This window comes from Diplotaxodon limnothrissa, linkage group LG6 (assembly GCF_057381915.1).
Source record: "Diplotaxodon limnothrissa isolate DT_005_m linkage group LG6, D_limnothrissa_male_GT1.1, whole genome shotgun sequence".
NCBI lineage: Eukaryota > Metazoa > Chordata > Actinopteri > Cichliformes > Cichlidae > Diplotaxodon > Diplotaxodon limnothrissa.
Window position 1 is genome coordinate 15357600 of NC_140601.1, and position 122395 is coordinate 15479994.

At 41.3% G+C, this 122395-nt stretch overlaps 7 protein-coding genes and 1 pseudogene across 7 annotated transcripts; 4 read left to right on the top strand and 4 right to left on the bottom strand.

Annotated features, from left to right (window-relative positions):
* Positions 1 to 12414: 12414 nt before the first annotated feature.
* Positions 12415 to 40696, bottom strand: dchs2 (dachsous cadherin-related 2). The gene is made up of 20 exons (XM_085356567.1): positions 38966 to 40696; positions 36571 to 36762; positions 36252 to 36483; positions 35371 to 35607; positions 32593 to 33615; positions 32316 to 32503; positions 31300 to 31399; positions 30484 to 30641; positions 29326 to 30169; positions 28892 to 29131; positions 26506 to 26640; positions 23477 to 23686; positions 22066 to 22926; positions 21872 to 21985; positions 21089 to 21300; positions 20851 to 21002; positions 18478 to 18608; positions 18043 to 18329; positions 17559 to 17700; positions 12415 to 15011 (listed from the first exon to the last, which is right to left on the bottom strand). The coding sequence occupies exons 1-20, from the start codon at positions 40694 to 40696 to the stop codon at positions 12415 to 12417; spliced, it is 9786 nt and encodes a 3261-aa protein (XP_085212693.1).
* A 2664-nt stretch (positions 40697 to 43360) lies between these two features.
* Positions 43361 to 45721, top strand: LOC146630331 (uncharacterized; annotated as a pseudogene).
* plrg1 (pleiotropic regulator 1) lies at positions 45408 to 51180 on the bottom strand. Its single transcript, XM_085355760.1, has 15 exons — positions 51061 to 51180; positions 50748 to 50854; positions 49763 to 49899; positions 49491 to 49544; positions 49313 to 49406; positions 49085 to 49175; positions 48901 to 48999; positions 48697 to 48789; positions 48249 to 48398; positions 47853 to 47954; positions 47041 to 47143; positions 46818 to 46926; positions 46284 to 46423; positions 45991 to 46184; positions 45408 to 45896 (listed from the first exon to the last, which is right to left on the bottom strand). The coding sequence occupies exons 1-15, from the start codon at positions 51067 to 51069 to the stop codon at positions 45837 to 45839; spliced, it is 1542 nt and encodes a 513-aa protein (XP_085211886.1). The 5' UTR covers positions 51070 to 51180; the 3' UTR covers positions 45408 to 45836.
* Positions 51181 to 62873: 11693 nt separating this feature from the next.
* fgg (fibrinogen gamma chain) lies at positions 62874 to 66235 on the bottom strand. Its single transcript, XM_085356849.1, has 9 exons — positions 65978 to 66235; positions 65846 to 65893; positions 65538 to 65724; positions 65332 to 65416; positions 64768 to 64898; positions 64360 to 64493; positions 63764 to 63948; positions 63321 to 63598; positions 62874 to 63221 (listed from the first exon to the last, which is right to left on the bottom strand). The coding sequence occupies exons 1-9, from the start codon at positions 66038 to 66040 to the stop codon at positions 63037 to 63039; spliced, it is 1296 nt and encodes a 431-aa protein (XP_085212975.1). The 5' UTR covers positions 66041 to 66235; the 3' UTR covers positions 62874 to 63036.
* A 6298-nt stretch (positions 66236 to 72533) lies between these two features.
* lrata (lecithin retinol acyltransferase a) lies at positions 72534 to 73523 on the top strand. The gene is made up of 2 exons (XM_085355761.1): positions 72534 to 73265; positions 73371 to 73523. Exons 1-2 carry the CDS (start codon positions 72534 to 72536, stop codon positions 73521 to 73523), a joined length of 885 nt encoding a protein of 294 aa, XP_085211887.1.
* Positions 73524 to 74613: 1090 nt separating this feature from the next.
* On the top strand, positions 74614 to 76055 carry LOC146630335 (lecithin retinol acyltransferase). Its single transcript, XM_085355762.1, has 2 exons — positions 74614 to 75099; positions 75900 to 76055. Exons 1-2 carry the CDS (start codon positions 74614 to 74616, stop codon positions 76053 to 76055), a joined length of 642 nt encoding a protein of 213 aa, XP_085211888.1.
* Positions 76056 to 95142: 19087 nt separating this feature from the next.
* On the top strand, positions 95143 to 97222 carry npy2r (neuropeptide Y receptor Y2). The gene is made up of 2 exons (XM_085355763.1): positions 95143 to 95345; positions 96091 to 97222. Exon 2 carries the CDS (start codon positions 96113 to 96115, stop codon positions 97220 to 97222), a length of 1110 nt encoding a protein of 369 aa, XP_085211889.1. The 5' UTR covers positions 95143 to 95345; positions 96091 to 96112.
* Positions 97223 to 106465: 9243 nt separating this feature from the next.
* Positions 106466 to 119461, bottom strand: LOC146630337 (PDZ and LIM domain protein 3-like). The gene is made up of 7 exons (XM_085355764.1): positions 119305 to 119461; positions 111780 to 111931; positions 111271 to 111355; positions 110987 to 111174; positions 109180 to 109307; positions 108378 to 108489; positions 106466 to 106885 (listed from the first exon to the last, which is right to left on the bottom strand). The coding sequence occupies exons 1-7, from the start codon at positions 119395 to 119397 to the stop codon at positions 106696 to 106698; spliced, it is 948 nt and encodes a 315-aa protein (XP_085211890.1). The 5' UTR covers positions 119398 to 119461; the 3' UTR covers positions 106466 to 106695.
* Between the last annotated feature and the right edge of the window lie 2934 nt (positions 119462 to 122395).

Consider the following 122395-nt stretch of genomic DNA (forward strand, 5'->3'; position numbering starts at 1 on the left):
CCACCCTCGGGCCAACCTTGACATTCTTTTCCCAGATGGTGCCTCCCCTGCTGTGGACTCTGCTCCATAGGGTCCTGGCATCTCAGATAGAACCATCCATCACAGGACAACCAGACTCTTATACTGGGAACAGGGGCGCACCAGGGAGCACCTGCCCTTAGGTTTTCACCTTGTGGCTAAAACCACCCCCAACGGTCCCAGGCGTCCCCCTTCCCCCACTGTTTTCCTGAGAGGTTAGAGGTCATTTGAGGGTGTGAGACAACTTCGCATGTCCAGAGACACTCTTTTAATGTGACATTCACACTTAAGTCTGTGGCACAATTATGGGCACGTTAGAAGCTGAGATTTTATTAATGTTAACAGACGGCCACACAGGCTACAGAAGAAACAGAACCTGAAAGATAATCACTGCTGGAGTCAAACTGACTGCATGCAAGGAGACAAAAAACACACATAAATAAAAAAAAACAACATGGAAAAGCAGATAACATTTAATTAAATATAAAGGAAAGCTGAAAAGTGCAGGTCATTTTTCTTTAGAAAGAAAAAGAATGCTATTTTTTTTTCACTCCAAACAGCTTTTGCAACAAAAGAATCATACTCCCACTTTTTGTCCATCTGTTTTATATATCATAGCCAAAAAACATCACTGATTTGATTGGACCCAAATGTGACGCTTGAGGCTCCTTCATACATCCAAAGTCTGACCCTCCCAACAAAGCTCCTTTTCCCTCTCCCCACTGGTCTTGTTCAAGGGGCTCCAATCCTAAATCTGTGTGTGTGTGTGTGTGTGTGTGTGTGTGTGTGTGTGTGTGTGTGTGTGTGTGACACAACTTCTGTCACAACTCCTGCAGTGACAGCCTGTGCAATGTTAAAGTCATCCAAAAACTTCTGGTACTAGTTGCAAATACTCCTGAAAAGTTGGCTTTGAAAATCTTAGTCTAAGGTAGATTCACATATAGACATTTTATACACATTGCACCGAAAGAACAAAACTAGCAGTGGAGCCAAATAGCAAAACTCCATACTTACACTCTCTATGTTGAGTGCATTAATGTTTACACTCTATAGACACTCATCAAGCTACAACAAACAAGAGAAATAAACACAGGTGGTTAGTAGAATGACAAAAATCAGAAATCCAAACAGTTTTTTGATCTGTACTGACAAGAAGCTATATGCTTCAAGCTAACCTTTGTTTTCAGGCAGTGATGTTTACGTGCAGGAAACGGTTTTCACTGTTAACAGAATTATTGTGTGGGGATATTTTCAAAAAGCTGCAAATGATCACAACTAGCAGAGCAATAACGGCCGGATTTGTCATACCTCATAAGCTAAGCACTTGCTGTGTGTCGAAATATTGCGAAGTTGATTGCAAAATCAGTGCTGCACCAAAACCCTCCTTATTGTTGCTTTGGTTGCTAGGAGATTGTCGCAGTTTCCTCTAGTTTGCATGGAAGATACTCTGTGCAAACACTTGCTAACTACTAGAGGTCATAAAAGGTTGAAAATTTTTCACAGTAAAAGCTGTGCCTCAGTACTACAGCCAACATGTTTGCCAGGGCGCAGCTTTTACTTTGAAGGTAAATGGACTCTGTTTCTAGTTATCACTTTTTAACAGTTTTAATCTTGTTCAGGCAGTATTTAGTGAGTGCTGGGAAACAAGTCTGTGTGCTCCATGAGATTTTTTCCATCCGATCAATCAGGGTATATACATTTTCCCCTAGCAACCTTTGCTTTCCAGAGAGTCACCGACTGGGGACTGTGCCTGGGGCTTTAGCAATCACTTTCCCAGTGCCTGTCATCAACCACTTGTCAACTGGTCAGCAAATACACATTTTTCTGGTGTTGCAAGATGGGCATGAACTGGTTTCTTGGCTCCTACAGTGTCAAAGTCATTGTCACATCCAAAACAACAGGCAAGTTAATGCCACGTGATTGCTAAACCTCAATAGTGTAGTGTTTTAGCTAATCGAAAACTTCAGCCGCCTAAAATCCTTATAATGGAACTGAAAAATATGTGAACCAATACAGAAGCATAACTGAAGATTATGGGTAAGTCTAAAACCAAACAAATCAATTTAAAACATAGAACAATCCATCTATATCTTTTACTCAAAGCTATAAAATACCAGCCTCAGGCTGTGTCCCAATTCAGGGTATGCACGCTTGAAGTACGCACACTACGCGTACTACGGATGGTGCGTACTGTAAGTACGGGAAGTGCGGAAGTGAGAGGCTTGTGAAATGGGACGGTATACGCTTCGTCGCGCTGTTCAGGTTGCCTAGCAACCATGATACTAACCGCGAGACACGGTACATACAGCATTGTTTGACAGAAATGAAGGAGAAAAATGTTTTGTTGGTCATTCATTTTTGTCATGACATCACTGTGATTAGCTGAGTATCTGAGGCTGAGACCACGGGACTGTAAAACATGATTGTTGGGCTTCATTTCTGTGCTGAACAGTCATTTAAGATTAGTTAGTAAATAACAATTAGTTAATGTTGTTCATGAGACTAAAGTCATCTCACTGTGGTAATGTACATATAAGATGGCCAATATTATAGTATTGTCAGATTATTATGATATATATATATATATATATATATATATAAAAAACACCCAGCACGCCCCTGCGGGCGGTTTATCCTTCAAGCTCGGGTCCTCTACCAGAGGCCTGGGAGCTTGAGGGTCCTGCGCAGTATCTTAGCTGTTCCCAGGACTGCGCTCTTCTGGACAGAGATCTCCGATGTTGTTCCTGGGATCTGCTGGAGCCACTCGCCTAGCTTGGGAGTCACCGCACCTAGTGCTCCGATTACCACGGGGACCACCGTTACCTTCACCCTCCACATCCTCTCGAGCTCTTCTCTGAGCCCTTGGTATTTCTCCAGCTTCTCGTGTTCCTTCTTCCTGATATTGCTGTCATTCGGAACCGCTACATCGATCACTACGGCCATCTTCTTCTGTTTGTCTACCACCACTATGTCCGGTTGGTTAGCCACCACCATTTTGTCCGTCTGTATCTGGAAGTCCCACAGGATCTTAGCTCGGTCATTCTCCACCACCCTTGGGGGCATCTCCCATTTTGACCTCGGGACTTCCAGGTTATACTCGGCACAGATGTTCCTGTACACTATGCCGGCCACTTGGTTATGGCGTTCCATGTATGCCTTGCCTGCTAGCATCTTGCACCCTGCTGTTATGTGCTGGATTGTCTCTGGGGCATCTTTACACAGCCTGCACCTGGGGTCTTGCCTGGTGTGATAGACCCCAGCCTCTATGGATCTTGTGCTCAGAGCTTGTTCTTGTGCTGCCATGATTAGTGCCTCTGTGCTGTCTTTCAGTCCAGCTTTGTCCAGCCACTGGTAGGATTTCTGGATATCAGCCACCTCCTCTATCTGCCGGTGGTACATACCGTGCAGGGGCCTGTCCTTCCATGATGGTTCCTCGTCTCCCTCCTCTTTCTTGGGTTTCTGCTGCCTGAGGTATTCACTGAGCACTCGGTCAGTTGGGGCCATCTTCCTAATGTATTCTTGGATGTTCGTTGTCTCATCCTGGACTGTGGTGCTGACACTCACCAGTCCCCGGCCCCCTTCCTTCCGCTTAGCGTACAGCCTCAGGGTGCTGGATTTGGGGTGAAACCCTCCATGCATGGTAAGGAGCTTTCTTGTCTTTATGTCAGTGGCTTCTATCTCCTCCTTTGGCCAGCCTATTACCCCAGCAGGGTACCTGATCACGGGCAGGGCGTACGTGTTGATGGCCCGGATCTTGTTCTTACCATTCAGCTGACTCCTCAGGACTTGCCTGACCCTCTGCAGGTACTTGGTGGTTGCAGCTTTTCTAGCGGCCTCTTCATGGTTCCCATTCGCCTGTGGGATCCCCAAGTACTTGTAACTGTCCTCTATGTCTGCAATGTTGCCTTCTGGTAGTTCAATCCCCTCAGTTCTGACTACCTTCCCTCTCTTTGTTACCATCCGACTACACTTCTCCAGTCCGAACGACATTCCAATGTCATTGCTGTATAGCCTGGTAGTGTGGATCAGTGAATCGATGTCTCGTTCACTCTTGGCATACAGCTTGATGTCATCCATGTACAGGAGGTGGCTGACAACTGCTCCGTTCTGTAGTTGGTATCCGTAGCCAGTCTTGTTAATGATCTCACTGAGGGGGTTCAGGCCTATGCAGAACAGCAGTGGGGACAGAGCATCTCCTTGGTAGATCCCGCACTTGATGGTGACTTGTGCTATGGGCTTGGAGTTGGCCTCTAGTGTTGTACGCCACATCCCCATTGAGTTCCTGATGAAGGCTCTTAGGGTCCCATTGATCTTGTACAATTCTAGGCATTCCAGTATCCAGCTGTGGGGCATTGAGTCATAGGCCTTCTTGTAATCAATCCAGGCAGTGCACAGGTTGGTCAGTCTGGTCTTGCAGTCTCGGCTGATTGTTCTGTCTACCAGTAGCTGGTGTTTTGCGCCTCTGGTATTCTTGCCAATTCCTTTCTGTGTCCCGCTCATGTATTGACCCATGTGCCTGTTCATCTTAGCCGATATGATGCCTGACAGGAGCTTCCATGTAGTACTGAGGCAGGTTATTGGTCGGTAGTTGGAGGGGACCGGTCCCTTCTTGGGGTCCTTGGGGATCAGGACCGTCCGGCCTTCAGTTAGCCATTCCGGGTGTCTCTCGTTAACTAGCATCTGGTTCATTTGTGCTGCCAGACGCTCGTGGAGTGCAGTCAGCTTCTTCAGCCAGTAGGCGTGAACCATGTCGGGCCCTGGTGCTGTCCAACTCTTCATACTGGAGACCCTTTCTTGGATATCTGCCACTGTGATGGTTACTGGACCCTGTTCAGGGAGGTCGCTGTGGTCAGCCCTCAGATCCTCTAGCCACTGAGCATTGCCGTTATGGGTTGCATCCTTCTCCCATATGCTCTTCCAGTATTGCTCCGTCTCCAGCCTTGGTGGTGCTGTTCTCTTATTGTTCCCTTGCCACTGAGAGTACACCTTTGCTGGTTCTGTGGAGAACAGCTGGTTTATTCTCCTGCCTTCTATCTCTCTGGTGTACCTCCTCAAGCGGCTGGCCAAGGCTGTGAGTCTTTGCTTGGCAGTTTCCAAGGCCTCAGGTATGGACAGCTTGCTGTATTTCTTAGGCACCTTATTTGTCGCACCTTTCTGCAACTCCGTTAGTTGGCTAACCTCCCTCCGTGCTACTTTGATCTTGCCCTCTAGCCTCCTTCTCCATGGAGGGTACTGCCCCTTGTCGCTGTTCAACTTGTAGCCAAGCATCTCACTGATCACTGTTGCCGTATTGTAGATCAGCTTGTTAGTGTCGGTAATCGTGGTTGTAGGTATTGTCCGTAGTGCTGCATTAACATCATCTAGCAGACCTTCTGAGGGAACTTCACGTAATCTTGGTAACCGGCTACGCGGGATCCAGGTTTCAAGCTTGGCCATGATCCTATTTTTCAGGTCAGTTCCTCTCGCACTCAACGATCCTTCTCCTATCGCACTTGGGGCTATGTACCCAATCTCGGGTGGGGGTGATGATATCTCCCCCCTGACCTGGCGTCCTGACTCCTCCTTGCCGTAGCATTTGTGTTGTACCTCGTCAATCTCTAGCTGTGAGAGCAGTCCCTTCTTTCGAATGTTGGAACACTGAGCTACTAGTTGTTTCGCCGTCATTGTGGATGTTGGGTATCGAAGAATCCATAGGTCCCTCATCCTATTCATGTAGCCCCTTCCGCCGGGGTTACTTGCATAGTAGCATTCCAACAACGCCCTGTTTTCGTCTCTTGCCCACCGATGCCTTCTTGTTCCAGTAGCCCACTTTTCGTCAGGGTGCCCTGGTTCCTCAACACCTGACGCGGACCTTGTTGATCCGGGCGACGTCCGAGCCGGCATGCCTTCATATTTATCTGTCTCGCTCATGTCTGTGGTAGGCTTGCTTAGCATAGGGGGTCTAGCCTTAGGACCCTTACTGGATACAGACGCCCCAGGCAGGAATCGAACTTGCGATCCTCTGTTCCAAAGGCGTGTAGTCTAACCACTACGATATATATATATATATATATATATATATATTTAAATACACACACACACACATATACATATATCACATATATCACATATATATCACATATATCACATATACATATATCACTAGCTTGTTGTGTTTGTGGATATATGACTGACTTTAATTATTAAACATTCGCACATAAATAAGTGACGTCATATTCAGTAGTTTTGACAGTTCACTCTTCGGCCGCTCCATCTTATTAGGGAAATTCCATATATATAAATGTAAATTTCAAAACTCAACCCCATCATTTAATTTGTTTTTGATTGAAATTGAATATTACTTAAACTCTCTTAAATTAATTTCCAATAAAAAAGGTTTATCATTGATTGAAGTTCATTCAGAAATGTTTAAGGTATGAGCTGTCACAGCTTTCAAGTACAAAGTTGTTATGAAGTCTGTCACATCCCCCCCCAAAATTATCCACACCCACCGCCGCGCTATGAATTGTGGGATATATGGGACACGAAGCGTGCACCGGACCACGCTTGATATTTGGGGAACTCGACGGCGCATTTGGAGTATGCATTTGAAGTACACTTCGCATTGGGACAGCCGTCATCGTGTGGCGGTGACGTAACCGCACTTGAAATGCGTACTTCAAGCGTGCAGTCTCTTAATTGGGACACAGCTTCATTGTGGTGCTCAAGAAGTTTTGAAGATGATCGAACCTTTATGACTTTTATGAATCAATGTAAACTAAATTTCTTTACCAAATGTCTTATGGACATTTCTATATATACTATTTTAGGCTGTAACTGGAAACAGACTGTACTAGAGAAGGTGATTGGAGTCCTCATAACAATCAATGCAAAGTGCAACATTTTCCTCTTAAATAGCATAGAGTAAAACTATCACTTATATTTGAATGGAGAATAGTGCTGCTGTTTGTAAGGAACCATTTCGTATATTTAAGAGATATGGATGTTTTCTCTAAATTAAGTTTACTCAGTTCTCCATGCAATCCTGTGGAAACTCCCTTCTTAACATGAATGTGCAGAACAGTTCTAGTCTGTTTCTGCAGTTCTGCAGCGTGAACCCCATTTTCAACCTCTTGTTCCTGGCTCTGCTCAGCTATCTCACATCATGTCTGTATGAATTTTCATTGTGCTAATGGAGAACACTCTCTTTATTGTGATTTTGAGCTAATGCTCTCAGATTGATGTTACAGATGCTTCTCAGTAGTAAACACATGTATTAGGGATCATTTGTGCCAAGTGCAAGTAATGGATATAGTCTATATTTGTGTATTATAAAATTACTGTTTCACAATATGTACTAGTATCAGCAGGTGAACTAGCATTACAAACTTTGTATTTTTTTTTCTTTAAATCCAATGTGTATGGCTAATAATATAAAGTATCAGAACCCTATGATTGCATTAAACTGGTCCTTGCTCAAACTTCCTGATTAGCTAAACACAAACACAAACATATGTGTGAGGTAAAACACACAAATATGCCTTGCAGCATCCTGTATAGTGTCCTATATACTTGTCCATTAAATCGTGATTGTTTTGCCAAAAGGAGAAAAAAAACCCTAACAGTCATCAACACCTTTAATGATGAGTATGTAAACAGTTTAATTATAACCTCAGCTGTATTCCTGATTGCTCCTCGACGTGAAACAGTTTCTCAGCCAAGTTGAAGTAACCTAAATTCTTTCAGTGCATCACAGGGCCTCAAGCCCCCTGTGATATGAGCCAGAAACCACAATGCAAAACTTGTTTAGAGGCCAGCATATATCTCAACAGAATGCAAAGAGAGATAAATATGAAATCCAATCCAGGAGGAGAACACAGCTGGGTTTTATTTGTCAGTGCCTCTTCTTCCAGTTGATCAGGCCGAACGAGCGTTTTTCTTCTTTTCTTCCTTTTTGGTAGGAAAACCTGGTTCAGGAGGAATAGTATTAGCTCGACCTGATCCGACAATAGAGGATCCAGTATAAGCTCATAGTCTTATATAAGTTGCCTTGCATTGGTAGTTGTGGTGATGCATTTGTCAAAATATATAAACGACAAAAAACCCCTCTATATAATAAAAAACAAAGAGCTTTGTCTCAGGTCCTGAGCTCAAATAAAATTAACCGCACAAAAAGTTTCCTACCCAAAACACAGCTCAAGTTTCTCATAATCACGTATCCAGAGGAGCGCATCAGAATTAGGAACATTTTATGCCACCCTTAAATCATCTTGTAATGAGCAATAAAATGTACTGTGCTTTGCCTTCAGTCTCACCCAAAATACACAATAAACAGACTTTTCTCTTTGTGCACACCAGGAAACATGTCTGTTTCTGTAGCTGTTGGCAATATATATATATGTTGTTTTTACATGAGGCGATAGGCTTTTAATTTACACTTCAACCATCTGCACGTTACAGTAAAAATGAAAGAGTCACTCATTGAGCTGAATGCATACGTCTGACTTGTAAGAAGGTAAAGTTTGCAGAATTACCACCTTTGTTCAGGGAGCAATGCTCCTGGATCCCAAGACCCAAACATCCACCGTTCAAAACGTGTCAAACGGTGTGACGGGACAAGACGATCGGCTCTTTGAAGGCGAAACTGTTTAGTGCTGCTCTCAGTGACTATGCTTCAAGATGTGCTAAATGTTTGTTGCGAAGGAGTGAGCTCAGATGTGTACATAAGAGAAGTGTCTGAAGTGGTTGTGGAGTAGAAGAGAGGAGGAGGTTTTAGAGGCAGCTGTGGCTTTTCTTTGTTTAAAACAGACTGCCTTCGTTTCCAGACCTCTCGATGGCCGAATCTTTGGAATTTTCAAATAGATCGAGTACTGCGCTTAATGACGCACAGCAGGAAGAAGTCAAGAAGAATCTAATGGTTGTAAAACATATGGCTCTTAAATCAGCCTATAGCAAGTCTTCAATTAACATGTCAAAAGCTGACTTACTTGCCTGACAAACTGCTACTACAGCTTCTATGGGTTATGGTATAACAAAGTCTCCTCTCAAACATAAAACAATAGGTTATTGCACAGAGTCAGTCTGGCCTTTGAAGTTAAACAGAATGAGACTATCATTGCGTCAGAATCTGACTTTCAGGCTTCCAGTTCAGTAAGACGATGTCCCGTTTTCTATACTTTCTAAATTCTCGCTGTCATAACTAATGGCTGTGAAGATAGCAGCACTATTTATCACTGTCTTTTGCTGCTTACCATGACTATGGTAAATATGACATGAAGTGACACAGGGTGGCTGTAGCTCAGGGGATAGAGCGGGACATGCCAAAAATCCTTGGGAAAGATACTAACCCCAAGTTGCTCTCTCCTAACAAATCCATCGTTAGATAGAAAGCACTTACATAGAAAAAAAATGCTTGTATGAATGTGTGAATGAGGCGAGTTGTGTAAAGTGCCTTAAGTGCGCAGATAAAATAGAAACGTGCTGCATAAGGACCAGTTTACCCAAGTATCACAAAAAATGTGATGCTCAAAAAGAGTCGTAGTGACGTAAGCCCGCTGAAACTCAAAGAGTGTTACCAGACCGCACAGACGCTAGATAACAATAATAGCAGATAACATGATAAAAATAGACTTTGGCGTATGCTTATTGGAATGCTTTAGCGAGCGAGTTAAACCAAGTAGATTTGTCTTTCACATGCTGGACGCCAAACTTCTAGCCTGCAGTTTGTGAGATATTTCTGATTTTTTAGACCACCTTTTCAGCAGGACACCCCGCATTGTAGCACACAGTCATAGTCTATGTGCCTCACATTTACTTTGTTGGGATGTGGTCCCCCTGTGTCCACATAAACATTTATGTAATATTTTAGCACACGGTGGATAAACAATCTGAACAATCTGGTCATGCTGATGATTTAAGCCAGCCTAATATGACATTAACATTTCTCAAGCATGTGTTCAACATTATTCACAAACCTCTCTTTCTTTCGTGTAAGTACTGAAACATTTTAGTGTGGTTGAGACTTCTTGACCCTTCTTTGTAAACGTACTCATACCTGACTGCCTGAGTGATGGGCAGCGTTTTATAAAGATCCACCGAATAACTCTTAACATTGGTGCAGGGACTGCTGAGCTATGTGCTGAGACACACAAGCTTGCTTTGCCAGATCACCTGATATAGTTAGAGATATCTTTCATCACTGTGGTCCTGAGGCCAGAGACCCACTGAAATCACAAATACAGAAGAGTGGAAAGCTTGTCAAAGCCCTGCGATGTGCAGTAGAGAAGCTGGCTAAGTCAATAAATACTTAAACATCTCTCAGTGGCTACATGCAGGGCACACTTGGCCAGTATAGTTCAAGGCTCGACTGTTTATTATCTTCTGTGAAACTATCTGATAAAGACTTTAGCTCTTCTGCTTCCTCGGCTCATATGTTGCCCAAAGGCAGCACACTTGGATTAACAGCAGACCACGTGGAGCCATGTTGAACCACTTTCAGATCATTTAAACAAGACAGGAGAGATGTGAGGTCTCGAAAACTTGAAATAAAAGGGGGAAACATAACAACAATAACTCATTATTAGGATTATAATCCATCAGTAAGTACTAGGTTGAAATATACTAGTGATGATATTGGCTTTCCTCTATTTTAATCAGTTTGTTTCATAACCTGAATTAATGTTCACATTAGAAAAGCCAGACTCTGATGTTTTGATGTTTAATTACCAGGCAAAGATTTGCTGCTGCTGTATATTTGTAAACCCTGGAAATGGTTGTGTGGACAATTGAAATACTAAAGGACTGGCAAAGTAACTTCAATCATCATTCTGATGCTCAGTTTGAACTTTAGCAGGTCATCTTGACCATGTCTATGTGCCTAAATGGACTGATTTGCTGCCCTTTGATTGGCTGATAGACACATATTTGCATTAAAAAACACTTTAACAGGTGTACCTAACAAAGTGGTTCGAGAGTGTACACATATTATAGTGTTGGTCTATAAAAAGCATTTACACAGGATGTAAATGTTTACATCAGGATCCTAAAAGTGAAGAATAAGAACAGAATCTGTGATAGCGCTGCACACCACCACAAGTGTTCACATAGTTTGAAAACCTTTATCCCATTTTTCTTATGTAAAGTATTATCAAAGAATTTAACCTCTTGTTGCTGTTCAGATGCAAAATATTGAAGCTGACCATGTGAAAGACCAGATTCATGAAAAGAAAACCGTCTGAAGCGTAAAATGCAATATCCTGGGAAAACACATCATAAAAGTTTAATGTATTTGTTGCAAAAATGCCTTTAAAGAGCTGTTTTATTATTGCCCCACCACAAGAATCCTGTCTTTATTACTGGTTCATGTCACTAATTCTCAGTTACAGTGACGAAAAAACATTTTTATCACTGGAAATGAGGAAATACGTACACATGCAAATCAAATTATCCTAAAGAAACTCGGTAGCACAAAAAAGCCCAAGAGAAACTTTTTTATTACAAATTATTTACTTACAAATGTTTTAGATTAGATTATACATTTCTCTGAAAATTATACCTAAAGTTCTGTTTATTAACAGGGTGGCCAAAGTTTACAGACAGCACACAGAAACAATCATGAATATATATCATGAGAAAATGACAAAAATCTGGAGCTGGTTCAGGAATAGAGACAGCAGAAACAGTACAATCTGTATAAACTTCGTACCAGTGAGGAATTCCTGAACTGCATTTTGGTTTTGAGAGATAGCTGCACTAACCCAGTCTTTCTTTTAGCTTCAAAAGTATTAAAGTATTAAATTGAAGGAATAAAATGTATTCTGTTTCTCACTGGGATTTATTGAGAGATTATATGAAAAGGGGAGGCAAAAAGGCCTGGATTCAAAATACCATTTTTTATTATTCCAGGAAGCAGCTAACATAGCTAACCGCAGAAAAATATTGCCTTTCTTTGGTTATTAAAGTTAAATCAACCATGAAAAAGTTTCCATTTAGAAGCTGCAACCAACTGCAATAACAAAGTGTTTCATTTTCTGCTCATATACATGTTTACAATAAAACATTCGGTAATTAATTGCTGACTAGAACATCTGCTCTTTTTCAGACATGTACATAACAAGGATATAATGCAAGACAGGTTTCAGTCCGGGTTTTCCAGATATTAATTTAGTATTTTTACTGAAGTGAGTTACGATTTCGCCCGGAATGCAAACCACTACAATAACTTCAATAGGATATTATTGTGTTGTATTACTGTATCACCCCTTAAAACCCTACAAGTGGACAATGAGACTATTATGGAAATGATACCAGGAATATATCTGAATATCAGCAAAATCACAACCAAACTGTGCAGTGTCTCCCAAAAAAATCTTCAAAAGGTGAATCGTAAATGAAAGTGATGTCACTTAAAATCTTTGGCTATACCTGTATTTCTGCCTCTAAAAGGCTAGCAGTGAGGGGTCCTGATTCAAGTCTGATCCCCCCAACTCCAGTGTCTGAGACAACTGGTGAGGCACTGGGGGTCCTTATAGTGAGCGAAGACAGTGATGGGGAGAAATTAGGTGTCATAGCTGAAGGGGTAAGTCCAGTGTTCCTGGCTAAGGGGGAATAAGCATATTTCCGGTAAGAGGGTCGTCTGACGATGCTTGGCACACGCCCTGGCTTTCGTGGAGGAACGGTCCTTATGCCCTGCTGTGCTACCCCTGTTATAAGAGGTGGTGGGTACATGAGACAACTCGATTCTGCTGCTAAGTCCTCACGGTCACCTTCAAGTTCCTCATCAGGGAGCATCCCAATATCAGTAAATACGGAGGCTAGAGTCTGGAAACGGGGTTCCCAGTCCAAAAGGTAGTCCCAGCAGTAGCTACCTTGCAACTCCTCGTCTAGAAACACCAGCGAGGAGAGAGAATCTGCAGAAGCCTGGGCTTCAGAAAGGGGGGCGAACCCTTTTATCCCCATGTTCTCCTTTAAATCTCTCATCCCGAGTATTCCAGGAAGTAGTCCCTCGCCGCCTCCTTCCTCTTTGAAGTGGTAGAGACTTTCTGTGCTGGCTATCCCTGAGACTAAACATTTATTGACTGATAAGATGTGCTCTGGTCCTACATCGATGGAACTGCAAGAGATATTATCTCCTAGTAAGGCAGAGTCTGGGATCTCTGTGGACTTCTGGGCAGATTCGTTTCTTTTACGGCAGGGGTATTCGTTGATCCACTTGATCTCCTGGTCCTCGGCTGTCTCGCCTTCCGCTGAACCTCGCCCGCTCGAGTCTGATGGATTATATGGGTTTGAGATGTCCATTTTAGTCACCATGATGCTTGGGCGTGTAATGTCATGCAAAGACATGGAACTTTGTGTTTGGTTATTATGTCTCGTGAGCGAGCTTGTGCCATGGCTCAAGTGCGTAGCAATGGCAGCAGCCTTTCTGATGGCTGCATCTTTGAGCTTACATCTGAGAACCAAGCTCACAAAAAGGATAAGCAGAAAGAGAAACATGATTAATGAAACAGTCAAACTGAGCATATGAGTATCCAGGGGGACTCCAGTTAGTGCTTCAGCTGAACTAGAGATATTGACAAAAACCAGGCAGGTTGTAGTCCTGGAGCCTAATCTAGGACTAGCTGCAGAAACAACCAGTTCTACCATGTCCTGGCTGCCTGCCCTATGATACACAGGACCAGAAACAAAGATAGCCCCAATTGTTCTGTTAATGGAGAAAAAAGGTGATGAATTCACAAGTGAGTACTCCACCACCCCGTCCACACCTCCATCATGGTCCATTGCCATCACGTAACCGACCGTATCACCAGGCTTGACGTTTTCTGGCAACAGAAAGTGATACTGCTTCTGGGTAAAGACCGGACTAAATTCATCCACTCCCTTGATATTTACTTGGACTCTCACTGTAGCAGCTTTGTCACCTTTATCTCTGGCTTCCACTATAAAACAGTACTCGCTTTCTCGTTCGTAGTCAAAGGTTTGTCTGGTGTGAATGTCGCCTGTCAGGGGATCGATGGCAAAGGCCTCCTTCCTCTCTGGGTTACCGCTGCCATAGTTCATGAAGCAGGAGGACATAACAGAGTAGGTGAGCTGCCCATAAGGGCCTAAGTCATTGTCAACAGCGTGAACAGAACATACATGGGTAAATGCAGGGAGGTTCTCCAGCACAGAACAGTTAACTGTAGGAAACATGAAATATGGGGTATTGTCATTCTCATCCAACACCGCGATGAAGACAATCGTAAATGCCACTTTATGGTTTTCAGATGATTTGCCACCATCCGATGCTCTGATGGTGAGGATGTATTTCGAGTCTTTTTCATAGTCGAGAGAGTTGTTGACTACTAAGAGGCCAGACTGAGGATCAAGCTTAAGGTGACCTTTACTGTTCCCAGAAATTATATCATACCGCACCAGGCCATTGGTTCCGAGGTCGGGATCGTGGGCACTGACCTGGACCAGTTTGGTACCTAACTGGCTGTTTTCACTTACTTGTGCATGGTACTCTGTGCTGGAAAACACAGGGACATTGTCATTGCAGTCTGTTACAGTCACCATGACGACGGTAGAGCTGTTCAGTGGAGGCATTCCTCGATCAGAAACGCTCACTGTTAATGCATAGCTCTCAGTAGTTTCACGGTCTAAAGCGTTGCAAAGAACAAGCTTTCCAACATTTTTAATCTGATTCTCAATCTGAACCATTTTTACTTCCAGACAGAATCTTTTCTCCTCATTTCCTCCGGTGATGGTATAGTCCAAATAGGTATTTTCAGGGCTCCAGTCTTGGTCCTCTGCAGAAAGAGTCAGCAGGGTAGTGTCTATAGGCGTGTCCTCCGGGACGGTGAGTGTGTATATGTCCTGGTAAAACGAAGGTTCGTGGTCGTTGGTGTCCAAAATCAGCACGTCTATGGAGGTAACGGTGGAGTGCATAGGATCTCCTCCATCTCTTGCTTCAACCAGAAGATGGATCAGGTTGCTGTTTGTGATGGCCTTTAAGGGCTTGTTAGTAAAAATAGACCCTGCAAAATAGAATATATTCCCATCAGTTAATGAGTTGCTTTAAAGGACCAGTTGATATTGTTGTATTGATAATGGTTCTAACATTCATGACTGTTACTAAAGGCAGTAACAGTCACAAACAGGACTATTAGCATATAATCATAGGCTTAAAATAAAGGCTAAATTAATATAAAGGCTTTATTCACATCTTTGTTTTTCAACAAGGGGAAATAATATATATATTTTTTTTACAATACATGCCAAATATTGCAAAACTCTTTAACTCTTTGGAAGTTTAGCCCATAGTTTAGTACTTTGGTTTTGGTTTGGCCTGCAGTCTTCCCAGCTATGACCATCTATGACAGAAATACATTGCTGCATCTAATAATAAGTTTTAATATATATACTGGCAAGCACGGGAACAAAGATAAAACTTCAGGTAGTCAGTAACATGATTCAAAATGTTGTGGATCCGAATGTCTGAAACCACATGTAAAAACATGACCAACAAATCTGGTAATAATCAGATAATTTGACAACCCTTAAAACAGAACATAGTAAAACAAGAACACTGAGAGCACAACTCCACCGAAGGCCAGGGGCTAAACTAAAACTTAGATGTTTTTATTACAACATGCTGACGTCAGCCTGCTTTCATTACAATATGACGACATCAGCCTGTTACGGTGTCTTTGTGACATCATAAGGCGTTACATTGAAAACCTAAAGAGTAAGTTGTACAGCTCCCTCCATGCCCTTTCATACGATATATTACTCAAAATGGTTACTTGAAATTATTTTTCCAAGGTCAACTTTGATCTTTGGCGCTAACAACAAAGGTCAAATGTTTAGCCAACCAAGGCAGTCATGCCACCCGAGGTCTAATATGAGGTTGTGGAATTTGAAGACGATCTATAAAAAAATGTGGGTAAAATAAAGTTTTACTGACTTTAGTGTGACCATGAGTTGGAGCTGTTTTTGGTATCTACCCCTCCTCCTCTCGGTAGGGAGAACAATAGAATATTTTTGTAAAGCAAGATTTGTTAGACGAAAAGTAATCAGAAGATCACTACATCAAGCCCGACGGACAGAAAACTTCATCACAGATATAGAAATGACTAAATCAAGTGTAATCTGTAAAGCACCCATAGTGATTTCTAAACAAACTGTTCTTCTCTCAGCTTATGGTAGCAACCGAAATGTGTATACAAGAAAACAAAGACTAGAGATAATGACTCTGCCATGGAAGAAAAATCCACAGTGCAACATGCTGGTGGGAACTTTCAAGGGTTTTTTTTTGGTTATTTTGGAGTTGGTCACTTTCCCTGAATGGACTTCATCTGACCCAGGAGGAGCAGCACAACACCAGATGCTTCATTTTTCTTTGTGAAGATGGATTAACAGACTCAATGCAGCAGAATAATGATCCCAATGCACACTGGATATTTCAAGAAGCACTCGGAGACTAAGAAAGGTGGACAATCCTGATATGAAAAGAAGCTCATATCAGGAAGCAAATAAATACATGGTTATATGGTCATTTAGACCAAAATATTCTTCACTGAATTCAAAGACCTGGCCTTCAGTTTAAGAAATATACAGTTGAAGGATTTGCTCCTCTTAAGATCAGTGTATTGTAACAATCTATCAATTTATTAAGGGTTAAATCAAAACTACCGTGGTCATTAGACACAGCATTGCAACATTATTTCCATGTGCTGACTGGAAGGGCAATTTTCTTGGTGAAATGCAACAAAGTGTCTGTTCATCTAATTTATTATTCCACTTCAGTGCCACTTAAGGTTTTCTACAGGACGATTGCATTCACTCTGAGGCTCTACTCTAACAGAGACACACCGTACCACAGAAAACACCATACTCGGCAACATTGCTGCAAATTTCCATTAGTGCATCTCACCACAAAACAGGGCAAATGCATTTCTCTGATATTAAATTTGGGGTTCAAACCTGGTAAAAGCCCATAAATTACTCTTAAGTGAAAGAGAACTGGCCAGAACTGAGGGGAGCTGGTTTGGTTTCAGCTATGTAGGATTTATCTTCTTTCTTGGGTTTAGGGATTCTTAAAAGGGAGATAATAACACAGGCACGGCTCATCCAAAGCACTCTATCTTGCTGACTTCTAATCGGCTTTTTTTTGCTCTTGTCCAAGAACCTCACTAGCACAAGACTTCAAAAATATATTTCCACATTGCTAAAATGCTACTGGCAGAAGAAAAAGTCCAAGTATCATTTCCTGCTGTATCCTGAGCTGCTCCCAGTCAGGTTTTCAGTGTGCCGTTGGTTAAGGCATGCATGACTTTAACTGTGCAAGTAAAGATACCTTCAATGTAGAGAGCAACTCCTAAATATAGAAATCATACCACTAGACAGTCATAACATTTGATATCAGTAGAGTATGAGTATAGAGTATAGTAACTCTGGTATACTTAGATACTGCATGTGCCATATACATGTGCGCAAAGAGTATAGAGTAATCGTTTGCTGTCAGTGTTCATACATCATGTATGGGAGCACTTTCCCTTTTCATGAGTTGCACCGTTCCTTACCATCCTCTGGCTGGATGTAAAAGCCTTGCAGGGGAGATGAAAGCAGTCTGTAGTTGATCTTGCCATTGAGTTCAGAATCTCTGTCGGTAGCTGACACGGACACGACAAACGTGTCTGCTGAGACCAGCTCTGATAACTCCACCTCCAAGAGAAAAACAAAGAGCAAATCACATCTGCAGAAAGTTTTCTGAATCTACTGAAAGTTTTTACTCTTTACATATTCCACCTCCTTTTCTAACTTTCATTCAATTAGGCCACGGGCTTTTAGGAAAATGATCCAATCCAAACTTTGATGAGTTATTATATATGTGGTGCTGGTATATGGTATATAAGGTGCTGTCCAGAAGAGCGCAGGCCTCTGCTAGAGGGGGGAATATTTATTTTATATCTATATATCTATATATATGGGGGAATATTTTGAGTACCACATAATTAAGATTATGAATGCTTTCAACCATCTGACTGAAAAATCTTGTATCTGCACCTGGTAGGAGTCCTGGGTGAACGCTGGAGCGTTGTCATTGACATCGAGCACTTGAACTTTAACCTCTCCATTGGTCTGGTGAATTGAGTCAGATGCCCAGACCGTCAGAGTGTACTCTGTCTGCTCCTCATAGTCCAGGGCTCGAGTCAGGGTAATGACGCCAGTATACCGGTCGATAGCAAAGGGAATATTGGTGCTGCTGTTGTCTGAGAAGCTGTAGGTGATAGTCGAGCTCAGGTCAACGTCATTTGCAGTCACTTGGGTCACCATGTATCCTGCTGGCAGATCTAGGCAGAGAATAGCAGATTGTAGTTTAAACTACAATGAACTTGGATTTAAATCTTGTCCTACAAAAACTGTAAGTATTGATGTACTGAAGAGATTCTGCCATTCAAAGAAATGGAAGAGCAGTGCATTGACAGGAGTTAGGCTTACTCTCAGTTATAAGTACAGGATCCATGGGGGGAATGGCAGGGCTGTTGTCGTTGACATCTACCACTTGGACCCTAACGGTGGCGGTGCTGCTCAGTGGAGGATTCCCCCTGTCTGCTGCCTGTAGAACCAGCCTGTAATATAGAAAGGTAGGAAATTAGCAAATAATACAACTGAGCTTTAGTCAAATTCTCAAATCCATTTTTCAGCTGAGCGGGCCTGTTGACTCAGAGTAAAACAGAGTTTCTTGGTTACACCCACAATCACAAAGATATAATCCTGTTTTATTGTAATGTGGAGGAGGAAAAGTTAGTCAAGTCTTATTCCATCCAAGGTATGGACATTGAGGCTGTGGACAGCTACAGGTACCTTGGTGTTCATCTGAACAATAGACTGGACTGGACTCATAACTCAGACGCCCTCTACAGGAAAGGGCAGAGCAGGCTGTACCTGCTGCGGAGACTCAGGTCGTTTGGAGTGGAGGGCCCACTCCTGAAGAAATTCTATGACTCTGTTGTGGCTTCTGCTATCTTTTATGGCGTGGTCTGCTGGGGCGGCAGCATCTCTGCTGGGGACAGGAAGAGACTGAACAGGGTGATCCGAAGGGCCAGCTCTGTTCTAGGATGCCCTCTGGACCCAGTGGAGGTGGTGAGTGACAGGAGAACGGCGGCTAAGCTGTCATCCCTGTTGGACAACATCTCCCACCCCATGCAGCAGACTGTGACAGCACTGAGCAGCTCCTTCAGTGGGAGACTGCGGCACCCACGGTGTGGGACGGAGAGATTTCGCAGGTCTTTCCTCCCCACTGCTGTCAGACTCCATAATAAAGACTTTAACTGATCAAGCACACACATCCATACATATGCAATAATACTAAGTGCAATAATCCTTTCTGTCATCGTTGTATTTTTACTCAGTTGTATATAGTATTTGTATTTGTATTCTATTTTTATCTTATTGTATATTTATTTTATTCTACTGTATATAGTATTTTATTTTATTCTATTCTGTACAGTTGTGTACTGTATTTATTCTTATTGTATTCTAATTTTTGCCTCATAACTTTTGCACTGTCCACTTCCTGCTGTGACAAAACAAATTTCCCACGTGTGGGACTAATAAAGGTTATCTTATCTTATTCCTTTCTGCCTTTCAAAGAAATGGAAGACCAGTGCAGTGAAGAGGGTTAGGCTTACTGTCAGTTGTAACTACAGGCTCCATGGGTGGCTTAATTCAGATTTATTACGTTGTCTTGGCCCCTTCTTGTAAAAGAGACAAATCAGTACTTTGTAAAAAAAAACCAAAAAAAAAAACCAAACTGCTGCTACCTTGAATCCTGAAAATCTTCACCTGTAGTCATGGTAGAAAAAAGTACGCCCTCTTTCAGTTCTAACATTTTACAAATAAAAATAAAATAAAAATAATCTGGTCCTTAGCAGGTCTTAAGATCAGATAAATACAACCTCAGATGAGCAACAACACATTACACCATATCATTAGTTATTTATCAAAACTAAGCCAAACAGTGTGTGAAAAACCTCAGCACACTCCATCATTCAGTAGCTTGTAGCACCAACTTTGGCAGCAACAACCTGAACTAATCGTTTTTGTATGACTTTATCAGCCTCTCACATGGTAGTGGAGGAAATTTGGCTCATTCTGCAATGTTTTTTCAGCTTATTGAGGTTTGAGGTACTTTGTTTGTGCACAGCTCTCTTAAGGTCCTGCCACAGCATTTCTATCAGTATGAGGTCTGGACTTTCACTGAGTCACTGCAACGCCTTCATTCTTTTCCCTTTTGTTTTGTAGATTTGCTGCTGTGCTTGGGATCTATTTCCTGTTACATGACCCAATTTCAGACTTCACCTGTCAGGCACATGGCCTCATATTTGAGTCTAGATGACTTGGTATACGAGGTGCCCAGGTCCCAAATCACCACACACTTGACTATTGCTAATATGCTGTGTGTGGTTTTCACCTAACAAGACATTTGATCTTATCTGTCCAGCAGACATTGTTCCAGAAGTTTTGCAGCTCAGGAGGCAGAGTGGGTGCAATATGCCCCGTTTTGTGATTTATCTGATATTGTATTTATCCGAGCTTAAGACCTGCTAAGAACCAGATCATTTTTATTATATCCTGATACGTAAAAGCTTAGAAATGAAAGAAGGTGTATCTTCTTTTCACCAGGACTGTAGGAAGATTGTAAAATGCCACCAAAATAATTGCTGTACTACGCCAGTTAAAATGCTTTAACATTTACGAAGAAGTAGAAGAAACATGCAACTGTAGCTGATTCCATTTTGGAAGTAGAATCAATTTTATGTGTGCAATAAAGTTTTACTTAATATTTTTTATTGAGCAGTTTGAGCATACTTGTATGATGGAGTGATCTCGCGGTCCAGTAAAACATTGGTCGCAAGGATTCCTCGTACAGAGTCCAAAATGAAAGCTCCATTAAGGTTACCAGAGAGAATGGAGTATTCAATCTGGCCGTTCATGCCGCTGTCAGCATCGGAGGCAAACACCTGTTCAAAATATGAGAAGCGGTCAGTATTAGAGGGATCACTGCATGCATCTCACATCAATGAGGGCGTTATTACCGAAAGTTTACCTGCATAATGTAGGTATTGTGCACTTGGCCCTCCCAGACAGCTGTCCTGTAGCTGCTGTGTTCAAACTGTGGTGCGTTGTCATTGATGTCCACCAGAGTGATGGAGACCCTGCAGTGAGCTGTCTGCAGCCCACTGTCAGCCAGCACCACCAGCTGGATGTGGGGGTTCACCTCAAAGTCCAGAGAGTAATCCTTCTGCACTCGGATTTCACCTACATAAGACGGTAACATGAAGGTAAAAGCTGCACTCAAAAGGAAGTACAGCTCAGTTAATATCAAGCCAATAAGGTTTATTTTTAAAAACACAAATCATAATCTTAATTGACATCTTACTTCACGCCCTTCTGTGAACAGGGCCTTTTCCTCTTTGGCCTCTTTTCACCAAATAATAGAAAAGTCATGGTAAAGTAGTGGAAAGAAAAACACAGCTTTCAATCTGACAACAAAGGTGTCGACAGAAGTACTTTTAGGTTCAAGTTTTTGTGGTGAACGTTCAGTCCAACATCAGTATGAGATTGTGTATTTGACTTGGTGTGTCTGCACGGTTACTTTATGTAGACGTGAGTCAAAAAAAGGAATTTGGGGGAAAATATGATAAAATCATACATGGTTTTGAAATACGTATGTATTAAAAAATGCAGAAGGACCAGAAAAGCTGATTTATTTTTTTTTGAAAAGGGGTAATTTAGGGATAATACAAAAAACTAACAGAAAACCTAAATTGCGGGATTAGACGGTTTTATTGGTTAAAAAGTTGTATTTAGAAATTAACATTTTAATTACCAGTGTGACGGTTAATGGAGAAAACCTGGTTCTCGTTGCCGCTAAATATGGTGTATGTTATTCTTTGTCTGCTGCTGCTTTGGTCGTTGGCCTCCACCTTTGCAATCCAAGTGCCTTTAGAAAGAAAAAGACAAAAACAATGACTGAGCTGTTCAGTGGTATCGGTGAAAACAAGACAAACAGATACAACGTACCAGCTCTGCTGTTCTCCTTGACACTGGCGTTGTAGACTTTGCTTGTGAACTGCAGTCCTTCGTGTTCTCCCTTCAGATGGATAAAAACCAGGCAGGTAGAGGTCAGAGCAGGATGTCCTCTGTCTGAAACGACAACTTGCAGCTTCCTCCCAGAGAAACCCGCTCTCACTCGTCTTCTCAGCGAAATCTCTCCAGTCTCTGTGTTGATGTCAAACAGATTGTCCTCGTCTGATAACGCATAATGTATCGTCCCATTCTCACCCTGATCCCCATCTGCTGCTGTCACTGTGGTAACTATCTGGTTCGCCAGCGTCCTCATGGAAACCCACGCGTTGAAGGGAGTCTGCTCACAGACCGGCATGTTGTCGTTCACGTCCTCCACCTGTATGGTGACCGACGCCAAAGAGCTCAGCGGTCCCTGAGTGCATCCATCGGTAGCGACAGCTCTGAGGCTGTACTGAGCTCTGCTCTCTCGGTCCAGAGACCTGGTGGTGCGGATCGCTCCCGTGAAGGCGTCGATTAAAAAGGCCCCTTGGCTGTTATCATCTGTCAGGGAGTAGGTCACTTCCCCGTTAGACCCTTCGTCAGGATCCGACGCACTTACACGCAGGACTTCAGCTCCTGCGGGGAGGCCCTCGCTGATAGAGGCATGATAGTTCTTGCGGGTAAAGGAAGGGATGTTATCGTTCTGGTCCAGCAGCACCAGATGGAGCTGGGTGAAGGAGCTGAGTGGGGTGGGGCCATAGTCACGGGCCTGGATGGTGAGTGTGTAATTCTGCATTTCCTCCCGGTCAAGGACCTGTGTGGTGCTAATGGCTCCGGTGTGACTGTTGATGGTGAACCGACCTCTGTAGTCCTCACCTGCAGACAATCAGAGATGACATCAGTGGAAAGGAAATAAAGGATAATTCCACTTTAACTTTGGCCACTCGACTCAACAATGCACTTTTGATGTCTTGAAAGCAAGCAGTCAGACATTCATCCATTTAGAATTTTGCTTGCTTCATTTATCTGAAGGTCAGACTAAATGTATGCTGCTAATGGTCTCTCCAAGCAGAAACATTATATGCACACAGCTCAATATTGAACCAAGAAGTTAGTAGATAAGCTGTGCTTGTCCCTTCACTACAGACAGTTTGTGCAAGTCTTTAACTGTTAAATAAATGATATGCTCTAAAATACTGGACTACCCACAAGTTACGCACCTACAAGAGCTGCTCAGACTGCATCAGCACTCAACTAACCTGCTCTGCAACTTTGCCTGAGCTGCCACTTTATGCGAGCCAATAATGGACTTGTTGCAAAGGTGGCATCATTACAGTAGTAGCCTTGAATTCACTGAATGACGGCATGAAGTACAGGTAAAACTTTCAAGTTGCTTGAAATACAAAACAAGGTCTGATCTTCTCACCAACTATGGAGTAGTGAATGGTGCCATTTTCTCCATGATCTGGGTCAGAGGCCTGGGCGGTGTGGATGACCCCAGGAGGAAGGTTTTCCGGGATGCTGATGCGGAAGGATGACTGCATGAACTCTGGGGGGTTGTCGTTGTCATCCAGCACAGAGCACATCACCGTCGTCGTGCTCGAAAGTGGCCGAGCGCTGCTGTCACGAGCCTGGACTGGAGATAGGAACAGAAAGGAAGGACACAGAGGCTTCCTCACCAGTTCTTTTTTAATTATTTACTAAAATATTCAAATGCTTGACACCCACAGGCTTTATAATAAGTACTGATGTTTTAAACAACAAGTGCCTAATACTATTATGTTCTTTAGACCCTTTTTTCTATTTTTCTTTGGCATGTTTTAAATAGCATCCAAATAGCACCAAAAGCAAAGTGTAGCTATTGTAAACCTGATGTCTTAATGTCTGAATGTCTCAGATATGTCACACGCTGTTATTTTAATAACTCATTCAACACTAGAGTATAATTTTAAAAAGCCATGCTGTACACATTATATGTAACAATTTTACTCAAGATTCTTTCTTACAACACAGCAATGAGGCAATTATTGGCTGTGTGTCTGGACACTGTGTGGCCAGATTGGATGTTTAATAGTCTTTTTCAGGCAAGTTTTGTTTTTTGTTTTGTGTATTTTATGTTCAATATAGGTATTTGTTGTGCCTGAAAATGAATAAAAAATAGCAGTAAAAACTCCAAAATCAGTCAACGGAAAATAATGAGACACAGCTTTTAACACATGCTGACAAGAATTTTTTTATTTCTTTCCAATTCATTTCAGTGTTTCCCAATAAGCCCTGTGAGATTTTGGCGTGGCTTCTAAATATTCAGGCCTTCCTGTTATTATATTTAATTACTGGGACTTTATTTTTAATTATACTGGCAACTGTACAAATATTATGGTAAAACATGTGAAAACATTTCACCAAACGCTGGTGAATCTGTTGAATGTAATTACTGCACGCACCCATGTGAGAGCGAAAGCAAACTCTCGAAAAGACAGAAGGGTGTAGCGGTGCAGTCAGAAGAGGTTAGCTATACTGTAGCTCAGCCCTTTAACAGTCTTCTGTTTCCTTAACATAAATCAATCTGCTGAATAACGTTGCTTTAACGGAGAAAGTCGACCTTAAATTCTTTACGGCTTTGCCGGTGAAGCGTGACAAAGGAGAAGGTACAGAATGAAAGTATTTGTATAACCCTTCAGATGCAGGCTCTCACCCAATTATCGTTGTGAGTGTGTGGCTAAGCAAGCAAGGTCGTGATATGAAAGGAATCAAATTCCTCTGTTTACACAGCTGTTGTCACATTAGCTGGGATGTCTTTGAAACCAGTTTTCCTCAGGACATCTTGATCATAGCCATTAGTGATGCAATAACAGGGCAGCTCAACACAAACATCACCTCCATACAGACTGCCTCATCAGCAGATTGTATCTTCTGCCTGACAGGCTGTAATTGAACAATTACAGAAATTTGCACTGACTTTAAGTACTGTGCAAAAGCCTTGAGCCACCCCTTATTTCTTTATATTTTGTGTCTTGAGCAATAGTTCTCCAGGTCTTTCTGGAGGTTTTTCAAAGTCTTTTTGCTAAACATTGGCTGCTTTTTCACTCATTCTCAGTTTCATTTTCCCTTTGTTTCTAGCGCCCTGCCACAAAAACACATCTCATCGTTGGTTATATCCACAAAAAATACCAAACATAACACATTTGACAGGAATAGTAATGTATTTTTGCACCAACAAGATGATTCTTAAAGACCTGTTGGCTGAAAACTTAGTGTGCACCACGAACTTATAAAATCTGAGGAAACTGGAGGAAAAAAGAAGAAATGGCAAGAGTAAGAAACTATCTGCAGGAGATGAACAGAATCTAAAAGTCATGTCCTTAACAAATCGGAAAACAATCCAGCAAAGACCTGACAAAGCACCTGAGAGATGTATCTGTCCCTTCAGTTGATCCATCTGCTGTTCACTAAAGCTTCATCAGAAATGGTCTTATTGGCTTTCAAGAAGCTATTCTTAAAGAATAGAAACAGGAGAAAAGGTTGAAGTTACAGAAAAACTAGAATGAAAATCAGGTCTTATGGAGTGATATGAAAATGAATTTGAAATCTTTGGCTCAAATCATCTTAATATGTGGGGAAGAAGTCAGAACAGAGATCCAACAGTGAGTGTCTACAGCCATCTGTAAAACACGGTGGAGCCTCAGTCATGGTCTGCGGCTGCATTCCAACCAGTTATGGACGTAGAAATGTACCGTCAGGTATTGTTCAACTATGCAATATTATCTGAAAAGTATCTGATTGACAATGATACCAAACAGACTGCCAATGCAGTCAAAGCATACCTGCGTAGAAAAACACACCATTAAACACCATCAGTCTTGGATTGGCCTCCCCAGAGCCCGGACCTCAACATTACTGAAGCAGTGTGGTATCATCTTGACAGAGAACCGAAAAAAAGGCAGCCAACATCCAAGGAAGAGCTCTAGATGTCCTTCAACAAGCCTGGAGAATTATTCCTGAAGACTACTTAAAGCATTAGAAGAAAACTTTTTTACACGTTTCAACAAACTCCTCCACCTATTTCCCAAGACTTTTGCCCAATGCTGTACGACTGACTGGCGCGTTTGTCACGACACTTGACAAACACAAGATTTCCTTTTACCACTGTTGTTGTATTAGATTGCTCTGATTTATTACAGAAAAAAATCCATTTTGGTGATGAGTTACTTAGTTTCTGAGCATAATTCTGATGTCTTCAGTGTTATCATTCTGGAAGTCATTAAACATGTGACTTTTACTGCATTGTTTTGCACAACTGCCGATTTTCCCTTGAGTTTGTTAACCCTGAACTTATAATTAAACTTTCTCATTTTTGTTAATAGATACGTGCTTTACTTCTGGCTTTTATTGTTGAAAACTGTTATTTAAAATGTTATTGCTCAGGACTAACAGATGTTTGCTTATGTGTCCTACCTCTGAGAGTAAAATGCTGCTGCTGCTCTCTGTCCAGGTAGGAGGTGGTGGTAATCAGGCCGGTGTACGGGTTGATGCTGAAGAGCTCATAGCCGGGACCCGGCAGCAGACTGTACCACACCACAGCGTTCTCCTCTGAGGACATGAACACAGGAGGCGAATGTAAATGCTGTCACAGACCTCAAAACAAATGCTCAAGCAAAAAAAAAAAAAAAAGGAAAATCAAGGTTAATAGAAAAAAAAAATCAACTTGATCATATATCAGATGATGCTGCATAATTACAGAAATCCAGTGATTTACATTACAGATATGCTCCCCGACAAACGATACACGCTAGTTTCTCTATTGAAAAAAACATTTCCAGTTTCAAGTAGATATAAATGGCCTTAACACTGGTGAGACAAAAAATGTGGCTTCTCTAATGAGACTATGGATGTCAAAAACAACACAGTGCATTTTTATGCTCACGATCTCCAGAAAAACCGATACCTCTAGTCGTTGAATCGTTATCTACCTCACACATTCAACTTTAGTTCAAGTCCATTCATGTTTATTGCTGCTTCTGTTTCAGGCAGCGCTTATCTCAAGGAAAAGAGAACAATGTGGCCACTGAACTTCACAAGGCAGTTAAAACCTCAGCGAAAGCCTGCTGCTTGCAGCTTTTATGGTTCTTGTGATACGAAGCAAACGCAGAGTTCACTTCAACTTTACGTGCAAGCTGTGGTCTTGATGACCATCACAATGATGCACGTTTCACATCACGTTAGTTTCAGAAGATAGAACAAGGCGAGGAATGCGTATAGCATTTAAGGCTATGATTACTAAGATATCTTTTATGCTGATAGCAGTAAAACATTTGAATCACGGGGCATTTGCACGTTTTTGAAATTACGGTCTATTCACACACTTGTATGATGTTTTATAAGAGCATAACTCGATTACTAGACTTCTTCTGCTTAGCTTTGTTTGGTTCACTGATTTAATTTACATTGCTGTTAACTTGGTTTGCTTGGTAGGTGTCAAAACTACAAAACTCTGTCAATGTCTTCTTCATAACTCTTTTGGTGTAAACCGTGTCACTTTTGTCTCTTGTGCATAAACAACCATAAACAATTCCCACTCCGGGTACTAACAAACAAAAGTGTTCCATCAAAACATTTAAGTTTCAGCCAAAGTGCAACCCTGGCACAATGACCAAATCTTACCATCAAACCTCTTTGTAAATAATCAAACTCTTCTTTTGAACACAAAGACAGCACAGTTACTCTTTAAAAAAAAAAAAATCCCTCCCAAAATCTCAACTCTTGCTTAACAAAGGGAAATCCAGAAGGCTCAGAAGTTTAGCTGTCACACTCATTCACATTGCAGCTCTTCTGTGATTGACTCCAGCACATGGAAACTTACATACATAGATCATCAGAGACACAAAACAATGGTCATCTCTGGTGAGAGTTTGCAGGGAAAAAAGCAGCACAAATGATAATCAAATAAGACTGGTGGGAGAGCAGGCCGGCCTGCCAGACGAGGCGATTTGAGGAGATGGATGAGAACACACAGCGCCTATTGGCACAGATGGCTTGGATTATGGAAATCATGATGAGAGAGGACCTTTCAGATTTCCCAGAGGAGCTGTCTGCTTGCTGTTCTTGGACAATTCTCACCCCCAAGAATGTTAGTTCACATTGAAACCCCTCCTGTACAGGTCCCCCTGCCGCACGCCCTCCATCTCCAGTATTTAAAAAGAATCCTACTGTCAACAATGAGGAGACGAAAAGGGATGTAGAAGGCCCCGTGCGCGATGTGTTAAAATAAACAGTGTTGATGTGTAGATTTGGGAATATGATTAAAGAGTCGGGTGAATGAGATTCGGTGGGATGTGCAATGAGCAGAGCAGACAAACCGAAAAGCATATGAGGAAAACAGCAGGGTGTGGTTTCAATTAAACTGTTAATGGAGTGAAAAAACAGCAGAGCTGAAGTTCGACAAGGAAGCTGAGCTGCATTACGGCACATGGTACGAGAAAAAAGTAATAAACATGGACTGTTGTACTTTGTCTTGCCAGGAAAAGCTGTAGTTTTGCAATTTGGCTCCTACTTTATTTTGATGCCTTCATCTTTTCATGGTTAGCGGATTTATGGTTTTAGGCTTCATGGACATGTGCTAGTGCTGCCATCTAGGTAGCTCACAGGGAAACTGCCGTCTCCACTTTAATATCAGGGCAATTTCAAACTAAATTTAAATGCTGTGAAATATAATCAAAAATTAGGAATTTTTAAATAGTTGGAGCTCAAAATTAAATGTACACTACCTCAGTATAAATGTCCCATTTCAGCCATTATTTGTTGGTATTACCTCTGACGTATCGCCAGTCAAATGAATTATTACCTGAATCCTCATCAGTGGCAGAGACCCTGATCACTGGTTCTCCAGGGTCTCTGTTCTCTGCCACAGTGGCGGTGTAAATGGTTTGACTAAACACAGGCGCCTGGTCATTCACATCCCCGACCTCCACTGTCAGAGTCTGGGTGGAGGAGAGTGAGGGCAGGCCTTGGTCCAGCGCACGGACGGTCAGACGGTGGAAACGTTCTGTCTCATAATCCAACGGGGCAGTGAGAAGCAAGAGGCCTGAAAAAGAAGGAAGGAAATAAAAGAAGAATTAATTTTCACATTTAAAAGTGAAATGTTTGATGTTTGAATTCACTGTGAATCAGCAGACGTTCATATGTCTGATATTCATGTGGTGAGTCTGATGAGTTTTTTTTTTTAGGTAAAATTTTATTTAGAATAAATTTTTTCCGCTGTGCAAAAATCACAAATACCTGTCTTCTCCTCCAGTGTGAACAAGCCTTTCTTGTTTCCAGAAATAATAGAGAAGGAAACGATCCCATTTTCACCTTGATCTCCATCTATGGCCACAAAATGATGCAGCAGACTCCCCACCTCTGCGTCCTCCATCACCTGAGCTGTGTCTGCCGATACGAACACCGGCCGGTTATCGTTCACGTCCAGCAGGAAAAGCTGAGCCGTCACCGAAGCCTGTTTACGCTCATTCTTCTCCTTCGCCTGATCTGTGGCTGTTACAGTGAATGCGAAGCTGGGGGTGCTCTCGCGATCTAAAGGTGCTGCTACAGTCAGGCTCCCCGTGTAAGGGTCGATCCGAAAGGGGAAGGGTGATGATGACCCGCTGACTTCAGCGTCAAAGGCGAGCTCATAGCGGAGGGCACTGTTTGGAAAGGTCCCGTCAGCGTCTCTGGCATGAAAAGCGTACGCCAACGATCCGACTGCAGCGTCCTCCCTCAGACCAAACATCACCAGTTTATCAGGGAACCAGGGCGTGTGGTCGTTCACATCCTCCACTATCACGCAAATCAGAACAGACACATTCACGATGGGAATGAGGCTGGCGTCCTCAGCACGAACCACGAGGAAGTACTGCATGGCAGCCTCGTAATCCAGCGGCTGGTTGATGTATATGTCACCGAAGGAGCTGTCGATCCCAAAGTGAACACTCCCGTCCCCCTCAGTGATGGAATAGTGAAATCTCCCTTTATCTGAAACATGTGCAGAGCCAATAACAGTCGCAGGCTCCGTGTCCTCCCGCACCAAAATGCGTCTCACAATTTGGCGATCGGAGCGGCCGTACGGATCTTCTAATCCATGAATCTGAAAAGCACAAAAAAAAGACAAAGTTTTAGTTTGCTATAATTACCTTTTTTCCCTCCGTTTGGATTATGGGAGGAAAGCACTTGTCCAAACCCAGCTTTACTCTTTACGGTTATTAATTTAAAGTTAGCATGAAAAGATACAAACAATAAAGCAATAAAATACTGTACTGTATAAAAATGAGTGTAAACTTCCAAAACAGTTAATGCAGTATTTTTGTAAAATCTCTTGACTTAAAGCTGATCGTTCATACTGCAATTAAATAATATGTCACTGTTTTTAAAGGTGTGGCCTAACTGGAGCACAGCCCGTACCTGTACATGAATGACTGCAGTGTCCTCCTGAGAGATGACTCCGCTGTCCCTGGCGGTCACTTTCAGAGTGTAGTACGCTTTTGCATCTTGGTTGAAGAGCTCTGTTGTTGTGATATCTCCGGTTTCGCTGTCAATCTCAAAGTGCTCCAGATCATCATCTTCGAAAGCAGACAAAAAGAGATGCGAACAGAGCGAACTGTTAATAACACAGGTCTGCAACAAAAAAACGGCACGGGATTTTCTGACTGTTTCTTATAGATTTTTACTCACTGAAACTATGAAAAATATCTTTTAAATTCCATCCTCGTCAGGTTTGCTTCCACAACTCTTGTTTTTAGTCTAATTAAGCGTACGATGCCCCTTTTTAAACTGAAGTCTGGTATCCTATACTTGAGTCAAAAAAACATATCCAATAATAATTTCTTACATTAATTTAATATTTCTAAGAGTGAAACTCAAGAGAAATATAAATAGAAAATGTGAGGAATTGAGGACAGGGGGTCGGGGTGCGGTGGGCTTGGTGGCATGAGGAGCTCAGATGATCGTGTCCCAACAGGTTTATTTTGTTCATAGTGAAAGGTAAGGAATCTCAGAAACACTATGCATAGTTAATTGTAATAATAATATTTATTTTTTTCCATCGCTGTTTTTTATGTGAACTCACGTGATTACGTGATTGAGGGAAATGGAGATCATTTTTAGATTCAGCACCCTAAAAACCATAAAATTTACCAAAAACATCCCATGCAGCTAAAAAAAAAACTTTTTTTCAGACCAAGTCTGTATAGTCAGTCAGGACACACGTTTACAGCTCACCTGTGACCAGTGAATGAATAACTGTTCCATTCTCTCCTGCGTCCAAGTCTTTGGCAAACATGTTCGTGACCAAGGATCCTGACTGTAGACCAGCCCATATCTGAAGTGAACACGTAGAGCGCATAACTACATCTGACAACATAACAACACATACACTAAAGATATAGTGTAGAATTTGCACAACTGTATCTAATCTTAGACACTAAGTCATATTTATCTCGAGTTCATTTTTTCATGGCACATATATACGTTTATGTTCACAGTAAATTAGTGCTTGAAGTAATTTATGATATTTTGATATTTGCTCTCCTTAAACTTGCTTTTTAATGTGTGCTGATAATATGTTGTGTAGTGATCATACATGGTCCTTATTAGCATATACACATGCTACAGTATTACTTAGATAAATTATCCCACTTAGATCATTTTTGCCTGGTACTAGGTCTTTGAGAGACAACACAATGACACCAAAATCTATAATATATCAATTTGTGTAGCATGTATTGATACATGTGGGGGATGTTGTGACGGTGTAATAATTTCTAATATTAAATAATGCTGGTATATGGGGAATATTGTCATGTTTTTTTGTATTAACTCGTCGACCTGTACTTAGTTTTCACGTAGTTTTTCTTTTCCATGTCTTTAACTGCCTGCTTCATGAGCTGCTCTGTGTCTGTCTTCACTATTTCTGTGTCTTCTTCTTATTTCTGTTTTTTCTTAGTGTAAAGGACTTTTTCCTGCCCTTGTGCTTGTCATTTTGGTTAGGTATTAATCAAAACAACATTAAAGTACCTTTACAGACTAACAATTTGTTTTTTGCCTAGATGTGAACTTCCTGAGTTTTACCGCTAAAGTGACAAATGCATTTCCTGATGCATCAAAAGGCAACAACAGCTAAATGTTATTGAGAAGCATGTGCAGTTTGGAGCGCAGATGTAACTGTAATTTATCAAGACTGCTTTTGATTGCATCAGTAGTTGCATCACGTTGTGATGAAGACGCATCGTTCTTACCTGCACATTCAGCTCTTTACTGGCTGGCAGGTAAGTGAACTGCGGTGCGTTGTCATTGATGTCGGCGATCAGGATGTGAACGATGGCGGTGGCATTGAGACGAGGGTGACCCTGATCTGTCACCATCACCTTCAGACTGTGCTGGCTGTACTGTTCCCGGTCCAGTGCCACCCAGTTGATGATTTCACCTGGCAGAAAATGGAGAAAGGTTAATGTCACATAGGTGACCATGGAGCACAAGGTAACTTTAAGGTGGTGTTACTTGATGTGTTTGTACCTGTTTTAGCATTGATTCGGAAGAATTTCCCATCTGAGAGCAGGAGATAGGACAACTGGCTGTTTTTCCCAGAATCCTTATCCACGGCCTTGACGGTTCCCACCAGACCTTGTGGCGACGACCCCTCCAACACAGTGAAGTAGTAAACGTCCCTGCTGAACACCGGGGCGTTGTCATTGATATCCAGCACCAGCACCGTCACTGTGGCCATAGCCGTGGTATTTGACAGTGAAGCCTCCGTAGCCAACACTCGAAAATGATACTTGGACTCTGTCTCATAGTCCAGGTTGGCTGAGAGATACAACCATCCCGTCTTTGGGTGAATCCGAAACGGAACCAGAGGGAAGCCAGGTTCTCCTTCCAAAGAGTAGATGATGCCGGAGTTTGAAATGTGGGCTCCACGGGTTCGGTGAGCCCTCGCTTGGATGACCCGAGCATCTTTCCTGTAGCCCTCCCCAATCTCCACGTGATAGATCAAGGTCTCAAATGCCAGGCTGTCTTCGGCAGTCGTTTGGTCTACGTTTACTGAGAGGGTCAGGGTGGAGCTCAGGGAAGGTTCTCCTTCATCTTTGGCCACAATCTCCAGCTTGTATCCCTGCTGATGATCCATCTCTAAACTCTCATTTAGCGTAACCGTCCCGAGATTGTGATCAATAACAAACACGCCATTTTCCCTGCTCTTCAGGTAATACTGCACCCGACCATTGGCACCGCTGTCATAGTCATGCGCGTGAGCGATGAACAACACGGTTCCCGGTCGAGTGTTTTGTGACACCGTGATGGTGTCACTATGTTTGGGGAAAATGGGGGCGTTGTCATTAACGTCAGCTACAGTGATGTTGACTTGGGTGGTGCTGTAAACGGGAGAGGCGTCGGTGTAGGACTGAAGAACCAGAAGAGCGTACGACTGAGACTCGTGATCCAGGGGCTTGAGGTTAGTGATCAGACCCAACTTTGGATGAACGGAGAACAAACTCTGAGGGTCTCCAGAAGAGATTCGATAAGATACAGATTCCATGGAGTCTGTAGAAAAAACAAAAAAAACACTTTCTTCCCTTTGAAATAGTCATAAAAATTTAAAGGGCTTACATAAATTAGACATTTAAAGACATTGTTCTAGATGTCTTGGGATTTAATCAGATGTAACTTTGAATGCACACACACACGCTAATACACTTTAAGTAATTAAAGCACAGGCCAGAAGATCCCATTAATCCCCTGCAAGTGTTTGTTGTGCTTCGACTGTAAACTAAAAACTCCTGAAACAAGCAGAGAGCTTAATGGTGCTTGACTCCTGTCAAACAGCCCCAATTCTGCTGTTTCTGCTTTAAGTCGAAGTGTTAATCTCTTAGGTGATTAGACAGCCTTGAATGACTGTCTAGTGCTGTTGGGGCGTTTAGCTGTTGAAGGCATTCGGTGGAAAAACAAGACTATGAGGAGATAATTATGAATCCCTTTACTCTTTGAAAACCATCTACGCAGAGGTTTTTTTTAAGATACTGAGAATAAAATTATAAATGATATCCACTCTTCTATTACTTAAACTGTTGCCACCACAACCTGCTGTTATATTTAACAGAAAGCGCCCAATAAACAAGTTTAGAACAACAAGGAAGAAAACGAGCAGGTTGATCTGTAACAGGATTGTTTCTGATGTAGATGCAGTACACTGCACAGCTACTCTTTATTATCTGTCATGTGTTCGTGAGACTCAAAGGGATTAAAGATTAAACTTTAGCTTCTTCATGTCTGAAAGGAGATTTGAGCAACTTTTCTGTCGCAATCATCTGTTGGGATATTAATGCCTTTGTGTAACAGCCACCTATTCTGAATGTGTCTAAATCCAGTTATTATGTTTCAAGAGACCTATGAAGCACGATAATGTCAGTACCTACACTAATCCACCTCATATTAAACAGCTGTATAGGTTTAAAAAATATATATTTCAAGATACAGATGTTAGCTTTGCTTGTTTAGCTTATCTTACCATAAAGCTGATAAAGTTTACGAACCATCCGAACTGAATTTCTTTGAACTGGAGGCCAAAAAGAAACTCAGTGATTTTCAGAGTTCTGCTCACACAAACGTAACTCTCAGCAGCACGTGATTACAGCAGGACGCTGGAGCAGGACTAGCTTGAAGCTTTTACTATAGCTTTATTATGCAAGAACACTTTTACGCTTTGTTCCTTTTGTTTGCACTCGTGACAAAAGCATAAAGAAGAGAGAAACTTATAAAATGTTCAAAATGTTTTTCAGCTTTAAAACTGATGTTTTATTTTGAGGGACTGATTCAGATCCTTTACTGAGAGTTTGAAGCTCTCAGAGTATAATTGGACTGACAAATTACACTATATGAACAAAAGTATTGGGACACACCTCTCTGTTATTGAACTCAGCTGCTTCAGTCCCATTGGAGTATAAAATTTTAGCATCATGGTGCCAAAATGGCTCAATGAATTTGAGAATGTTACTTCAACAATGCAACAAGTAAGTTTGTGGGATTTCGTCCCTCCAAGTGATTCCCTGATCACCTATTAGTGGGGTTACAGCCAAGAAGTGGCAGAGCAGGTGAAGTTACAGGTGACCCCAGTGCTTTTTTCCCCCATATGGTGTATGTTGTGTCCTCTACAGTAACTCAACAAAATCTTAGTTGTTAAACTTCTCCCGTTGCTGTAGTGATGTTCAGCAGAGGTAGAGTCTGGGACCTTGTGATGACTCTCTCCCAGCTGCTCTAACATCAGTTTGGATAATAAAGAGCAGATAATACACGTCTAACCTGTTGGGTTGATGGCCTGCACCATCCCCACAGGTGTCCCTGGTGGTGCGTCCTCAGGCACTGTGAAAGCGTAACGTGACCTCTGGAACACAGCTGGAGCCTGAGCACTGCGTAAAACATTGATCGTGACCTCTGCAGGTCTGACTGAGATCGAGCCTCCTCCGTCCTGTGCTGTTATCAAGAGCTTTACATTAGCTGTGCCCAGGTGGGTCAGAGTGGAGGTCAGGAGAAGCATTCCTACAGAAGAAAAATACGACATAAAGAAATTAATTTAAAATGTTTTTATTTTTCCCCAGTTCCTTTCTGCTTTTCAAATGTGTGAAATGAGATTCACAACACTTCACATTTATTATATTGACAGATGGGAAGGACAGGGCTTGTTTTTGTAACCAAAATGCATCTTATAAGTGCAAGAGAATCAATATATGTCTATATAAACAAATGCAGGCAGAAAAGTGTCAGATTAAAGTTTTCTTTTCCTATAATTTATCCATTTCATGGTGTTAAATTTTGGCTGAGCACGAATCTTATCTTACCCCTTAGCCACCTGGGGATCTAAGCCTTTTGGGGCTTTCTGCATCACCCCTGCTGAGCTGTGACATTGACAATCATTTCATGGGGACTTACACAAAGTAAGCAGTCGTTTATCCCTGAATAATGGAGCCTGCCAGTCACACGGTTTACTTAAAGACTACTGATTGGATCAATGTGACAAATCAAGCTTAAGAAGTCAAAATGCTATCCTTTACCAAGACTGAAACCTACACAAAGCTTTATTTATTTCAGTATTGGAAAAGCAACAGTTGGTTCACTGGAAATTGTGTCCACACACTTATGTTCAGACTACAACAGAAAGTGTTCTCACATCTTTACGGCCCTACCTGTTTGTTTATCCAGCGAAAACAAAGTGGACATGTCGCCAGGAAGGAGGTCGTAGGTAACCTGGCCAAACCTGCCAGAATCTCTGTCAGTGGCAATAACGCTGACGATCTCTGTGCCAGGCTGCGCGTGGCTGCTGATGCTCACGGTGTACTCCTCAGGGCTGAACACTGGAGCGTTGTCGTTCAAGTCCTCGATCTCAATGTGCACATAGGTTTGAGCACTCAAGCCTCCCTGAGGGAGAGAATTTTATTAGGACCCAGAAATTAGGGACGAATTGTTTAAATGAAATCCACTGTTATATATCTGCGTGTCACTCACTGGATCCTCAGCCTTGATCAGGATGTCGTGGACTGTCTGTCCCGTATCTCGATCAATATCCTGGGAGACGCACAGCTCTCCGGTGTGGGGGTTTATTTGGAAGAGCGGATGTGTGGCCTGTTTGTCGAAGCCATCAGACAGAGAGTAGAGCAGCGTCCCAAACTCAGGGCTGTCTGCATCTGTAGCGACGACCTAAAGAGAAGAGAAATGCAGGCATGAAAACAGGAGGTGCAAAAATGAAAACATCTTAAATCATTTCGTTAACACAAAAGACAAATTCAATTAAAACCAGTGCTGCAGAATAACTGGGAACAATTTAGTGTAAAACTTATATATTCATATCTAAGGTCATATGTGGGAAAAAAAAACATTAAATAATTAATTTAAAACCTATCATCAGCCTATAATGTGCTATATGTGCTGCATATGGTGTAATTATGATCATCTAAGATGATTTTCTTCACAACTTTAACAGGTAACTGTTACCTTTCTGGTAAAAATGGTGCCCTGATCCTTTATTTTAATAAGCACATGTTTAAAGGGGAAACCCTAAACAATTACACTGTAATGCTAAAAATAAAACAAAGGTAAAACATGTAATATGTTTAATAAAAATATAAAGAATTAAGAGAAACACTTTTGAAAAATGTCCACAGGTAGATTATTTGGTTTAGGTGAGCTTAGATTTTGTACCTGATACTGCTCGTTGAAAATAAAAATAATAACAAGACCTTTATCAATAACTCAACAATATAACTGAACTTATATGATGATGATGAAGCGAGGAAGAACACCTCCTTAGTTAGTGATGATTGAATGATTACGACATTTGTGTTCATCGCTGCCCAGTTTTTAAGTGATCTGAGAACGAAAGAGTTCAGTATGAAATGACATGGACGTGATTAATAACTGACTAATTATTATTAATCAATAACTGCATTAACGAATATATTGTTCTTGAATCAAAGCACACACTAGACAGTCTTTGTGGTTCATGCAGTTTCACATGAATTCATTCATGCTTTGTGTTTCAATTCATGTCCCTCATCTTATGAAGCTTGTGTGCACATAACTGCAATATATATATATATATATATATATATATATATATATATATATATATATATATATATATATATATATATATATATATATATATATATATATATAGCACTCCCATACTACAGTAACTGCCAGCTTTTAGATTAAGCTTTGTACTATGAATTATAATACGCGTCTTCCTTTGACAGTGAGAGTCAACATAATAAAAGCATAAAAAATCCCCACAATCAAAGGGCGAGGACCATCCCTGCAGTATAAAGATTATAGTAAAAACGCGCCTTATATCCTGTGCAGCTCCTTTCATGTCTGCCTGTGGCTGTGACTGCAGACATGTCTCACAGATAGAGCGCTCATTTTACAGTCATAAAGATGATATCACCTCCCAGTTTGTGAACTCTGATCAAAGGAAGTTTAAAGACACGGGTCAAGGTCTGGACAGTCACGCAAACCCAGTCAGTTTTTTGAAGCTTGCTTCTTAGAATAAAGCATATGTGCTGCGTTTGCAAAATCATGCGACAGAGGGGGGTCCCTTATAGACGACTTCCCAGATATTCTGGTTACCTCTGCTCCTGCTAGTTCTCGCATTTATTTTGGATGACATCTTCAGTATTCTGAAGCGTCGTAGCTAAAGTTCGAATCGGGAACTAAACAACTAAAAGTCAGCCAGATGTTTAGAAATTTTCAGTCCTTATATATTCATCAAATCTCTTGTTTGCAGAAAATGTGCCCTTAAACAAATGTTCCTTTGTGTTGGGATGCACTTTGTGCCAGCCTGCTGGAGTGTGGTACCAGGCAGCACATCTGTCATACTAAAGCCACAGAGCTAAGCTGGAAAGGGTGCATGTTGAGCATCTTTAGGAGGAACACTGACGGCTTTGTGCAAACAGACTGAAGGCTACTTTTGTCTTATAAGACGTAAGACAGACACAGCAAAAGAGCACAAGATGCTGGATATTTACTGTGAATCTTTCAGAACCTACAAAGATATCTTTATTTTTGTTTCTGTGAATCCATGTTAGCTGATATTTTACTGAGATGAGTGCCAAGTCAAGTGAAACGCTCCCCTGGTCTGTGTGTGGATGTGTTCTTGTAAAAAAATAAATAAATATGCATGTGATTTCATATGAGTGTCAGCTCCCCAAATTGTAAAAAAATATATATATTTGTTGCCTTGTTAATAAGCTTTTCTGATTCAGTGCCAATTATTATTATCATTATTATCATCTTGTGGATCCTTCTTGGACAGAAAATGTAATTAGAACCATTCAGAAACAATAATGTGTTGTTCTTTTAGATAAGTCACCAAAATGATGCTGAATATCCTCCAACATACTTGTAAAAAGCAGCTTCCAACATCGCTCTGCTCTAGTATGGACACATTGTACAGCTGCTGCTCGAACACTGGCTCGTTGTCGTTGACGTCTTCCACGAGCACCGTGACTGTCGCTGTGGATGACAGAGCCGGTTCTCCTCCATCCGCTGCCACCACCAGGAACCATATTTCCATCTGCGTCTCTCTGTCCAGAGCTGCAGCTGTGGCGACCAGGCCTGACTCCGGGTCGATGTCGATCAGGCTGTCCTGGTTGGACTTCAGAATGGAGTATCGGACCTCTGAGTTTGCACCCTCATCTGCGTCTCGAGCCTGAAACTGGATGAGAGAACTCCCCTGAGGAGCATCTTCAGAAATACTTATGAGATACGCATCCTTCTCAAAGACTGGGTAACAGTCATTCATGTCCGACACCTTCAGGAGGAAAACCGTCTCACTGCTCAGGGGAGGGTTGCCAAAATCTGATGCCTGCACCTTCAGCTCATACAAATCCTTCTCCTCCCTGTCCAGCTCAGAGTTAACACACAGTGCATACAGAAAGTCATCTGTCTGCTTCAGGGTGAACTTCCCATCACCTCCCTCGAGTGTGACAGTGATTCTCTCCCCCTCGAGGTCGGGGTCCGACACTGAAATCCGGGCTACGTAGTCCCCGACTGCTGCTGATTCCGACACCACAGCATCTCCTGTGTCACTGAGAAACAGTACACTGATGGTGGGGCTGTTATCGTTGATGTTAAGCACTCTGACACCCACGAAAGTGCTGCTGTACTCAGGCTGAACCCCGTTGTCTCTCGCGCTGATGATCAACTCATGAAAAGCCTGAGTCTCAAAATCAAGCGGCTTGTTGAGATAGACCACCCCGGTGGTTTCATTGATGGAGAAAACCTCATTTGGGTCGCTCTGCCTCCTGTTGATCTCATATGTGAGTCTGCCATTGTCACCCAGGTCATAGTCAGTGGCCTGCACCTGACACACAGCAGACATGACTGGAGCATCCTCACGCACTGAGGTGTGATAGTCAGTCTGGTTGAACACAGGCGGGTTGTCATTCTCATCCAGGACGTGGATGTTCACCTGAAGAGTCCCAGTCCTGGCTGGGATCCCCCCATCAAAGGCCTCGATTGTCAGCGTGTACAAGTCCTGCGCTTCTCTGTCTAGCTTATTGTTAAGAACTAGATCCAGGTTGAGGTGGTTCTCAGGTCCACTGCGATAATCCAGGTGGAATAAGTCACTCATCTCACTCTCTGTGATCCTGTATCCCTGAGTACCAAACTCGCCCTCATCCTGGTCTTTAGCACCTTCAATCTGAAACCGACTCCCCGGTGGGCTCAGTTCTGATATTTCCAGCTCAACCTGCTCGGAGGGGAACACGGGAGAATGGTCGTTCACATCTTTCACCTCTATTGTCACTTTTATCATCTCACCTGTGAGAGTGGCTGCCACAAATTCATACTTATCCCTGCTCTCTCTGTCCAGGACTACAGCTGTGGAGATGATGCCCGTGTCCGCGTCTATTTCCAAGTCTCTGAAAACATACGAGTCTCTGCTTTCTGAGATGAAAAACCCAGTGCTCGGCCTGCTTAGTCCCGCTCCCAGATCTCCAACGATAGTTCTGGCCGGAAGACCCTCTTTAACAGACAGCGTGAGGTTGAAGACCTGTCCCAGCGACTGTGCGCACAGCAGGGACAGGACGAGCGTCTGAAGGAGCGAAGCTGAGGCATCCTTGCACCCCATTCCTCCTTTACGCGTGGCTTTGAGCTCTCGGTTTGTTGAGGTCGATGCCCGCCAGCATATTCTCGAGTCGAAGTCCTCAGTTTTGTCCTCACGTTTGAGCGCACTTTTCCGAACCGAAACGGACGAACGCGTTTTTGCGCGCAGGGCGACTGCGAGCGGTCATTCTCCTTCACCGTACTTCAGTAGCTTGTTGCGTGAACCGTTGCCTAATCAGCCATGGCACAGTGCAAATCCCCCTTTGGCTCCTTCACATAACTCGACACCTCTGACTGGCACCAACTGTGCGCCGTGAACACTCCTCCTGGCAGGCGGCGCGTCCCACGCTGGTCGGCTCCATCTGTGGCCCTGATTGCTTAAGATTTAATTAGGCTGAGAGATTACCTTCAGTGCCTCTTGCTGACACGTGGCCTAGTATAGCTGACCTGTGGAAGAAGTCAGGTGGAAAGTGGAATAAATACGGATATCACACCAGTTGAGCCAAAACGGTGTCCTAAAAGGCCCCTTTGTGGTAATGTGGTTAGTATGAGCTTGAAGTGATTTAATAAAGTGCTCCCGTCTAAGCAAAGGAACATATAAGTGTTAGGGTGGCTCACTCTGCTGGTAAAAAGCAGAAACTGTACCACTCTTTAAAAGGAAAAGAAAGGAAAAATCAAGGCTATCCGGTCACTTAGTCCTAGGGGGGTTGGGGTGACGATGTCTCCTCAGGTCTAAGGATTCTCAATGTAACATCCACACGAGCTTCTCAGCAAAATACTGAAGTTTATCAGGGCCGTTTCTAGCTTTTTGAGATTCTCTTTGGGGATCGCTGTTTATAACACGATAACTGGGAGGGTGGGGGTGGAGAGGTTAAATTCTTTAAGCTGATCCAATGATCCATGGTGATAATTATGTATCTCAAATTCAGATGAAAGACCTAAAAATTGGTGCAAGCAATTAAAATCTACATAAAAGTAAATAATGAAGCTTCTTCGCACAGTTTTCCTCCAAAATTTTCCAGGTGAACATAAAATTAATGAAACCGCTATTTCAAATCAAAACCTAACTGGCATCCACACCGGTGTGAAAATTACACCATAAGGTGAAAATAAAGTGAAATACCATATTAAAATACAAAGAAACTATAGCATCTATTTTAAAGTTCAAATAAGAAAAGCCCAACAACAATAAGAAGAGTAATACATCCTCTTCAACTTCAGCTTTCTGTTTTTGTTTTTATTTTTTTATTCAAATTCTGGCTCCTCCTCCACAGAAGCAAATATTTCCTTTATCATGGGCATATTTCTGTAGATTTCTTCTTCTTTTCTTAATTTTATGCTTAAAAAATAAACACATTTTGATGCAATCCGGGTTTCACTGCAGCCTGGGCCACCCTTATTCTCCTCGTGAAGATGTGAGGCTGTCAGTCATACATCATATGCAGACTTCATTCACAACAAGATATCCTAATGGTGATTTTTTTTTTTTTTTAAATGATCCACCACAGCTTCCCTGTCGTTGCAGCCAAGCTTTGGCAATATCCCACATTTCAGTTTTAACCACACAAGTGTTTCAGTAAACACACAGAAGAGAGCAGCTGGCTCCAAATGAAAACAGGTCATTTAAATATTTTCCCAAATATATGAGGCTGAGCTTGCAGCTTGGGGTCCCCCTAGTGGCTGTGTGGGGGTTGTGCATTTGCAAAGTCCATGAATAGCTGAGAACCAGCCTATTCATTTATGTCCTCTGTAATGGACATTTATTCTTGGTCTATATCTTTTGACTTATTTTAGCTATCCCAATAAGTCCTGCTGTACCAAATAGAGGACATCCTGGGCTTTACATTGATATCTCATGTTCAATGGGAAGATTCTTGCCACAGCTCTCAGGAGCATAAAGCAAGCAAGAGCTCTGAAATGTATAAAAGATGATTACTGCATGGGAGCTTGCTTCCTTCACTGGGGAAAAAAAAACAAAAACCTATTTTATATACAATTTTACAGTTTTACAATGATGATAGTTAATTTTTCCTGAATATTTCAATGTTTCTGCATAAAATATTTAAAACTTCACAAACAAGATACTTTTTTTTTATGATTTTCTCTTTGAAACGGAAGCATAAAACTAACACAAGATGAAAGAAACCACCCTGATAATAACGACATGATTGCAGTTTGTTAGCAGCTGATACTAATGTACAAGGATTTCTGAATAAATGTAAATTTGTTTGTGCAGTTTGTGCTTCTTTAAAAACACTGTTGCATAAAAACCTAAACTAATTATATTTAAACCAGAAAAACATTACAATAATATCCGTCATAGCTAAAGTAAATGGTATCATAAACACAAATAGGGCGTTTCTTATTTCTTCATAACAGACTTCAGTCTGTCTGTTGTAAGTCTAAACTGTGCTCAGTATAAATAATAAATGGTAGGAATGGCTGGAAAATGCTGGTCTTACAGTTTACTGTCATTGCTGACCTCTCATTTGTCCTGCAGCTTGTAGTTGCGATCATGGCCTGCTGCAACCGCACAACAGGTGTAATCTGACCACAGTAAACAAGCAGCATAGCTAAGGGGCTCATTGTCTGGGTTAGTTTGCTCAGCAACTCAGAAACCACCCACTCCAAAGCATCACAGGACTTTTTCTTTCTCATAAATCTAAGTAAAATTTAAAAAACCAAAAAAATGCCGTCTCACATTTTGCTCTCCTACCAGTGGGATGATCAGCCTCTTGTCAAGAAGATATACGATCACCTGAAAGATGAGGGGCTCCCTGTGTGGATGGACACAGGGACATCGAAGGAGGGGTGACGGGCAACATCAACGACGCGTGAGTGCAAAGTGACGTGGATAACAGGTTTCATCTGTTCTAATCTCTGATGGGCTTCATCACTACTGTGTTGTGCATATTAAATCTGTGTGCGTTTTCAGCATGGCTGCAGGAGTGGAAGAGGCTGCTGTGATCTGTCCGTTTATGACTCCGGCTTACCAGGCATCACAGTGCTGTAAGAAGGAACTCAACTATGCCGAAAAACGGCAGGTCATCATTGTGCCGGTGATGTTGACAAACAACTGGGAGGCCAGTGAGTGGCTGGGACTGATCACTGCAGGCCTGCTGTGGGTGGACTTCAGGTGAGGAGCACACGTTTTAAAACCTGAAATTTTAGCAGGACGGAAACTGCATTTGTTAGAAAGTGTCGTCCTTCAGTCACACGTGTCCTTGAATTTCCTGGAACAATGTCACCATTTCATGTTGTCTTGGAAAAAAATATCTTAGCTAAATAAAATATATTTTAGAGATCACAAGTGCACCTAACTGTAACATCTGAACTCTCAGCCATCAATGCTGTCGTCTCCCAGAAATGCAGAGGAGGATGAAGAGCACTTTGACATGTGTCTCAGGTCTCTAGAAGAGGAGATCATGTATAATGCGGGCCACCTACTGACGGTAGAAGAACCTCCGAAGGAGGTGGAGGAGCAGCCAGAGCCAAGAAAAGCCCGTCTGAAGAAGAAACCTGGCCGAGCCTTCTGTCGTTCTCTCTCCAAGCTCTACATGCAGGACTTAGGTAGCCATGGAAACATTAACAAACAACACCATATGCCAAAGGATGGTCTCAAAAAGAGAAAATAACCAATGAGCAGTTCTCTAAGTGAAGATATTTTCAGAGGTCAGAAGAAATTTGCCAGACTGTTTCGTAGCTGAGCCACATTTTCATAAAAAACTTAGTTGAACATCGTTACACAACAGGAATAATAAATCCCCCTCAATAGAAAGGTTGTCTGGTAAAAACTCGCTCTGTTCTAGGATGCCCTCTGGACCCAGTGGAGGTGGTGAGTGACAGGAGAATGGCGGCTAAGCTGTCATCCCTGTTGGACAACGTCTCCCACCCCATGCAGCAGACTGTGACAGCACTGAGCAGCTCCTTCAGTGGGAGACTGCGGCACCCACGGTGTGGGACGGAGAGATTTCGCAGGTCTTTCCTCCCCACTGCTGTCAGACTCCACAACAAAGACTTTAACTGAACAAACACACACATCCACACATGTGCAATAACACTAAGTGCAATAATCTTTTCTGGCATCGTTGTATTTTTACTCAGTTGTATATAGCATTCGTATTCTATTTTTATCTTATTGTATATTTTTATTCTATTTTATTCTACTGTATATAGTATATTATTTTATTCTATTCTGTACAGCTGTGTACTGTATTTATTCTTATTGTATTCTAATTTTTGCGTCATAACTTTTGCACTGTCCACTTCCTGCTGTGACAAAACAAATTTCCCACGTGTGGGACTAATAAAGGTTATCTTATCTTATCTTAATGAAAGCAATTCAATTACTGTTAACTGGGAGAAAAATATGGAAAATTATTCATAGAATAATCCCGTTGTACACAGCATGAATACATATTAAGCATTACTAGGCCTTTCATTTCCCAAGTCTACTGATAGTCAACCACTTAATTACAAAGTGGCAGCCACTTTAGATTCATCTAACATTTCTGCTGTTCCAACTTGACCTCACAGGTGAGCAGATAATGCAGAAACCTGCTGAAAGCAGAACCACAGTGGAGCTCAGCGAGTCCTGTGGAGATCAGTGCTACTGAGAGGAGATCAAGGGTGACGGCTGTAAGTACTACAGGAACGCCTTCACCCACGGATACCTCGGTGAGTACACAAAACCCACCTCAACTGAACAAACGCAGGCATGTGAAAAATGTGGTCTTTATTCAAATGGAGCATAATAAACTTTCCATGTCTGTACAAACACCAATTCTGCTGAAACAATACAAGTTTTTTCTTTCTTGGCTAAAACTTCCAAACACATTTCCTTTGAAGGGTTTGACTTGAGCAGGTCCACTCTGAAGTCTGTCCTTCTGAAGGTGAAGAGTGGCTTCTGTTGGTGGACGAGTCGGATCAGAGCTATCAGAGAGCCGTTATCATCAAGAACAAACGCTCGGGGAGGTTCCTGGCAGTCCGTAACGGCTGCTTTATCGGACTAACATCATACAACGAGGACTGCAAATGGTTTTTAGAATAAAGAGCATGCTTCTGAGAAAGCTGAGAGTTTGCCTGACAGAAAAAGCACAAGCAAACAAAAGTTGGTGGAAATATAATTCACTGCTGTTACTGTGGCAAGAAAAACAAATAAATCTTTAGAATCTTTTTCTCTTGAGGATTTCTGGTTTCCAGTTGACTGGGTGGCTTTCTTCTGTCTGCAGGAAAGAAAACATGGTTATTATTTATTTTATTTCCTGCTGCATAAGAATCGGCACAGAAATACAAGTAGAGTGTAACAGTGTAGCGTACAGCGGTGTCATCCTCCTTGTAAACTTTAATGGTCTTGTCAGCCTCTGCCGTGATCAGTCGGCTTTCAGAGTGGTCGAACATGCAAGCGAAGATTCCCGACTCGCTGTCCAGAGATCCGGGCTGCACGGCTGCGTGGATACGCTGGAAATTGTATCCGGTCCTCCAGTCCCACATGTGGATAGTTCCATTGTCGGCTGTGTGTAATGAGGTCAACATTAGCCTCAATAAAATGATTTAAAACAAGCAAACAAAAAAGGCAGACAGTTAAAGACAGCACCGCAGCTCTTTATTACCTCCAGACACCAACACGCCATCAGAGTTAACAGCCAGAGTGTTGATGATGGCGTTGTGGCCCGACAGGTTCTGGATGAAGTTTCCATCTGGGAACATCCACTGCTTGATGTTATCGGCGGATCCAGAGGCAAAAGTATATCTGCAAAACAACAAATATGACATCGATATCTGAAGAACAACAACTCTTAATGAGTTCTTGCAATTAAAGTTATGAACAAATGTGCTCCTGTAATCCTAAATCATGACTCAAGCTTTAATTTATCTTCATTATCAATCAAAACTTTATTTCTTTTAAATTACAGGATTCACTTTGGCATCAAACAGGTAAACAAAGGTGTTACTAATCACATTAATTAGGCTTAAAACTAACTGATGCGATTAGTAACACCTGCATTTACCTGCCTCATGTCGAAGGAGCTTCTGTAAAAACATATTTATAACAACAAACCAATTTTGAATATGCATTGTTTGAGGAGTCTGCATGCTGCGTTTCCTCCACTCCAACCAACGCCACCATATAAAACACCACTTACTGTCTGGGGTGCAGGACCAGAGTTCGCACAGACTTCTTGTGGTTTGTAAGAGTTGCTCTGGTTTTCCCAGCAATCAGATCCCACAGCCTGATGGTTGAATCGTGGCTCCCTGCACAAACCAAGCACACATTAGGGGCAAGAGTGAAGAGAAACCACTTTAAAGCCTGTCTTACTGAGGGGTTTATACTGCTGTTGTGAGCGATTTGAAAAAACATAATTGTACCTGTGATAATTTGTGGTTCTGCTGCTTGACATCTCACCGTGGCCACAGTGTTTGTGTGACCGGTCAGTGTGTGCACATTTGCCTTCGTCCTGATGTCCCACACCTGCATGGACCGGGAGGACAAGCAGTTAGTGTCATCTCATAACCCACATCACATCTGAACACAGCCCTTTAGTGGAAGAGTCTGCCCCAGGGCAGCTGTGGCTACAACTGTAGCTTGCCTCCACCAGTGTGTGAATGTGAGAGTGAATAGTGGAACTGTAAAGAGCTTTGAGGGTCTCGAAAAGCGCTATATAAATGCAATCCATTATTATTATAATATAGTACTGTGCAAAAGGGTTGAGCCACCCCTCGTTTCTTCGTATTTTCTCTTCTCTCTTTGAGACAAGCTTTCTTGTAATTTTAAGTCTGGGCTTTGTGGTGGACAAACAAAGCTCTTCTTTGGATGTTGGCTGTCTTTGGTTCTCTCCTCTGTGAAGATGATCCCACACTTTGAGGTCTGAGCGCTGGAGGGGGCCGATCCATGACTGGTAAGTTTCTTTTCACTAGTACCTATGTGCCTTGACTCTACTCTGTTTCGGTCATTTTCCATTATGATTAACAACCACCTCAATATGTGAGGGGTCGTTATACCAACGCAGTTGAAAGTCCCACGATGAAACATCAACGGAGAACATTTAGATGACGGTATGCCTGCTGCTCAGTCTGTGGCTGTTTGTCACACAGTTTTCTGCACTGTACTGCTTAAACCTGATCCATTTAGGTCATTCCATCAATGTCATTCGCTGATTCAACACAAAGTAAGAGCTTACCCTCGCTGTGGCATCTCTGCTGCACGTCACGAGCACGTCGATGGTTGGATGCAGATCCAGATCATACACTGCGCTGAGGTGTCCGTGATAGTGCCTAATTACCTAAAATATAAACCAATATAGTCAAGAAACATCCACAACATTACAAGGAGAGAAAAAGAAGAAAATGAGCCACAACAGAAGCAAGTTAGCTAGTTTCAGTTGCACCTTTATTCACCAGGGCTGTGCCTGTTTTATTGGGAAAAGCTTTTATGCCAGATGCAGCCCCCAAAAAACATTTGTGTCACCTCCCAAAGGAACCTTCACAGGTGAATGTGTAAATCATTACAGCATAAAGCCGCTAAATAAACTGTTTTGAATGACACAAACCAATAACTCCCTTGTTTGAAAGTATACCTTGTTGTACTCCAGATCCCAACATTTGACCTGCTTGTCCTCCCCGCAAGAGAAAAGGTAAGGACTGCGGCTGCTGACCGCCACCCCACGCACTGTGCTGATGTGTCCAGTCAGAGAGAGTTTCAGTTTTCCACTGGCCAGGTCCCAGATCTGTCAAGACAGGCAGCCTTCAAGTCAAATTAAGATAATCTGAGATTAATTTAGAAACATAGTCAGTTTAATAGGTAAAAATTGGGCTTTTAGTATAACTTAATCATCTGTGAAGAGCAGGGTATTAAAGTTGCAAGCAGGCACTGTGGCATGTTGGAGCCTACAGAAAACAATCTATGAAACAAACACAGGTAACGATCCCGAGGAGAGATGACTCGGAGGAGAGCTAATTTAGTCAGTCCATGTCAGATGAGCCATTTTTAGTTTGTCGCTTACTGTTATTTCCTGCTTGACTCACCTTTATAGTCCTATCAGCAGAGCCTGTGACAAACCACTGATTCCCAGGCTCTACAGCAATGGACCTCACCCAGCCAAGGTGGCCGCTGATGACCTACCAGACAAAACAAACTACAGTTAAGCAAAACACAGAACCCAGACCTTACCCACTGTATCGTGTCGAGCAAAGCTTAAACTTAGAAAAGTTGAAATGATTTATAGTTACCCGAAACAGTTTCCATGGCGGATGCCACTGAGGTTTGGGCATTGTGGGCGCTCTCCTCATGAGGGCAGAATTTCTGGTCCCACCTCCCTCCAGGAGTGACTGAAAACACACGGATGATCAGTTTTGCACTTCTTTCTTTCAAACCGATAAGGCTGAGTAAAAGTAGGAATACACTGTGACCTACCACTGCAGATGACGGAGGGTGAGATCGCTCTGCTCCTCCTGCATGCCGGTGGATGTCAGCAATACTGGCTGCTGTGCGACTCGCGTCCTGCCTACAAATGACCCACAGAGTAAATGATGGTTTATGTGTGAGTAAGCATCATTTTGTTATTAGTGCTTTTATGCTAAATTACTACTGGTGACTGACTGCCTTTGTACTGTGTTTGTGTGTGTGAGGGCCAAAGTTTACCTAGCTTGCGATGGGGGTAAAACTAACGCCATGGAGTGTACTCCGGTGTCACTGGGATTCCTGTGCATCTTTGTGTCAGTGGTCAATGCCACCCCTGGCGAATAAAAAAATACTGGTTATAAACGCTCCAATTGGATGATGAAATTAAATTAAAAAGTCACAAATTGAGAGTATTTACCTGGTCCAGACGGGTAGGCATGTGTCCCAGTGATCAGGTATTCTGGGTCCTCACCTAAAACATAAATAATATTCCCAAAATGTCTTTAAATCATGTAGTTTTGAAATAAAAGGTTTCAGAATAACAAAGAAAAGCTAAATTTAAAGACAAACGGAGCTTTTTGACAGCAAAACATAATAAAAAAAATATCTACATTTCCACATATTTGTTAATAATAAATTGTTGGCACACTTAAGAGTGACTCTGACATGCAGTGACACTTTCATCCTCACCTGGCTGAGCGTAGTTCTGGTGGCCTTCCATGCTGCCCGAAAGGTGTGAGGCTCTGTCTTTCCCTTCCCTCAGGATGGGCAGGTGTAACACTGCACCGTAGTCTGCTTTCAGTTTAACCCCCATCTTCAACTTGTGGCTGCAAGCAGATGACATAATGATGCATTTCCCCTTAAAACATCTAATATGTTTGATTAAATTAGCATAATGATATTGAAACACATGAACAACACACAGTAACACACAGAGATTTCTGTTTCTTGGAGCAGGAAATTGATAGCGCTTTAACTTCCTACTTATTACCATAATGTCAGTATAAATTTACAGACAAAAAGAGTTGTTGGTAAACTGAAAATAAACTCCTGACAAATTGATGCTCTTTAGTGTTGCATCTACAAATCCTTCTTTTTTGACTGTTCCCCAACAACAGCAGAACATATGTCTCCTTCTCACCCTATCCTGAACATCGTCCTGTGTCAAACACTCTGCATGTCCTCCTTTGTCTTTCTCTCCTGCTTGGGAGGTCAATCTTAAACACCCTTTGTCCAAACCCTCCTCTGCACATGTCCAAAACATCTCCGCCTTGTTTCTCTACATCCAGCTCTCTGTCTTCAAAGTACTCGACCTGAGATCTCCCTGCAATATACTCATTTTTATCCACCCCAGTCACGCCCAATGAAAAGATTCTTCAGCTCTGCCACCACCAGCATCAGCTCCTGTTTTTTGTCATTGCCAATCTCTCCAAACCATAAATGATAGTAGGTCTCACTACTGGCAAAGATTTTTTTATTTACATGAGATGCCCTTCCTGAGGCAACCCTCCTCATTTATCTGGACTAGCGAGCAATATTAATACAAAGCGCTAGTACAAAATTGTTCAATCGAACCTCTACAACAATTTCACATGACATTAGAGCTTGCTATGTGAATTTAATTTACCCCAAAACACAACTTCAAATCATTAGAAGGTAACACTGTGACGTTTACCTTTCATCATCCAGCGCGATGGACTTGGCGTGATCAGACACAAACATATCATGAGTCCTTTTAAGAGATCTGAAGACCAGAGTGTGGACTGAGTGCTTCTGAACATCCTGTAGATGATAATAAATAGTAAAACGTGGGTTTTAAACGAGTGCAACCACGGCAAACTTTGGGAGTAATTACTTTTTACTATGTGTAATGCAAACAAAACCATAAGCGTGTGGTTGCAGTTATTAGCCGAGCGTGGCTATGTGTCTGCCGGGCGGGCGGAAGCACAAAAAAGACAAAAAAAAACGGACTTCAAATATCTTCTTACCTCAGTCATTGTGGCGGTAAAAATAAAGCAGTATTATAAAGAAGCGGAAAATATCCCTTTTTTCAGTAAACAAAGCACGCTCCCCGAAAAGTATCACGGACGCAAAAACATGACTACCGCGACGCTCCAACGACCGAATACCCCGGAAGTAAAGAGGTAAAAGGACAGCTAGCAGCTTATTAGCGCCACCTATAGGCCAGGAGGTAAGTTGAAATGGAAAAAAGCCAAATCTTTAACCTCTACTCTTCCGAATCTCGTTATATTTCCTGCGTGAAGCGAGAACACAGCATGTCCTTCTTTTCTTGACACTAATAATAATAATAATAATAATAATTTGTGCTCTCCAAGTTGCTTTAACCAGTTCAGTCTGCGCTCTACTGCTCCTTTCTTTCTTACCACTCCTGCTAATTGTAGAAATAATGCCCTATTTCCATTGCTGTGGCCACGATTTTTTTGTTTTTGCACTTAAAAGGTTTATCATTAATAGCTGCTTGTTCTGGATTAGCATTGTTTCTTTACATCCACAGGGATCAAATCTAGTGGTGTCCAGCCATTTCCTGACATAGTCCAAAAGAAAAAAAAATGCATGGGTTTATCAGTGCTTCTAAATTGCGAGAATGATTGTCTGTCTGTTCAGTGTACTGCCTCTCGCCCCACAGCACAGGCTACAGCTACCTGTGTGACTCTGAACTGGACAGTTAGCTTCCATTGGTATTAGTCATACCCCACTTACCTGGTTTACCTCCTATCTCTCAGACCGCACTCAGTTTATCCAACTTAAATCCCATTCTTCAGCTCTCTATCCTGTTTCTGCTGGTGTGCCCCAGGGTTCAGTATTGGGGCCTCTTTTATTCATTATTTATATGCTTCCTCTTGGTTATATATTCCGAAAATATAATCTAAATTTTCACTGTTATGCCGATGACACTTCTAAACCCAATTCATCCCTCCCACCTACCTCCCTCTCAGACTGTCTTATTGAGATTAGATCCTGGTTCTCCTCCAATTTCCTCAAACTTAACAGTAATAAAACTGAAGTTTTACTTGTTGGTACACCATCTATCTTAACCAAATCCCACAGTTTTTCCATTAACGTTGAAAATTCTCCCACCCTTCCCTCCCCTCAGGTTAAGAGTTTGGGTGTCATACTTGATAATACTCTTTCATTCGGTCTGCTTACTTCCATTTACGTAATATTCACCGACTCCGTCCCTTCCTTACTCCCCATGCTGCTGCCATCCTTGTCCATAGTCTTATTACATCCCGTATTGATTACTGTAATTCCCTCGTATTTGGTCTCCCTAAAAGGTCCCTTCATAAACTCCAACTTCTTCAAAATTCTGCAGCTCGGGTCATAACTTGCACTCCGTTAAGTGCTCATATTACCCCAGTTCTTCAGCAGCTTCACTGGTTGCCCGTAGAAGCCAGGATAAATTTTAAAATCTTACTTCTTGCATACAAGTGTATCCATAAATCTGCTCCTTCATATTTGTGTGACCTGCTCCATAGCACCACTGTTTCCCGCACTCTCAGATCATCATCTGCTATTCATCTTACTGTTCCGTCCTCACACCTTATCACTATGGGGAACAGAGCTTTCAGTCGCTCTGCTCCTCGGCTCTGGAACTCTCTTCCTCCTGCACTAAGAAATATTGACTCCCTCTCCGTATTTAAGACACAGCTCAAAACACATCTGTTTAAACTGGCTTATTCGCTTTAATGCTGATTTTATCTGTTGTCACGCTCTGTTTTGTAATTTTAACTTATTTTATGTATTTTATCACTATTGTTCCTTTTATTAATTGTGTTTTTTGTAAGGTGACCTTGGGTTTCTGAAAGGCGCCCTCAAATAAAATGTATTATTATTATTATTATTATTATAAATGGTTCTGTCTGTTTACTTCTGATCACCTTGACTGCTTATTTCTGGACTGACTAATAGCTCATAATATACAAGGTCTTGGTGATTCCCAGAGGGTCCTATTTTAATGGATGGCGACAGTCAAATTATTGTCATGTTTAATGTTCAGTAGATGAACAAAGAACTGTTGGGACATAACCATATTACACAAACTTTCATTTGCTCTAGTCCTCGCCTAGTTAGCAGTGAACTGTTTCTTATGGAGTCAAAGTGGCATTTCTTCAGCTTCCACTCAGAATGTGTGAGCTGGAACTGTTTTCATTGTCCCTAATGAAATCCTCAATATAAGAGCCTGAACAAATCCACATTGGCAACATTGGGTTGGCTGGAAGACTGTTTACTTAGCCTAGCAGGGCGAAGGACACTGTCTCAGTTGAACTCTGGACACGCACACACATACTCTGTCAGTGCGCCCCAGGGTGGCTGTGGCTACAATGTAGCTTGCCATCACCAGTGTGTGAATGTGTGTGTGAATGGGTGGATGACTGGATATGTAAAGCGCTTTGGGGTCCTTAGGGACTAGTAAAGCGCTATATAAATACAGGCCATTTACCATTTATACATATACACTGATATGCACACACTCATCTCTCCTCCCTTTCCAAACGCCTTCGATGCTTGTTCCCTCCTGGGAACACAGCGGGTCTGAGCCCGCACTGGAATGGTAGCGCTGGGCAGGATGGCTGCTGTGTTTGCTTCGGATTACTCCTCACCCCCCACCCGACCCTGTGGCTTGTCACGTGTTCCATAATGTTGTGCTGTGGAAATTTTATTGCTTTTTTGTGCAGAGGAGTTTTTTTGTTTCCTGTTCTCATGCTTTCCTCCCAGGAGCCCAGCATGAGTAGAGGTCTCTTTTTTTCCTCTTGTACTTTTCCATTGTAGTGTATATTTCAGTGGTTTTTTTTCTGTAATGCTACAGATCTCCGACCTGTATCCCCATGTAATGTCTGTGTTGTGTCTGTAAGGTGGGGGTGGGGTGGGGGGGTCCTATTTCACTGCAGGGCAACCTGCACGTGGCGAATAAAGCCTTGATTGATTGATTGATTGTTTCTATGCCACACAGTCATAAAGCTTACTGAGTTCAGGGCTGTATGTATATTTCAACGACACTTTTCTTCATCATTTTCTTGATTTCCTGATTTGGTGTGCTTGAGATTTGGTGAGAGGACAGGGCCAAATTTGGTTTTGCTTCCTTCTGTGCCAGATCATGTTTGCCCAGCAGAGTACATCTATTAATGGTTATCCATTTCGAATTTGAACCTAAATGGTGCAGTGTGTGTGTGTGTGTTGCGTTATTGTGGCAGAGTAAATTTAAACAGTCATGTTTATATCAGTGTTTTTCAAAAATTTCTGAGGCCAATTTAATAAAAAAACAAACAAACTGGCTTTTGAAAGAGTCACTGGCTGTACTAACATAATGTTGTCCTGTTAAGAAGCTTTAGAAATCTGCGCATTGTTCGGCAAAATCACATGCCAATAGCTGGGCAGAATTTGGATTATCGATGTGAGTCTGGTGATGCACGGGGACATGTACTACAAGTTCAATGCAAAGTAAATAAACTGTGGCTCAAAATAAACAATTCAACTGAGATGCTCTGAAAGCTCTGCAACAATGTGACAAAATGGTTTTCTGTCCTCAAAGATTTAATTTCACAGTTTGTTCAGTTAGGCATTTTTTTTAAAGATAGTTTATCTGGGCGACCACAGGAAAAGAAGATAATATTTATTAAAAGTCAAAATTTCTGCAAACTAAAATCTAAAAGTCACAAGTAATATAAGTAAAAAGTAATAAAATGATTAAAAGACTGATTATCCAAAGCAAATTATTATAATCATTTAATAAAACAAAGTCAGGGGCCATGGATGGCATCAAGAATATCCTTACTAAGCTGCTACATCCAGAATCCGGTACAACAACGCTGAGTTACTGTAACTGGAGAATGATCTAGTTACATATCTTGTATCCATACAGGACTGTTTCTAGTGTGTCATTTATATCACAGTGCTTTGAGGGTCACTGGCGATGCTAATTAATTACAATTAATTTTATGAAAAAGAAAGTATTGATGAAGTATGTTTCTAAGGAAGGCATGCTGAACGTTGGCATGACAGTTGACAACTGCTCTCTCTAAAGAGAGTGTTTTAATGATTTCTGGAAATGTTCCTGAGCCCATGCAGTGATTCCATGGCTGAATCATGCCTGTTTTTAATGCAGTGCTACCCGAGGGCCTGAAGATCACCAGCATACAACGCTGATTTTCGGCTTTGTCTCTTACAAACAGAGATTTCTCTAGATTCCCTGTGCACTGCAGATGATGATGAAATATTAAAAGTCTTCCATATTTTACACTGAGGAACATTATTCTGAAATTGTTCCACAATTTGTAGCCTCAGTTTTTTGCAGATTGATGAACCGCTGCCCATCTTTACTTCTGATAACTCTGCCTCTCTGAGATGCTGATTTTTTATACTGACCTGCTGTCAGCTAACCTAATTAGTTGAAAATGCTCCTTCGGTTGCATTTTCTTGTCAGTTTACTTGTCAGTACCACTTACTTCAGTACCAGCACCACTTATGTTCAACCTTTTGTTATCCTGGTCCCAGTGTTTAAATTCAAATTCATACAGAGTTAACATTTTTCAAGAGGAGCCGGGTTGCAAGGGCAGCAGCTTAAGCAGAGGCGCCCAGAGCTCCATGTCCGTGGCCACCTCCTCCAGCTTGTCCAGGGAAACACAAAGGTAATCCCAGGCCAGCCGAAAGATATAATCCCTCCAGCGTATCCTGGTTCTGTCCTGGAGCTGGAGCCTCCTCTCAGTGGTAAGTGCCTGAAACACCTCACCGAGGAGGCATCAGCAGGTAGCCTTGTCAGATGCCCGAACCAGCTCAACTGGATCCTATAGATATGGAGGAGTTGTGGCTTTACTGTGAGCCACTTCCGGATGGCCGAACTCCTTACACTGCCTTGTCCCTTACGAACAGAGGGAGGGGCCAACTACCCTTCGGAGCTCATTTCAGCCGCTTGTATCCGAGATCTCATTCTTTCGGTCTCTACCCAAAGCTTGTGACCATAGCTGAGGGTGGGGATGTAGATCAACCGGTAAATCAAGAGCTTCGCTTTTACACTCAGCTCTCTCTTCACCATGATGGATTGGTACAGTGTCCGCATCGCTGCAGCACAAATCCATCTGTTGATCTCCCGCTCCACTTTCTCCTTACTTGCAAACAAGACCCCAAGATACTTAAACTACTCCACTTAAACTTGTCCCGGACCAGTAGTGAGCTCTCTATCCTTTTCCGTTCAAGGATCATGGCCTCTGATTTGGAGGTTCTGATTCTTATTCCCGCCACTTCACACATGACTGCGAACTGCTTCATTGTGAACAGTGAGATTGATCATTGAGAGGAAAAAGGTCTGGTCCAGTGTTGCATGACTGAAATGAAAACCACATTGTTCCATCTGTATCAGAGGTTCAACTAACGGTCAGATTCTCCTTTCTGTTTGGAGCTCTGGGCGCCTCCATTCAGATTCTCCATCGGTTCCAGTTCCATCAGTTGACAGCTCAGCACCTCCGAGTGTCCAGAACATATGGCCACAGATCTAATTATACAATTACAAAATTGATCATCGACCTGAGGCCTAGGGTCTCCTGTTGCCACATGCAGTTATGGACACCCGCAGGTGCTTGTTATGGACAAACTGTGGTTTGCTTCAGTAACAAGTCCAGTAACAAAACACCACTTAGATTCAGATCTGGCCCAATCAAACCCCTCCAGGGCTCACTGTTAATGCCCACATGAGCGTTACAGTTTCCCAGTAAGATGACAGAGTCCCTAGGTGGAGCACCCTCAAGCACCCCACCCAGGGAATCAAAGAAACCTGGTACTCTGAACTGTTGTTCGGCGCAAAGATGCAAATGACAGTAAGGACCTGTTTCCTGACCCGAATCCTGCCATCTATGTTGGAAAACTCCACCCCCTCTCCAGGAAACTAGTTCTAGAGCCCAAGATGTGCATCGAGGTGAGCCCAATTATATCTAGCCAGTACCTCTCGACCTTATGCACTAGCTCAGGCTACTTCCCCACCAGAGAGGTCATGTTCCATGTTCCAGTTGCTAGTCTTGGTTGTCGGGGATCGGTCTGCCAGGGTCTCTGCCCCTGAGCGCAGCCAGCACACATTGCACCTGACCCCCAACGGCAAATCCTGAGGGTGGTGGGCCTACAGGAGGGTGGGCCCACGTCCCTTATATGGGCTGTGCTCGGCCAGGCCCCATGCACTAAAGCCCGGCCACCAGGTGTTTGCCCTCGGTCACCCTCCCTGGGCCTGACTTTAGGGCAGGGCCCAAGTAACTCTATATCAGGCAGGGTGAACTGCTCCCTGGATCATCTTTTCATAAGGGTTTTTGAACAGCTCTTTGTCAGGTCCTTCACCCAGGACAGCTTTGACATGGGAGACCATAGCAGGGGACAAAAGCCCACCAATAACATAGCCCCTGTCACGGTTCTGGGTCAGTTTGACCCAGTATTTTGAGTTGTTGTGTTTTGGTGTGTTTTTGCATTATGGGTTATTTTCTTATTCTCTTGTAGTGCTTGTGTTGGTGATGATGATGATGATTATTATTAATCTATGTTTCAGTTATTCTTGTTTAGGGATTAGTTCTTAGGTTTTGTGTTCTCATGTTTATTGCAGGTTTAGTTCAGTGTCTAGTCTATCTCTCTCTATCCAGTCCGTGTCTTAGGTTAGTGTGTATTGTTTCCTGTTTTATTTTGAAGGATTGTGTCTTATGTCAGTGTGTCCAGCTTTGCTCCTCCTGTCTCGTTAGCCCCAATGTCTCCCAGCTGTGTCTCCCTTCTGTTTTCCATTCCCTGATTACTTCCTTGAGTATATTAGCCCAGTGTTTGCCCTTGCTCAGTGTCGTGTCGTACCTTCAGAGTCTACCTGTGTGTTCCCGGTTCTGGTTCATTGTTCTGTTCATTGCCAGCAATAAAACTGTGGTTTTCTGTTGAAACTTGGCTTCACGAGTCCTATCTAAGGAGTTTTCAGAGCTGTTAGTGAGAGCATTAAAAATGTCTCTCTTTTAAGCATCTCAAGTCCACCAAACTGTTTAACTCCAGCCTGCTGTCCTCCTGCTGTGATGCGGCTGAGGGGAATGAGCTTCATGGTGGTCTCTTTCAGGGAGTACCAGCGGTTGTGCCACGTGACCCAAAGGATGCTGTTGTTGAAGCCATATTCACCAGCATCCTTTTCAGTGTACCTGCCACCTGCATAAAGATAATGCAAACAGTTTAGACCTCACATTAATTAGTACTTTTGTCTCTGTCACAGAATTGTGGATCTAAAGTTAGTTTTTGGTGACAAGTGTTGAGTCATTTTTCTTCTTCTTATAAGTTAACCTCGCTACTAGAGCAGTCGTGTTTGTCTTGTCCACAATTCCTGTCTTACATAATCTGTTATCGTGTGTGTGAGTTTGTGTGTGTGTGCCTTTTGTTGCCCTCTCAGTCAACAAGCTGTATCCTGAGCACAACTTGGAAGTTAGAGCTAGTAGTGAGCAGGCAAACCCTCTCATTGCTTAACCAGAACTCTGTGGTGAGAGATAACCGAAGCCCTCCTTGTACTGGGCCCAGTTCTTGTGGAAGTACAGACTGCCATCACGTCAGGCATTAAGAAATGAGCAGAGACAAGAACCATTTGTTAAATTCTGATAGATTTTTCATCAAAAACTGACGACAGAGGGAATTTATGAAAAATTATTATCGAAGATCAGAAAACAAATGTTTTTACACCTGGGACAGGCTCCAGTCTCACAATAGGTCAGGAATTGCTCTGTTTCTTTTAATGGTTTTACATAGTAAAGACCACTTTTGGTGGCTCTCTTATTTGCTCTGTCTTGGCAGTGTAAGGAAAACCAAAATAAAAAAAATCAAGTAAAAACCATGCAGAAATTAAGGCATTAGATGTAAGTCACGTAATAATTTGCCTTGTGTGCTCCAGTAGGTTCATTATGATCAATTGACCTATGCTACTGCAACTCAGGGGGACAATTAGCTTCCCTTTTCTGTAGAGAAACAGTGGTGTTGTATTATTACAATATGGGTAAATTACTCTCCAAGTGCATATTTTTAGAGGCAGATCCATTAAAATCATCAGGATATAACTTCAACCACTTTTCATGTGGTTTTGTTTAGTTTTGATTCTGACAGCAATGTGTGGTATTTTGCATGATTTTGCATAATTGAAGGTAGTGGAATGGCACACTTTAACCCTAGACTTTAGTGCTTCCTAACATTTACTCACGTCCGCCCCCTGCTGGTTGACACATATCAGGCAGACAAGAAAGATTTTAGTTTATAGTGCTACAGCTAACTTTCAAATCTGCAAAAATGTGGGAAGAAAATAAACTTTACATGGACGGGCATGTGGTTCCTGGGACACTTACAAGGAGGGCAGAATTTTTTTTATAATAGCCAAAAAGAAGGAAAAAATTCAGGAGAGGGAAATGTAAGATGTAAGAAGAGAAATAGATCCTACAAGAGTAAACCGTGTAAAGACTTTCAGATAAGCAGAAATATTCTAAAAGTATGTTGTAAAACATGTTTTATGTTTTAGATTCTTCAACATAGACAACCTTTGCTTTGATTACTGCTTTGCACACTCTTGGTGTTCTCTCGATGAGCTTCATGAGGTCGTCACCTCCATCTCATCCCAAACCATCTCAATGGGATTTAGGTCAGGTGATTGTGGAGGCCAGGACATTGTTCCCCTTCTTGGTCAAACAGCTCTTACACCGCCTGGACGTCCAACTAAACATAAAACGGGTGGCATGTTGCTGCAGGATGCTGTGGTAGTCATGCTGGTTCAGTGTGCCTTCAATTTTGAATAAATCCCCAACAGTGTCACCGGCAAAGCACCCCCACACCATCACACCTCCTCCTCCATGCTTCACAGTGGGAACCATGCATGTAGAGACCATCTGTTCACATTTTCTGCGTCGTGGAAAGACACAGCGTGTGGAACCAAAGATCTCAGATTTGGACTCATCAGACCAAAGCGCAGATCTCCACTCATCTAATGTCCTTGTGTTTCTTGGCCCAAACGAATCTCTTGTGTTTGTTGCTTTTCCTTAGTCGTTGTTTCTTAGCAGCTATTTGACCATAAAAACCTGATTCGCATAGTGTCCTCTGAACAGTTGATGTAGAGATGTGTCTGCTACTGGAACTAAAATAAACTGTGGCATTTATCTGGGCTCTAATCTGAGGTGCTGTTATCTTCAGCGGTAGAGGGGACTCTTGGTCTTCCTTTCGTGGAGAGGTCCTCATGTGAGCCAGTTTCGTCGTAGTTCTTGATGGTTTTTGCAACTTCACTTGAGGACACATTTAAAGTTTTAGCAAGTTTCTGGACTGACTGACCTTCAGTTCAGTTCATAATATGAAGTCTAACAGTTGTCATATAGGGCTGTCAGCTGTGTACCAACATGACTTCTGCACAACACAACTGATGGTCCCAACCCCATTAAGAGGGCAAGAAACTCACAAATGAACCCTGAACCAAATAACATGAGAACTCAACATTGATGCAATTTAACAGAAGAAAGACAAAAATACAAAATAAACTCAAAACGCTGGGTCACAGACCCAGCCCCTAACACTTAATGACAACAAAGCAAGTTCCCAATAACAATTACTCATTTTTTGCATTGAGGAGATGATGAAATTGTTAGATTTGGATTTGCAACTCAAACCGAGTCTCTTTTGTAACATACTTTATTTACCTCGATAATTGTTCGAAATAACTCAAACAAAAGTAAAAGTTGACTACAAACTACAGCATTCGACTACGATGTAAACATAACCAAAAAAATCATTACATGGGAACATAATTTCAATCGAGGAGTAAAATACAAAATATCAATACATATTATTATAAGTCTGACTCTCTTACTGCAGAAAACACCGAATGATTTATACTTTTACACAGTATTCATCACAGAAATGTCAGAATTTAAAAAAAAAATTTTTATAAAATGAGAATGTTATTTGTTAATTTGGGGTGGGGGGGTGGGGGGGGGGGGGGTGTCACGGGCCATAGTTTGGTTATCCCTCCTCTTGTACCTGACTATGTTTGCCCAGAAGAGAACATCTATCAAAGGTTATCCAGTCTAAACTTTAACCTAGCTGTGTGTGGGCGATGCCTGTGCCGTGGGATGGCAAATTCAAACAATCTAGTTTAAGATGAATATTTTACTGACATTATTGTGAGATTAGTTAAAAAAACTAATAAAAAAAAAACCCTAAAACAGAACAAAAATATCACCGACTGTCTTTGGTCAGTGTTCATAGCAGTTCATGTGTCATTTGGCATAATTATGTACAAAGGATCTGGTGGAATTTGAACTCCATGAGATATTGATGTGAGTCTGATGATGCGTCTGGACAAGAACAACCAGTACAATACAAAATAAATAAATGGTGTTGGTGTGGTTCAAAAGAAACACGGCAGTGATTTTCCAATAACTCTGCAACAATACGACAAATGGCTTTAGGTCAGACAAGCACACAACACGGTTTGTTCAGTTAGCAACATGCTGAGATCACACAGTAACTAATTCATTAGACCACCTGCCATAAAAACAGGAAAACACAAATACTTTGTAAATCTCTCAAGAAATTGTTTTAAACCAAAATTATATCGTTAATGACGATAACAAAAATTATGTTGCTATTTTTTAAATTTCAATTTCTAATAGACAAATTTGATCTGGCACACTGAACTTCTCACAAATTAATGGAATAATTCTTTCAGTAAATGTATTTATTATTCAAGTAAATGAATAACTATTTTTTTAAAGCTGCATTTTTTTCTGCTTTTTGAAAAACAGTAAATGTGAAAATTCATGAATAACAAAAATAACTATATTGTGGCATTAAAAATATTATGTTTAAAGAGCTTGCACATAAAAAATAATAAAGAATTGCTAGTCAGTATTTTTAGTACTTTTACTTGCTTTTACACAGCTATGGCATAAACCTCCCTTGCATTGGGTGGGGATCTAATTAATTTGTGAAAAACTGTGAAAAACTGTATCCATATATATATATATATATATATATATATATATATATATATATATATATATATATATATATATATATATATTCGTGCTGTCAGCGTTAATCTCGTTAAAATGGCGTTAACTCGTTGATTGTGTCCAGGGGGGCAAAGATGGAGATGGAGATCTGGAGGGGGGCGGGGGGCAAATATGGAGATTTGACGTGTTAATGCGGTTATGGCGTTAATGTTATTCTAACGACATTAACGCTGACAGCAAATTGAATGAATTCTTCGATAATAAAAAGGTTGAAGGTATAAGGGGCATGCTTATTAAGCTCCTACCTTACGTTTCATTACTGTAATGAAGATATTCTCTGAAGAACCCTTTATGTACTCGTACTGAAGTGTTTCCAGCTTTTTGGTGTTGTGCTTTGATGGTCGCTGGCAATGCTGATATTTTACAACTGCTCATTTTATGAAAGAGAAAAAATCATGGCCTAGTTTCCGTGTTTTGTTGCTTTTAGAGTAAACTCAGTTGGCAATAAGTTCTGTAAGAGGGCTTTGATGTGGCATTCAGTTTGTGGGGTTTATTACAGCAAATAAAGTGGACACAACATAAGTATTTAAGGTGGCATTTATGTCAGGGCATGTCTTCACACACAGGTGTATATAACTGACTGTTCATTATACCTTAAGACAGATTTTTGTTTCATTTAAACATATTTTTTGTTGGTTTTATAATTCAGCAGCTAGCCAAACTGACTTTACATTAATGTATATCTGAGCTGACAACAACTTGATCCATATAAATATTGACCACCCATTTCTAGAGAAGCAAAGAGCTTTATTTAAAGATGTGAAAAACAGTGAAGAGGAAAAAGGAACTCAGATATTCTGGAGACATTACAGAAAAACAAAAAGTCAGTAAGTTTCTATGGAGGCATTTTATTTAGTCTAAGGAATTTTCAGGGCTGTTAGTGAGAGCATAACAAAAACCTGGTCCCTTTTTTTAACCATCTCCAAGTCCACCAAACTGTTTAACTCCAGCCTGCTGTCCTCCTGTTGTGATGCGGCTGAGGGGAATGAGTTTCATGGTGGTCTCTTTCAGGGAGTACCAGCGGTTGTGCCACGTGACCCAAATGATGCCATTGTCGAAGCCATATTCACCAGCATCCTTTTCAGTGTACCTGCCACCTGCATAAAGATAATGCAAACAGTTTAGACCTCACATTAATTAGTGCATTTGTCTCTGTTTATGCTAACTATGGCTGCTCTTAGCCAGGAGGGTTTTACCCTGGTAGTATTTTCCATTCAAATGTGCAGCATGACATCTGTTCATCCACCAGCCAGAGCCATCCTGCTGAGCACAGTTTCCGTCGTACTTGTCGTTGTCCTTGTCAAAGGTGCTGAACTGCATGCCATTGTGTGCTGTGTAGAACTTGTCGCTGGGGTCCTCTCCAAAGTCAAAACCATCAAATGCATCTCCTGCATCTCCACCAAAGTAGAAACCGTAGGTCATCCGGTACATGTCGATCTCTGGTCCCACTCTGAACATGTTATAGTCGGCATACCTGGAGAAATACGGCCACCGAGAATCGTGGATCTAAAGTTAGTTTTTGGTAACAATTGTTGAATCATCTCTTTTCTTCTTCTAAGCTAACATCGCTACTAGAGCGGTCATGTTTGCCTTGTCCACAAGTCCCTTTCTTACATAATCTGTTATCGTGTGTGTGTACCTTTTGTTGCCGTCCCAGTCGACAAGCTCTATCCTGAGCACAGTGGGGAAATTGGTGCTGGTAGTGAGCGCGTGAATCTTCTCGTTACCTAACCAGAACTCTGTGGTGTCATCTGGTGAGAGATAACCGAAGCCCTCCTTGTACTGGACCCAGTTCTTGTGGAAGTCCAGACTGCCATCACGTCTCTGTAGGCAGGAAGGCGTGATCAGATTCATCAGTTTATTGGGTGGTTTCTCCACTTACTTAACAAAACATTAATGATTTAATGCCTTCATGGCTTAATGAAAATTGTAGTGAATATTTAATTTTACATAAATTTAGAGATTAATTAAAATAGATCACAAACGTTTCATTTTATGATTTCTGTTATTAAATCACTGTCGTGATTTCTCAAGTCAAAGGGACGGTCCAAAGAAATGCTAATGACACCGAAGAGGACTTGTTTTTAAAGCCAAAGCCTCGATTTTTGGTTACTCTTAGGTTTCACGTGTACGTGACTTTTGTCTGACTCTTATTATTCATTTCCATCCCAAAATAAATACACAGGAATCACTTAATGTAAGATCAAGATACTTATGGCCTCAGATGATACGTACCCTTTGAATTACTGTGAAGCCACGTCCAAAGCTGTCAATCTCACAATAGACCAGGAACTGCTCCGTTGATTTTATTGGCTTCACATAGTAAAGACCGCTGGTGGTGGCGCCCTTGTTTGCAACGTCCTGGCAGTCTGATTAGAAAAACGCATTTTAAAAAATGAGCAGCCTATTATGAAACACAAAAACCTGAATATTTTCTAAGTTGGGTAAATAATTATGTAATCACATCCACTAGAAAAGGTCACAGGACATTACATCTAGGATAAATGTTTGCTCTGCTCTGAAGCAGCATATTGATTTAGCCTGTGACTAAACGCTGAAAGAGAACAAATGTTGTTTGGATGAGACAAGATTGAGAAACTTGTTGTGAAACGGACCTAGAGGTCTGTTTCTTCTTTTTTTTACCTGTTCCTGTGGTGGGTTGGATCTCAACTGTGTCTCTGCAGGGCTCATTGCATTTCTGCTGCAGCTGATTCGAGAGCTGTTTCAAGTCTGCCATTCTTCTGTCATTGGAGGAGATTACGTTCTGAAGTTCACTGGAAGGGAGGATTACAGTCTATGACATGTACCTTGGTTTTATACATAGATAAAAAGCTGAGATGAATCCTGAGTATGAACCCAAACTTATACAAAGATCTAATATAACGTATAAGATCAAAGATTTTTAGGGACATAGGGTGGGTAACAAATGTCTCCTGAGTGCATTGAACTGTGGGAATAGGTGGACACTGATGCTGCTATGTATCGAGATTCAGTTTCAAGCTTCCTTTAGAGTTTTGTGTTTTGCACATTGAGAACGTGACAGAAGTTCATGTTTATTCAGCAACAACACATTATATTAACAAAAAGAATCATTTATATGTTGTTGATTTAAAAAAAATCAATCAACAGATGAGCATTGTAACCAAATGCAGTGGAGTAACTAACTGTTATAAGAGTATAAATTGAACTTTTGGTAAGGTAACTTACAATATTTGCCGTTCTTGAGCAGTTATGGTCTTCTGAAACCGAACAACATCATCCAGGATACTTGTTGACTTTTTGAAATGCACGTCTGAAATGGAAAAAATGAGCCGGTTTGACCGTATTCTCGATTTCGCATCAATATGCTGCTCAACCTGATCGCATCAATGTAAGTGTTAAGATGATTAGATGTCACAAAATAACTGCGTTACCCGGGTCAGAGCTCTTTTGATGTGCCACAGCTGTATCTTTCATGTAGGTAATTGTTTCTTCAGCCCCTCGAGTCAAATTGGCAATTGTTTCCAGTTCCCTTAGCAAGCTGTCCAAATCCCGGTCCACCGTTTCTGTATATGTTTGCATGTAATCAGCAACTCCACATGTGGTTGGACAGTATTTTCCCTAAACACAGATGGAGCATGTCAACAAAACAAACAAAACTCTTTACGATAGTGTGCTTTTATAGAAATATAATCCATCCCGAAAGAACATTTAAAGCTTTGACTTAAAGCTGCGCACTTACAAAGCCATCATTGAGCCTGCATTCTTGTATGTTGTCTCCTCGGATTTGCTGCACAAAAAAGGAACAATCAATACAATTTTTATGCTCAATAAAACTACATCAGCAAAAGTGCAACAGTGCTCAGTGACTTACTGCTGACGAGAAAGAGAAAAGTAATAAAAGTCCCCCTGCTGTTGTAAGAAGTGATGGAGCCATGTTTCTTTGGTTGCCAGTTGTGGTTTCGTCTCGTTGGAGAATGAAGAGCAGCTCGACTCTGTTGGTTATTTATCTGAACAAGGTCCTCAGTCCAGACTTTGATAAGGGGTTCATAGGTAAACAATCCCACTCACTTTGTTGTGAAAATCCTGTGACTCAAATGTCCAACAGCCATCATTGTCAGGAGCTGACGCGGTCTGAAACTCATAGCTGTGGTAAAGGACACTTGTATGAGATCGCCATGTACTGTACGTCTTTGTAAACTCTGGTGATGGTAAGGCTGTCAGCAAGTTTGAAGAAATCGTGACTCATCTTGCACTTTAAGACCTGACAGTATTATTGAATTTGGAAACCAGCGTAATTGAGCTCGTTCTAGCCAAGAGTTCAGATTGTAACATAGTTTATTTACCTTTCTTAATCTTTGCTTGATAAAACAAACAACAAGCAATCCTTGTAAAAATGCCATAATATGTTCCTGTGAACAAAAACTGGATTTTATATTTTAGACTGATTAAAAATTACAATTATTAACAACACAAAAGATAGTGTTAAGTGTCCATACTGACAATAACCAAAATTACACATTAATAAATTATTCTGGCTTGCTTAATTTACACTTGCATGAATGAGACTTTTCTCCCTACAACAGTAATTTTATTTAATGATCACTTTGATTCTCAGTCAGCCGGTTAAAATTATTACTATTCTTTACTATCCTAACAAGGGTCCCCCAACCCTAGCAAAGTAGTTATCTGTGGTTTCTGACATGTGATGATATGGTCATGGTATAAATCAGGAAAGGCCTTCATCATAACTACAACGGGCAGACTACTTGTAAAGCCTTTAAAACCTTTCTGTAGTGAATCCACCAAGCCTTATAATGTCGCTAAAATATGTTTACTAGATAAACTGTTTTACAATAACAGGGCAGGCTGTGATGCTTTGAAACTTTTATTTTGAAAGTTGACTGCACGGGCATGTAAAACCAACCACTAGTGGCTGTGGAATCACAATAGACCCCACAAGACACATACTGTATACACAGGACACCAAACACACCACCAAACTGATGCAGTGAACTGACTTTTAAATGGTTATTTTTTGTTGTTGTTGAGCGAGAACAGACAACTCTAACACCATTTTCAGAACTATCTAAATCTTTGAAAATAAGCTACATAAGCAGCACTGAAGTGCACCAAAGTAAGCTTTGCCTTACTGAAGTTTCATGAAAACAAGTTTCTGTTACAAAGTGTCTGTGAACAAAATGCTGTTGGAAATAATCATAGTGGAATAATCCCTGTGGACTTTGCAGTCTGTATGTATGCAGGGGAACACTAACGATCCTCTTCCTTAATTCTGCAGGAAAAATCTACTTTTCTAGGAAAACAAAGCAGCTAAGTTACAGGCTTAATTTATAAGGAGCACATGTGCTGCTGCGTTATTGTTGTCTGAGCTGGAGTCAAACTGAAGCAAATACAGACCAACGTGAAAGAGCAAAGAAAACCCCAAACTGTGGCGTGTGGTCAAAGAAAGCTCAGATATGATTAATGAGTAACTGCAGCACTCTTTGTCAGTGGCTAATTCCAATTTCATGGACACATCAGTGTAACTAACAACAGCTTTGTTGTGGATGAATCCATTTTAAAACATTTTATAAAGTTGCTTTATTTTAGAGGGACATATAGTCCCATTCAGGCCATCTGAAGTAATCTCATCATCAATGCACATTTAATCTGCATGCAGGGTGAGTGTTAGCAGATTACATTTTTTAGACAATACTGTGTTTCTGAGGGAATTTACATTTTTATTGCATTTACCAATAGTACTTAGTTGTTTAATACCCATAAGACAATACATGAACACATATTCAGATTTACTCCACAGTGTCCGCAGACCCAGATGGCTTTTGACCTTTATTATGGTGTTGGGAAATAACAGCTAACTGAGTTAATGAACCCAGTGCATTTGAGCCCTGAGCCTTCTTGCTACATAAAAATACACATACTGATACATGCATACATCATGAGGAATTTTATACTAGCCTTTATACTACTCTATCACATGAATTTCACCCTTGGGGTTCCCTGTTGACAAATCAGTCAACAAATCAGCTAATGCCATCACACAATGCTCTGGGAACGTGACTGTAATCCCTGCTCATATACGTCAAATGATCAGGTGGGTATTAAATCACTTACATCAAGTGCTGTGGGGGCAGAGAAGCACCTAAAAACCTAAAACAAGCAGTTTCAAGGACCAGAGTTTAGAAACCAAACATTATTGTAATGCAACTGCATAATGTTGTAGGAAATGACCTACAACAATGCTGTTTTGGTAAATGAATTAAATTAAAGTGTGTCTTACTTCTTTAAATACTTTAATATTTAAAAAAAAAAAAATTTCTGTACATGCATATTTTTAATATGTTTTTTTCAATTTAAAGAGATAAAGGAGACACTAGTCTTAACAGCAGCTGACATTACGTCCAATCCGGATTTGGCTCCTTGAAGGATTGCTTCATCCCCGGGTCAAAGGTCAAACTTTCTTCTGTGCCTCATTTTACTGAATAGTGTTCTGCCATTCTTTTTTTTTTTTTAATTAAATTTTAAGGATCAGTTGGATGGATCATGCCGTGGAGGGTTAAGCTAACCCCCACCAACATACTGCGAGACAATACAGTTAGCATTAAACTAAACTACAGGTAAAAATGCAGGCACTAATGCAATTTTGTGTGTGTATCCCAGTAAAAGCACCAATTGAGCTCATCACAAGGCTCCAGTTTCATGCTGCTCTGCTTGTTTGAGTCACAGTTACAGGAAACATGCTCTCGTGAGGCAGATGAGTTTGAAAGTACCTCTGCTGTCTTTTTATGAAAGAATTGGCTTTTAATTCTACTGCAAATTGTTTGCAGACTTCACTGCTATAATATTGCAGTATGGTGGAAAAATCAAATAAACTGGCACAACTAAGTAAACAGATGCTTCCAAAGATGCTGTGTAGTTTTAAAAAGGTGTAGCTGCTGAAAATAGTTTTTTCTGTGGCCATCTCTGCAAGGTGCTGTGAGCAAACACACCTCTTGTTATTACAACAGAACAAACAGTAAAGATACATGTGACTTAATATAGCTTAATAATGGTTGATCTGTGGGCCCCATGTTGACATTAAATGATAAACCTTTGTGTGACCAAGTTTTATTATGTGGAAAAAAACAAGCCCAGGATGGATATAAAGCCTCGCTGACCTGAGAATGAACTGCCAGGCCCATGAACCTAAACAGTGTTGAACTTTTGCTGAACTTTCTAGAGACACCAGATGGAAAGTGCCTCTTTCTTTCTCTAAGTGCCATGAAGACACAGGCACGCTCTCTAAACACCGGGTTCAGGATGTTTAGATGTGTTTTGGGCCATTGTCGATGTGTTCACATGCTCATGCCCGACTGACATTCTTACACTGTTCGCGCGTTATCAGGATGCAAAGCAACCAAAAAAGCAAGTTTTTAGTTTTCTTTACAAAGACTGTGCATACTCTGGAAATAGGTCACAAGAATATTATGCAGAATAAATGCAGTTTTCTTTAAAATGAAAACATCCACATTCCACATCTTAGGAAAATACGTCCTTATGTCAGTAATCAACTTAAGCACCAAAGCTGAAAAACAAAGTCAGCATAGTTCACAGGTCATCTGACCAGGAATTAAACTTAAAGAGCCTTGTTTGGATGCTTCAGCGGTCACAACTATAATTCTGGAGCTGTTTGACTGTGGCGTAAATCTCCCCAGGATGGAGGGCAAAGGTTTGCGGTTTGGCCACATTCGGGTTCAACCTGCGGTCACGTTAAGTCGCCTCAGCTGAAGGTGGTGTGATCTGCAGTAACACATGCGGGGACATTGACACTTTGTTGTCCACATATCACAAACTAATGAGTAAAAAGTACATTATCATCATCAGTAATTCTTCTAATATCAGGATGTAATGTAACAGATTTGTAGTCAGCTTAAGTCACACAGACTTTATTTGGTTCTGCTGGCGTGTTTTTGTGGAAATAAACTTTTTATGTTAATAATGCAACTACCTGTGTTTGTCTGCTGTATATGCACATTCATGTGTTAATAAGAAATACATCAGATCGAACCTTTGTGGAATGCATAACAATAACAATGTTCTGTGCACTGTTTGTGGCCCTCGCACTCATCAGATACAAAGTCCTGAATAGCCTAACATTACTCATGATTTCCTTAAAACTGGACCACGAAGCAGTTTTTATGAAACATTACTTCATCTAGAGCATTTACTTGGCAAGCAAAAGGTCGCTGGTTCCAGCTGGAGACACAAATCCCTTTTGGGATTGTGTCAGAAAAAGCCTCTGGTGCAAATCTCTACAAAATCAAAAATTTGGAGTCACCCACTGTGGGGAGCAGCTGAAAGTGGCTTCTTCGTCATTATCATCCACAGGTGAATTCACAGCTGTGCGTGCTACTTGTTGCCCGTTGATGTTTTTTCGACATTAGATGTCAGCTACACAGAGAAATAACCCCCAGCTAAGAGCCAAATATCTCGTTGTTTGCTACTGCTAACAACCATTGCTGCCGTGAGAGACTGATATCAGTTTTTCAACTGATTGCAACCCATTGCTTTTTACTTGGGTCCTTCATTCATCACATTAATTAATCATTTTAATGAACTCTCATTGTAAATATTGTTTTAGACACTGAATTATAAATCAGAGAATCACTTTACCTTTAGGTCTAGATGCAATACCTACACATTGTAGGTTTTCCCTTAAGCAGATATTGGCATTTTTAGACTTCATCTATCCAATAATACTAATAATAAAAGACAAACATGTCTTACTAATACTAATTTACGCTGAAATTAAAGTGATTAATCTTAATTAATCATAATCATAGCTTAAATTAGGACACCTCCAGCACAAATATTGATATGAGACATCCAGAAATGCATACACTATTATATATTGTATATATTTATTAGTTTCAGGTTGGCCATTCTTGTATTTTGCTCGTTTGTGTTGTTGTGTTTGCACATCTCTGTTGCTTGTGGGGCTCGCACACAAGAATTTCACTCGCATGTGCTGTGCCAGTGTGCCTGCACATGTGATGTGACAATAAAAAGTGATTTGATTTGATTTGATTTGATTTGATTTGAGACTTTGATCCTCATCTTTGCTTATAATTTATGAGTGTAACTCAAGTTTTATAGTGAGCTGTATAGCTTATTGCTTTTTATGGTCATTAATCAAACACACCTCATTAAACCGGCTTTCTCACAGACACAGTCAAATACCAGCAACGATTTATCCTTTTCTGAAAGGATTTTGCAGAATCGAGGTCAGCAGACAAATGTGCAACAAATGATCCAAAGACAAGCACAAAACGAAACAAGCTGTTGTGTTTCTCAAAGTATTTGTATCTGGGTTAAAGATGAGCGTGTAAGTGAAGCCTGAAGGATTAAGGTAATCTCATCATATGGTTCCTCTGGGAAAGTGTAGGCCATCCAACTTATTTTGGTAGACTGATCCTGGATTGATGATGGAAAAGGACGGATTGTGAGTCAACAAAATCCACGGCCCAGAAATGCCTGTTTGGGTGATAATCAGCTTAATTGTCCAATTTGAAAACACAAATAAAAAAACAGTTTGCATGACAATAATTAGCTTGACAGAAAAAAGCTCCAATGAGAACAAAGTTTTCATTTAACTTTATTTTTTTTAAATACTCTTTTATATTATTCTAGTTGTTTTATGTACAGGTATCTAACACCATCGAACTCGGTTGGAGCAGTTGGAGCAAACTCAGTTGGAGCAAAGTGGTGAGCTGGTTAGAACCATCTCCTGACAGCAAGACACCCCTGGCTTTGAAACCCATGCAGATGTGGTTGAACCCACATCTGCATGGGTTCTTTCCACAGCTTCCTCCCACAGTTCAAATACATGGATATTAGGTTAACTGTTGATTTTAAATTGGCCACATGTATGTGACTGAATGATTTTGTTCATGCAAATGTTCTTTTTCTTAAGCTTGTGCTTTTAAAAACGTATTGATACTGAATATCCAGAAATCTGTCATTTACTAAGTAAATAAATAAAAAAAAGGCTTTGCTGACATGATGCAAAATACAGAAAAACACAACTTAAAAAGAGATTTTCCTTTGTAGTTATAACTTTGCTTTTGTTTGTCTCCTCCACTTTTAAACACAATAAAGGCTGGAGCACAAGTGGCTATCAGAGCAGTACAGTTGTTATGAATAGAGTTTATAGAGTTTATACAGCCTCTGTGAAAGAGGACTTCCCTTAACTTACAGTGTATTCAAAAACTTTTGATGCATATCATGATGAGTTCATCTTGTTTAACATTTCAAATCTGCAGTCTGAACGCAGACGTACTCTGCCGTTCCTCGTTGAACTAATATTTCACACGAGTTCGTTTTGCGCTCAGTGAGACAGATTAAAGCGGTTTAGCGGAAAACAATTGCGCATGTGTGCACCGCAGAAAACAACTAAAGGCAAGATGCTAAAGAGACGAACTACGAAGAATGCGCACGTGCGCAAAGTTACTCCTGGCCAATCGTGCCCTTGGGATTTTCTGGACGGTCTTTCTCCTCCTCGTGCGAGGAAGGATAAAAAGGCCATTCCACACACGCACTCTGGTGTACTTCCTCCGCATATGTTCACGATGCTGCAGCTGCTGACATTCTTGGTGGAGAAGGTCTCCCTTCTTTTCAAGTTCAAACTCTTTGAGTCCAGCTGGTTAGAAAGCCGGCAGCGGGAGCGAGCTGAGCGACGCACTCCATCGCCACCCCTTCGCAGGGGAGACGTGCTAGAGGTTCCCAGATCCCTCTTCACTCACTTCGGCATCTATTTAGGCGACAACAAAGTAGCCCACCTGATTCCAGACATCCTCCCCGTGCTCACGAGCAACGACAAGCTCATCAGCTCTGTCATCACAAACGAGAGGCTCATCCTCGGCTGCATATACAGGTGTACCACGGTGCGCGTAGACACGCTGGAGGACTTCGCGTATAGCGCCAGCATCCTCGTGAACCATGCTGATAAGATGATGAAGACGCCACCTCTGCCCGACGACACCGTCGCCAAGAGAGCTGAAAAGCTCATAGGAGCCTTTCCGTACAGTTTACTGTGGAGTAACTGTGAACACTTCGTGACGTACTGCAGGTACGGAGCAGCAAGGAGCCGGCAAACAGAGCAGGTAAACATCCCGAATTGCCTGGGGCCATGTCTAAAGTATGCCGAGACTTTTAAGAAATGTTACAATGATAAATAACTTTTTTTTCCTGTTTTCTTCCCTCCGCAGTTCTGTGAGGTCCTAAAATCAATCATCAGGGACCAGCGCACTGTTATCGTTTCCGGGCTGCTTGGAATTATCTCTGTTGTTTACTTTGGTATGGCACCTTTAACTACATTACCCACAATTCTGATTCCCTTCACTCTCTGGATGGCTGGTTAAAAGAGCTCAAGGCAAGAAGCCAATAAAGAAGATGAACTTTTACTTGGCAAAACCTCCCTGAACACTGAACTCCAGCTTCATGCTTTGTCACAGTTCTCTGATTTCACTGGCCAACAGTGTTTGATGTATTATGTTGTTACTGCATCATTAGTTTCTTATTTTACTCTCAAAATGTGGGGACTAAACTGATTTCTTTATTAGAAGAATACAGTGAGTTATTTTTGCTAACATTGGACTAAATCAATAATAATGTTGTATGTAAATAAAGGTTATGAATATGACAGTTGTTTAATAAACAATGCATTTTTACATGTTTGCCTCGTGTGAATCTGACTCTTCTTACATCGCCACATGAATGCCAGTGGAAGAAGAGGCCTGCATCACCCATGCTAATGGCAGATAACTGGTCATAGGGTCAGCTGTGGAACAGGCTGCGTGAGAAAGCCTCCAAAACAATAGTTGACAAACAGATAGAGAGCAAGTGATGGATTATCGCAAACCTTTATACTTTTATATCAAGAAAGAGTCAAACCCATCACAGGACTACATTTGGCTTTAAGGGTATTTGACATGAAATTATAAGAACCTATCTCAGCTGAGAGTCGGGGTACATCCTACACAGGCTGCCAATCTGCTGCTGGACAACCAGCAACCACTCACACCCAGACCTACGATAAATACAGATCACAGATATCTATCTAATATATTTCTCTCAATATTCAACAAATCACTGAATAATAATGAGACTGGTTTGAACACTTGGAGGCCGATCTAGTCTGCAACAAAGAAACTAACAAAAGGTGCTTCTTTGGGTGTAATGGCTCAATAACTGTGACCTTTAAATTGGAATTGAACTTGTTGCCCAATTAGCCTTCCTGATGGGGGCGCTTCACCTTAATACCCCACAAATAGGCCTGAATTTCAAAATCCAACCACACAGAAAAGGGATTAAAGAAAGCTCCTTTGTTTTCCTGTGAAATTCACACTAAAACATTGAGCAACATTTAATCCTCCTCGGCAGACTCGGCCCTCCCATTTCTGTTATAAATAAAACGGTCAGGTGTCAGCCTGTGTGCTGCACACTGCCATCATGTTTCTCTACCAACTGCTCAGCTTTTTCTTTGTAGTTTCTAAAAAGGAAGAGAAGCCCAAATATGATTTATCTCTGTACAAGCGCGGCGACTTGCTTGAGGTACCCAGGACATTATTCACACATTTCGGGATTTACCTGGGGGACGATCGTGTGGCTCATCTCATTCCGGACATCCTGCCTGCGATCACCAAAAACAAATCTGCGATTGCAAAGATGGTAACAAATAACCGCCTTATCCTGGGGGCCATCACCAAAGAAGCAAGCGTCAGAGTGGACTCTGTGGCAGATTTTGCTTATGGCTCCGAGATCCTGATCAACCACGTGGATAAAGTGTGCGCACAGCCTCCCTTAGATGGAGACGAGGTGGCTCGGAGGGCAGAGAAACTCCTGGGCTCAGTCACCTACAGCCTGCTGTGGTACAACTGTGAACACTACGTCATGTACTGCAGATATGGAATGGCCATCAGCTACCAGACATACCAGGTAAACTCCACACAGAAAGGCCTCCCAGCAGCAAGACTAAAGGATGAAGTTCACTTTTTTCCAAGTCTGACTTCAAACAAGACTAAATAGGTTGTTTGTCACTGCGTTTAAACCTCGTGTCTATTCTTGTTGTAGAAACATAATTTTTGAATACCTTGCCACACACAGAATAAATGCATTTAAGGAAGTTAGACTGCTACAAAATATTTGTTTGATTGAATTTTGCAAAGTATTTTTTTTAATAAAAAACCTATAGAAGACAGTAGATTTTGCTATTCACTTTATTTTGAAAACCATATTAGAAAGAAATCTACTGGTATCTATTGCAGACGGGAAATATAATTAAAGCAGCCAGGACCATATATATTGTACCAGACATTTTATATATAAATTTTTTACATAGGTGTTATTTTAGAAAGGAAAAACATTAATTTAGACTTTTCCTCAAATAGGGTGGACTTTTTATAATTACCTCACTAAACAGTGTGTAAAAATGGTTTATTAGTACTTTTTAGGGATTTATATTGAAACAAAGACTTGCTTTTTAAAGGTTATGTTTATTTATTTATTTATTTATTTATTTATTTTGGGGGGGGGGGGGGGGGGGGTTAAGTTTTCCTGCATTTGTTATTTTGAACTTAACTATTTCCTGAGGCGAGCAGCTCCATCTAGTGTTACTTTGTGTCCACATTGTTGTCATTAAGACTTTCCCTTTTCAGAACAAACATCTTCTACTTTTCTAAATTTATCTCACACACTTTGTCATTTATCACAGCCTAATGTCGACATTTTCCCCCCAGTTCTGCACTACGATACGGAAGATCGTGTTCAGCAGACTGAGCGCCCTTTTGACTGCACTGTGTGGCGTGTGCACTGCGCTGTATGTAGGCTGCGTGACGCCGCTGATGTTTGTACTCATCCTGCTCGTCTCATTCACCATCTGGATGGCTGCCTAATGACCCCTGGAGAGACCGACCTGAGAGAAAGGACTCTGGCCCTGTTTTTGCTGTGTTACTGAAAACACTGGAAACAAGGTTTCTAGGTTGTTGTTTCAACTTCTTATATATGGCTGTTTTAATTTCTTTCTTTTTTCTTGTAGTTTTCTGAACTGTTAAGTAAGCTGTGATATTACTGTAGTTTAGCAGGTTTATTTAGCACAAATGTATTATGACTCAGGTGCAAAACTTTAAAGACTTTGAATAAAGCTCAAAGACATTTAAATAAAATAATGACTGAGATATATGATAGAGTACAGGGATGAGCTGTGCAGTAAGTGTGATAGATGGGTTCAAGGTGGGGGTGGAATTACATCAGGGATCAGCTCTGAGCCCGTTCTTGGTTGCAGTGGTGATGGACAGGTTAGCAGATGAGGTCAGGCATGTCTTCAGATGACATTGTGATCTTCAGTGAGGGAGTACCTGAAAGGATGGAGTTGTGCTCTGAAGAGGAATGAAAGTTCAAGATGTTAAGATTTTAATTGGGAATGAAGATTATATATCAGAGGGACAGCTCAGGTTTCACAGTGAGAGAGGAAAAGTTGAGATGGTTTGGACATGTGATTATGATGGACATTCCCCCCCCCCCCCCCCCCCCCAAGCAGCAGGAAAAGAGAAAGGAAAAAGAGGAGGTTCGTGCATGTATTGAAGCAGGACACGCAGCGGGTTGATGTGACAGAAAAGACCGCTAAGGATCGGGTGAGATGGTGGCAGGTGATCTACTGTGGTGACGCCTAAAGGGAGAAAGATGATGAAGAAGAAGACGAATACAATATATGTCAGTGTGATGGTGTATGCAAATTGTATTGTGATAAGACTCACAGAAATGACACAACTTGTTACTTTTGTATGTTGTAGAATAAATTACTGTTTGTACCATGTGGACAAAAGCGCAATAAATTCCTTCTATTGTAATTAGTTTTTGTTATTCTCTTAAACAATTTGAATTTCCCTTCATGTTGCATTACTTTTATGGCTCATAGGTCATATCATTACATTATTATCTGCTGCTATTTCAATCGTTTTTGACAACGCCTTGTCTGGGAAAAATAGGCGGAGACAACAATGCTCAGAATTAAATGTTTTTGCTGCTTACTGCAGAGACTGTTGTTAATCTTCTCCCATTTCAACAGTAACAAGGAAAGTGATATATGCAGTACAATGTTGTGAAATCATCTTAATAAATTCTCTGTAAATATTCAGTATATGGCTATGCAAACACACAGTTCAACTTAGACTTAGACTTCGAGCTTTTTATTGTCATTGTGCAGTTTCTTGCACAGCGAAATTGGGTAGCTGAACCACAAAGGTGCTAAAGTAAGAAGAAGAGAAACCAATATACAACAAAGGCGGAAAATAAATAAATAATTAAATAAATAGAATAAAATAAAAAACAGTGTATATGTATACATATGTGAGTGGAACTATATACATGGTGTGGACCAAAATAATTGCACATGAGCCAAAAATATTGCACAGAACATGGAAAGACTGAGATATTGCACATAGATGATCAACAGCAGTGTCAGGGTGGATGTGTTGGGGAAGTCTTTACACACTCTTAGTTTGCATTAAGAGTTCTGACAGCCCACGGGAAGAAGCTGTTCTTTAGTCTGTTGGTTTTGCACCTGATGGATCTGAGCCTTTTTCCAGAGGGCAGGATGTTGAAGAGGTGGTGGTTAGGATGGAGGTGGTCCTTTATAATTGCCCTGGCTCTGGAGAGACATCTTGAGCTGGCAATTAAGTTCAGGGAGGGGAGTGGACAGCCGATCACCTTCTCTGCAGTTCTGATGACCCTCTGTAGTCTCTTCTTGTCAGCTGTTGTGCAACCAGCGTACCACACAGGATGGCGTGCACCAGCACACTCTCGATAGTGGCACGGTAGAAGGACACTAGGAGTTCAGTCTGCAGCCTGTTCCATCTCAGAACCCTCAAGAAATGGAGGCGCTGCTGGGCTTTCTTTACTAGGGCTGATGTGTTTGTGGACCAGCATAGGTCCTCGGATATGTGGGTGCCGAGGAACTTAAAGGAGGACACCCCTATCCATAAAAGGTGATGATAAAAACAACAACAACAGCAATGATAAAAAAAACAAAAAAAAAACAACGTCAGTACCCACAAATCTTTATTGTGATTTTTTTTGACACATCTGTGTTTGCCTGCAAAGCGTTTAGATGTGTGCAGGTCTTTGAAACAGAAATAACAGATTTCAAACTGACCTAAACTGACTAATACATTCAGGGGTTCCTTTGCAGAAGTATCAAAACTGAGAAAAAAGTTTTGCAAAAAAAGTAAAGAGAAACATCCTTTTTTAAAGAGGAGAATATTATCTGATTGACTCAGAGAAGAGGGCGTTTAATTCCAGGATTTATAGATAGAACTAGTGAGATGAAAGCAGACTTTACGCCAGGCAAGCGGTCAGAACAAATCCAGGAAAACAGATGCTAGAAAGAACAACAGGAAATGTGAAACACTGAGCAGGTATATATGTGTAATGTAGAGCTTATGAGGGGAAAAATATAAAATATAAATTTATATTTGTCATGATGTAAACACAAGATGAGACACTTATCAGAATTTCACAGCATCAGATGCAAAGACTCTAAATGTTCAGCCTGGCCAGAGCGCTCTAATAACTATAACTGAGCCCGCCTCTGTGACAACCTATCCGGTTGTTAAGTCTGATGTCACTAGCCGTGTCTGGGCCTAAACTCTGCTGCAGGTCCATATATCAAACGATCACTATGGCATTACTGAGAGTTGAAAAACTGTCTAAAGTCTTTCATCTTTTTTTTTTTTTAATGTATTTATTTATGCAAGTTTCAAATTTTTTTTACACATTCACAAACAGCGGGACAGAAGAACACAGACAATAAAGACAATAACAACCAAAAAAACAAAAAAAAACCCCAAAAAAAAACAGAGCAACAAACCACACAACAGGGTACAAGGCCAGCACTTGTTAAAAACAGCAGAGAAGCAAACAAAGCAACTGGTATACATGTCAAACAACTCACAATCTAGTGAGTCCAATCCACAAGATCAAATCCAAAGATCGCTAGGAGGAGCTGATAACAATCATGCAAAAACAGTTATGGGCAACAGCTCAGAATGAAAGCAGTTAAAACAATGTGGTCAGGACCCAGGGCGTGGACTGTCCTTCTTAATATGGTCTATAAAGGGCCCCCATATCTTCCTGAACTTCTCCATGGAATCAGACGTAGAGAACCGAATTTCTTCCAGGTATAGACAGGAGACCATCTCCTCGAGCCACCTCTTGAAGCAGGGAGGGGAGGCAGATTTCCACTCCCCCAGAATCAGACGTTTGGCAATCACCATACCAAACATGAGGGCCTGTTGAACAGCAAAGGGAAGTGCCAAGGAGTCGCCGGAGCAGCCCAGGATCACCATAAGACAGTCAGGATACAGTTGCCTATCATAAACAGTGCTATAGAAACTAAAAATACTAGTCCAAAAGGCTGTAAGCGTAGAACAGGACCAAAAAAGATGGCCAAGAGTACCGTCCACAAGTTTACATTTATCACATTTGGGGGAAACGTTAGGAAAAATCTTGTTCAATTTGGTTTTGGAATAGTGCAGTCTATGGACAACCTTAAATTGAATTAACTGAAGCCGGGCGTTAACAGAGGATAGTTTTATCCGACTTAACACTTCAGCCCATAGATCGTCAGAGATAACCAAACCAGTGTCCCTTGTCCAAGCCTCTTTAATATGGCAAGAGGGGGCTGCCGAAGAAAAAAGGTTGACAAGCCGAGAAATTAAGTGTTTTGAGGTGGGAGGTTTGTTCATCATATTGTAAAAGACATGCTGTATGGGGATGGTATCTAAATTTGAGAATGCTTGCTTGACATAATTCCTAATTTGTAAGTACCGAAAAAAATGACTTGTAGGGAGATTGTACTTTGTCTGAAGCTGAGCAAAAGAGGCAAAATGATTGTCAATATAAAGATCCTTTATAGCAATTAACCCTTTGACAGGCCATTGTTTGAAAGCAGCATCCATTGTACTAGGCGTAAAGCTAGGATTGTGGCAGATCGGGGCAAAAGTTGACACTACCAGGAGGTTCAAGATTCTCTTAATTTGATTCAATATTTTTATGGAGTTGCAAAGAATAAAGTCATCACATGCACTTTTAATAACCGATTTTGAAAATAAGATAGCTGGCAAGGATGCTCCAGTGTGCTCGATAGCAGTGCTAAGCTCCAATTCGAGCCATTTAGGGCTGGACCTGCATCCCACAGCATCACCAACTATAGGCAGATTCCAGAAGACCCAGGCTCTGGCATTACAGGCCCAGTAATAATGTCTGAAAACTGGAAGGCCCAGACCACCCTCGTCCGAGGGCTTTTGCAAGTGAGACTTCGAGATGCGGGGGGGCTTGTAGGCCCAAACAAAAGGCATGATAATGGCATCCAACGCTTTGAAAAAGGAAGACCTGAGAAAAATAGGAACGTTCTGGAATAGGTACATGAATTTAGGGAGCACAACCATTTTGATTATATTGATACGGCCAATCATTGAAAGTGGGAGAAGTTTCCACCTATCTATCATACACTTGAGCTCATCAGTTAGAACCGAATAATTAAGCCTGAAGAGGAGTTTTGAGTTCCTAGGGATGTTAATACCCAGGTATGAAAAATAATCCTGGGAGACCTTAAAGGGCAAACTAGACAGGAAATCAGGGCCCAGACCAGACGACAGCGGCATAAGAACAGACTTCTTCCAATTTATGGTGAACCCTGATAGGTGGCCAAAGCTGTCAATCAGCTTAAGAAGTGGAGGAAGGGAGATCTTTAAATCTGAAAGAGCCAATATGATATCATCTGCATACAGACCGATGGTGTACTCTGATGTGCCACAATTTATACCAGAGATATGGGAATTGGCTCTGATGGCAATGGCCAACGGCTCAAGAGCTAAAGCAAAAAGCATTGGAGAGAGGCAACAACCCTGCCTTGTCCCACGGTGTAAGAGGAACGGGAGCGACCTCTCATGGTTGGTAAGGACCGAGGAACGAGGGCAAGCGTAAAGCAACTTAATCATATTCAAAAAATTCGACCCAAAACCAAATTTTTCAAGAGTAGCAAACAAATAACTCCATTCCACCTGGTCGAAAGCCTGCTGGGCATCGAGTGAAATCACCGCAGAATTGGGCAGTGTCGTTGAGTACATCGCATTTAAGAGACATCTAGTATTAGAAAAAGAGAATCTATTGGGGATAAAACCCGATTGGTCAGGATGAATTATAGAGCCTATATGCTTATTTAACCGATTGGTTAGGACTTTAGCAATTATCTTTTGGTCTGAGTTGAGAAGACTTAGGGGACGATAGGAAGAAACATTAGTTTCGTCTCTGTCTTTTTTCAGGAGGAGACATATATGGGCATCGTAGAAAGAATGAGGGAATGAGCCGTTTAACACTGCGCAATTTACCATCCGAAGTAGCAGGGGAGCGATAACGTCAATATGTGTCTTATAAAGCTCTATCCCGAAACCGTCCGGACCACAAGCTTTTCCATTAGGAAAGGAGCAGATTGCATTTCTAATTTCCTCCAGCGTAAAGTCTGCATCGAGTAAGCCCCGTGCAGCCTCAGGAAGAGTCGGGATGTCTAAAGCATTAAGAAAATTAGTGATTTCAGCAACTGTGGCCATGGTACTAGATGTGTATAACAGACAATAAAAACTGCGAAATCTGTCATTTATCTGCTTGTGATCAGACAGCAACTGGCCAGTTGCAGAGAGAATTCTGTGTATCGCCCTTTCAGCTTGAATGCCCTTCAGCTGTCTGGAAAGCACCTTGTCAGCCTTTTCACCAAGCTCAAAATGCTTCTGTTTTAATCGACAAATACAATTCATGACCTGCTCCCCCAACATGTGGTTGTAGTCATATTTCAATTTGAGAATGGTATTAAGTGTGTCAGCAGCCCCGGTATCGCGATACTTCTCCTCCAACACAGCCAGCTCTGCCTCAATATTAGTACGCAGCCTGAGTTTGTCCCTCTTCTGAGAAGCTTGATAAGCAATAATATGACCTCTAATAACGACTTTAAAGGACTCCCACAAAACAGAGTCTGAAACTACACCATTATCATTAAATTGTAAAAATTCTGCGATTTTAGTAGATAGGTAAACCGTAAAAGAGTCATTTAGATATAAAGAGGGGTTAAATTTCCAATTGTATTGGGGGGTATATAGGTTGAAGTCAATTACCGTTGAGAGAGGTGCGTGGTCCGAAACTAAAATACTGTGATAAGTGGAACTAACCACCTTCGAAATAAGCCTGGAATCAATAAGAAAATAGTCAATTCTACTGAAGCTGCCATGGACAGGGGAGAAGAAAGAGTATTGCTTTTCTAACGGATGCTGGTGCCTCCAAATGTCAACCAAGTCCAAAGATTTAGTAAGAGTATTGAGTACAGAAACAGCTCTCAAGGTTGGGGCCAGGGACGCAGAAGACCTATCCAACAATGGATCGAAATAACAATTAAAATCACCACCGATAATGATATTATGGTCATTGTATTGTGAAACAAGATTGAATATTTTACTAAAGAAGTCAGGGTTGTCAAAATTAGGGGCATAGATGTTCAAGAGGACTACAGGGGTGGAGTTGACTGTACCTGTAACAAGTATGAACCTCCCACCTGGATCACATATCTGAGTTTTGAATATAAAAGGAATAGTTCTGCGAACAAGAATGGCAACCCCTCTCGCCGTGGAAGAAAAGGCGGACTGGTACACCTGTGACACCCATACCGATCTTAATCGCCTCTGCTCTGAAGGTTGGATATGGGTCTCCTGTAAAAAAATTATATCAGAAGACAGAGATTTTAAATGCGAAAATACTTTACCACGTTTAAGAGCTTTGCCCATACCCCGACAATTCCAGGTCGTAAAAGTGATGTGGCTCATCCCCATCTTAAGTGAGTGGATGGTGTACGACGATGTGGAAGGACAAAATGAAGGCTTTGAGGTTTGAGCTGGCACTTACATCAAAAAACAAAAACGACACATATTTAGAAACAAGTAGACCCCCCCCCCCCTCCCACCCCCACCCACCCCACAAACCGCAGAAAAAAAGATAGCGGAACACCCCCTATATCCAACAGGGAGGCAGCCGGGAACCAGGGCCAGCCTGACTGAACGCTAATACTCAAAAAAAAAATACCGTGGAGCCCCGTGCGCCCCACATATAATCTATTTAACAAACATGAAAAACAAAATTGTGCACCAAGTACGAAAGATCCAACTCAAATATCTAGATGGATATAAAACTTTAACCGTTGCAACAAAACTGCAAATATGCAGAAATGAGACAGAGCATACAGAAACATGTGCATATCCCCAATATCACAACGTAACACAAATACTGCAGAAGCAAAACCCAATAGGCAAAATAGGCACTGTACACCGTTTCAGTGCGGGAAAGAGATGAACTCTACAGTATGTAAATCACAGTATGCAAACCAAAAAAACCTTTATATTGCGCATTGATCAGCTGAGGACAAAGATGTTGGATCAAAACATTCAACATAGCTGGGTAGAGAACATTACTGCAGAAAATGCGCGAATATGTAAACATGTCGTGAAATTAGTAAGTCACCTGTGAATTATTATTCATTTGCAGAGCCAATGGAGTCAGCAAACCGTGCAGCTTCCTCCGGCGACATAAAAGTCTTCGATGTGTTGTTATATTCGACATGGAGCTTTGCGGGAAAGCGAAGAGAGCACTTAGCACCGGCGTCGATCAGCCACTTCCTCACACCACCAAAGGCCTGCCGCTGCGCCGAGACCTCCGCAGTGTAATCAGGAAAAATGGAAACTCTGTCTCCGCGGTACAGCAAAGGAGACCTTTGCCTGCTGAGTCGTAGTATGTCAAACACATCCCGGTCGTTGTGGACTTTAGCGATGATGACACGTGGCCGTTCATTGGGCTGTGGCTTCGGTCTCAGGCTACGGTGGGCTCGGTCTATTTTTATCGGCCTGCTGAAGTTCTCACGACCCAAAAGCTCTGGAAGTAGGTTAGCAACGAAGTCGGTAGGGCTGCCTTTCTCATCCCCTTCCTTAACTCCCGCAATCCTCACGTTGAGTCGGCGAGAGCGCCCCTCCAGATCGTTGACTTTAGCTTTGAGGAGAGTGTTAACCACCTGTAGCTCTTTGCACGATGCTTCCAGCGCTGCTAATCGGCTATCGTTAGCGGACATAGGTCTTCAAACCGGCACTCAGACTCATGATATTTCTTCTGGAGAGAAGTTAGCGTTGCATCAATTGCATCGAGACGGCCCTCAACCGACTTCTTCAACCCGTCCACGAGCGAGGTTATTTTGGAAAGCTCAGCTCCATGGTTAGCGATAGCCGCTAATATGGCATCATTACCTGCCGCCGACTGACTCGCCTTGGACGTATCCCTCTGGCTCTCATCTTTCTTCGGCATGATGACAAAAGATCGGCTCCGACAGTCCACGAAACAGATTTTAAAACTACCCAGCTAGAAATAAACTTAAAGTGCAACTTTATGAGTGAGAAGGCACGGAGAGCACAGAAAACACGTCTACTCCATAGCTGCACACGAGCGCCCCCTAAAGTCTTTCATCTTTAATAAAATGATCAGTGTTCTGCTCTACCAGGTGTAACAATTGAGTTTAACATCAAGGCATCCATGAAAACGGAATTTATGACATTTAACGGAGTTAGAAGTTAGCAGGAAGTTAGCTCGCTAGCTTCTATCTAAATACAATATAGCATGTCCTGACTGCGGGGTTTTGGAAACAAATTAAAACGTGCAGCTTTGTTATCACTTCCAGCATAAATGAAGACAGAAAACTAAACAGCAGTGACGTTTGTAGGGTTACTGAAGTTGGGCTAGCTGGTATATAATGATGTGCTACGTGACCGCTAGCGACACAGCTATGTTAGCATAATATAAACAAGCTAACTTTTTTTTCCCGCTCGATAAAAGTTAACGTGAGTGTTCTCGTGGTCAGGAACAAATGTAATCGCATGGCAGGATGCTGTAAAAGGACCAAACTTCAGCCAGGAGAACAACTGAGATAATCCATCCACAATACGAGGTTAGTCATTCATATACTGCTGCATGGGCTGGGCTGTAGTTACATCCTAAAGTTTTAAAAACTGAGCTTAAATAAATGATTAGCGGTAATAAAAGCCGAGGGAGGTCAACAGTGATCACTGACTGTTTTAGTAGACTGTTTAAATAGAAGAAAATACAAAACATTAAACATGTTAACAACACAAAAGCCATATTAAACGCAGACTACTTTAGGCCCGGAAGTAGGATTCGTCGTGTCATCACTGAACAACCGGATTAAGTAGATCATGAATTAAGATTAAGATCGTGGGCAGTCCCCACTGGTGGGGTGAGGAACCAACACATGTGAGCATGAATGGGTATGTCTCTCCTGCCTTTATCAAATTAAAATTCATTGTGGTCACTGTTTTTTTATTGTTAAAAATAAGAATAAATGATAAAAACACTGATATGTGAAGTCAAGTGAACTTTATTCATTTTTTTTAACATACAAACACATTCAACAACAATAGTGGAGCAGAGAAAAGCAATACAAGCACACTAACACTTAAAATGACATAAAAATGTATGTGGGGCATGAAAAAACTGCACAACCACATATAACGTCTTCTGCATAAGTCAAACTAAGTCCAAGATCCAACTCTTGATGTTTCCATCTGGACATCTACAATGTGAACATTTAACGAGTCATTAAATGAGTTTATAGGAGTCATTCTATAGGTGCAAGTGTATGTCTGTCTTTCGTCTGAGTATCAAAGGCAGACCAAGACCAGAGTTAAAGAAGGATAATTGCCTTACCATTACACTTAAGCACTAATCCCGCAGAGAAGCACTACATATTGATTTAAGATAGGTTGATGTAATGGGCTGAACCCCACAGGTTCTAATAAAAGGAGTGCAGGTGCACAGACCCTGCTGAGATGGAAGTGTAACTGGGTTTTGTCGCCTCTAAAATTGACGATTTCCAGGGCTAAGTTGGATTCACTAAGAGAAATCTAATTTTCATTTCTATAATCTCACACGGTGTCAGATGTCTCCCTTATTCAGCTTCTATTAAATACCTCGAGACATATTTCACATGGCAGCTTTAAGAAAAAAAAGGTCTGTGTCTATGAGAAGAAAGTGGGCTAAATCTATTTTAAGAGCCCAAAAGCTAAAGCAGGAGTACACTGTGCGTAAACACTCTTATATTTCATTATAATCATTTTTTAATATTTATAATACACACAAACTGATAATATTTGAATGACTTTTTTACAGTTGAGACATTGAGCTGTAGGTGCCTTGAGCTTTATTATTGCTGTCACCAGTTTTCCCTACCCTAACTGTCAAACGTGGTCCAAACATTAACATTAGTGGCTATAGTTACTCAACTAAATGTCTGGAATTGTCCTTTTAAAATATTTCCAGGGCACTCAAACATTTCCTAGTTCTGTCACAAAATATATTTTGTATTTTTATGTATGCTCTGGACAACTTTTTTCCCATAAAAATCAGAGTCTGCTTCCACTGGAGGTCTCTTCCTGTTAAAGGGGAGTTCATTGCTGCCACTGTGGCTAAATGTTGCTGATTGGGGATTGTTCACATCCGTTATAATACAAAGTGCCACGAGGCAACAGTTGTTGTGAACTGGTGCTATATAAATAAAAATAAAAATAGTGGTAGCTGCCAGTGCCACGCCTCAGCGTCTTAGTGCATGCACACGTGGTATAAATTTTTATCATAGGTGACTTCCATGTTCAGTTATTGCATTCACAAGATATTCAGAAAATGTGACCTTTGACTTCGACCTCGGGATCAAGGTTCACTGATATTTGAATTTGTCCAAGGTTTTCAGTAGATGCACATATGGCATCAATTTCAAAACCCCGCATCACCTCCTTCTCCAGTTATTCATTCACAATCTTGGGTGTCCATGCTGTCCACCTGCCTGCCTGGTGGGGTGATGACAATAACCCATCAGCCTTTTGCAACTGAGGGGTAAAAAGTGAATTTCGCTTTCTTCTTAAGAACATTTTAAATTATGTAAATCAGAAATCTAAAGATATTAAATGCATGGTGGTGCTGTGGTCAGTGCTGTTCCCTCACAGCAAGAAGGTCCTGAGTTTGACTCCAACCTTGTTTCTGTGTGGAGTTTGCATGGGTTCTCTCCAGGTACTCCAGCTTCCTCCAACAGTCCACAGACATGCAGTTAATGATGTGTTAATTGGTGAGTCTAAACTGAGTTGTGAGTGTTGCTGGTTGTCTGTCTCTCTGTGTTAGTCCTGCATCAGACTGGTGACCTGTCCAGGGTGTACCCTGCCTCTCACCTATGATAACTCCAGCAAACCTGATAAGGATAAGCGGAAGAGAAAGGATGAATGGGTGCAATTTTACAAACAGTGTTTATAAATGTATTTAAACTCTATCACAGCGGTCCCCAAACCCCCGGGCCACGGACTGGTCCGTGAGTCATTTGGTACCGGGCCGCGAGAGTGAGACTCGGGTGTGAAATGTATGGTTTTCAGGGTTTTTATCGGTTTTTATCGTTATTTTGTTATCGTTTTTTTCGTTAACTCGGTTTTCCTGGGTCTTTTCACGTGTGTTATGAATAAATCTTATTTTTTTTTCGGTACCGGTACTAGTTTTATTTTGTTGTATTTATCCGCGACACCTTAAAGGCCGGTCCGTGAAAATATTGTCGGGCACAAACCGGTCCGTCGCGCAAAAAAGGTTGGGGACCTCTGCTCTATCAAAATCCTTTTGTAATACCACCAAAGTTTAACGTGGTTCTCTTCAGGACACTGACTGTACCACCAGAACATGATTTGGAAAATAACTAATCTATGAACATAATTTCTGTGACAGAGATTTGTAATTGTGGTATAGGAAGTTACTACTACTTATCAGAGGGTTTATGGTTTGATCCGCAGTTCTTTCAAGCCTCGTGTGTATTATTGTGGTGTGGAATTAGCTTTTGGACGGATAAAAAATGTGTAGGATAAAAGCGCTATACAAATGTGCGTGAAATGGTAAAAGTGGTTTGCGGTGCAAAAGTGCTTCAGGTGTTTGATAAGACTGGAAAAAGGCTTCAAAGGCTTCAAAATACAGTAGCCAATAAAGTGATAAGTGGGGTGAAGATGGCAAGAAATATGCTCTTCTGGAGAGTGGATGTGCACTGAAGGACGGAATTGAACAGCAGTGCATCCTGATGCGCTGATGTGCTTGAAATTACAGTGACGCACATCGTGACTCCACCAGTGTGAGGCTATAAAATATTTGCTGCACAAACTGCTTGAGTGAGTTTACCTAAACTCTCTTTCTTACAGATTTAAACAGACCAAACGCAGCTACTGTAAATGAGCCAAAACTGAAATTTCTGTCTTTGTTTATATAAAAATCTCATCTTTCAAGTGTTTTTCAAAGTTCATTTATACAATATAATAAGCATATTATCAAGGTAAGTTTGCTGTTAGCCAAATTTATATCTTTCTAGCGATTCATTTTTAATAACAATAGCCAAATTTTTGGTAATGGTAACTGAATGGTCAGACATGTCATTGGTCAGCTGCAATGCTGATCCTGGATCAACTTTATTATGATGATATAGGAACAACAACATGAGCATGGGGATATCAGTGCGTACTCACATATGCAAATGACGCCCACGTTTACATGCAAATAAAGTCCAAGAACTACTCCGATGTCAAATCTGGAAGCTTTTGTAAGTAAACCAAACTACCCAAACGACTGTATCAGCCTGCAATGAAGTGAAAATATATAGTGTCACTGTATACAACACTGTTATTTGCTCTGAACAGCATGTTCCTCAGATCCATTTCATCGCTTTTACTGAGCTTTTTAGCTCATTTTTCTGCATGTTAAACAAGTGTTTTGAACACACTGTCCATAAATGCTATCTTTTGATTGAGTTATATGAATTTATTATTGTTGGCCACAATATCTTCCTGTTCCTGTTCTCCCTTATTTATTTATTTGTTTATTTTTGTTGCTTGCATATTACAGCTTTATTAGTTACTAGGAGTAAATATGACACAGCAGCAACTGCAGTAATTATGATAAATACTGAGGCAGAAAATTAGTCAACCAGAAGGCAGCGCGGCTATTAGCCCTGGCTGTGCGAGAGCAGTGTGGCAATGCTAATTTTAATTGACTACACTGGAAGCCCTGCATGTGTCTTGCTGTGCACAATGAAAATGTGCAGCAGCCATGAGTGAAGAGACTCATGATCACCTTTTGAGATACAGTGACGTAAACACACCAAGCAAGCTGGCTTTAAGTAAGAACTCAGTTTCACCGATAACAAAAACACTTGCAAACGTTAGTGTAGCATTTTTCATGCCATTCTTCCTGTTTTTGTGTCATCTCTCTTCAAAATAAAGTAAAAATAATATTTAAAGTACAAATAATAATCATGTCAGAGGTTTACATTTCATTTGGACATCCACAAAGAATTGACCATGTGAGACAAAACTGATGTGGATTTGTCTACATGTTTCAGTTTTAACTCCATTAGTACTGACTGAAGGTAACACGTTTAACAGCATACAGCAAAATGTCCCCTGCATAATCACTTTAACTACAAACTGACATCTGGTCTTTGGATCTTAATATGATATCAGGTTCTGCAGCACTGACCAAGCAACATTTGGTTTATCACTGTCTTTAATCGGTTAACGTCAGCTTCCACTGAAAAAGAGACGTTGCTCTAGCTGTCAGCTTTTACAGTCAGAATTGTGATCTGAATGCACTGTGGTGCTAAACTCAGTTTGCTTTTACAAGAACAGCTACATAGAGTCTCTACAGGCTCCTCTTGTTCATGTGAATCTTTTATCTGTTGATTTATTTATTTCTATTTCTGAGTATTTCAGTTATTACATTATATGTGGTACAGTATGAGCGCCTAGCACTCATAGGAAGCGGGGGCTGGGGAAATATTGGGCAAATATAATAAAAGAATAGAGTACGAATGGAAATGCAGAATGTATCGCCAACTGCTGCTCCTTTAAGAAAAACACAAACATGCAGCACACACAAAAATGAAAAATACACAGATACATAAATCAACAATTTTCTTGTAGCGTTAATGAGTGTGTCAGAGAGAGAGTGTGTTACAATGCCTGTGTCTTTGTCACAAATGTAATTGCTAATTAGGGTGGGAAGCCACAATAATGCCTCCCATGAGCCAGAAGCAGACAGAGATGGAACCAGAGATGGACAACTGCGCTATCTGCAGCCCCCAAGAGTACCTTAGACCTGTGGCCACACATCTCGGTGACAACCGCACACCCATCCCAGCAGGAGAAGGATTGAGGCCTCAGATGGGATGCCCACGACCAAAGGGTGAGAGTCTCAGAGTCAACCCTGCCAGAGGCTGGCCACCCTGGTGCAAGCTGAGAAGAGAAGAGTTGAGGGTCCCAGGCAGCCTAGAACTATCCCGCACCTGCCAGAGCCTGCTGACAAAGAGAAGGTCTAAGCCACGCCCAGCCTCCAAGGGAGCGGGCCAAAGTCCACACCAGAACATCCAGCCATGTACCCCAGAACCAACAAGCAACCTCATCCCAAGGAGGGGCAGAAGGGTCCAGCAGGGCGCAGGACCATGTTCCACAGGGGAAAAGGCATACAGTCCCCTGCATAATCACTTTAAGTACAAACTGACATCTGGTCTTTGGATCTTAATATGGCATCAGGTTCTGCAGCACTGACCACTGTCTTTATTTGGTTAACATTTGGTTTCTTTGCAACAGAGACGTTTCTCTGTGTATTTTATCATATCAAACAGTTTGTTGTTCAGAATGATATATGTCGTGTCATCCTCTACAGACACACAGCAAGCAAAATTCTGCAGGTATTTAGGTTTGCTTCAGTTGTTTTTGATGTCTCCAGTGCACAATTCAATGATGTCTATGTAAATGCTGTCATGTTCAATTACCTGCTCGCTGCCAGTTGAGTGCATCAAATAAGTCTAATTTCTAAGATGTGAGCTGAGACAATGAATAACAAAATTGTACTGTAAAAAAAAGAAAAAGGTTATCCATGCACCCATGCATCCATTCTATTAATCGCTTCTCCAAGTCAGGGTCACAGGAGGCTGCAGCCTGTGAGGGTAAGAGGCTAAATAGGATGAATAAAACATGAAATAAGAGGCAAATAAATTCTGATTCATTTACATATTTATCCCTGCACTAGCTATTTAGTGAAACAGATACAATTTAAGAATTGTATAATAGAAAAAAACATTTTATTCTGACATAGAGTACACACACACACACACACACACACACACACACACACACACACACACACACACACACACACACACACACACATAATCTATGTGGACCTCTTACTAATACAGAAATGTTCTTTTTTTCCTTGACCAGGAGCTGAAGCCTTAAATCACAGTGTGAGGCATCTGCAATGACAAATGAAGAATCATTTCTTGCTACCATATTAAAGAAGATCATTTACACTCTGCTCAGCCTGCTGCAATCTTCCTGAAAGCCTTGCCCAGGTTTCCTGTTTTTCTTTCCTCATTATTTCACCATCTGTGTTGTAGCTCTATGGGCAAGTTTGGTAGGCGTTTGCCAAGGAGACAGTTCTACAGTAACTCAGTTCCTAATGGCCACATGGTGACTTGGTTTATAACAGCGGTAATCAAATTATTGCAATTATAAGCCGCAGGCTTAACAATTTGAAATGGACCTGCTTCACTGAACTAGACCTTAAGCTGGAACCTGCGCTGTTATTCACCAGAATATAAAAAGTGAGGTCTCTAATGATGAGTTTGTGGGGAAAAAAGACGTTTCAGAGGATGCTGATTGATGGCATCAGTGAAAAAAAGCGGCAGAGACTCACGGACGCTCATATAACTGAAACTGATATTGTTTCATGTAACAACGTAATTTAACAATGCAAACATACTAATAAACAATCAAAAAGAAAACAACATCAATTACATACAACTTTAATTACATACACTATACAGTGGCGTGTCTAGAAAATTTTTGTTGGGGGGCCAGGTAGGGGCACAGATTTGGAGAAGGGTGGCAGATGTAATTGGCAGATAATGTTAAAAACAATTCTACCAACCGTTAACCATAATTCAATAACCCTGTAAACCTAATAACCGAATGCGCTTTTAACTCTTATTAGAATGAGATTTTAACCACTACGGTGCAAAGTTTTTAGATACTGCGTTGATAAAGTACAAGAGATACAATCAGTCAGTGTTTACTCAGCATTCAAGGACAGCAATATTTGCATAGTATTTTTACTGACATGTAGTGCACATATTTTTTGGGCAAAAACATTTTTGAATATTAAAATACGAACATTTTTAACATACAATTGGCAAATTAGCCAATGCCAATGCAAAACCAATGCCTGTTAAAAAAAAGAAGATAATCTTCTCACAAACTGGTGTTTGATTTTGAAACAGGAAAAAAGTGGGGAAACAAATGAAAAGACTAACATTTGAATAAAACCTGAAAGCAAGTAAATACTTTCTATGCTGCCTTATGGTAAACTTTGGTAATATTGATGTATAAATAACAGCATTGGCTGATAATGAAATACAGTCAGCTGGCATGGTGACACTGCCAGTATTAACCTGCAGGGCTGGACTGGGACAAAAAATTGGGCATTTTGACTAGAGACCGGCCCACCAGGTATTAAAGCCATAAAGACTTTGAATGAAAACAAATGCTGTTGTGACAGTGATGTACAGTCTTTTTGGTATATGTATGATTTCTATACATTTTACGTCAGATAAAAACTTTGTTCGCAAGATTCAGATAATTATTTAATAAAAGCTAGATATTTGAATTGAGAATAAAAAAAGAAAAGTATTTCTTTGTGCCCCCCCTCTCCCTGTTAATGCCCTACCTGGCCCCCTGGCAACACTTTCCTAGACCTGCCCCTGCACAGTTACCAGCTGTCAGCTACGTAAAAAAGGATCCTGGTATTATTTGTCTCTCAGAAACAGTTCATAACTTCCCTTCAACTCATTCATGTCACCTAAAAGGTAAACCTGTTTCTCCATCACAGCTCTGATGATCCAGTAAGGACGTCTCCTGGTTTCATCTTCATGTTTCCCTCTCACCACATATCCAAACCGACATCATGACCAGCAGCTTTACAGCTGTGGCTCCAGCAAACATCAGCTGATACTAGAAATTAATATTAAATAAATTCTAACAACAGCTGATCAAGCTTAAACGTGCTGCTGTTGTTTAGCGCGACATCCGCTGGTTTCCTGTTTCTGGCACAAAGTGGGCGATAAATAAACAAGAGAGAAAAGCTGATCAGCTGATCATTGATCAGTTTCATGATTGAAGTAGCAATAGAAGAGGCAGCTGTAAAGACAGAATAACTCCAGCTTTGTGTCTTTTTCCATCCTAGCTGAAGTATGGGACAAACTGCGTCTCTTCTCAGCTCAATACGAAACGTGTAATATTTTCTCTGAATGAGGGACCATTCCATTTTTTAAGGAGCTGTTGGCAACTCTACTAACTAACCTTATGAATAAAATAAAGTTCACTATCAGTAACATCATAGCAACCAAACAGCTGTATAGAAACTCGTCATTCTAGCTCAGGCAGTACGAGGTATTGTAACTGACTGTAAAAAGTCAGCATAACAAAAATAAACTGCACCTAAACTTGGTTTATATCTGACCCAGATAGACTGCAGGTCATAACTTCTTACCTGAAGTTCAGTTCACCTGACACTTGGACCGGCGGCCGCCTCGGGTCTCTCCTCCTGCCTCACCTTCCCTCATCCACCTGTTGCCTCTGTGGAAGCTCCGCCATAGCCACCACCAAACAACTGAGTTATTTTTACACATTGGCCAGCATCTGGCCAATCCACCACCTCTCATTGTTCATGCCGTTACAAAAAAAATAAAAAAATAAGTCATCAGCCCACCATGCAAACGTCCAATGGCTAGTCCAGCTATGTTAACTTGTTAATCTTTCGCAGAAAAAATGTTTTCTGCGGTGCCGTCTTTTGTGCTTGGCTCTCCTACCTTTGCTAATCAGAATCAGAATCAGAATACTTTATTGATCCCTGGGGGAAATTATTTAACATGATGCTCATAGTGCAGAAGCCGGTGCTCCATTCACTTACCCTCGGATATCTGAGCTTCACTGTGAAACCATAATCGTACATTTGATATTTCATTAAATTTTATTGTTTTAGCTTCGGAGTGGCACCTGGGGTGGCCAGTCTGGTTGGGGGGGTGGCCTGTGCCCCAGGCCCCCGCTGGACACGCCACTGTTCAGCTCCTAAGTGTCCAGAGATAATTAACGCGTGGGTGGTAAATTTATGTCACATTTGACTCACTGCTTACAAAGTTGAGAAGATGCTAAATATGCTCTAGCTTGTGACTTGATTTTAAGTCACGGTAAATTTTGTTGTTGCAAGTAGCATTTCGAGGACATGTTGGAGTCACGTCCTAGCTGCACCTTGACGCATTTGGAGGAATCTGTTTAGAGTTTTTAATACCATACAATAGTGTTTATGTTCTAGGCGCAGTTATTAAACTGCAAATACTAATTATGAAAAACCCCAAAAGATAAAAGAAAAAGCTGCTACCGGTGCTGCGTAACAGTCTGCGGAGGCACACCCAGACTTCATCAGCGGAGTCCCTGTAATACGCAGATGCTGCAAGCACGTTGTCGCCAAGCTTATTTTTTTTTATTTTCTACATAAAACATTTTTATAATTGACTTTATAGTCTCATCTTCTCACAGTCTTTACACTTTGCTATTGCTCAAATGCTCCATATAAAGCACGCTACGCATCTGCACTTTTAGGTTTTCCTATTGTTGGCGCACATTTATTACATTTTGTACTCTCACAGGATGAAGACCCCCAAAAGACCGCGTTCTCGTTTCTTCTCTGTTACTTAACCCGCCTCGTTTTTCTGTATCGCTCAGTCTCACAGAGCAGTTAATGAACCCTCGACGCCAAACGGACCGCAGTGCGCACTGGCAAACTGTTGCGCGCTTTGCTGCTGCTGCTGTTTCTCAGAATAAGGACACTTTTTCTTCCCCCCCCGCTGGTGTTTAAATGGGTTTGCTCATCTGGACATGACAGGAACGAGAAGAAAAGCACCAAAACTTTACTAGCGGCACAAACGATGAGCGGAATCTAACAATCTCACTCTGCAGATTGAGGTGAGTGGATCTTGATCAGAGTAGCTGTCTCATTTATACTCAAACTGTCACGTGTTTTTTCTTGATAAATAGCCATCACAAATTGCCACATGACTTAATAACTGTTGCATTTGCAATTTTTTACAAGCCCCCCACAAAAGCGCGGTGCATCCTATAGGGCATGTAAATGTTAATTTAAGATTTTCACAACCCAGCAGCTGAGAAGGGGGTTAGTATTCTCAGCTAGTGACAGATTTGTGTTTGCCGCACTGAAAGATAATTGCGGCACTGCTCGTTACAGTATGTGGCTCTGGTTCCTGCGTTCATTGTATTCCAAGACCTCTTAAAAGGAAATCCACCCCATCAGAAGCGCATTGTGCTCTTGGATAGAAGCCAAGCCTTCGGAGTCAATATCTGCAATCACCCAAAGCAAACCTATGTGCCACCAACAAGTGTTCTGTCAAAACTCCGGTGTAACTGTGAGGTTTTTGGTAACTGGCTGATATTTAACATAAATGGTGGACTTTTCAAAGTTAAACCACATAAAAAAAAAACTTTCAATGTATGAATTAATTAAAATGAGGGCTGTCCCTCAGTGACTTCTCACGTGTAGATTTGCATTTTACAGAGCTTACTTGTGATTTTGACTAATGCAGACTTAATACTAATACTACTAATAGAGCACGCAATATAAACTACTGGCTAATGGTTAATAGACTATTACATGAGCCACAACTAATGTCCATATCTACTTTTTGTTCCACAGATTTACTCTGGTTCTTTTAGTCATGAACACAGCAGAACAATTAAACATGACTCAAGTAGAAGATTATCAGCTTCAACCTTCTAACTGCTGCTCAACCGCGTACACAGTGTATGGTGAGAACTTTCTCATGGAGGATGACAGCACAAGGCTGGTTGCAGTTCAAGTTATCCTCATCCTTGCTTACAGCACAATCATCCTGTTTGGAGTCACTGGGAACTCCTTAGTGATATATGTCGTCTACAAGTTCAAAAATCTGCGGACCGTGACCAATTTCTTTATCGTAAACTTGGCTGTTGCTGACTTGCTCGTAAACACGCTGTGCTTACCTTCCACCCTTGTCAACACCCTCTATGGCAAATGGATGTTTGGTCAGGTGTTGTGCTTCATGCTACCCTGTGCTCAAGGCATGGCTGTGCACGTGTCCACCATCACTCTGAATATCATTGCTCTGGACCGCCACAGGAACATTGTCTACCACATGGAGACTAAGATGTCCAAAGACATGTGTGCTGTTGTTATCGTCATCACGTGGGCCGTCAGTGCCCTGTTGGCTAGTCCCCTTGCCATTTTCAGGGAGTACGAGATGCTTGATCTGTCGCCGGCCGAGACTCTTCACGTGTGTGCGGAGAAGTGGCCGGGAAGCAGCATGAATGGAGCCATCTACAGTACATCGATGCTTCTGATTCAGTACTGTTTGCCTTTAATAATCAACTCTGTCGCTTACATTCGCATCTGGAATAAACTGAAGAATCACATGGCTCATCGAAACGATCGAAATGACCGTAATCAGCGAAGGAAGAAGACCACCAAGATGCTCCTGACCATGGTGGTGGTCTTTGCCGTCAGCTGGTTGCCTTTCCACGCCTTCCAGTTGGCCGTTGACATCGACAGCAGCGTGCCGTACATGAAGGACTTCAAGCTGCTTTTCACTGTGTTCCATATCATAGCAATGTGCTCAACATTCGTCAACCCCATCCTGTACGGCTGGATGAACAACAACTACAGGATGGCTTTTATGTCTGTGTTTAAGTGTTTCCCGCTTTCCAGCGTGACCGCAAGATGCTCCAAAGCCAGAGAGACACAGAAAGACGAAGATGGGGTTTGTACTGATTGTAAATCAACAAATGTCTAAAGTTGCACAATTTAAGGGAATGGACTGATAATTAGTTGTTCAAATGTGAAGTGTGTATTTTATGTTTATTTTGGGCATTTTGACCACACATAATAATGGATGATTAAAATGACTTTTTAAATGTTTTAAAGGGCTTAAACTTTAAAATAGCTAACTTCTAACATCAAATAGAGCAACAAAGGGGGGCATCATTAACACACCTGTGAAACTGTACTCACGGCTTCGTAACATACATGTATACGTCTTTAATCTTAATCATTTAAAATACGGCGGATCCAATCTGCCATCCGCAATATACTGGTGTTATCTACATTTTTGCAGTCAGAAAAATAACTGACAAATACCCGCTGCAATAATGAACTTCTTCTCAATTTTGATTTCTGTTCAGCAACGCCACCAGTACAGCTCTCTTACAATATCTGCATAACATGAATTGATTTTAAGCTTTTCTGATTTTTTCCTTCAAATTCTTGGTTCGGCTCCCACCCTTAAGTTGCCACAAAATCTTCTCAAACATCAGAATAAGCTTCATCGACACTAGAATGAAACAACAATATATTATTGTGACAAAAAAGCTGAAAAGCAAAAACCTCTCATAATCTCACGTTTTTCTGATTGTTCACCCTAATCATTTATTTTCCTGCTCACGCTGATGCCAGGCTGCACAGACTTTAATGGCGTATTTATCGACACATTTTACTGAAATGTAGCAAAGTCTTGACATGTTTAATTAATTAATTAATTAGCTAATTAGATTATTTTCTCACTATATGAATAAATAATTAAAACAGTAAGCATTTTTATCATAAGCAATTAAAAAAAATTGATGTTTGTAATCATTAATTTATTTTTATTTTACTTTTTTTTTTTTTTTTTGGTCCCTGCCACACTTTTTTAAGGAATTTGTCTTGTTGTGTTAGAAATGCACACACTGATAAGACACAAGACTTGAAGACAAACACCAAACTTCTATGTCAAAATGAAACTTTGCAGTCTAACCTAGCAATTGCTTTTCAAACAATTAAACCTTTAGAGGGGCAATAACTGTATCTGCTGCTCACATTTGTGAACACAGAAACAGAAAAGTTTAACAGCTGTATTGGTTGTTCTTATAGGGTTATATAGAAACTCACTGAAACAAAATAAATGAAAAAATGTAAGGTAAACAAAAAAAGTACTGTTTGATCCTATCATTTGTTATGCTCCACACGTCACATCGTCCACATCACGAGCTGTGCCATCCGTGGCTTGGCAACGGGGAAGATATCACCCTGCTCTTCTGTCGAGTGGACTGAAATCACATTGATGTACTTGCATGCCTTTCATTGCTTGAAAAAGAGGACTGGACCAAGGTATGTTCTTGGTTCTGATCTTCTCCCTCCTATTCCCCTTATCTTCCTCTTCCTCCCACCCTCTTTATCTCAAAGTTTGCAGAGTTCTTACAAGGGAGTTGAGCTACTAAGGTTCAGACTGCCTGTTGTATAACTGATTTCAAGCATGTGTGGGTGTTTCCAGGTATGTTTGGCAAAGACTGGAGAGAAGTGTTATCTCAATGATTGCAAGAGATTTCATTCTTCACCAACGTGTTGGAAGAAACACGTGTGGTGTTTAACAAGCAGTGTTCTGCACAACTGCATCAGATTACAAAGTATTAAAGAATATCTGCTCTTGCAGATATTCTTTAATACTCATTTTGTTCCATGAATCTTTGTTCGACAGCAGTCTTTTACACAGGAGCATGTAGAATAAATAAAATAAGAAGAATAAATAGAACCTAGGCTGTACTAAATTGGCTGTTGCTAAGTGTTTGACTTGGATTGGGCAATTAAGAATAAATACTTAATAATAAATAACAGACAAATTATGATATAATTGAAAGAATTGAATATCCAGTGAATTTAATGTTTAAGTTGCCAGTTCAGCTCAGGCTTCCAGGGTTGTAAAGATATAGTTGGAAAAGTTAACGTATCCATGCTTCTGTTTAAGCATTCACTTTCAACATGCAAGAAAGCAGCAAAGCTGTAATGGTTTACAAGGTTAACAAACTGTGGCAAAATGAAAATGTGCTATTATGAGCTCAGTGTTTGCAGTGATGGTTCAAATATACTATCATTATGTTGATCATGTGCTTTCTTGTGCTTCTCATAGCATCAACACGTTTAGAGACGATTCAGCAGAAGAGCCCAGCTGAGACAAGCAAGTGAAACCAAGAACAGGCTTTTTACCCGAATTATCGTATTCCCGTTAAATCCTTGCATCTATTTAATTTTTCCTTAAACTTTTACGTGTGGTTAATGCTAAACTCCTAAACTTTATTTCTGACATAGAGTGGCTCTTTTCTAACTAATCTGCATCGTAAACAACACTTAATCTGACTGGGTTTTAAATATTTCTTTGATGCTCTTGTTAATGGTCATGATTTGAATGCATGGTTTGAAGTACAGGAGTCGTGAATACGTTGAAATTTTGACTGTGATCATCTGTGGTCACAGTTATAAAACTGTGTACAATGATGACGTTATTGCCTTCCTGTGTGAATTAACCTTCATACACACTTATTTTATTGATAGATAATGAATATGAAATACATTTTAATCCGTGACATGTAAATGTAACAAATTTAAGAAATGGCATGTGAAGTAAATTCCACTAATTATTCTGTTCTTGCTTTAAATTTGAGAATCATTTGATATTCAGTGGTGTCTTAGCTGTAGTTGCAGATGTTTGCATGTTTTTGTTTTTTAATTTAATTCAGAGTTCAACAGGAAAGTAAAATAGTTCCCACCCCTCCCCGAATTGTCTTTGTTTGCAGTGAGCATTGTAATCACCACTATTCACTCTTACACTGATTATCTCGGCACTCAGGTTTTAAAGTGTTCTTCCTGTTGACCGCGTCCTTAGTGATTTACTTTACGTGTACGTGAGGACCCAAGGGACTGGGATATTGGCTGTGGGTCTCCATTTTTAGTAAGCTATTCATGGTGTATTCAGCATTAAATCAATAATTGTTTCTTTGGCTGTTTGGCAGAGCAGGTGCTGCTGTCACAAAGCATCTGTCCAGGATGAGGGTACATACTAATCAAATAAATTGAACAATAGCTTGAAAACAAATTCGATTTTATTATTTTTTGCTGATCGCCATGTCCTTTGGCTTTCATACAAGAAAGCACTTAAGTCATCTGCCATGTCAATCTCACGACTTTCTGTCAACATGTATTAATATTTAATTAATGACATTTTGTTAGATATCGTGAGCATTGATTTTGCCAATTAATTGTATTCCCATTGTGAAATAATTAGATGGTGTGGCAGGATACTAATCAGTTGATTCACATGTAGAGAAGAAAATTTTATTGGTTATTGGTGATTCCCTGGGTTTCTTCAGCCACTTGAGTGGCTTTCTGTTATTATATATACAACACAGTGTAAAAGTCTTGAGTCCTCCCTGATTTCTTCACGTTTTCCCAGGAAAATTTGAAATAAGTGCAGTGATTTACTGAAATGTGCACACATGGAAATACAGCATATAAGGCCAAAACAAGGTTTATAATTTTAATGAGCTTGAAAGTAAATGTTCGGTATGACCACCTTTATTCTTCAAGACAGCCTGGAAGCTTTCTTGTCTTGTTTCTTTAAGTGGTCTTCAGGAACAGTTCTCCAGGCTTCTTAAAGGACATTCAAAGCTCTTCTTTGGATGTTTCTGCCTTTTGTTCTGCTCTCTGTCAAAATGATCCCCCCACACTGCTTGCTGAGTCCGGGCTCTGGTGAAGCCAATCCATGACTCCCCGTGTCCCACAGTGTGTTTCGCTTTTGTTGCATTAGCAGTGTGTTTGGGATAATTGTCATGCGAAAAAATGAAGTCATGCTTTCCAGGTCATACTGCATGGTGAATCAAAATCTGATTTTTTTTTACAAGATGTCCAACACTACTGGCTGAAACACAGCCCCAAACCATGACAGAGCCTCCACCATGTTTTACAAATGGCTGTAGATACTCACTGTTGTACCTTTCTGCTGACCTCCTCCATACATACTGACGACAGATTGAGCTAAAATGTTCAATTTAGATGAATTACTACAAGGCCACTGATTTTCAGTCCAGTTCCTGTGTAATTTGGCACACCTCAGCCGTTTCCCTTCACTTCCTTTCCTGAAGAATTGCTTCTTGATATGCACCCTTCCACTGAAAGCGTTTCTGATGAAGCTTCAGTGAGGAGTAGATGGATCAAAGTTTCAGATGTATCTTTTAGGTCCAGTGTCTGGTCTTTGCTGGATGGTTCCCCCCATTTCTCAAGGACATGACTTTCAGACACTGGTTATCTGCCAAAGATCAGTTTTAAGCTTTCCACTTACTCTTTTGTCTTACACTTGTCCAGTTTCCTCAAAGGACACACTGCACATCATGTTGGGATATGCCAAGGTTTTGGCTAATAGTTCTTTGGGAATCAGTGTGTTGGTACAACATGGTTATTTCATGTTTGTCAAACTGTATTATCTTTGACATTTCTGACGTATTCAACAAAGGAAATGGAAACAAATGTTGTGTTTCTGCAACAGCGTCATAGTAAAACTTAAATCTTGGTTCTCTCTTAAGCTGTCAGTTACTTGTAGAAACAACAATTTTTCATCCTTTGGTCGTTTTTTTATGCTTGAATCATTCGTAGGTCAATGTTAAGTGTTGTAACAAACAACAACATTTATCTGAAAACGATCAGGTACAAGTACTAGACTGAAAATGAGTGGAAAAGCAGTATTTTCTTTCTACTATACGTTAATTGCACAACTGAAATAAATTATATCTGGTTGACTGAAATTTGCATCAGATGGTAAAGTGGTGCAGGTGAAGTCTAAAATGTATGTTAATGTGTTGATCTAAAGTGAAAGTTTGTGTGCAAACCTTTTCCAATAAACTTTTAAGTAATGTGACCAACATCAGATTTATTTTGTATAAGCAAACAACATGTTAGCAGCAGCTACAGAAACAGAAAATGTCCATTCATATATCATATAAAAAGTAGCTCATACCTACCGTGACATCTCCAACTGGTGTGTGAGATACCAAGTCTGGCATTTTGGTCCCTTATTTATTTTATTTTTTTAAAACTTGGTCCTCGGAGTGGATAAAGCTAGGTTTGTTAGCTAGGCGCGTCACTGATTATGTTGTAATAGTAAATGTTATAAAACCTCCCGAGCATTTCCTCGTTGGAATCGCTCAGCTCTAGGTGTCACAGTTTGTTTGTATCCTTAGAAGTTTTTCTTTCCTCAGAGAAAGAGTATAAACCTAAACAGTAAATGGCTTTTGCTGTGATTTTGTCCAGCTTCTGCAAGAGTTTTCTGAATATTCAACGTGCTAGATTTGTAGATTAGTAACGTGTTGTTGATAGCAATTATGTTTTAATTGACTTAACCTCCTGCTCGGGTTAATGTGTGAAACTTCTGGCTAATTTCCAGCACCTGATTAAGATGTAGGTCAAATATACTGACAGGTTAAAAAGCTTAGAAAGTGCTGGAGGGTTTGACTATCAGCCGTTAATCAAGATGTTTTATGAGTGCAGATTAAAGAAATTAATTTAGGTACAATCTCTTGATTAATAATTCACAATTATCTTAAATGTTAAATTCGGACCTAGAGAAAATTCACCACAATTGCTACTTAGGTAATTAATTTAACCTCAAAACACTTCAAAAACATCATGTAGAATGGTCATAACAGAACAAACAATAATGCTATGGCTCCCCCTGCTGTCTCAACAGGTTCATATAAACTAAAGTTACTCTCCAATATTTTAAGACAGTTAATCATAGTATTGGTAATATTGAGTATTATTGTTTATTTAACACTGGACTAGATCCAGCACTGCAATAGTTGAGATCATGGAGAATTTCAAGGATTTTATAACACTTAACCACATGCTGTATTTTTATTTTATGACTCCAATTGTGTGCTACCACAGTTTCAATCTGACATCCTGGAAATTAGAATCGGATGTTGACTGAGGATAAAAATAAAGTTATGCGGTTTTGTGCGTCTGCAGTGACAGATTCATCTGCCTGTTTTGCTCTTTTGCAGACTCAGTTGTGTAACTCTCCATTGTTCTTTGAAATGGTGCATAACAAGGTTAGCTACTCATTCACTCAAGAGGAATTGTGCCATATGGTGCACAACAAACAATACAAAGAGGCCAACGAACTAAGGAGTGGCTGTCGTATTGCATATAGGTGATCTCACAGGGTGGTTGCTGCCAGTGTTGATGAGGTTTTCCTCAAAAATTGTAGATTAGAGAGATGAGGCTGCTGTTTTTAATCAAGGCAACCACACACATTCCCAAAAGAACCACAGTAAGTGAAAACAATCTTCGTGGCTATATACATGGTACATACTACATAGTATTTGGTGATCCACTTGATTTGGTCATCTTGCCTAATTTTAGCTTTGCTTTTACTTCAAAATACATCCTTGACAAACATAAAAATTTGTTAGCTAGTCTGAAAGGGATCTTGAAATTTCTCACATATAGACTGAGCCACTGAATTCCCCTTTTGTGGTAGCATCCGTGCCAATCCACTGCTTTACAAAACACTCCAGACTTAGCATGTGAACTGCTAACAGCTAATGTTGTCAGAATCAGAATCAGAATGGGGTTTATTGCCAAATGTTGAGCAGGTTTACAACATTAGGAAATTGCTGCGGTGCTTCAGTGCAAACATGCTGTCATAAATAGCACTTAAATAGACATGGAAAAAAATAAAAGTAGGGATAAGAATTAAAAGTGCTACGTGGAAAGATATGTGCATGAGATATACATGAGATATATACATGAGAATAAGAATTAAGAGTGCTACGTTGAAAGATATATACATGAGTGCAGGTGGTGATCAGTGCCAAACATAGAATGATGCAGTGACACAGCGTAGGGTCAGGTGTTAGTAGTGGGAACAGTCGTACGTTTATTGTTCATGTGTCCAACAGCAGAGGGGAAGAAACTGTTCTTATGGCGAGAGGTTCTGGTGCGAATGGACCGGAGCCTCCTGCCTGAGGGGAGCAGGTCAAACAGACTGTGTCCAGGGTGAGAAGGGTCAGCTGAGATCCGAGCTGCACGCCGCAGTGTCCTGGAGGTGTACAGGTCCTGCAGAGATGGGAGTCTGCAGCCAATCACCTTCTCAGCAGAGCGCACAACACGCTGCAGTCTCTGTTTGTCCCTGATAGTGGCTCCAGCGTACCACACGGTGATGGAGGAGGTGAGGATGGACTCGATGATTGCAGTGTAGAATTGCATCATCGTCCGTGTTGGCAGGTTGAATTTCTTCAGCTGCCTCAGGAAGTACATCCTCTGCTGGGCTTTCTTGATGACGGAGGTGATGGTGGGCTCCCACTTCAGGTCCTGGGTGATGGTGGTACCCAGGAAGCGGAATGAGTCCACAGAGGTGATGGGGGTGTCAGTCAGGATGATGGGGGGGAGTGGGGCTGTGTGCTTCCTGAAGTCCACAATAATCTCCACTGTCTTCTGGGCATTCAGCACCAGGTTGTTGTGGCTGCACCAGGACACCAGACGTTCAACCTCCCTCCTGTAGGCAGACTCGTCCCCGTCCGAGATGAGTCCAATAACGGTGGTGTCATCTGCAAACTTGATTAGCTTGACAGACTGGTGGGTGGAGGTGCAGCAGTTGGTGTACAGGGAGAAGAGCAGAGGAGAAAGAACACAGCCCTGAGGGGAGCCGGTGCTGATGGTCCGGGAGTCCGAGACATTCTTTCCCAGCCTCACATGCTGCTTCCTGTCCGTCAGGAAGTCAGTGATCCACCGGCAGATGGGATCAGGCACATTCATCTGGGAAAGCTTGTCTCGGAGATGGTCTGGAAGGATGGTGTTGAAGGCAGAGCTGAAGTCCACAAACAGGATCCTGGCGTAGGTTCCTGGGGAGTCCAGATGCTGCAGGATGAAGTGTAGGGCCATGTTGATGGCGTCGTCTACAGACCTGTTGGCTCTGTATGCAAACTGCAGGGGGTCCAGGAGGGGGGCCGTGAGGGTCCTGAGATGGGAGAGAACTAGGCGCTCAAAAGACTTCATGACCACAGATGTCAGAGCCACAGGTCTGTAGTCATTTAGTCCAGTGATCCTAGGTTTCTTGGGGACAGGGATTATGGTGGAGGACTTGAAGCAGGCAGGCACATGACATGCCTGCAGTGAGGAGTTGAAGATGCCAGAAAACACTGGGGCCAGCTCGTTTGCACAGTGTCTGAGGGTGGCAGGAGACACACCGTCTGGGCCGGGAGCTTTCCGAGCATTCAGGTTCTTAAACTGCTTCCTCACATCTGCTTCATGAATATGAAGAGTTGTGGTGGGAGGAGGTGGTGTGAAATCCTCTTTTGTGTGGGGTGAGGAGGGGGGTGTTGTAGGTGAACGGTTTGAAGGTGGTGATGGCTCTATGTAGGGGGGAGAGGTGGGGGAATTAGTGTCCAAAGTGTCTCTATTGTTGGGGCCGTTGGAGGTGTGAAGGCTGCCTGATGGCTCGTCAAAACGGCAGTAGAAGTCGTTAAGGGTGTTGGCTAAGAGCAAGTCATCAGTGGAGTGGGGGGTTTTTTTGTCGTGGCTAACAAATGCTTATAGCCATAAAGCTTATAAACGGCCAACATTTAATATCCACCTTTCAAATATGAAGCAGGTGGATATTTCACACCAATGATGGGCATACAACCATGCCAGAGATTTAATGAGTTTGTACATGTTGAATTTTAACAAATACATTCATCGTTTTAATTTGCTAACATCTGTTAGCTTAAACCACAGGTGTCGAACTCCAGGCCTCGAGGGCTGATGTCCTGCAGGTTTTAGATATGTCCTCGATCCAACACAGCTGATTCAAATGGCTAAATTACCTCCTCAACATGTCTTGAAGTTCTCCAGAGGCCTGGTAATGAACTAATCATTTGATTCAGGTGTGCTCACCCAGTGTGACATCTAAAACCTGCAGGACACCGGCCCTCGAGGCCTGGAGTCCGACACCTCTTGCTTAAACTATGCATAAACAGAGCTGGATCTGTTAGAGCAGGGGTGGGGAACTCTAGGCCTCGAGGGCCGGTGTCCTGCAGGTTTTAGATGTCACACTGGGCCAACACACCTGAATCAAATGTTTATTTCATTACCAGGCCTCTGGAGAACTTCAAGACATGTTGAGGACGTAATTTAGCCATGTTGTTGTTGTTATTAAGGCTACACATACAGAGACCTTTAACATTATGAGCAGAGGCCTTTATTGGAAAGACAGATTGTGGTTTCGCTGGACTCTCTAAGCAACCAGGTGTTTACATTATTGCCTAGAAAATACATCATATCAGTAAGAGTGAAGAGTGTATTCTTACTGAAATATTATTACACACAGCACCAAAGTGCAGACGAACACATGAACACATATGTAAGGAATAGAAGGGCTTCCTAGATTTTATGTGTCTGTGCTCATATAAGGGAGGCAGGGTTCTATACAGAGGGAAATGTTGTGACGAGGTCGTGTCCCTCCGCTGGTCTCATTCTGGCACGAGCGTGGATCTCACAGTACAGCTGTCCCTCCACAAAGAAATAGCCCTTCTGTTTCAGGTTGACATCACAGTCAGAGCACACAAAGCAACCAGGGTGACGATATTTGTCCCGAGCTTTCACCACTGTCCCACTGAAGCATCAAAAACAAACTGATGTCAGGAGCACAGAATATACGGCACTTAAAAAGTGGTACAGCTTCACGATAAAGCATAGAACCCAGTTACTGCTGTGCTAACTGTTTATAGGTTAGAAACACTGGTAGATGTACTCTAAACAGGCTCCAAGTGTAAAGACAATAGATGGACACAAACCCAAATAACTGGAACACTTGTTTTCCTGCAGTGCAACCTCAATGCGACTTGTGTTTTTGCAACCAGAAAAGTCGCCCTCTGCTGCCCATCTAAAAACACACAGGTTTAACAGACTTCTCTTTCCCCCAGTCCCAGAAGCTTTTGATAATGTATTGAGTTTCAAAATGTAAGACATTTGTGTTTCTAGCTGACATTCAGTGGCCACTTTATTAGGTACACCTTGCTCGTACAGAATTGGATCCCTTTTTTCCTTCAGAACTGTCTGAATTCTCTTTGGTACAGATTCAACAAGGTTTTGGAAGCATTTCTCAGAGGTTTCGGTCCATCAGACAGGTGCTGCACATCTATATTAGCAATCTCTGATGATGGTGGAGGCCATATGAGTGCAGTGAACTTACTGACACATTCAAGAATTCAGTTTTTGATGGTTTGGCTGTGCGATTTAAATGACGCTGAGCCAGTACTGGTGGGCTGAAAGTGTGCCAAGAATACATCCCCCATACCAGGAGCCTGAACTGTTTGTACAAGGAAGGATGGATCCATTAATTGCATGTTTATAACAAATTCTGATCCTGCCATCCAAATGTTGAAGCAGAAATTGAGACTCGGGCCAGGCATCATTTCTCCAATCTCCTGTGGTCCAGTTTTGCTGAGCCCATGTAAACTGCAGCTTTAGTTTCCTGTTCTTAGCTAATAGAAGTGGTACCCGGTGTGGTCCTCTGCTGCTCCAATCCATCTGCTTCAAGGTTCGACGTGTTGCACGGTCACGTATGCTATTCTGCATAACTTGGTTGCACTGAGTTACTGTTGCCTTCGTATTAGCTTAAAGCAGTCTGGCCGTTCTTCTCTGACCTTTGACGTCAACGAGGAATTTTCACAGAGAGAACTGCCGCTTGCTCGATATTTTCTCTTTTTTAGACCATTCTCCGTAATCCCTAGAGGTGGTTGTGAGGGGAAAAATCCCAGTATGTCAGCAGTTTCTGAACTACTGAGACCAGCCTGTTTGGCACCAACAACCATGCCTCATTCAGAGTCACTTAACTTTCCTTTCGTCCCCATTCTGATGCTCAGTTTTCACTTCAGCACTGTGTTACTGCCACTCAGTGCATTATTAGGCTGATTAGATTTTTGCATTAACAATGAGGTGAACAGGTGTACCTAATGAGGTAGCAGGTGAGCGCATATAATTTATGCAGTTTCTGCGATCTTCAAACGATGCTAGAGCCTCTGGGTGTACTGCGCTGAACTGTGCTGTTTCTGCATAGATGGTCTTAATGTAAATCGCAGATGAGTCGTTCTATTTTTACTCACACAATCCCATTCCCACACTTGTCACAGACAGGCAGTTTCTGCAGGTTTCCTGTGGGCGTAGTTGGTTTGGTTGTGGGCGCTTTTACTGTCCTGGTCACAATGGGGCGAGTGCCTGATCACATTAGAAAGAAACCACTCAACACAAAAACCCTGCGTGATCATAACACACACATGAAAAGAAAAACCACGAGACGGGGACAAAGCGGCATGAATGATCATTCATTTTGGGTTTCTGTTTTTTGTTTTTCAGCATATTATACGTATTCTGCTAACAAAGGAAACACGTGGAAAAGTGCTTTTGTATTAATAATACTCCAAAAATAAGGAGAATGACACACACTGTGGAGCTTTAATAGGGTGTGATATGAGACATTGTCACAGTATTGCATAAATGATCTACTTACTTTCAGTCCTTTTTGTCCAAGTAAATCACAGTGTAATTTATTGAAAATGTATTAATGCCACAGGTAAGTCATCAACATGTAATTTCAGCTATGACTTTAAGCCAAAGGGTTTTTAGATCAATCCCTGAGCCCTTCTTCCAACCAGGGTTGAAAAAGATATGAAACTTTCAAATTTGTTCTTTATTTTTCTTACAGGGGGAAAGCTGGAAAAAAAAGGTTTAAAACGGCAACTTTATGTGAAAAAACAGCATCTCGTGAACTGAAAAGTGTTTGATGACAAAACTACTGCCTGTCAGTGTCACTACAACCAGGTGAAGACTGAAAAAGTGGGAAGAATTATGAATGATTTATGAATTGATTTTTTGAGGAAGAGATGCATAATTTAGGAGAGAGCTCACCATCACTGTCAATAAATTCCTGGAGGGCTTTGAAGGAGCCAGACTGCCGAGGCTCCTGGGGATCCTCCTGGTCTTTCTGTAACATCCGGTAAACGTCAGAATCCTCAATGCTGGTTAGAGCTCTGGGACTGAGCAGTGCATCGAGACACACACAGAAAAACCCCATCAAATTCTACTAACTGCAATACAGGAGTTTTCTTATAATTCTGACAAAAAAAACCCAATGAAAGTTTCACCCATCACGCTTTAAAGTTGGTGTCTAGTGTGTGCAACAAATGTGCGTAACCAGGTGACGATCACGCAGCATGATGGGTCAGCCTTACAAGGAGAAAATGGATGCGAGACAAAAACAATCACACGGATTTGATTAACGTACAATTTGAGCTGTAATTTAACCATAATTATGGTTTAATAAACAATGATCCCTTCCAGTGTACTGATAATGTGCTGCAGTGCTCGTCTAAATCAGTGCAGAAGTAATGCATGAGTGAGTGGCTTTGGTCGGATGTGACCTATTCAGAAGTTGTGGTTGAGCCACAAAGAGATTCTTTCCTATATTCCCTAAGACACCGTACATCAAACAAGCTAATGGAATCCATATGACTGCATGGGAAGGCTGAAGGCTAACATGCTGTAGCACATCTGTGTGACTCACTGGACGGGTGATTCTGGAGGTGAGTTATGTAAAACGGGCAAAAACAATTGGTGCAATAGTAGCTCTGTAGGATCTACAGTGGTTATTATTCATTCCTGTTGTTGTATTGCTGGATCCTTATCACTCAAATAAAGAGAGTTGCCATAAGAGAGGCTCCAGAGGAAAGTAATTAGTTAATCAGTTATTTGGTTAAATATTCTTAGGTCAGCTCAGTTATTTTCAACCATAAACACACACACGCACAATCTTAAAAGCTTCCCACATACTTAATAGAAGAGTAAACAGCTATTTGCTGTGTATAATTACAACGATGCAATGATGTCCTTCGCAGAGGAAGAAGGCCTTTGTAAAGTGAGACTAAAAGCCACAAGGCAAAAACTACTCCAGAGAATCAGTATGTGTACTCATTTCATTTAAGCTCATGTAAGAATTTCCACTTATGTTTGCTGTGGCAAAGTAGACACACAGGGCAAGTGACGCAGAACAGCTTTACATTAGTTGGTTAAGTGGAGTATATAATGTGTACAAAAGTATTGTGAAAGTATTGTGCACCTGTTAGGCTTTGGATTCAGGTGCTTTCAACCACAGGTGTATAAAATAAAGCACCAATAAAGAATCAGTTGTACTAAAGAGCTCGCTGAATTCAAGCATAGTAGTGTAATAAGATGCCAGCTATGCACTTGCAACAATTTAGTACATGGAATTTCTTCCAAAATTAAGTGTAAGTGATATCATTGCAAAGTGGGAGCATTTAGTAACCCTAACTGCAAAGTGGCAGACCCCAAAGTTACAGAGCAGGGTTGCCAAGTGCTGAGGTAGTGCATAAAAGTCACCAATGCTCTGCTCACTCAATAGCTGCAGACCTCCAAATCTCCTTGTACATTAACATCAAGCACTGAAACTGTGCGCTGGGAGCTTCATTGCATAAGTTTCCTGTTGATGTAATGTGTTGGTGGCACAGTGTGGCATGCTGTCGTGCTAACATTTTTCTGTGTGTGTGAACCATTAGGCTTTACACTTACGCACCTTTATATTTCTAAACATACCAACACAATGACTGATGGAAAAGTATTTCTAAGCAACAGGTTTTTAGCACTTAGTTTGTGTAATGTGGTGCTTTTAGACAAACTAATGATTATTTGCACTGATCACCTCTCAGGCTTGTGCTGGACCAAGCCTCGGATCTGGCCCTCCATAGCATCCTGGATGTTGCCACTGGAGTAGAGGCCTATAGGCGTGTTGTAGGATGTGCTGACTACCTGGCGCTTGTCATCAATGTTCGCTGCTGCCACAAATGGCTGAGCTCTTCTATTGTGAGCTGTGCCAATTGGTTTATATTCCTGGTAGGAGAAGAAGGAAGCAAGGACACTACTGAAGCAGTAACAAGATACAAAGATTTAAGGCATCATAGCTACTAAACATACAGTCTCACAGACCTGCTGCTCTGCTTCCAGGTTTATTTTAAATGGGTGAGCTCTCCCGTCCTCCATGGCACGTGGAGTCCACAGTCTTGATTCGTTTCTGGAATTTAAAGGCAGATCCTGGTCAGAAGTTCACCACGATGAACTGACTGTTAAATGCCTGTTTTTGAAGCTTGTGCGCACATGTGAGCCTAATCCTGGCACATAAAACATCTAAACTGACCTTAGATTTATGTCTTTCCTTAAGTACCACAGGCTACATATTTCTTCCACATTTTTTCCCACAGCTCATTTTGTAGTAGCAGTGGATATTATTATTAAAATTAAGGGGTCAACACACAAAATAATTGCAGTAACAATCTGTATTACAGAATGTGGATACATTAGTCATGGATTTATACCTTTATAGTAAAGCGAACACCTGTGAAATAGCTAACACCAAAAAATCCAACTTCAAATTTAACTTGAATCAAAAGCTGAATGATCCAAAAAAAGGTTTGTGAGCATGTGTATACTCCCGCAACCTTTCAATGGTGAGACAGAGCTGATGAGTGGATTCCTTTATCTTGTTCTGAGCTTCACAATGCAGCATGTTTGTTGCTGGGACTCCCTCAATAGCCAGGATGACATCACCAGGGCACAGGTTGGCAGCAGATGCCTTACTGCCAGGAGTGATCTGGATGGGAGTCAACAAACAAGGCGAGCATCATAGACAAGTGGATAACAAAAAAAAAGGAAAAACAAATATCCATCCATTCTCTTCAGCTTGTCCTTATCAGGGTCGTGGGGTTGCTGTAGCCTATTCCAGCTGGCATAGGGTGAGAGGCAGGGTACTCCATGGACAGGTCGGCAATTTGCCACAGGGTTCACACAGTGACAGATCACCAATTAACCTAACCCCACTGACTGCATGTCTCTGGACTGTGGCGAGAAGTCAGAGTACACGGAGAGAACCCATTCAGTTCACTGAAGGTTAGCCCAAATCCTCACCCTTCCACCACCGTGCTTGACTGTTGGTACAAAGTGTTTGTGCTGCTATGCTGTGTTTGGTTTTTACTGAAAGTAGCACTTAGCCTTTGTAGAGATAAGAGGCTTTCTCCTAGTAACTCTTCCAAATAAGCCATACAGGACTTTTCTATACGTACTGCCATGAACTTCAATATTTGCTGTCCCAACTAAGGCCTGTAGAGTCTAGGATGTAGTTGTTGGTAATTTTAGTGTTTCTCTGAAGATGCATGGCCCAACCTTGGGGCAAGATTACTCCTGTGAGGATTAGCAGCTGCCTTAAATGTTTTTGACTTGTAAATAACGTTTCCCTGTAGAATGATGGACTTTAGAAATTGCCTTATAACCCTCTCCGGATTGATTGGCACCTGAATGCTCCAGGCAAGCAAACTCCCAAAATTTGCTGATGATCAGTTAATCTGGTGAATTTGATCAGTAGCTCATGGCTGCTACTTATCCTCTTAAGCAATATTCAATTTCAATTCAATTCAATTTTATTTATATAGCGCCAAATCACAACAAAAGTCGCCTCAAGGCGCTTCATAGATACAGAGAAAAACCCAACAATCATATGACCCCCTATGAGCAAGCACTTTGGCGACAGTGGGAAGGAAAAACTCCCTTTTAACAGGAAGAAACCTCCGGCAGAACCAGGCTCAGGGAGGGGCGGCCATCTGCTGCGACCGGTTGGGGTGAGAGAAGGAAGACAGGATAAAGACATGCTGTGGAAGAGAGACAGAGGTTAATAACAGATATGATTCAATGCAGAGAGGTCTATTAATACATAGTGAGTGAGAAAGGTGACTGGAAAGGAAAAACTCAATGCATCATGGGAATCCCCCGGCAGCCTACATCTATTGCAGCATAACAAAGGGAGGATTCAGGGTCACCTGGTCCAGCCCTAACTATATGCTTTAGAAAAAAGGAAAGTTTTAAGCCTAATCTTAAAAGTAGAGATAGTGTCTGTCTCCCGAATCCAAACTGGAAGCTGGTTCCACAGAAGAGGGGCCTGAAAACTGAAGGCTCTCCCTCCCATTCTACTTTTAAATACTCTAGGAACAACAAGTAGGCCTGCAGAGCGAGAGCGAAGTGCTCTAATAGGGTGATATGGTACTACAAGGTCATTAAGATAAGATGGGGCCTGATTATTTAAGACCTTGTATGTGAGGAGCAGGATTTTGAATTCAATTCTGGATTTAACAGGAATTCAATGAAGGGAAGCCAAAACAGGAGAAATATGCTCTCTCTTTCTAGTCCCTGTCAGGACTCTTGCTGCAGCATTTTGGATTAGCTGAAGGCTTTTCAGTGAGTTTTTTGGACATCCTGATAATAATGAATTACAGTAGTCCAGCCTGGGAGTAATAAATGCATGAACTAGTTTTTCAGCGTCACTCTGAGACAGGATATTTCTAATTTTAGAGATGTTGCGCAAATGGAAGAAAGCAGTCTTACATATTTGTTTAATATGTGCGTTGAAGGACATGTCCTGGTCAAAAATGACTCCAAGGTTCCTCACCGCGTTACTGGAGGCCAAGGTAATGCCATCCAGAGTAAGAATCTGATTAGATACCATATTTCTAAGATTTTCAGGGCCGAGTACAATAACCTCAGTTTTATCTGAATTAAGAAGCAGAAAGTTAGCGGCCATCCAGGTCTTTATGTCTTTAAGACATTCCTGCAGTTTAACTAATTGGTGTGTGTTATCTGGCTTCATGGACAGATAGAGCTGGGTGTCATCTGCATAGCAGTGAAAATGTATGCTATGTCTTCTAATGATACTGCCTAAGGGAAGCATGTATAATGTAAACAGAATTGGTCCTAGCACTGAACCCTGTGGAACAATACAGGTGTACTTCACAGACACAGTTCATCTGAGGGTGTATTTATCCAATTGTAAGTCCAGATAAATTTTAAACTGGGTGTGCTTTCATTTTACTGTGGCGGTCAGTAATAATGCAAACAGCTCCATGTAGGACAAAGGATACTTTAATAAGCATATTCTATGGCCTGTTTCAGTTCCTAGACAGTGTTCCCTGGGAACACTGAATGGGGGATCTTTAAGAAACACAACAAGTTTTTCACCAAGCAACTATTTCTGAAAATTATGGGAGTTACACACTTTACTAAGACACACCATTCATTAGCTAATTCCTAATTAGTCTGTCCAACGTCCAACTTTTAATTTCAGCAGCCGCTGTCTTCATTTGCTTTTCGTCCTACGATTTAACTAAATTTTCATATCAGTTTATTCCTCTCAGTTTCAGTGACAAACAAAAACATGCCCTCGACGAATTCAGGGATGTACGGCTGTAGCTGGTGGGGTCATGGGAAAAGTTTGGGACCAGAAGACCAAGTTATGCAGCGGAAAAGGTTGAAGCAGCCTGAATTAGTATCATTATCAATAGAGGGAGTGGAAAATGAGCACGATATTTACGTCTGTATTAAAACTATTTCCTGTTTGTTGTATCATAGTTTGCTAACAATCATAACAAAGTGTTCTTTTCTCAAAAACAGAAAACTTGGCATGTTTGAGCATTTAAATCCAGCTTCAATAGAGTCCAAATGCAGTTCTTTTCAACAACACCTTACACGAACGAGCAAATACATAATATGCTTAAACTTATACATGCTTACACACAAAGACTTGAGTAAAAAAATAAAACAAAACCCCAACATATTCCGGTGATCTCATTTCTACGTTATGGTCAAGATTCTTACATGGATTGAAGCTTTAGCTTTATTAAACAGAAACTCTGCCCTTGACTTGGATTCCCTCTGTACATTGCCTTTATACAGTCCAGTACGTCCAGATGTTGCAGTGCTGTGAAAAGTCTGTTCTCCATCACTGGCACGTCATCTTTTAATACAGTACTCAGGGGCTGGGCCCCTTGTTTCTGTTCCCCTGCTTGGATCAAAGCTTTATAACCTCCCCCCCCACACACACACACAAATTCAAAACACAATTCAGACCATTGATGAGCTAAATCTATAAATTCAGCAGCTCGTGCACTCTCCACAGTAGCTGCTAACAGAGAGACGTTGCTCTGGTTGGTATGCATGTGTGTAAACTCTCCTGTCATGGAGCCAAAGTAAACACCGAGTGACAGCGTCCAGATGGTAATATGTATTCTGATGGTCAGGAAGTGACTGGAAAAAAGAGCAAGAACTGCCAGAAAGCCACCAGGGTCACAGCTCACCTCTCCCGAGGCAACATCAAACAGTACCCAAAATGTCCACTTGCGCCACACAGGGCACGACCTGTGCTCAGTCATATTGCATTACTGGACATTGCAGACTGAGCTACACTGAGATGTTACGGTGAAACTTAAATTAGGTCATCTGCCTATAAATAACAGCGGATAAAAGTGGTGAGGGGATGTCTCATGCTTCCAAAAGAGGGAGCGGTAATTTACAGTGGAGCATTTGTTTGAGAGCGCTGTCAGACTTTGTCTCGCTGCTCTCATGTCTGGATCGAGTAGGTACACAGCCATGCTTTTATTTTTTTCTTTAATTACATTCTTTTGCTTCCTCGGAGTTCAGCTGTCATGTCAAACGTTTGTCTTTGTTTAAATTACAACCACCTGCCTGCCTTTTCTTTCTGCTTTTCTCCCGTCCTGCCTCTCTCTTCTCTTTTTACCTCCCTTGCTTGCTCTAAAACTATTTTCTTAAGAGTCCGGGATAAAATAGGGGATGCAAGTAGCAAGACTGGGAATGTGACAGGTTGAAGCTCGTTGTGAAGGAGTACCTCAGCCTTCTTGTCAGCTGCAATCTTCTTTTTTTTTTTCTGCCTGTTTGGACCGCTGGACTCTGATAAGCATATACAGTTGTAGTCTTAAAAATTAAGCCAAAGTAATGACATCATGGGAGTAGTTCTCTCACAGAGATCCTGCAGAGACACGTAATGCATGTTAGGCAATTGAATCCATGTGCTTTACACCCCTCATGGAGACATCACACAGAGATGCAGATCTTCATGGGTAAATCTAGAGCGGCGCCCACTTTACAGCCCCTGTGTGCTGAAGAAAAAGATGATTATCACTTGTGTTTACTTTCACCAGCTGGAAACACCAACGGCTCATGAAGGGGAGGATGTTCCTAACCAAAAATGGCATTGAACGGAGCGAGTCGAATCACTTGTGCTCTCAAATAAATCTTGTGGGTTCACTGAAGTAGCAGCTTTTTAATCTGCCCTGTAGCCATTTTTTTTAATCATAGTTTGTTTTGGGGTTTGGTTTTTTTAACAGTTGGTCTCTGTTACATATGCATTTGAGGATACAGCTTCTCATATTACTGATCTCATATCGTTTCCGCTTCCCCTCTCTCTTCAATCTCAGCCTTCTTTCATCACTGTGCTCATACAGGCCTCTGAGTGTCCACTAACACAACAGGTGTGAGTTTACTGGAAAGAGCTGGTGGTTTGTGAGCTAAAATTGCTTTTGGTCAGTATTTCCTGAGGTCCCTCTCTAAATATAGATTCACATAACCCCATCATACATAACAGGATTACTGATCTCCATCTCTGGCTGACTCTGGGGATTCAGCCCACAGGCAAGTTGTAACACAGATGGAGAAAGCAGTGCTCATCGTCAAAATCCTAACTTTTGTATTTTGCAGTGATCAAAACAGTTATTTGGAGCAGTAGCCAATATAAATGTCTGTTAACTGTGTGCATCCTTTGAAATTCTTATGTGTTTATTAGGTTTGTGGAGTCTGAATTATTAAAAAGCTAAAAAAAAAAGTTTTGATTTTGACCAATATGGAACAAAAACGCTAAAACTTCCAACTACAAGGGACGATGTAATCTCATTTAGAAATAATCCTCATCAAAGTAACAGAGACTGGTTTTCTTACTCACAGGCTATGCTCAAAAAATATTGGATCACCTACACGTTACACCCCATGAACGTCTGCAGTTGTGCAGTTCGCAGAGCATCTCCTAAGCACCACGTTCATCCCCGCTCAGCAACTTACGTGGCTGGCATTGCTGTGTTTCCTAAATGCTTCCACTTTGGAATAATGCTTAAAGTTGAAGACTTTAAAGTAGTCACCGTATTATGATCAAATTCATTGAGCTGAGCATGGCTGGACACTTTATTTTATATGCCTGTGAGAATGGAACTGAAAACATCTGAAGTTACACTAAAAGCTGACAGGAAGTCACCATTTTACAGAGACTACAACAAAAATGACAGATTTTTCACCCATAAGGAATAAGTTCACATCCCGTTTAGGACATCTGTTGAGACTTTGCTTTTGACTGTATGATTAGGTTAGATTTTGGCAGCAAAAGTTAGCTAGCTCTAAAAAAACAAAATAGTTAATATAATCCTTTTTAAAATATAAATTACATACTGGAAAGCAATTTCTACCATCTACATCTAATGGCTTCTGTTTTAGATGTTGGAGGGTTTTATTGAAGTTTATTGAACTACTTGGTACTGTTAAAAATTTTGCTAGTGTGTGAAAGAGTGGCAGCGAGGTTTCCTGCCCAAGCATTAGTAAGCTAGGTGCTACACCACTTTTCTGAAGTTGTAGATATGATTCCATAAATGAATGAAAAAACATTTTATGATAGCTTTGACTGGCGCTTCAGAATAACAGTCTAAGTTTGCTGGTGGCAAAAACAAGCTTTTACATTCACACAGATCTTTGCTAAGTGGGATTAGCGTGCTTGACGGTCGTTGGTTTCTTGCTCTATTTTAGAAAGTACAAACATTTTGGTCAAAAATTATTTAGGTCAAAAAACATTTAGGTCCCCCAAATTAGAAGATATAAATAGGTTTGAAAATTACCTGAATTTTCCTTTAAAAATGAGACAATAGGAGCCACTGGTTAGCATAGCCTAGCTTAGCGTTCTGAAGCGAAACAGATAGTTGGACTCTCTAAGTTTACCTGCACTCCCAAAACTTACTTATTAGAATGCTATTTGCACTCTCACACACGCAAACCACAAAAACAATAATATAAAATTTATACAATTAGACTAGAGCCTGGTGACTTAAGGACAGCAACATAAAGAGTCAGTGAGGTTTGAGATATAAAAGACTATCTGTTATCATATTTGTACTAAACTAACAACAACACCCAGTCACTTATCTACAGTATTTATCTTCTTATCCAGCTTTGGCCTACAAAATACATGAACATATTTAACATATTTTCAGAAACAGAGAATGTGAACTGTACCATTTAATTTGTGCTAAATTTACAACATCATTATTGGTATCTGTGAGGATTCCCTTGTTAGTACTTCGTGTCAACAGGAAATACCTAATTTCTTCCAGGAAATTATCGTTTTCATCACCGATGACCCCATACAGATAAGAGTTTCTCCATTTTCTTATCTTCCAAGTCCACCTACAGTCAGTCATTCACATGTCCAAATGACTTAATCTAGTTGGAATTTTTTTTTTGTATTTGCGAGTTATTTTTGTTTCTTCTCTCATCTTTTATCTCTCTCTGTGCTGTTGAGGATGACGAGCTGCCTGATGCTGTAAGCTGATCCAAAGTTGGTGTACTTTCTTCTCAACAGCTGCACTGTTCTAACAGACATTTCATAATGCTGCGCTCATCACTCCAGCGTCGGCACTGTCTGTTCGTCCTGTAACGTGAGGAGGTTCACACAGGTTTGTCCAAACATTTGTTTAGATCATCGGCTTTAAGTTGGTGATTATTCACACAGGCAGCGGGATTAGAGTATGATTTTGGAAATATTTTCCATGCTTCAAAATTTACTCAATGAGACATCCGTGTTTGTGTGTGTATTCGTGTGCGTGTGTGCACATATGTTGGATAACAATGCAAGCTGCTATTTGTATCTAAGCCTCTTGCATTTACTGCGGCACAGGTGCAAGCTTCATACCACACCAGAATGTTTCTAGAATGAATCGTCTGGAAGCACAATGTTTACCCTCAAGCTATTTGAAAAATGCACTGGGAAAAGAAAAAAATGATTTAAAGAACTACTTAAAAAACTGGCAAACTGATATCACTTTGCTTCTGTTCTTATAATGCAGACATTATGCCACTCACTCACTCACTCACCCTGGAGATGGTCAGGGGCTGGTTGAAGTCCTTTCCTCCTGTCAGACGAAAGCCCCAGGGGGCCGGCCCATCCAGCACCACGTTAAGTGGCATGACCCTTTAAAGTCTCCCTGCTGTTTTGACAGCAGCACAGACAGTAAACTGCACACTGTGGGGATCACAGTTAAAGAGCAGTGGAATATCAAAGTGATGGAGATTTTGAACCAAGTGAGGGGGTCAGGGGGAGGAGGATGGACAGCTCCCGCCCCGTGAGTGAGGTAATTGGTCAGATTTTGGGAACTGACTCTCAAGTCTGTACTAATTCTGTCTGAGCGTGTCTCGTTGCTTCTTTTACAGTACTCAGTAACTGCTTACCTAAATGAACTCGTGTCCACACACAGACTGAAGATGTAAACCAGCTTCTGTCAGAAGCCAGCCCCCACTAATGCTTCTCATCCCTGGGCAGCTCGAGGTCTGGCTGGCCTCCTCTTGCTCTGGTTGATGGGTCTTGCTGCTCCTGCCCTTATTTGGTCTGAAGGCAAAGCTTCTCTCTGAGGCCTTGGAGGTCTCACAGGCACATTCCAGTCACTATTGATTTGGAAGGGACCCAGGACTCTCACTCCTAGCCGAGCTTGATAACAATCCAGCTCTGACTTGAAGTTTGTTTTTTTTTTTTATTGTGTTTACAGCAGAAACCGGGCTTTGTCTACTCTATTAAACTGAGCCATTTTTCATGTCTTTAAAGACTTCTTCTAGGCCAAAATCTGAATTCGCTCTTTGTGATCTCAGGAATTTATTTTTCAGCCAATACAGAATTTTCTTTGCTCCCCTTTCATATCTGTGTAGTACTATTAATAAGTTAAAATAAAAAATAAATAAAAACATCAAATGGTCCATGCCTGTGAGTAAGGCATACTAATCTGTGTCAACAGTGATAGCCATTTAGCCTGAGCAGGGAGCGGCTTCATCATGTAAATGTGCCATTATGAATCCACACCACAAACTCCGCCTTCGGCCTTGAAAACCCTTTCCCACTTGCAGTATTTCAGCGTGGATCAGATTCATGGTTTGTTTCTGTGGTTGCCATGACATGGAATCACTTGTGTTTCCACATTTCTTTCTCTCTGGACAGAATTAACAGGCCGTAACAGTAAGAGTACAGATCTAGGCATCCATTCTCTGTAACACCAAAACCATATTTAGCACACGTGTAGCGTTCAAGTACATAAGCATATAGGCATTATATGAACTTTATGTTTACCTTGCTTTACCTGAGGAATGGAACAGTTATATATGTCATGCAAGTTTAATGCAACATAGATCAGGACTGCTCTACTGGTTCAATGTGTGATGAAGCTTCAAAATCCACCAATAGCAACACAGTAACTCTGTAACTTCTGTCGGTGCTGTGCTTTTTTGGAAATCGAATTTCCCAGAGGAACCCACCTGAGGGATTAATAAAGTTCTATCTAATCTAATCTAATCTAATCTAGCGCTGTTGAACGTGACTGAAACCAGGACTCTGCTTGTTTGCAGACCCACTGAAAGAGCTCTCCTTATTTATCCTTTATTTATTCTTGTTTTCAAGTCTGCCTAGAGGAGCCGTGCATATGGTGGATTGTAGCCAGAGTGTCGTGACAAACTGCAGGGCACACGTTCCCCTCCTGATGGTGAAATTTACATCGCTTGGACTGAAGCGACACTCACAGACACCAACTGCTGTTTCTTTGCTTCTTCGCAAAGAATTTGTGACCTTTTGCAAAAGTTTTGTTTGTAAGAAGAAAGAAATGTCCTTGTAGCTGAGAGCCAAAATACTGAGATGGTTTACTTGAACATGCAGCTGCCTTCTTATTGGCACACGACCGCCTTTTACTGCAGATTGGTTTCCTCTACTGGCTCCAAAAGAGAGTCAATCTCTGTCAACTCCTGTATTAAAAGATTGCCTCTGGGGTTGGGGATTCAGTTCAGTGATTTTACGTCACCTGAAGCAGAGATGGGCAGTAACGCGTTACTGTAATCCGATTACTTTTTTCAAGAAACGAGTAAAGTAAGGGATTACTATTGCAAAAACGGTAATTAGATTACCGTTACTTTCCCGTAGGAACGCTGCGTTACTGCGTTACTAAAACAGTGATTTTTTGCGAGAATGTCTCATGACAGTGACATAAGCGAGTGCGCCTTTAGTGACAACAGCTGTGTGCAGATCAACAATGGATCACATATCGATTGTGGGAGAGAGTATGAGCGTGTAGCGTTTAAAGCGTGGAAGTACTGACCTTACTTTGAGTTTGATTCCATAAAAAGTGACAAAAACATTAGCGTCCGTTGTGCGTGGGAAGAAAACTTTTTACAGCGAAAAAACCCCAAAACTTCCAAGCAAGCACCGAGTAGCTACGACGTAATGGGAAACTCACAGAGAAACTCGCGGATTCTTCCACTGACCGCGGCACACCTGCACCAGGGTAAACCTCCGCCTACCGCAGTCCTGCTTTACAGGTGAAAATAGAGCAACAGGACCGCCGAGTCTTTGACTTTATTTATTTTCTGCTGTGTTTTACTTGCATCTATTTGAAAGAGTGAGTGTAAACACAAAATTTTTTTTATTTTATGTGCTGGAATGTGCAGAAAATAGGTTTAAATGTTAAACTAATTTATTCAAGTCAGAGAATGTTGCATATAATTAAATTTTTGCTTGATGCATAAAGTTAAAAGATTAAAACTGATAAAACAAGTTTTAAAAAGAGACTTTTCCATTTGATTACATTTTGTATGATGGATTATGTAGAAAAAGTAGAATTGGGCTGAAAGATCTATCGCTTTATCACCTATTCAGGTTGTAAATCGTGTTTTTAAAAAGTAACTAAGTAATTAATTACTTTTGAAAATAAGTAATCAGTAAAGTAACGGGATTACTTTTTTGAGGAAGTAATAAGTAATTAGTTACTGATTACTTTTTTCAAGTAACTTGACCAACACTGACCTGAAGTCAACTGGACTGAAATGGATGTTTGAATTCTTTTTGTGGCACTGACACCACAAACACTTGCCTGGTTGCAGGGAATGGAATTACGTGCCCTGCTTTGAGTTCCAGTCTACAAAATTTGTGTTTTTA

Excerpts from the sequence above, each read along its gene's own strand:
- dchs2 (XM_085356567.1), bottom strand. The coding sequence starts at position 40,696 with ATGGGGTGCAAGGATGCCTCAGCTTCGCTCCTTCAGACGCTCGTCCTG. Across the intron at positions 32,504-32,592 it reads CCGAATCAATGCTAAAACAG|GTGAAATCATCAACTGGGTG; the intron begins GTACAAACACAT and ends ATTTTCTGCCAG. Across the intron at positions 17,701-18,042 it reads TCACCCAGGACTCCTACCAG|GTGGAGTTATCAGAGCTGGT; the intron begins GTGCAGATACAA and ends TTTCTCTTGGAG.
- plrg1 (XM_085355760.1), bottom strand. Across the intron at positions 46,424-46,817 it reads CTGGTCCTGCACCCCAGACA|ATATACTTTTGCCTCTGGAT; the intron begins GTAAGTGGTGTT and ends GTTGTTTTGCAG. Across the intron at positions 45,897-45,990 it reads ACAAGGAGGATGACACCGCT|ACAGAAGAAAGCCACCCAGT; the intron begins GTACGCTACACT and ends TCTTTCCTGCAG.
- fgg (XM_085356849.1), bottom strand. The coding sequence starts at position 66,040 with ATGGCTCCATCACTTCTTACAACAGCAGGGGGACTTTTATTACTTTTC. Across the intron at positions 65,894-65,977 it reads TTTTCTCTTTCTCGTCAGCA|CAAATCCGAGGAGACAACAT; the intron begins GTAAGTCACTGA and ends TTTTTTGTGCAG. Across the intron at positions 64,899-65,331 it reads GCTCAAGAACGGCAAATATT|TGAACTTCAGAACGTAATCT; the intron begins GTAAGTTACCTT and ends CCTCCCTTCCAG.
- lrata (XM_085355761.1), top strand. The coding sequence starts at position 72,534 with ATGTGTGCACCGCAGAAAACAACTAAAGGCAAGATGCTAAAGAGACGA. Across the intron at positions 73,266-73,370 it reads GGAGCCGGCAAACAGAGCAG|TTCTGTGAGGTCCTAAAATC; the intron begins GTAAACATCCCG and ends TTCCCTCCGCAG.
- LOC146630335 (XM_085355762.1), top strand. The coding sequence starts at position 74,614 with ATGTTTCTCTACCAACTGCTCAGCTTTTTCTTTGTAGTTTCTAAAAAG. Across the intron at positions 75,100-75,899 it reads TCAGCTACCAGACATACCAG|TTCTGCACTACGATACGGAA; the intron begins GTAAACTCCACA and ends TTTTCCCCCCAG.
- npy2r (XM_085355763.1), top strand. The coding sequence starts at position 96,113 with ATGAACACAGCAGAACAATTAAACATGACTCAAGTAGAAGATTATCAG.
- LOC146630337 (XM_085355764.1), bottom strand. The coding sequence starts at position 119,397 with ATGCCACTTAACGTGGTGCTGGATGGGCCGGCCCCCTGGGGCTTTCGT. Across the intron at positions 111,932-119,304 it reads AGCCCCTGACCATCTCCAGG|ATCACTCCTGGCAGTAAGGC; the intron begins GTGAGTGAGTGA and ends ACTCCCATCCAG. Across the intron at positions 106,886-108,377 it reads AAGTGTGGGAATGGGATTGT|TGGGACAGTGGTGAAAGCTC; the intron begins GTGAGTAAAAAT and ends TTGATGCTTCAG.